This window comes from Salmo trutta, chromosome 2 (genome assembly GCF_901001165.1).
Source record: "Salmo trutta chromosome 2, fSalTru1.1, whole genome shotgun sequence".
Lineage (NCBI taxonomy): Eukaryota > Metazoa > Chordata > Actinopteri > Salmoniformes > Salmonidae > Salmo > Salmo trutta.
The window spans coordinates 41,452,985-41,597,163 of record NC_042958.1 but is presented as its reverse complement, the minus strand read 5'-3'; the positions used below and the strand labels follow the sequence as shown (position 1 = coordinate 41,597,163).

The following is a 144,179-nucleotide window of genomic DNA, read 5'->3' as shown; positions in this document are numbered from 1 at the left end:
CTATCAACCAGGTTCACCAGCAATGCTTTTCCAATGGTCTTGAAGGAGTTCCCACATATGCTGAGCACTTGTTGGCTGCTTTTCCTTCACTCTGCAGGCCAACTCATCCCAAACCATCTCAATTGGGTTGAGGTTGGGTGATTGTGGAGGCCAGGTCATCTGATGCAGCACTCCATCACTCTCCTTCTTGGTCAAATAGCCCTTACACAGCCTGGAGGTGTGTTTGGTCATTATCCTGTTGGGAAAAAAATGATAGTCCCACTAAGCCCAAACCAGATGGGATGGCGTATCACTGAAGAATGCTGTGGTAACCATGCTGGTTAAGTGTGCCTTGAATTCTAAATAAATCACAGACGGTGTCATCAGCAAAGCACCCCCACACCATAACACCTCCTCCTCCATGCTTCACGGTGGGAAACACACATGCAGAGATCATTCAGTCATCTACTCTGCATCTCACAAAGACACGGCGGTTGGAACCAAAAATCTCAAATTTGTAATCAGACCAAAAGGACAGATTTCCACCAGTCTAATGTCCATTTCTCATGTTTCTTGGCCCAAGCAAGTCTCTTCTTCTTATTGGTGTCCTTTGGTAGTGGTTTCTTTGCAGCAATTCGACCATGAAGGCCTGATACAGTCTCCTCTGAACAGTTGATGTTGAGATGTGTCTGTTACTTGAACTCTGACGCATTTATTTGGGTTGCAATTTCTGAGGCTGGTAACTCTAATGAACTTATCCTCTGCAGCAGAGGTAACTCTGGGTCTTCCTTTCGTGTGGCGGTCCTCATGAGAGTCAGTTTCATCATAGTGCTTGATGGTTTTAGCAACCGCACTTGTAAAGAAACTTTCTCTATTGACTGACCTTCAGGTCTTAAAGTAATGATGGACTGTCATTTCTCTTTGCTTATCTGAGCTGTTCTTGCCATAATGTGGACTTGGTCTTTTACCAAATAGGGCTATCTTCTGTATACCCCCTTACCTTGTTACAACACAACTGATTGACTCAAACACATTAAGCAAAGAAATTCTAAAAAAGTAACTTTTAACAAGGCACACCTGTAAATTGAAATGCATTCCAGGTGACTACCTCATGAAGCTGGTTGAGAAAATACCAAGAGTGTGCGAAGCTGTAATCAAGGCAAAGGGTGGGCTACTTTAAATAATCTCAAATATATTTTCATTTGTTTAACACTTTTTTTTGGTTACTACATGATTCCATATGTGTTGTTTCATAGCTTACAATGTAAAAAAATTGTAAAAAAAAATAATAATAATAATTCAGAAAAACCCTGGAATGAGTACCGTAGGTTTATCCAAACTTTTGACTGGTAGTGTAGTTAGTTTAGTAGAGGAGTAGAAAGATGGCTTGAACCCACACAGTTCTCCATAAGGTATACAGACAGTTGATACAGACAGTTGATACAGGAGGTTTCAGAGGGAATCACAGAGTAAGAATCTGGAGAAGTTATTTTGTAAAAAGAAAAAGTGATTGTGATGATGGGATAGAGTAATTTGAACACCAAATGATGTCACACACACAAAAAAAAGACTAATTAGTTCATGTTTTTTTTGTTTTTTTAAAGCTCCCCAGGGGGATAAAAGGCTTGCTTTTGCTGAGTGTGCGAGTTAATTGGTTAATTGCTTTTCAACTCTATAACAAGATAATGTGATATATTTTTACAGGTTAATAGGGAATAGTTAAATACACTATGGGGAGTGTGCAATGGAAACTGAGAGTGGCACAATTTCAGCAACTTCAACAAAATCCCTGGTTTTCCAAAAATCCTGGTTGGAAAATTCCTTGAATTACAAGGGAATAAGGAAATACGGATTCCTCCAACCAGGATTTCTGGAAACCCAGGGAATTCTGGGAAAGTTGCCCTATCTACTGTACATATATTAAAGCCAGACTCAGCCCCAAATAAAATGTCCCTTTTTTTTCCTGGTTTAATACATCTTGAACTGTATAGATCAGGGGTGGGCAACTCCAGTCCTGGAGGGCATGATTGGTATAACACCTTTTCTCCATCCCTAGCAAACACAGCTGATTAATCACATTGCATTTTTAACTGAAGATCATGATTCGGTGATGATTCGGTGATTATTGGAGTCAGGTGTGTTAGCTGGGGCCCTGGGGGCAAAACTGTGACACCAAATCAGACCATCGAGGACTGGAATTGTTGACATGACGTCTGGCCTGGGTTTGTTTTGTCGCCCCGACAGTTTGATATTTCATAATCACTTAATAACATGAATGAGACTTACAGAGTCTGTCTTTAATGGCAATAATCTCTATAGTAGTAGCAGTAAGATGTTAGACTCATTCTGGAAAAACCTACGATGCATCCCAAACGGCACCCTATTCCCTATTATAGTGTACCACCCACAGGGCTCTATAGGGCTCCACGGGGCTCCACGGGGCTCCATATAGAACGTAAGGTACCATTTGAGATGCATAAGGCCCTAGAATGGCTGAAGAGGAGGCTAGTATGATGTAAGAAAAGGTCAATACCAGCAGAACTGTGCCTCCGAGCAGAGGTAAGAGCTGAGATGAGAAAAAGAAGAACAGGTGAGAGAGCGCGAGAGAGAGAGAACAGGTGAGAGAGCTAGATCAGTAGAGTCAGAGGATGAGCAGAGCAAGCGAAAAGCCCACACAACAAAAGCACACCCACTCCAAAATGAGAGACGGAGAAAAAAAAAGAAAAGGCTTGTTTGTGTGTCGGAGAATCCCAACTTCCACTTAGTCAATGGGAGACTGGACCCTAAGTTGAAGTTGGGATTTTACCCTTTTAAAAAGTACAAAATGTGAGAAACAAGAAAGAAAAAGACTCAAAAGTAAATCATAAGAAATTAGGATCAAATTAAACAAATTAAATGAAGTATATCTTAAATTATGAGAACTAAAATGCAATAACAATAATAATAATAAAGTGGATGTGTACTTACTCTGTAAAGCTCTGAACCGTGATATTTCCCCCCCATCTATCTCCTTACCCACAGCCCTCATCTGTTTACTGATAGCCTGGCAGATGTCTTTCCCTGCAGCGATCTGGGCCTTCTCCCCTAGCAGCCCACCCAGAGTGGAGCGCAGCATGAACGACACACAGCGACGGGAGTACACCTGTTAACACACACAGAGTACATCCTTAGTGTTCACACACACACACACACACACACACACACACACACAGAGTACATCCTTAACTTAGCTCATCACTAAGCTAAGGATCCTGGGACTAAACACCTCCCTCTGCAACTGGATCCTGGACTTCCTTACGCGCTGCCCCCAGGTGGTGAGGGTAGGTAGCAACACATCTGCCACTCTGATCCTCAACACTGGAGACCCCCAGGGGTGCGTGCTCAGTCCCCTCCTGTACTCCCTGTTCACCCATGACTACGTGGCCAGGCACGACTCCAACACCATCATTAAGTTTGCTGACAACACTGATCACCGACAACAACGAGACAGCCTATAGGGAGGAGGTCAGAGACCTGGCAGTGTGGTGCCAGAATAACAACCTATCCCTCAACGTAACCAAGACTAAGGAGATGATTGTGGACTACAGGAAAAGGAGGACCGAGCACACCCTCATTTTCATTGATGGGGCTGTTGTGGAGCAGGTTGAGAGCTTCAAGTTCCTCGGTGTCCACATCACCAACAAACTAACATTGTCCAAGCACACCAAGACAGACATGAAGAGAAATTGACAAAGCCTATTCCCTCTCAGGAAACTAAAAAGATTTGGCATGGGTCCTCAGATACTCAAAAGGTTCTACAGCTGCACCATCGAGAGCATCCTGACTGGTTGCATCACTGCCTGGTACGGCAACTGCTCGACCTCTGACCACAAGGCACTACAGAGGGTAGTGCGTACGGCCCAGTACATCACTGGGGCTAAGCTGCCTGCCATCCAGGACCTCTACACCAGGCGGTGTCAGAGGAAGGCCCTAAAAATTGTCAAAGACTCCAGCCACCCCAGTCATAGACTGTTCTCTCTACTACCACATGGCAAGTGGTACCGGAGTGCCAAGTCTAGGACCAAAAGGCTCCTCAACAGTTTTTACCCCCAAGCCATAAGACTCCTGAACAGGTAATCAAATGGCTACCCGGACTATTTGCATTGTGTGCCCCCCCCAACCCCTCTCTTTTACGCTGCTGTTACTCTCTGTTCATCATATATGCATAGTCACTTTAACTATACATTCATGTACATACTACCTCAATTAGCCCAATTACCCGTTGCCCCCGCACATTGGCTACCCGGACTATCTGCATTATGTCCTGCCACCCACCAACCAACCCCTTTTTTACGCTACTGCTACTCTCTGTTTATCATATATGCATAGTCACTTTAACCATACCTACATGTACATACTACCTCAATCAGCACGACTAACCGGTGCCTGTATATATAGCCTCGCTACTGTATATAGCCTCTCTACTGTATATAGCCTCTCTACTGTATATAGCCTCCCTACTGTTATTTTTCACTGTTGTTTTTATTTATTTACTTACTTATCTATTGTTCACCTAATACCTTTTTATTTTTTTACTTAAAATTGCATTATTGGTTAGAGCCTGTAAGTAAGCATTTCACTGTAAGGTCTACACCTGTTGTATTCAGCATTTCACTGTGAGGTCTACCTACACCTGTTGTATTCAGCATTTCACTGTAAGGTCTACACCTGTTGTATTCGGCGCACGTGACAAATAAACTTTGAACACCTTTTAACACACACACACACACACACACACACACACGGAGAGAACACGTGGAACCAATCAATATATAAATCAATCCATTTTAGCATCAGTTGTTAGAAAGTGCTTTACAGTGTTGGAATCGACTGAAATTTGAACATTGAGACATTAAATAAATGCCAGAGACTAAGCCTTGAATAGAAAGAGTTTGTAAAAAACCCAGAAGGCTTTGGAATGTGTTTGATGGAGGAGAGGAGAGCGATTTGTTGATATAGGGAAGACAGATGGATATCTGTGGGTGAGGGGTGAGGTCAGGAGGAGAGGAGAGCGATGTGTTGATATAGGGAAGACAGATGGATATCTGTGGGTGAGGGGTGAGGTCAGGAGGAGAGGAGAGCGATGTGTTGATATAGGGAAGACAGATGGATATCTGTGGGTCAGGAGGTGAGGGGTGAGGTCAGGAGGAGAGCGATGTGTTGATATAGGGAAGACAGATGGATATCTGTGGGTCAGGAGGTGAGGGGTGAGGTCAGTTCCCCTTAAGGGAGTAAATCAGGGTTAGTATCTGGTTACCTTCTTTCCTGTGGAGCCATAAACTAAGAAAGAGGAGTGTCTTAAGTAGGATGTATATAAACTGTGATGTCTGAAATGTTTAGCAGTCTGATTTTCAGCTGTACAGAACCTTTGGGAAAGATTAAACTTGGTTAAAGCTTCTCTAGTGTCCGTGAGTTATTTACTCTGAAAAATAAGAACCTAACAGTAACCACACTCGTTAGCTTGGGCTGCATGTCGGGTCTAGGATGCTATCATTTAGCAGCTAGCACCTCTAGAAGAATGATAGGCAGGAATCATAAGTTAACTATTTTGACACAATGCTAACTTCCGTAGCCTTGGCTAGCATAACTATTGTTGACACAATACCTTATTGCGGAGTGACATTGCTGAAATGCTGAATACAACAGGTGTAGACAGACCTCACAGTGAAATGCTGAATACAACAGGTGTAGACAGACCTCACAGTGAAATGCTGAATACAACAGGTGTAGACAGACCTCACAGTGAAATGCTTCCTTACGAACCCCTAACCGACAGTGCTCCTATTCTGGTGACATGATGATCGGTGCTTGGCTGCCGTTTGACAAATACAGATATGGCTCTTATCCATAATAATCTCATAATATAGGTAGTATCTGTATCTGCAAGATGGTGGCTCGAGCGCATCTAAAAAGAAGCAACAGCTCCTGTGACAAAACCATCAGTAGAGATGAAAATGCGATGGAAACCCATTTACCTTGTATTTCTCATTCTGTACATTGAGAATTTAACGGTAAAAGTTATTTTTATGTGTACTATATGTCATCACACACAGCCTTTTATCTGCAAAAAGTCTGTTTGATGAAAACACACTTACCGGTAGGAAAATTAATAATGTTTTATGCAGATTTTAGAATATTCACATTAAAATCTGTCGCAAATTGGATAGAAACCTAGCCGGAGACATGAATATACAGTACCATCCAAAAGCTTGGACACACCTACTCATTCCAGGGTTTTTATTTATTTATACATTGTAGAATAATAGTGTAGACATCAAAAGTATGAAATAACACATATGGAATCATGTAGTAACCAAAAAAGTGGAATTGTTTTCCTTCTTAATGCATTTGAGCCAATCAGTTGTGTTGTGACAAGGTAGGGTTGGTATACAGAAGATAGCCCTATTTGGTAAAAGACCAAGTCCATATTATGGCAAGAACAGCTCAAATAAGAGAAACGACAGTCCATCAAACAATCAAGCGCTATGACGAAACTGGCTCTCATGAGGACCATCACAGGAAAGGAAGACCCAGCGTTGCCTCTGCTGCAGAGGATAAGTTTATTAGAGTTACCAGCCTCAGAAATTGCAACCCAAATAAATGCGTCAGAGTTCAAGTAACAGACACATCTCAACATCAACTGTTCAGAGGAGACTGAATCAGGCCTTCATGGTCGAATTGCTGCAAAGAAACCACTACTAAAGGACACCAATAAGAAGAAGAGACTTGCTTGGGCCAAGAAACACGAGCAATGCAGATTAGACTGGTGGAAATCTTTCCTTTGGTCTGGAGTCCAAATTTGAGATTTTTGGTTCCAATCGACGTGTCTTTGTGAGACGCAGAGTAGATGAACAGATGGGTGGTTCCCACCGTGAAGCATGGAGGAGGAGGTGTGAGGGTGCTTTTCTGGTTACACTGTCAGTGATTTATTTAGAATTCAAAGCACACTTAATGCTACCACAGCATTCTGCAGCAATATGCCATCCCATCTGGTTTGGGCTTAGTGGGACTATCTTTTGTTTTTCAACAGGACAATAACCCAACACAACTCCAGGCTGTGTAAGGGCTATTTGACCAAGAAGGAGAGTGATGGAGTGCTCCATCAGATGACCTGGCCTCCACAATCCCCCGACCTCAATCCAACTGAGGTGGTTTGGGATGAGTTGGACCACAGAGTGAAGTAAAAGCAGCCAACAAGTGATCAGCATACGTGGGAACTCCTTCAAGACTGTTGGAAAAGCATTGCAGGTGAAGCTGGTTGAGAGAATGCCAAGAGTGCAAAGCTGTCATCAAGGCAATTGGTTGCTACTAAAATATTAAATATATTTTGATTTCTTTAACACTTTTGTTTACTACATGATTCCATATGTGTTATTTCATAGTTTTGATGTCTTCACTGTTATTCTACAATGTAGAAAATGGTAAAAAATAAAAAACCCTTGAATGAGTAGGAGTGTCCAAACTTTTCACTGGTACTGTATGCATGTATGTATGCATGTATGTATCATTCCCGACATTTGGATGGGAGCTATAATACAGTTATAATACCAATACAGTTATTGCTTGAATTAATGCTTATCTTGACTGCTTTCAATGGGGAAACATTGGCCTGTACCTCGCTTCCGTGATTTTCGTTGAAAACTCCCATAGCACGGGTAGCATAACTATTGCTTACACAATGCTAACTTCCCTAGCATGGACAGCATAATGCTACTCACCGCCTCCACGTGTGTCTGGGTGGCCCGCGGGTGGCTGACCAGGTCCAGAACGTGAGACAGGAACGTGGCAAAGGTCCGCTCAAGCCACTGGCCGCCCAGCGTGGTCACGAATACAACATATGCCTATTGGAGGAGAGAAGGAACATTACATGATTACATTATCACCTTATTATGAATGGTTATAACACCATCACCACCTTACTATGAATGTTATAACATCATTACACATGGCTTATTGTCACTGGTGCCGCGCACACACACAACCATAATCACTGGTACAACACACACCATTATCACTGGTACCACACCAATCAGCGTGTTAGAGGGGATCAGTTTGAGCTGTCTGACTCCTCTTCATCACATAACGATTAGTTACTGGGGATGAAGGTGATTTGTAGAGCTGTGATTCAACAGTCGGACAGCGATGTCGTCCATCTCAAACAAGCACATTATTATTCAACAACCTATCCAAACGGGAGGGACTTCTACGTACCTGTGTGACTCCCACCCGCACCTCTCTGCTGACAGAGCCCCCTCCCTTCAGCATCTCCCCCCCGCTCTTCAGGAAGCCAGATCCTCCTCTTAGGAAGCCTGTAGCCATCAGCTCCAACACCTCGTCTAGTGTGGCACGTTTCACGTTCTGACGCATCACTAGAGAAGACGGTAACATAGCACAGGTACAGAGGTCAGGGGGGGAAAGTGTCAACCAATGTCAGACAGACTTTTATTCAAATTGTCTTGAAAATGCTTCTGGTCTCCTCCATTGCTCTGATCTGAAAAAACCTTGTAAAAACCAGTATAATAATAATAATGAATAATAATGATAATAATGACAATAATAATAATAACGACAATAATAACAATAATAATGATAACAATAATAATGACAATAATGATAATTAGTAATAATGATAACAATAGCAATAATAATGATAACAATAGTAATAATAATAATAACAATAATAACAATAGTAGTAGTAGTAATAATGACAATAATAATAATAATGACAATAATAATAATAATGACAATAATAATAATAATAAAGGCCACTATACTGTTTTCACCTGTCAAGGAGTACAGATGAGACCTGGGCAGAAAATAGGTGGATTTTGTAGTTTATTTGAAAATGCCAACTTTTCAAATAATGGTGGTAGTTGAATATAGTTTATAAAGTGTTTCAAATAAAAGGCAACTTTTTTCTTTGACATTCAAATACAGATCTCGGAAAACCAAATAATATTTGAAGATATTTTGAATACCAAGTTATTTGAAAACAAAATATTTATATATTTCATGAAGAACCAAAAACTACAACAGTTAGTTGAATGAGTCTAAATATATATGAATGTTAAGCACAGGGTTTGATAAGCACAGGGTTTGGAGGGCTCTGGGATATGAATGCTAAGCACAGGGTTTGGAGGGCTCTGGGATATGAATGCTAAGCACAAGGTTTGGAGGGCTCTGGGATATGAATGCTAAGCACAGGGTTTGGAGGGCTCTGGGATATGAATGCTAAGCACAAGGTTTGGAGGGCTCTGGGATATGAATGCTAAGCACAGGGTTTGGAGGGCTCTGGGATATGAATGCTAAGCACAGGGTTTGGAGGGCTCTGGGATATGAATGTTAATATAGTCTATAGCCTAGAATGAAAAACACGAGGAACAGGGAATCACCGCAGCATTAGGAAAGCCCCACTTCTGCAGCTGCAAAATGACTAACACATATTTTAATAATGACTAAGAGATATTTTAATAATGACATATTTTAATAGTGACATATATTTTAATAAGGACTGAGACATTTTAATAATGACTGAGACATATATTTTAATAATGACATAAGGTAAATCAGGTAACTCTTGACATCAAGTTCTTATACTTGTGTAGTAACTTTCATTATTACAATAACACTGTTGTTACATAGGACTCTGGCAATTGCTGTATAATTGCCTAATAATGGAGTTATTACATAAGTGGAATAAGGAACTGCCACTATTGCCTATGTACAGTAGATAAACTATCAGTTCATTACTATGCAATTAAAATGCAATTACCAAAGTATTATGTAACACGATAACAAAATGTTGCTCCAAAAGTAATTACAGTTTTATTACACAAGCACAAGAACAGTTTAAATGTTAGGTGTTACTAAGAATGCTAACCGTAACAAAATATGGCTATTAAATGTTGAATGGAAACTAAATATCCAAAAAGTGCTTCATTGAATAAACTCCAGCCAAGGCTGGAGGAAAACCATGTTAGTTTGTATTCAGAGGAAACTATCCATTTTAAGACGTAAGAGCAGAGTTCCCCAACTGGCGGCCCGTTATAAAACATTTTTTTATTTATTTATAATAATTATTTCTTATTATTCATTGTTACATGTACAGCGCATTCAGAAAATATACAGGCCCCTTGACTTTTTCCACATTTTGTTACGTTACAGCCTTATTTTAAAATGGATTAAAATGTGTTGTTCCTCATCAATCTACACACAATACCCCATAATGACATCACAATAACATCACAATAACCCCATAATGACATCACAATAACCCCATAATGACATCACAATACCCCATAATGACATCACAATAACATCACAATAACCCCAAGCACCTTTGGCAGCGATTACAGCCTTGAGTCTTCTTGGGTATGACCCTACAAACTTGGCACATCTGTATTTGGGGAGTTTCTCTCATTCTTCTCTGCAGATCCTCTCAAGCTCTGTCAGGTTGGATGGGGAGCGTTGCTGCACAGCTATTTTCAGGTCACTCCAGAGATGTTAGATCGGGTTCAAGTCCGGGCTCTGGCTGGGCCACTCAAGGACATTCAGAGACTTGTCCTGAAGCCACACCTGTGTTGTCTTGGCTGTGTGCTTAGGGTCGTTGTCCTGTTGGACGGTGAACCTTTGCCGCAGTCTGATGTCCTGTGCGCTATGGAGCAGGATTTCATCAAGGATCTCTCTGTACTTTGCGCCGTTCATCTTTCCCTCGAACCTGACTAGTCTCCCAGTCCCTGCCACTGAAAAACATCCCCACAGCATGATGCTGCCACCACCATGCTTCACCGTAGGGCTTGTGCCAGGTTTTCTCCAACGTGACGTTTGGCATTCAGGCCAAAGAGTTCAGCCTTGGTTTCATCAGACCAGAGAATCTTGTTTCTTATGGTCTGAGAGTCCTTTAGGTGCCTTTTGTCAAACTCCAAGCAGGCTGTCATGGGCCTTTTAATGAGGAGTGGCTTCCGTCTGGCCACGCTACCATAAAGGTCTGATTGGTGGAGTGCTGCAGAGATGGGAGAAACTTCCAGAAGGACAACCATCTAAACAGAGGAACTCTGTCAGGTCAGGTTCTTGGTCACATCCCTGACCAACGCCCTTCTCCCCCGATTGCTCAGTTTGGCTGGGTGGCCAGCTCTAGGAAGAGTCTTGGTGGTTCTACACTTCTTGCATTTTAGAACGATGGAGGACACTATATTCTTGGGGACCTTCAATGCTGCAGACATTTTTTTGGTACCCTTCCCCAGATCTGTGCCTCGACAAAATCCTCTCTCGGAGCTCTACGGACAATTCCTTCGACCTCATGGCTTGGTTTTTGCTCTGACATGCACTGTCAACTGTGGGACCTTATATAGACAGGTGTGTGCCATTCCAAATCATGTCCAATCATTTGAATTTACAACAGGTGGACTCCAATCAAGTTGTAGAAACATCTCAAGGATGATCCATAGAAACAGGATGCACCCGAGCTCAATTTCAAATCTCATATCAAAAGGTACTGAATACTTATACCTTACAATTCTGTTTTTAATACATTTGCAAAAATGTCTAAAAACCTGGTTTTGCGTTGTCATTATGGGGTATTGTGTGTAGATTGATGTATAAAAACATTTTAAAATAAGGCTGTAACATAACAAAATGTAGAAAAAGGGGAGGGATTTGAATACTTTATCTGTACAAAATATCATTGGTTAATTGTTTTAATTATGTTCACCTGGGCAACGGACATTTACAGAATGTTTAGATAGAAATATAATATCTTCAACATTCCAGATACAGCCCTGACATTATTGGATTGGCTATCTTCAACTTATGGCAGGGATGTATCTGACAGTGCTGTTGGATCTCACCCCCCCCCCCCCACACTGGGATCTGACCCCCCCCTCACACTGGGATCTCAACCCCCCCCTCACACTGGGATCTGACCCCCCCCCCCCCCCCCCCCCCCGGGATCCATCAGAGAACCCCTGGATATCATCAACGAGACCCATCAGAGAACCCCTGGATATCATCATCGAGACCCATCAGAGAACCAATGGATATCATCATCGAGACCCATCAGAGAGCCCCTGGATATCATCATCGAGACCCATCAGAGAGCCCCTGGATATCATCATCGAGACCCATCAGAGAGCCCCTGGATATCATCGACGAGACCCATCAGAGAGCCCCTGGATATCATCGACGAGACCCATCAGAGAGCCCCTGGATATCATCGACGAGACCCATCAGAGAGCCCCTGGATATCATCGACGAGACCCATCAGAGAGCCCCTGGATATCATCGACGAGACCCATCAGAGAGCCCCTGGATATCATCGACGAGACCCATCAGAGAGCCCCTGGATATCATCGACGAGACCCATCAGAGAGCCCCTGGATATCATCGACGAGACCCATCAGAGAGCCCCTGGATATCATCGACGAGACCCATCAGAGAGCCCCTGGATATCATCGACGAGACCCATCAGAGAGCCCCTGGATATCATCGACGAGACCCATCAGAGAACCCCTGGATTAATCCCACAGCAGATGAACACACTAACTGTTAGTGTCTCTGGATAAGAGTGTCTGCTAAATGACTAATATGTCAAACCTGAGAAAGGAAACCCCCGTTAGAGCATGGGCCTAACCTGCAGCTTGTTTGGGCATCAGGGCCGTGGCCATGACTGTCCCCAGTAGTTTAGATACGGCTACCCTCACTCCATAGTTAGACCCTTCCAGGGCCTTGAAGCACAGAGTAGCTACGTTCTCCAGCTCGGTGGTCCACATGAATACAGCCTCATTCTGCAGCTCTAGAAGACACTATAGACAGAGAGGACAGAGAGAGAGACAGAGACAGAGCGACCGAGTTAATAGTTAGATCCTTCCAGGGCCTTGAAGCACAGAGTAGATACGTTCCCCAGCTATGTGGTCCTCCTCCTCCTCCCGTCAACCGACGGTCCTCCTCCTCCTCCTCCTCCCGTCAACCGACGGTCCTCCTCCTCCTCCTCCTCCTCCTCCTCCCGTCAACCGACGGTCCTCCTCCTCCTCCTCCTCCCGTCAACCGACGGTCCTCCTCCTCCTCCCGTCAACCGACGGTCCTCCTCCTCCTCCTCCTCCCGTCAACCGACGGTCATCGTCATATCTGAGCCCTTTCACAATTTATGGACTGTTGCACATTATTCACTCACCTTAGCCACAGCGCAGCGAACAGCCATGGAGCGGTCTGTGAGTAGGGAGCGAGCGTTCTTATAGATGTCTCTATGGCAAGAGGCTGCTGCTCCACCAAGACCATTCAACACCTTCTGTAGACTGAGTAGAATCTCACTACGACCCTGGGACTGGAGACAGAGGAGAGGGATGAGAGGAGAGGGGGTGAGAGGAGGGGGGAGGGATGAGGGGAGATGAGAGGAGGGGCGAGGAGGAGGGGGCGATGAGAGGCATGAGGGGATGAGAGGAGGGGGATGAGGGGAGAGATGAGGAGAAATGGGGTGGTACATACAAGTCATTCTAAGCCTACCAAGTCAATCTAAGTCTATCCCACTATTGTTGCCATGATGAACTGTACATTGTTCTGAGCAACGATAGAGATAAACCTGACATTCCTAGAATGTTTTATTTATTTAACCTTTATTTAAATAGGTCAGTCAGAATACCACGATAAGAAGCATTATGAGCTGCTAGGGGGCCCTCGCCCCTGCTCTCTAAAACCTAGGGAGCCCTCGCCCCTGCTCTCTAAAACCTAGGGAGCCCTCGCCCCTGCTCTCTAAAACCTAGGGAGCCCTCGCCCCTGCTCTCTAAAACCTAGGGAGCCCTCGCCCCTGCTCTCTAAAACCTAGGGAGCCCTCGCCCCTGCTCTCTAAAACCTAGGGAGCCCTCGCCCCTGCTCTCTAAAACCTAGGGAGCCCTCGCCCCTGCTCTCTAAAACCTAGGGAGCCCTCGCCCCTGCTCTCTAAAACCTAGGGAGCCCTCGCCCCTGCTCTCTAAAACCTAGGGAGCCCTCACCCCTGCTCTCTAAAACCTAGGGAGCCCTCACCCCTGCTCTCTAAAACCTAGGGAGCCCTCACCCCTGCTCTCTAAAACCTAGGGAGCCCTTACCTCTGCAGTCTTCAGTGCTTTCAGCATGTTGGTGATGGTGTCCGGGAAGGAGCTTCCCAGCATCCGCCCCATCTTCTCATAGAAGGACCCAACACAGGCCACCGCAGCGCTGCAAAACAAACCACGATGAGCATAAGAGAGCAGTTCATTACCACTCAATTATAGACTGGAAGCTATTCTTTACCCATTCACACCCGGTCACCAGACAGCATCCAGTCACCATCCAGTCACCAGACAGCATCCAGTCACCAGACAGCATCCAGTCACCAGACAGCATCCAGTCACCAGACAGCATCCAGTCACCAGACAGCCAGTAGCTAGGTTTCCATCCAATTTGCGACATATTTTCATGTGAATATTATAAAATCATTGTCCAATTTTATGTGAACTCAAATCAGGTAAATCTCCTGGGACTGCATTATTACAAACACACTGCATGGACAGATGTTTCCTCTGAAAAAAAAGGCCATGATGGAAACACTGGAGCACCATTAACTCCTGCTATAGATCACAGATAATCCGCTGAGCTGGCTCTCTCAAACCTCGTCTTAATCCCGCTTTAAAAACCACAGAATATCACGGCGCATATCAACATCAACTACTAACTCTGATGTGATGTCAACCAAACAGGATGTAGGCCTAGACGTTCATAACCTCACTTTCAGGCTACATAGAAACAGATGATAGAGGGTTCAGAAAACTGTTTTCTGCCCCTCCCAAAAGATAGAATTTGTAGATAACTGGCCCTCTTTCTGGGATTCACCCACAAACAGGACCAAGCCTGGCCTGCTGAGGAGTGACGGACTCCATCCTAGCTGGAGGGGTGCTCTCATCTTATCTACGAACATAGACAGGGCTCTAACTCCTCTAGCTCCACAATGAAATAGGGTGCAGGCCAGGCAACAGGCTGTTAGCCAGCCTGCCAGCTTAGTGGAGTCTGCCACTAGCACAGTTAGCGTAGTCAGCTCAGCTTTCCCCATTGAGACCGTGTCTGTGCCTCGATCTAGGTTGGGCAAAATTAAAAATGCCGGTGTTCGCTTCAGTAATCTTACTAGTATAAAGACCTCCTCCATTCCTGCCATTATTGAAAGAGATTGTGATACTTCACATCTCAAAATTGGGTTACTTAATGTTAGATCCCTCACTTCCAAGGCAGTTATAGTCAATGAACTAATCACTGATCATAATCTTGATGTGATTGGCCTGACTGAAACATGGCTTAAGCCTGATGAATTTACTGTGTTAAATGAGGCCTCACCCCCTGGTTACACTAGTGACCATACCCCCCGTGCATCCGGCAAAGGCGGATGCTCGTAACATTTACGATAGCAAATTTCAATTTACAAAAAAAAAAAAAATGACGTTTTCGTCTTTTGAGCTTCTAGTCATGAAATCTATGCAGCCTACTCAATCACTTTTTATAGCTACTGTTTACAGGCCTCCTGGGCCATATGCATTGTTCCTTACTGAGTTCCCTGAATTCCTATCGGATCTTGTAGTCATAGCAGATAATATTCTAATTTTTGGTGACTTTAACATTCACATGGAAAAGTCCACAGACCCACTCCAAAAGGCTTTCGGAGCCATCATCGACTCAGTGGGTTTTGTCCAACATGTCTCTGGACCTACTCACTGCCACAGTCATACTCTGGACCTAGTTTTGTCCCATGGAATAAATGTTGTGGATCTTAATATTTTTCCTCATAATCCTGGATTATCGGACCACCATTTTATTGCGTTTACAATTGCAACAAATAATCTGCTCAGACCCCAACCAAGGAAGATTAAAAGTCGTGCTATAAATTCTCAGACAACCCAAAGATTCCTTGATGCCCTTCCAGACTCCCTCTGCCTACCCAAGGACGTCAGAGGGCAAGAATCAGTTAACCACCTAACCGAGGAACTCAATTTAACCTTGCGCAATACCCTAGATGCAGTTGCACCCCTAAAAATTAAAAACATCTGTCATAAGAAACTAGCTCCCTGGTATACAGAAAATACACGAGCTCTGAAGCAAGCTTCCAGAAAATTGGAACGGAAATGGCGCCACACTAAACTGGAAGTCTTCCGACTAGCTTGGAAAGACAGTACCGTGCAGTATCGAAGAGCCCTCACTGCTGCACGATCATCCGATTTTTCCAACTTAATTGAGGAAAATAAGAACAATCCGAAATTTCTTTTTGACACTGTCGCAAAGCTAACTAAAAAGCAGCATTCGCAAATGGAGGATGGCTTTCACTTCAGCAGTAATAAATTTATGAACTTCTTTGAGGAAAAGATCATGATCATTAGAAAGCAAATTACGGACTCCTCTTTAAATCTGGGTATTCCTCCAGGGCTCCATTGTCCTGAGTCTGCACAACTCTGCCAGGACCTAGGATCAAGGGAGATACTAAAGTGTTTTAGTACTATATCTCTTGACATAATGATGAAAATAATCATGGCCTCCAAACCCTCAAGCTGCATACTGGACCCTATTCCAACTAAACTACTGAAAGAGCTGCTTCCTGTGCTTGGCCCTCCTATGTTGAACATAATAAACGGCTCTCTATCCACCGGATGTGTACCAAGCTCACTAAAAGTGGCAGTAATAAAGCCTCTCTTGAAAAAGCCGAATCTTGACCCAGAAATTATAAAAAACTATCGGCCTATATCGAATCTTCCATTCCTCTCAAAAATTGTAGAAAAAGTTGTTGCGCAGCAACTCACTGCCTTCCTGAAGACAAACAATGTATACGAAACGCTTCAGTCTGGTTTTAGACCCCATCATAGCACTGAGACTGCACTTGTGAAGGTGGTAAATGACCTTTTAATGACGTCAGACCGAGGCTCTGCATCTGTCCTCATGCTCCTAGATCTTAGTGCCGCTTTTGATACCATCGATCACCACATTCTTTTGGAGAGATTGGAAACCCAAATTGGTCTACATGGACAAGTTCTGGCCTGGTTTAGATCTTATCTGTCGGAAAGATATCAGTTTGTCTCTGTGAATGGTTCGTCCTCTGACAAATCAATTGTAAATTTCGGTGTTCCTCAAGGTTCCGTTCTAGGACCACTATTGTTTTCACTATATATTTTACCTCTTGGGGATGTTATTCGAAAACATAATGTTAAATTTCACTGCTATGCGGACGACACACAGCTGTACATTTCAATGAAACATGGTGAAGCCCCAAAATTGCCCTCGCTAGAAGCCTGTGTTTCAGACATTAGGAAGTGGATGGCTGCAAATTTTCTACTTTTAAACTCGGACAAAACAGAGATGCTTGTCCTAGGTCCCAAGAAACAAAGAGATCTTCTGTTGAATCTGACAATTAATCTGGATGGTTGTACAGTCGTCTCAAATAAAACTGTGAAGGACCTCGGCGTTACTCTGGACCCTGATCTCTCTTTTGAAGAACATATCAAGACTGCTTCAAGGACAGCTTTTTTCCATCTACGTAACATTGCAAAAATCAGAAACTTTCTGTCCAAAAATGACGCAGAAAAATTAATCCATGCTTTTGTTACTTCTAGGCTCAACTACTGCAATGCTCTACTTTCCGGCTACCCGGATAAAGCACTAAACAAACTTCAGTTAGTGCTAAATACGGCTGCTAGAATCCTGACTAGAACCAAAAAATGTGATCATATTACTCCAGTGCTAGCCTCCCTACACTGGCTTCCTGTTAAGGCAAGGGCTGATTTCAAGGTTTTACTGCTAACCTACAAAGCATTACATGGGCTTGCTCCTACCTATCTTTCCGATTTGGTCCTGCCGTACATACCTACACGTACGCTACGGTCACAAGACGCAGGCCTCCTAATTGTCCCTAGAATTTCTAAGCAAACGGCTGGAGGTAGGGCTTTCTCCTATAGAGCTCCATTTTTATGGAATGGTCTGCCTACCCATGTGAGAGACGCAGACTCAGTCTCAACCTTTAAGTCTTTACTGAAGACTTATCTCTTCAGTAGGTCCTATGATTAAGTATAGTCTGGCCCAGGAGTGTGAAGGTGAACGGAAAGGCTGGAGCAACGAACCGCCCTTGCTGTCTCTGCCTTGTCGGTTCCCCTCTTCCCACTGGGATTCTCTGCCTCTAACCCTTTTACAGGGGCTGAGTCACTGACTTACTGGTGTTCTTCCATGCCGTCCATGGGAGGGGTGCGTCACTTGAGTAGGTTGAGCCACTGACGTGGTCTTCCTGTCTGGGTTGGCGCCCCCCCCTTGGGTTGTGCCGTGGCGGAGATCTTTGTGGGCTATACTCGGCCTTGTCTAAGTTGGTGGTTGTAGATATCCCTCTAGTGGTGTGGGGGCTGTGCTTTGGCAAAGTGGGTGGGGTTATATCCTGCCTGTTTGGCCCTGTCCGGGGGTATCATCGGATGGGGCCACAGTGTCTTCTGATCCCTCCTGTCTCAGCCTCCAGTATTTATGCTGCAGTAGTTTATGTGTCGGGGGGCTAGGGTCAGTCTGTTACATCTGGAGTATTCTCTTGTCTTATCCGGTGTCCTGTGTGAATGTAAATATGCTCTCTCTAATTCTCTCTTCTCTCTTTCTTTCTTTCTCTCGGAGGACCTGAGCCCTAGGACCATGTCTCAGGACTACCTGGCATGATGACTCCTTGCTGTCCCCAGTCCACCTGGCCATGCTGCTGCTCCAGTTTCAACTATTCTGCCTGCGGCTACGGAACCCTGACCTGTTTCACCGGACGTGCTTGTTGCACCCTCGACAATTACTATGATTATTATTATTTGACCATGCTGGTCATTTACGAACATTTTAACATCTTGACCATGTTCTGTTATAATATCCACCCGGCACAGCCAGAAGAGGACTGGCCACCCCTCATAGCCTGGTTCCTCTCTAGGTTTCTTCCTAGGTTTTTGGCCTTTCTCAGGAGTTTTTCCCAGCCACCGTGCTTCTTTCACATGCATTGCTTGCTGTTTGGGGTTTTACATCTCATTTCAAAATCATGGGCATTAATATGGAGTTGGTCCCCCCCTTTGCTACTATAACAGCCTCCACTCTTCTGGGAAGGCTTTCCACGAGATGTTGGAAGATTGCTGTTGTGGTCATGATGCCTGGATCGCAGTCGGCTTTCCAATTCATCCCAAAGTTGTTTGATGGGGTTGAGGTCAGGGCTCTGTGCAGGCCAGTCAAGTTCTTCCACACCGATCTCGAGAAATCATTTCTGTATGGACGTCCCTTTGTGCACTGTCATGCTGAAACAGGAAAGGGCCTTCCCCAAACGGTTAACACAAAGTTGGAAGCAAAGAATTGTCTATAATGTCATTGTATGCTGTAGCGATAAGATTTCCCTTCACTGGAACTAAGGGGCCTGCACCATGAAAAACAGCCCCAGACCATTATTCCTCCTCCACCAAACTTTACAGTTGGCACTATGCATTCGGGCAGGTAGCATTCTCCTGGCATCCACCAAACCCAGATTAGTCCGTTGGACTGCCAGATGGTGAGCGTGATTCATCACTCCAGAGAACGTGTTTCCACTGCTCCAGAGTCCAATGGCGGTGAGCTTTAAACCACTCCAGCCGACGCTTGGCATGGTGATCTTAGGCTTGTGTACAGCTGCTCGGCCATGGAAACCCATTTCATAAAGCTCCCGACTAACAGTTATTGTGCTGATGTTGCTTCCAGAGGCAGTTTGGAACTCTGTAGTGACGGTTACAACTGAGGACAGATGATTTTTACGCGCTACGTGCTTCAGTACTCGGCGGTCCCGCTCTGTGAGCTTGTGTGGCCTACCACTTTGCAGCTGAGCCGTTGTTGCTCCTAGACGTTTCCACTTCACACTAACAGCACCTACAGTTGACCGGGGCTGCTCTAGCAGGGCAGAAATGTGACGAACTGATTTGTTGGAAAGGTGGCATCCTATGACAGTGCCACGTTGAAAGTCACTGAGCTCTTCAGTAAGGCCATTCTACTGCCAATGTTTGTCTATGGAGATTGCATGGCTGTGTGCTCGATTTTATACACCTGTCAGCAACGGGTGTAACTGAAATAGCAGAATCCACTCACTTGAAGGGGTGTTCACATACTTTTGTTTGTATATAAAGTGCATTCGGAAAGTATTCAGACCCCTTGACTTTTTCAACATTTTGTTACGTTACAGCCTTGTTCTAAAATGGATTAAATACAAAAACATCCTTCGCAATCTACACACAATACCCCATAATGACAAAGCAAAAACAGATTAAGACATTTTGGCAAATGTAATAAAAATAAAACAGAAATACTTTATTTACATAAGTATTCAGACACTTTGCTATGAGAATTGAAATTGAGCTCAGGTGCATCCTGTTTCCATTGATCATCCTTGAGATGTTTCTACAACTTGATTGGAGTTCACTTGTAGTAAATTCAATTGATTGGACATGATTTGGAAAGGCACACACCTGTCTATATTGACAGTGCATGTCAGAGCAAAAACCAAGCCATGAGGTCAAAGGAATTATCCGTAGAGCTCAGAGACAGGATTGTGTCGAGGCACAGATCTGGGGAAGGATACCAAAACATTTCTGCAGCATTGAAGGTCCCCGAGAACACAGTGGCCTCCATCATTCTGAAATGGAAGAAGTTTGGAACCACCAAGACTCTTCCTAGAGCTGGCTGCCCTGCCAACTGAGCAATCGGGGGAGAAGGGCCTTGGTCAGGGAGGTGACCAAGAACCCGATGGTCACTGACAGAGCTCCTCTGTTGAGATGGGAGAACAACCATCTCTGCAGCACTCCACCAATCAGACCTTTATGGTAGAGTGGCCAAACAGAAGCCACTCCTCAGTAAAAGGCACATGACAGCCTGCTTGGAGTTTGCCAAAAGGCACCTAAAGGACTCTCAGACCATGAGAAACAAGATTCTCTGGTCTGATGAAACCAAGATTGAACTCTTTGGCCTGAATGCCAAGCGTCACTGGAGGAAACCTGGCACCATCCCTAAGGTGAAGCATGGTGGCAGCATCATGCTGCGGGGATGTTTTTCAACTGCACGATATGGGAGACTAGTCAGGATCGAGGGAAAGATGAACGGAGGAAAGTACAGAGAGATCCTTGATGAAAACCTGCTCCAGAGCACTCAGGACATCAGACTGGTGCGAAGGTTCACTTTCCAAAAGGGCAATGACCCTAAGCACACAGCCAAGACAACGCAGGAGTGGCTTTGGGACAAGTCTCTGAATGTCCTTGAGTGGCCCAGCCAGAGCCTGGACTTAAACCCGATCTAACATCTCTGGAGAGACCTGAAAATAGTTGTGCAGTGATGCTCCCCATCCAACCTGACAGAGCTTGAGAGGATCTGCAGAGAAGAATGGGAGAAACTCCCCAAACAGGTTTGACAAGCTTGTAGGGTCATAGCCAAGAAGACTTCAGGCTGTAATCGCTGCCAAAGGTGCTTCAACAAAGTACTGAGTAAAAGGGTCTGAATACTTATGTAAATGTAATACAGTGTTTTATTTGTAATACATTTGCAAAAATTACTAGAAACCTGTTTTTGATTTGTCATTATGGGGTATTATGCTTTTTTTTAATGCATTTTAGAATAAGGCTGTAATGTAACAAAATATGGAAAAAGTTAAGGGGTCTGAATACGCGCGTGTGTGTATATATATATATATATATATATATAATTTTAATGTTGAGACCTACATCTAAAGCCTATAATTATAATGCTGAGACCTACATCTAATGCATAAAGATATATCAAACTAAAAAGCTCACAGTTTGGTGGGGAGGTAGGTGGGCGTGTCATCCTTGCTCTTGATGATGTCGTTGCACTTGTCCAGCGTCTGGAAGACGGTGAAGGTGTCTCCTATGCTGTAGAGGGTAGCCAGGTTCTTAGCTAGCAATTTCCTGGTGGGAGGGCCAGGGGCACTGCTGATCAACCCTGTCAGCTGCTCAACCAACTTCTTCTGCTTCTCCTTCACATCCACCTGGCGGCGGGGACATAAACACAGAGAGAGAGAGAGAGAAAGACAGAGACACACACTGAGAGATTAACACTCAAAACACAGGCACGCAAACACACACAAACAACAAAACGTAGGTTGCAGATAGAGTAAATTGAATAACACTGACAGCACGTGTGTGTAACACAGGTGTATGGACTAGCGTGAGAAAATGAGTCTCTCTTGTCAACTCACCTTGTTTGCTGCCACTAGAACCTTGTCAAGGAAGCGGAGCCATTCGAAGATGAAGACGGGTCTCTTAGCCTCAGTGATCTGAGCTAGGGCTTCCTCGTTCAGAAGTAGACTGTGAGCCAACTCCATGGCGATAGTAACCTAGCTAGCGGTAGCTAATAGCCGATAGATCTTGGGTAAAAAGGTCCTCTCCTTCAGCTCACAGAGCCCAATGATACAACCTCAACTTTTGGAAATGTATCGGGGGGGGGGGGGGAGAGAGGATCTCAGTATATTCACAGTGGTTTTATATCAGGCCCAATAAGAGACCAAAAGATAAACGTCAGAGCAGAGGATGTAACGTTAGCTAGCTAGCTAGCTACAAGCTAACGTTACAGAGTCCGATGTGGTCGCACCTGTCAACTATATTGGCTAGTAGTTAACAAACACTAACACAAATATTAACTTGGTAACGTTACAATGCTCATAGTACCGGTCCGTCGTGTAACCCAACTAATTTAAACTGATACCTAGCTAACGAACTACGTTCATAAAATTGTTGACTGACGTTACAATGATAGAAGAGGGTTAGGACCACAGCTAGCAAAACATTAGCATTTCAGGACACTTACCACACAGCTTACTAGACGCAAATTAATGCCGAAAAAAGGCACGAACACAAGCATATATTTCAGAAAGTTAATCACAGACGTAAATATTGAATACGCTTTAAATTAAACCAAATAATAAAAAACTCGTCCTACCTGTTTGTCGTCAAGATCATTTGACGTTAACTGTGTCGATGGCCAATGATGTTTATAAACCATGAATGGCTGACAGGGGGCGCTGTATTGAAGTCAAAGCGCAGCCATCTTGGTACTCTTCAATTAAAATGATATATCTTTTGAAAGCCATAGAAATGTATATATTAACGTATTCATTGGTTTTTGACACGTTTATTATATTACAGACACCTTAATGCATAATTTAAAATTAAAGGATGTCAGCTGAACAGAAAAATGAAATATAAATTACATACAACATTTTCCTTAAAATATATATTTTTGAGAATACTAATCTTACTTTCCACAATAAAACAACATAAATACTTAAATACATGTAATTTTGTCCTTGAAACATTTAATTAAAATACTGTTGAATTCCATTCATTCCTACGGAGGACTGTTCCTACTGGGGAGTACCAATATGGCCGACCGGTGGCTTCAAATCGACTCGGAGATTTACCCACTTTTCGAGGTACCCGGACCAAGCATATGAATGCAGCAATAACGTCAGAAAACCATAGGTTGTACACGTCATTGGTCAGTGGCACACAGTAGATTGTAAATTCTATTTGAACAAGATTTGACCCTATTATGGAGAGATGTACCTGCTTAGATTATTTACCTACGATATAAATCATTTGAAACAATTGTATGTAATTAAATCTTTTGGCCAAATTTCATATTCCTAAATGTAAATCATTAAAAAAAACATTTTTCTTACCTTACCAAAATAAATTGAAGAATATTTTTAAGACAATTAAATACTGTACTAACAGTATATTTTAGGCTTTGTGTAATACGTTAGCTCCGCCCCTGGCCCTGCCCATAGACAACTGTCCTTTGTATATTCTTTATGTATATTTGTGTACCTTTTTATATTGATTTATTGTTGTTAAAAAACTTTTTTTTATTATTGTTCAGGCGGGAAACTCACCAAAATGTCAGGACAACATTTTGGGGTAATATTGAATCTTATGATTTGATTAAAGGTATAATACTATATTAGTTCTGGATCTTATGTACATTTCTATTTCGTATTTTTTCCTATGTTCTGTTATAATATCCACCCTGCACAGCCAGAAGAGGACTGGCCACCCCTCATAGTTCCTCTCTAGGTTTCTTCCTAGGTTTTTGCCTTTCTAGGGAGTTTTTCCTAGGGAGTTTTTCCTTCTTTCACCTGCATTGCTTGCTGTTTGGGGTTTTAGGCTGGGTTTCTGAACAGCACTTTGAGATATCAGCTGATGTACGAAGGGCTATATAAATAAATTTGATTTGATATTTAGACGCGCAACATGTCAACGGAACCAATCAAATGTGCAGAGGTTGCAGGCGGAATCTTTTCGCGAACGGAAAAGGGTTTTCACTAGTTACCACAGCCACAAAGTCGAAATTGTCTAGCTATATCATAAAAAAATCATAAAAACAAAAATGTGCTTTTTGGTCTTAATTCAAGGTTAAGGTTAGGCATAAAGTCAGTAACTTGGTGTGTTTAACTTGGTGTGTTTAACTTGGTGTGTTTGAAATCACATTTTAAGAAGATTAATTGTAGAAATAGGCGGGGTTTAGCTGATTATGACATTGTGGGTGTGGTAACTAATTAACGTTAGTGACGACCGAGAAAAGGTGAATGCCCAGCTGAAAAATAATAGTCCTACAATAGTTCACTTGTTTGGTTTTACAAGTCAATAATGGCTGAAGACGAAGATGATTACATGTCCGATGCCTTTCTCAGTCAAATGTGAGTTTTTCTTCTTCAGTTTCCGTACGGTGAGCAAATAAATTGTGACTAACGATTACATCAGTGTGTGGATCTGTGATAATGGGTACCATTAGCTAGCTAGCTAGTTACTGTAACAGTAGTTAACGTAGCTAATTAGCTAGCTACACAGATGAATAGGAGCCACGTTCGGTTGCCAAACGTTGCATATAGAAATGCAATGAATAAAGACGACATAATACCTTGGTCTCTTGCTTGGTCTACTTGGAGAGGCAGATTTAGCTAACGCGCTAACTAGTCAAAGGCATGCTGATTCATTTTAGTAGGAGTAGTAATTGGCTGGATCAAAAGCCTGCACGTCGGGTCTCAGGTGACTGTCTCACCTCATATTTTGTTACACATTCCACAGAAGAATATTTAAAAAATATACTTTAGTGTCTATTGTCTGGTTATTACATGTGTGTTCCGTTTTATAGCTAAGTTCTCCATTTATATACAAGGTTCTCTCTGTGTCCATCTCCCTGGCAGACCAGATGTGAAGCCCGGTATCCCGATGGTGAAGCGTGTGAAGGAGGCCCTGAGGAAAGAGGTTCTTCACAAGGAGAAGAACGTTAAGAACCGCCAGAAGACTATTAAAGAGTTAGAGCAGGAGAGTAGAGAGACGGCACAGCACAGCACCATTAGCAACCAGAACAAGGGCTTTGCTCTGCTGCAGAAGATGGGCTACAAAGCTGGACAAGGCCTGGGGAAGCAGGGTTGGTCCTCTCCAGTTCAACTCAGAATGTATCATATTACTTCTTAACTGAATCAGTTCAACTCAGAAATAAATGCCTGACTTTATTGTATTCAGCTAAGAGTTAGGCCAGACATCACAATAACTAAGCCAGTCAGGTCTCTTTAGTGATGGAGTTAGTATTGTAGCAAAGTCAGGGAGTAGTCCAGACTGGGGCTTGAACCCAGCACTTTGATACTGTCAACCCAACACCTTAGCAGTTCCGCTAAGAGATGTGAACCCTTGACGAGGTCGCTGTTTTGGAATAAAGTTGTTACAATATGACGATCAGACCTGACATCACATGGTAGATTTTCTTCTAGCATTGATTCCTGTCTTTATTCCCTCTTGCAGGGGCGGGAAGAGTGGAACCTATCCCACTAAATATCAAAACAGGTGAGAATTAATTTTCATATCCAAGACAAAAAGTAAAGTAAATACGAACCTACACATTGACAATGTGTGCATCAACATGACCTTTCTGAAGAGATGTAGCCTACCTAATGCAATTAACACATTACCTCTAACATAACCTTCTGTTATTGCAATGGTTGTAAACCTACTGCATCATCCTGTGGTTATGTATCACTCAGACAGAGGTGGCATCGGGATGGAGGGAGTGAAGAAGAGGAAAGCGGAAGAAGAACTTGAACATTACCGTCAGAAAGCCCGGGCCAAACAACAGAATGAGAAACAGTCCCTGGAGGACTTCAGGTAAAGGCCTAGTCCCAGATGTCACTCTATTCCCTATAGCCTCTGGTCTAATGGCACCCTATTGCCTCTGGTCTAATGGCACCCTATACCCTATTGCCTCTGGTCTAATGGCACCCTATACCCTATTGGCTCTGGTCTAATGGCACCAGTCAGGTGCTGGTCAAATGTGTTCTAATGCTGTGTACATGTGTTTTAATGCTGTGTGTGTGTGTGTGTGTGTGTGTGTGTTCTACATCAGAGTGAGGATGAGGACAGAGAGGGAAGAGCAAAAGATTGAGGGGGACCTCAGGAGGAGTCAGAAAGCCTGTGAGCAGCTGGACAGTCAGAAGGTTAGACACACACACACACACACAGCCTTTTATCTGCAAAAAGTCAATTTGGAGGAAACACACCTCTGGTGGAAAATGTGTGGATTTTACAATATTTGCCTGAAAATCTGTTGCCAATTGCATTGAAACCTAGCTAGTCACAAACTCTATTGACAAGAAGAAGACAAGGCCTTTTATGTTTATCTCTGACTATACTGAATATTCTCCTTTTTTAAACTCCAGGGTGTCCCGGTGCCCAGAGAAGACTGGTACTGGCCTAAACTGGTTGTTGAGGAGGAGGAAGAGGAAGACAAGGTGGTTGAGGAGGAGGAGGAGGAGAAAGAAGACAAGGTGGAGGAGGATGAGTTAACTGTTAGTACATTTCATTTGAATATGATAGAAGCTCAGGAAAGAGACTAAAGATATGGCCAGTTAAAGAATAGACATTATAATGGCATGAAACACTAGGGTTGAATTAAGAATAGACGTTATAATGGCATGAAACACTAGGGTTGAATTAAGAATAGACGTTATAATGGCATGAAACACTAGGGTTGAATTAAGAATAGACGTTATAATGGCATGAAACACTAGGGTTGAATTAAGAATAGACGTTATAATGGCATGAAACGCTAGGGTTGAATTAAGAATAGACGTTATAATGGCATGAAACACTAGGGTTGAATTAAGAATAGACGTTATAATGGCATGAAACACTAGGGTTGAATTAAGAATAGACGTTATAATGGCATGAAACACTAGGGTTGAATTAAGAATAGACGTTATAATGGCATGAAACACTAGGGTTAAATTAAGAATAGACGAAAGAATACATTGAATTAAGATTATTATTTTGAAGTTCCTCCTGTGACAACCCTGTTTTCATGATCTTTTCTAGTCACTGGACAAGCTACAAATTCTGACGTCATATTTAAGAGGGGTCCATTTTTACTGCATATGGTGTGGGACCGCTTACAATGGTAAGAATGAATCCTACTCACTTAAATAAAACATCCCTGGCCATTATAAAGACATTAAATACAACTTTACACTGTTTGTGACCTACAGATGAGGAGGATCTGTGTTCGAATTGTCCTGGAGACGCAGCTGCAGATCACGATGACTGACCACTGCGGAATAATCTACAGAAGAGACAGGAGGCACCGGCCAGTTTGGATTCATTTAATGTACGGGGATTATAAATGGGATCAGAGGCTGTATGTATGAAGCGTTTCTGTAGGAGTACTGATTTGGATTTTTCCTCTTTAGATCACAATGAATAAGGTTACATGAACGGGGGGGACTGATCCTAGAGCAATAATCCTATTCTGATCCGGTTGATACATATAACATCTGCCCCTGTATTATTTATATATATATATATATATATATATATATATATATATATATATATATATATATATATATATATATATATATATTAGGTGAGTTTTGACCTATAAAGTGTGAATTTGTATTAACAGGACATTTTTATGTATTTTCTTCTTGAACATGTTGTTTTTGATTAATAAATTAAAACACTTTTTTTTATATATGATTCAGAAACCATGAATTAAAAGGATATTTAGATTATAACCTGGAATGTGTTATTTGTACATTTGACAGGCAAACTTGATATTTGCATAGGGTTCATTCATCCATGTCATCCACAGACCACGAAGTCGACATGTTTGCCTCCTTATCGAACACGTTATATTCAATAGGATGCAACATTTATTAGCAAATGCAGATATAATTTTTGGAGCTGTTTAAAAAATATATATGTACGTTTGGCACTTTCACCAATTTATTGGCATGTAAACATACTTTTTTTTCTTATTCGTTTAACCTAAAACTTCTCAGATACATATTACTAATTAAATTGTTTAGTTTTATTTTGGGGAATATAATTCTTTGTAGCCAACACACAGGCGTCAGCCCAGTAGCCATATTGACTGATGACGTAGGGTTCGGGAAATCGAAACCAAAGATTATGGATATACTGACAAGATATGCGTCTCTCCTTCCTAACAATAGGAGTTGTTGTCCACAACGCGGACCGGCGGGCTGTCTAGCTCCCCCGCCTTATCCTTTCTTTGGATTTTTAACGTCAACCGCCTGTATTTAATAGAGAGAGACGCTATGCCACAATCCTCAATTCCTGAATATGCATAGCCGTCTCGAAACAAATTCCGATATAGTGGGGGGGTTTCAAAGTTGCCGTGATGTCACGTGTCCCCACTTAAATCAGTAAACTCGTAACAATTTAAGCATTGGAAAATGTATATTCGAGCAAATAAATCTCACGTAGCAAATAAGCCATTACTTTTTTTGTTGACCATATTCGACACTTATTGACCTCCATTAAAGAAAACTCACGCAACCTGCTGGAGGGAGACAGATTTTCATCCGAGTTGAGCATCTCTCTTCCTTTACCTCTCTGTAGAAACTTTTCCTCTCTTTAGAAGCATAAAACGAAAGTAAAGCGCGATGACTGGACACTGACAGCAGTGCAGTCGGTAACACTTGTGGGGACCATCTACACCAAGGACTATAACTATAACAATAAATTATACATAACTATAAAACGTTAGAGAGCATCCACACTAGAGGAACGTTTATCGTTCTACACCGATCAATCCACTGGTCAACGCATTCTACTACACGCTCAAAGGCCTATTAATAAAGCGGTAAGTAGCAGACTATTCAGTACATTATAGGGTGTGTTCATTGTCATACTTCAATGCACATGTCACGAAAAAAAACCATAGAAACTCGTATTTAAATGAAGCAATTCAACAACATAATGCTGTTTAACCTGCGCGTCTTTTATATCATGTCAGTCCTTGCTTTGGTTTCCAACTGATTTCCATTTTTCGAATGGATGTCAATTTGTTTGGATCTTATTTTTCACTGTGTCCATCTCTCTGTTCGACCTGTTCAACCATTAGCAATGTAACAATATCATTTCTGTGGCCAAAGTGATCCCACCAACGCACGCTCTCTCAACTTTCCCCACCGGAGAGTTCTTCTTCGGTGGGATTTAACGGTGGTTTGCATCCAATATGTTGCGTTACTGTCCCCAACTGGACTCAAGTATAAATCCATTATACTTTGTGATAAAAAACAACAACAAATAAAAACACCCAACTCTCGTACACACAAGTACTTCTCTGCAGCTGCTACCACAATATCTATTTTCTGGGATTCACGTTCCGTTTCTGCGGTACAGTTGATAACCATTACTATGACCGATACGAAGCCAACCTTCCTTACCCGACAGTTCATTTGGACTAGGCCTATTTTACATTCAGCAATTAACAAGAGCAAGACTGTTTCTCTCCAAGAAAAGGCTATTAGGCCTAGTATATAAAAAAAGTGTAAAATAAATGTCCTACAGCTTTTGTAGCCTGTAGCTAATTCCTGGGATTACACGTGAAAATGAACAAAGTAGATACAAGGAATAAAGTAGAGGTTTGAGTCAGTATAGCCCATTGCACATAAGAACAGCTGGAAGAGAGAAAGGCTAGTTGCGTAGCAGAAGTAAGAAGTGAAATATTAGCTAGATGTTAGGTCATTCATTACATAGGAAGAAATGAGGGTTCTTTGGGAAGGGTGATGGTTCTATGTGGAACCATAATGACTCAAAGAGCCCTTTGAGCTCTTCAACGATTCTTTACTTTTCACAAAAGGGTTCTTTGATCCTTTTGTGATAATAAAAATGTAAGGGAGGCGGCTCATTGGAATATCTGAGGGAGTGGTTTTGGGCACAGACCTTTTTGTGCAACCATGAGTAATAGTGTCATTACAGTTTATTTAATGTGTTGTGTAATGCCATTACATATTACACAAACCTATGGCCAGTGACTGACTCATGTACTGTAAGGTCTTGAATCAATTGAGAACGGTTAACTAAATCAGGCAGTGGGTCTCAGTTCTCTCCTCAGGAACCAACCCCCAGCTGTTCCAGAGGTAGCGACTTGATTCAACTTAACACAATAATAACACCTATTGAATTTCAACAATATAATATGGCTTACCTGAATAATAAACAAAAAACCTGTATGGTTCATCAAAATGATTTATAAAGAACCTTTCAGATTGAGAAAGGTTCTTTACAAAACCATTCTCCATAAAGGTTCTATAAAGAACCATAAAAAATGGTTATATCCATAGAATATAGAATGTTAGGAAAGAGTTCTTTATTGAACCATCATTGGTTTTATGTAGCCCCAAAATAGGGTTCTATATAGCCCCAAAATAGGGTTCTATATAGCCCCAAAATAGGGTTCTATATAGCCCAAAAATAGGGTTCTATATAGCCCAAAAAGGGTTTTATGTAGCCCCAAAAAGGGTTCTATATAGCCCCAAAAAGGGTTTTATGTAGCCCCAAAAAGGGTTCAATGTAGCCCCAAATAGGGTTCTATATAGCCCCAAAAAGGGTTCTATGTAGCCCCAAAAAGGTTTCAATATAGCCCCAAAATGGTTCTATATTGTCCCAAAAAGGGTTCTATAAAGCCCCAAAAGGGGTTTTACGTAGCCCCAAAAGGGGTTCTATATAGCCCCAAAAAGGGTTCTATATAGCCCCATAAAGGGTTCTATATAGCCCCATAAAGGATTCTATATAGCCCCAAAAAGGGTTTCCCTGTGGTTACAAGCCAAAGAACCCATATGTGGTACTATATAGAACCATGTGTAGCTAAATAGTAGGGCTATAAATATAACCTGTCAAATGAAAGAAAAGAAGTTGCCAGATAATGAAATGGCAGATCTGTCCATTCCTCCAGGTTGTGCTCTGCAGTCCCCCGGGCACGCACATCTACCGTATTGATTAGGCCTACATTTTTAGACAAGGGCATTATTTCACTTGATTAGTCATAGGTACAGTCTCGACGGTTTACCATCTCCAGAATTGCATTTGAACCCAGTCTGGCACCAAAAGAAGATTCCTGTGGGAGATAAGTCTATACACAATCTATATACACATGTACCATTCACCACATAGAAGATAAATATTTTTTGTTATTTAATTATATTTAGCCTTTTCTTTTATTCCAGGCTTTATGTAAATATTCTGCAAACAGAAATACACAATGGACCAAAAAAAACATTTCAGTTTCTCCTCATCACTCAGCCACATAATGCCAGGGTATATCTGGTGGTCTGTCTCCTCGTGGCTCAGCCACATAATTCCAGGGTATATCTGGTGGTCTGTCTCCTCATCACTCAGCCACATAATACCAGGGTATATCTGGTGGTCTGTCTCCTCAATTTCTTTGAGGTCACAATAGTTACATAGTGTTTCCTCTTCCGTTTCACCACAATACCGACCTGTTTCAATACGCAGAGGAAATATCCCTGATCTGACCTGTTTCAATACGCAGAGGCAATATCCCTGATCTGACCTGTTTGAATACACACAGGCAATATCCCTGATCTGACCTGTTTGAATACGCACAGGCAATATCCCTGATCTGACCTGTTTGAATACGCACAGGCAATATCCCTGATCTGACCTGTTTGAATACGCACAGGCAATATCCCTGATCTGACCTGTTTGAATACGCACAGGCAATATCCCTGATCTGACCTGTTTGAATACGCACAGGCAATATCCCTGATCTGACCTGTGCACATAGCAATCTCTTGTTTATAGGTAGGTTATACATAATATTTCTCTCCCACACCAATTCACCGTTAATCAAACAAAAGGTTCTCAATTTGGGTTTATGATTCATCTCCTCCAACCATTTTTTTTCATAATGTGAAGTTGTGACTTGCAACATATATCTAGTTTCCTGAATCAGGTCACATATTGCATCAACAGCTGTTTTTTAATCATATCTATGTCTCCCTTGATTTTGTTTTCGTACAGATGTTCACAGTCAAACTGTTGGAAAAAGGTCAGACATTTCAGTTGCCCAGGCTCCCCCTCTGGTTAGATCCCATTGAAAAACTTTACTAGCTATTCTGGCAGCTGGCATATCCAATAATCAAATCAAACTTTATTTGTCATATGCGCCCAGTGGCAGTTCTAGCTTTGTAACGGCCGTCAAAGGGAGTAGACCAAGGCGCAACGGGTTGAGTGCTCATTTTAACGTTTATTTTAATAAACTTGAACACGTAACAAAAACAAGAAAACAAATGACAGCTAAACAGTTTTGCAGGCTAACCCTAGCAGTGCAAAAACAACTTCACACAAAACCCATTACAAAAACACCCCTCTATATAGGACCTTCAATCAGAGGCAACGAGGAACAGCTGCCTCCAATTGAAGGTCCATCCAATAACCCTAAACATAGAACTAAAAAGACTAGACCAGAACATAGAAATATACTAACATAGAACATAACCAAAAACCCCGGAACACTCTAAACAAACACCCCTCTACCTAAACACATAGCCCAACAAACCCCGAAACACTCTAAACAAATACCCCCTGCCACGTCCTGACTAAACTACAATAACAAATAACCCCTTATACTGGTCAGGACGTGACAAGCTTGTATGGCTCCCTGGGGGAACCTCCCCCCCTTCAGCGTGCCCCTCCCCCAGATATTTGGAAAAACACAAATAAATAATCATAACATTTAAAACTATATAAATATAAAAATACATACAAAAATATAAGACTCATAAATATCAAAAAGTAGTAACAAAGTAAAATACAAAAATGTTGTAGTATATAAATACAAAAGAGAATAACATTTATTACACTATTAATTTATTACCTTGTCAGCTCGGGGATTCAATCCAGCAACCTTTCAGTTACTGGCCCAACGCTCTAACCACTAGGCTACCTGCCGCCCAACGCTCTAACCACTAGGCTACCTGCCGCCCAACGCTCTAACCACTAGGCTACCTGCCGGCCCAACGCTCTAACCCCTAGGCTACCTGCTTCCCAACGCTCTAACCACTAGGCTACCTGCCGCCCAACGCTCTAACCACTAGGCTACCTGCCGCCCCAACGCTCTAACCACTAGGCTACCTGCCGCCCAACGCTCTAACCACTAGGCTACCTGCCGCCCCAACGCTCTAACCACTAGGCTACCTGCTGCCCAACGCTCTAACCACTAGGCTACCTGCCGGCCCAACGCTCTAACCACTAGGCTACCTGCCGCCCAACGCTCTAAACATTAGGCTACCTGCCGCCCAACGCTCTAACCACTAGGCTACCTGCCACCCTAGGTGCCAGACACCCCAAAAGACTCAATACTTTATATCACAAAATATATAAAATATCAGTCTAATATAGACGCCTTTTAAGTAGCTGCACACCTTTATCTTTTGCGCATTTTTCCTCTGATGGTTTTGACCTTTTCTTATCCATGTGTGTTGATTTGGCACTCGAGCATCAATACATTACCCATCCCCCAACACTGTCAACCAAGAGTCAAGACTAAACCAGTTCACCTTGGTGGTGTGCAGACTGGTTTTATATTGTTCTAAACCATTTCACACAAACCAGGAAAAAAATGCAACAATATGTCTGTGAAACTATATATTCACAGTATTATGAATGAATTGTGGTTTATTTGGTAGCATTTCAAAGTGTGTCAGATTTGACTAATTCCATCAGTACTGTACAAAGTTAGAGGTGTTTTATTTGATAGATTCCCATGCCCTCCTACCCCGGGATTCCAGTGGGGAGACCTGAGGTCAACCTACCCCCGCTCACCCTATCCCTGGGCTTCCAGTGGGAGACCTGAGGTCAACCTACCCCCACCTCCCTACCTCGGGCTTCCAGTGGGAGACCTGAGGTCTACCTACCCCCTCACCCCTACCTCGGGCTTCCAGTGGGAGACCTGAGGTCAACCTACCCCCGCTCCCCTACCTTGGGCTTCCAGTGGGAGACCTGAGGTCAACCTACCCCCGCCCCCTTACCTCGGACTTCCAGTGGGAGACCTGAGGTCAACCTACCCCCGCTCACCCTACCCTGGGTTTCCAGTGGGAGACCTGAGGTCAACTTACCCCCGCCACCCTACCTCGGGTATCCAGTGGGGAGACCTGAGGTCAACCTACCCCCTAGCCACCCTACCTCGGGCATCCAGTGGGGAGACCTGAGGTCAACCTACCCCCGCCACCCTACCTCGGGTATCCAGTGGGGAGACCTGAGGTCAACCTACCCCCGCCTCCCTACCTTGGGATTCCAGTGGGAGACCTGTGGTCAACCTACCCCCGCTCCCCTACCTCGGGATTCCAGTGGGGAGACCTAAGGTCAACCTACCCCCGGCTCTCTACCTTGGGCTTCCAGTGGGTAGACCTGAGGTCAACCTACCCCCCACCCCCTCCACATCTCATACTTCTGAGTGGGAGACCTTCCCAGGCAGTAGCCTGCCTAGCTCACAAACTAGAATCAGGGCACCCACTCCAACAAGGTTAATTGACCCACAGTCCCACACTGATATCATTGACGTGACGTGCAAATAAGCGATAGATAACCGATCGCGCAAATGTCACCATTCCAAAAATAATCGTGCGGGTGCCCCGTGCTGCAAGATGCCACCGTGGGCAGCTGCCCGTGCCGCCCATACCTAAATCCGCTACTGCATGCGCCGAATACAACAAGTGTTGACCTTACCATGAAACGCTGAATACAACAGGTGAATACAACACCTTACCATGAATGCGTACTTACAAGCCCTTAACCAACAGTGCAGTTCAAGAAGAGTTAAGAAAATATTTACCAAATAAACTGAAGTAAAAAATAAAAGTATCACAATAAAATAACAATAACGAGGCTATATACAGGGAAATTCCAAATTCGGCTTATCTTCATGTTATCTATTTCTGACTATTGTACAGACTGAGAAGATATGGTCTACACAGGCTCTGGATTTACGAAAACCATTTTGTTTTTCTACCAGAATGTTTTGATCCTCCAGAGAGGTCGTTAGCCTATTGTTGAGGATGGATTAATATAATCTATAAACCGTATTTAATAAACTTATGCCTCAAAAGTTCTGTGGCACTCTCGGGTCATTTTTGAAGATTTAGGAATGGTGTTCTCTATAGACTTTTACCAAGTGGATGGCAGTATACTGCACTAAAAAAACACACGAGGAGCACATCATATAGGACGTCAATTAATTTAGGGGATTTTAAAATCTCATTAGGCAGTTCATCAATGCCAAACTCTTTCCACATTTTTTTTGCAATGTCAATCACCCTCTTAACTTCTGCCACAGACAGCTCCTCATCTAGATAGGGGTTACATATATAAGAGGGTTCTGACATTGTGTTTTCCAGTTTAGTTTTCTGGGAACATACACTACCATTCAAAAGTTTGGGGTCACTTAGAAATGTCCTTGTTTTTGAAAGAAAATCACATTTTTTGTCCATTAAAATAATATCAAATTGATCAGAAATATGGTGTCGACATTGTTAATGTTGTAAATGACTATTGTAGCTGGAAACAGCTGCTTTTTTTAATGGAATATCTACATAGGCGTACAGAGGCCCATTATCAGCAACCATCACTTCTGTGTTCCAATGGCACGTTGTGTTAGCTAATCCAAGTTTATCATTTTAAAAGGCTAATTGATCATTAGAAAACCCTTTTGCAATTATGTTAGCACAACGTACCATTGGAACACAGGAGAGATGGTTGCTGGTAATGGGCCTCTGTACACCTATGTACAGTCGTGGCCAAAAGAGGCTGTAGCAGAGAGGCAGTGGAGAGGCTGTAGCAGAGGTAAGTGGAGACGCTGTAGCAGAGAGGCAGTGGAGAGGCTGTAGCAGAGAGGCAGTGGAGAGGCTGTAGCAGAGAGGCAGTGGAGAGGCTGTATCAGAGAGGCTGTAGCGGAGAGGCAGTGGAGAGGCTGTAGCTGAGAGGCAGTGGAGAGGCTGTAGCAGAGAGGCAGTGGAGAGACTGTATCAGAGAGGCTGTAGCGGAGAGGCAGTGGAGAGGCTGTAGCTGAGAGGGAGTAGAGAGGCTGTAGCGGAGAGGCAGTGGAGAGGCTGTAGCTGAGAGGCAGTAGAGAGGCTGTAGCTGAGAGGCAGTGGAGAGGCTGTAGCTGAGATGCAGTAGAGAGGCAGTGGAGAGGCTGTAGCTGAGAGGCAGTAGAGAGGCTGTAGCAGAGAGGCAGTGGAGAGGCTGTATCAGAGAGGCAGTGGAGAGGCTGTAGCGGAGAGGCAGTGGAGAGGCTGTAGCTGAGAGGCAGTAGAGAGGCTGTAGCAGAGAGGCAGTGGAGAGGCTGTAGCTGAGAGGCAGTAGAGAGGCTGTAGCAGAGAGTCAGTGGAGAGGCTGTAGCTGAGAGGCAGTAGAGAGGCTGTAGCAGAGAGGCAGTGGAGAGGCTGTTGCTGAGAGGCAGTAGAGAGACTGTAGCGGAGAGGCAGTGGAGAGGCTGTAGCTGAGAGGCAGTAGAGAGGCTGTAGCAGAGAGGCAGTGGAGAGGCTGTAGCTGAGAGGCAGTGGAGAGGCTGTAGCAGAGAGGCAGTGGAGAGGATGTAGCAGAGAGGCAGTGGAGAGGCTGTAGCAGAGAGGCAGTGGAGAAGCTGTAGCGGAGAGTCTGTAGCAGAGAGGCCGTAGCAGAGAGGCCAGGTGCGTTATTGCTCAAAGATAACTGTGAAGACACACTAGAGATGTGTAGCCTAAGATAGAAGCGTATGCAACCAATCATCCATTAGCTACATTTTAGGCCTGATACTGTGGTGAATAGTCTATACCCAATGAATTTACACTGTGATGTCAGGATGTATCGGTGTTAACAGATATCAGAAAATATGGCCTTCTTATACTGATATGCGCTGTTTGTCGTGGATCACCATTCTCCCAAGTCATCCTATTTTACCCTGCTCTCTGCCTTCTCTCCTGTCCAAACAGCCTTGCGTAACTAGAACCAAGGATGCTTCAGTAGAACGCATTTTTGATTGGTTGATTGGTTGATTGGTTGTTAACAGTGGTGTAGTGCTTTAGGTCCTTTGACACACTCTAAAGGACCTAAAGTGATAAATCCCATATTGGTCTTCACAGTCAAGCCAACCCAAGCTGTACAGTGCAGTAGGCTAATAGCAGGCATACTATTGGAACAGATAAATTAGGCTGTCAACTGAGTAAGAAATTCACAGATTTCAGATAAAAATAAAGAAATTTAGACCTTTCTTTTTAATAGAAAAACAACCAAATTGGATGTTCTAAGTCCATAACAATGCTTAAAAGACATCAGGAGACAACTTTTGAGTTCTGGGGAAAATGTATGATTTTTTTGTTGTTGTGTTGCCTTTAATTAAAGTGTGCAGGCACTGTTGTTTGGTTAGCAGTGTTTCTGTAGTACAGCCACCTAGCACTGTTGTTGGGTTAGCGGTGTTTCTGTAGTACAGCCACCTAGCACTGTTGTTTGGTTAGCAGTGTTTCTGTAGTACAGCCACCTAGCACTGTTGTTTGGTTAGCAGTGTTTCTGTAGAACAGCCTCCTAGCACTGTTGTTTGGTTAGCAGTGTTTCTGTAGTACAGCCTCCTAGCACTGTTGTTTGGTTAGCAGTGTTTCTGTAGTACAGGCACCTAGCACTGTTGTTGGGTTAGCAGTGTTTCTGTAGAACAGCCACCTAGCACTGTTGTTTGGTTAGCAGTGTTTCTGTAGAACAGCCTCCTAGCACTGTTGTTGGGTTAGCGGTGTTACTGTAGTACAGCCACCTAGCACTGTTGTTTGGTTAGCAGTGTTTTTGTAGTACAGCCACCTAGCACTGTTGTTGGGTTAGTGGTGTTTCTGTAGTACAGCCACCTAGCACTGTTGTTTGGTTAGCAGTGTTTCTGTAGTACAGCCACCTAGCACTGTTGTTTGGTTAGCAGTGTTTTTGTAGCACAAGTGGGTATACCCTGCACTACACCACTGGTTGTCAATGGTTTCTAATTGGAAGGGACAGGGGGGAATCCAAACGAGTGCTCTGGTTATCGTTCTCCACTTTTTTTGTGGTTATCGTTGTAGTGTGAACACTCCCTAATTCACTCCTGTTCACATGAATTAGAACGATACAAAAAATATATATATCGTTATCGTTCTTGGTGTGGACGGCCCTTTTGATATGAAAACGATATTAGCACCATGTTATGACTTTGAGCGTTGTTGCAGAATGTTTATTTATCGTTTTGAACTCGAACTATCAGCCATGGTCACTCTCACTTTTGATAAGGAGTCTAGCTTGTGTCCTTATATTGTTTGCATATCGATTTATTAGCTAACTTACGCGTATTGATTATGCGCACAAAACAATCCAGGCCCCAGCTTTATTATTGTGTATCATTCATAATTTTATATAATTGTTGTCTTGATTTGATATTCCTTTCTTTTTCTCCCCTTTTATTTCTTACAGATTCAACAACATAATTTTTTATCATAAGCAATGGATTCCACAAATTATATCGCCAAACTGTTGGAGTATGCTCAGAGACAACGTCAGATCTCTGACATCAAGTTTGAGGAGGTTGGTACAGATGGACCGGATCATCTGAAAACGTAAGTCTATTAAACTGGCATAACTACATTGCCTTCAGAATGTAGTCACTCCCCTAGACTTTTCTGTTACAGCCTGACATTAAAATGGATTCAATAGAGCTTGTTTGTCACTTCTCTATACACAATACCCCATAAAGTCAAAATGGAATTATGTTTTTAGAAATTTTTACAAATTAATTTAAAAATGAAAAGCTGAAATGTCTTTGGTCAATAAGTATTCAACCCCTTTGTTATGGCAATCCTAAATAGGAGTAGAATTTTGCTTAACAAGTCACGTAATATATAGGAGTAGAACTTGGCTTAACAAGTCACGTAATATATAGGAGTAGAACTTTGCTTAACAAGTCACGTAATAAATAGGAGTACAACTTTGCTTAACAAGTCACATAATAAGTTGCATGGACTAATAGTGCTATAATAGTGTTTAACAATAATGTTTCATGACTACCTCATCTCTGTACCCCACACATGGTCCCATCTAGTTACCTTAAGATGGTCCCACCTAGTTACCTTAAGATGGTCTCACCTAGTTACCTTAAGATGGTCTCACCTAGTTACCTTAAGATGGTCTCACCTTGTTACCTTAAGATGGTCCCACCTAGTCACCTTAAGATGGTCCCACCTAGTTACCTTAAGATGGTCCCACCTAGTCACCTTAAGATGGTCCCACCTAGTCACCTTAAGATGGTCCCACCTAGTCACCTTAAGATGGTCCCACCTAGTTACCTTAAGATGGTCCCACCTAGTCACCTTAAGATGGCCCCACCTAGTCACCTTAAGATGGTCCCACCTAGTCACCTTAAGATGGTCTCACCTTGTTACCTTATGATGGTCCCACCTAGTTACCTTAAGATGGCCCCACCTAGTCACCTTAAGATGGTCCCACCTAGTTACCTTAAGATGGTCCCACCTAGTCACCTTAAGATGGTCCCACCTAGTTACCTTAAGATGGCCCCACCTAGTCACCTTAAGATGGTCCCACCTAGTCACCTTAAGATGGTCTCACCTAGTTACCTTATGATGGTCCCACCTAGTTACCTTAAGATGGCCCCACCTAGTCACCTTAAGATGGTCTCACCTAGTTACCTTAAGATGGTCCCACCTAGTTACCTTAAGATGGTCTCACCTAGTTACCTTAAGATGGTCTCACCTAGTTACCTTAAGATGGTCCCACCTAGTTACCTTAAGATGGTCTCACCTAGTTACCTTAAGATGGTCTCACCTAGTTACCTTAAGATGGTCCCACCTAGTCCCAGCTACGTAGTTGCTTTGTGTAAGAGCATCTGCTAAATGACTAAAATGTAGTTTGTACTGTAATATGAAATAATTCATTCATTCATTTAATGAAATTATTCAGTCATTTAATCATTAAGTATTGCCTTAAACATTCCCTCTTTCCCCCCAGCTTCACTCTGAGGGTGGTGATTAAAGGCCATGCCTATCCTAACGGGGTTGGAAAGACCAAGAAAGAGGCCAAACAGAATGCTGCTAAACATGCTCTGATTGGCATAATGGAGACGACAGAGCAGAAGGATGCAGTAAGAACAGCCTTTTCTTTTTATTCTACTGATGGTAACAGGCGTTGACCAGGGCCGTATGTATCAAGCATCGCAGAGTGCTGAGCTAGGATCAGGTCCCCCTGTCCATATAACATTATTAATTGTGATGTAAAAGGCTGAACTGAATCTAACTTCAGCACTCCTACTCTGAAATACAGCTCACCGGGTGACATTTTGATTGACAAAGACCGTACTATCATGGAATGTTTAGTCACAGAATATATTGACTTTTGGAGCATCAAACATACAGTTTGAGACCTGATGGCCTGCGTAATGTTTTTCAACAGTCTGTTTCATGTCCTCCGTCACCGGCTCCGTCTCCAGCCCCTCCTGTCCGAGCAGTTATCTCCCAGCCCAAGTACGTGTCCTGGCTGAATGAACACAGCCAGAAGAACAAGCTGTCTCTAAAGGCTTTGGAAGGAGCACGTGTTGGACCCAATAACACTTCACAGTAACACTTCATACAGTACTCTAAATATATTCACTTACATGCCGTTGCAAAGGGTCATATCCAAAACTGAAGGTGTGTGTGTGTGTTGTATGTCAGATGCTGTAGGTATGTGGTAGGTGAGAAAGAATACCCAGAGGGCTTTGGGAACACGAAGAAGGAGGCTAAGGAGGAAGCAGCAATGCAGGTCTATCTGGAGTTATGTGGCGGTAGTCAGACTACAGGGGTAAGGGTTATTAGGCCACACCATAGACACACTACATCTCATGATAGGATATGCAATCTAAATGTTATTTTATGATAGTGGGGAAGTAAAGAATGTTTCATTTCCAAGACTGTCGACGAAAACTGCAATGGCACTACTGGAAAACACAAGGAGAAATTGAATGGAAAGGTTGTGGTCCTCAGGTAAGCCAAAATATTTCTTTATTTTATTTTCTTTGAAGTTTCCAGTGCATGTATTACCAAGTAATCAGCCGTAGCTGGAGTCGCCTGTTATTGAAGCATATCTGTCACGTAATTAGCAGCCTAGCATAAACATTGTGTTTTGATTTCTTATGTCTTCCAGTGAGAAGGTTGAACACATGAACATGAGCTCAGAACAGAATGTACCAGAACAATACAGCTGCATTACAACAGAGGAGACCAATTTCATAGGCATACTCAACCACTACTGTCAGAAAACCAAACGGTTTCTTGACTTTAAGTTAGTGGAGAAGAGTGGACCGTCACACAACCCTCAGTGAGTCTACAGACACTATGAGAAGATCATTTCCCAACTGTCATTGAATGTCACTGAAAAAAATATGACCTATTTTGTCCCTACACAGATTTGTTTATAAAGTATTGATTGACAAGAGAGAATACCCAGATGGTTTGGGTAAGACAGCCAAAGAGGCCAAACAACAAGCTGCTCAGTTAGCATGGTCTGCTCTTCAAGAACAGTCTGACTGGAACAGCCAGGTAGACATTTACCGTCATCAGTACACTGGTTATTAACAGCAGGTCCAGATTCAATCCCATCAGCGGTAGATATGTGTTACAGCGTGCTTAAGCCCGATTAAGCCGACATATGCAGCGTTACCTTGAATGTGAAACACGGAAACATTGCCTTTAAAAGGTGCCTAGCTGACAAAGTGCCAACAGATTGAATCCCGGCCTAAGATAATTTTCTCCTCGGGCCCGGGACATTAACGTTTATCCCTCGGGCCTGGAATATTAACGTTTATCCCTCTGGCCCGGGACACTAACGTTTATCCCTCGGGCCTGGGACATTAACGTTTATCCCTCGGGCCTGGAATATTAACGTTTATCCCTCTGGCCTGGAATATTAACGTTTATCCCTCTGGCCCGGGACATTAACGTTTATCCCTCGGGCCTGGGACATTAACGTTTATCCCTCGGGCCTGGAATATTAACGTTTATCCCTCGGGCCTGGAATATTAACGTTTATCCCTCGGGCCTGGGACATTAACGTTTATCCCTCGGGCCCGGGACATTAAAGTTTATCTCTTGGGCCCGGGACATTAACGTTTATCCCTCTGGCCCGGGACATTAACGCTTATCCCTCGGGCCTGGGACATTAACGTTTATCTCTTGGGCCCGGGAAATTAACGTTTATCCCTCTGGCCCGGGACATTAACGTTTATCCCTCGGGCCTGGGACATTAACGTTTATCCCTCGGGCCTGGAATATTAACGTTTATCCATCGGGCCTGGGACATTAACGTTTATCCCTCGGTCCCGGGACATTAACGTTTATCCCTCGGTCCCGGGACATTAACGTTTATCCCTCGGTCCCGGGACATTAACGTTTATCCCTCTGGCCCGGGACATTAACGTTTATCCATCAGGCCTGGGACATTAACGTTTATCCCTCGGGCCTGGGACATTAACGTTTATCCCTCTGGCCCGGGACATTAACGTTTATCCCTCGGGCCTGGGATATTAACGTTTATCCCTCGGGCCTGGAATATTAACGTTTATCCTATCACTCCAACACCCTTTCCTGAAAATAGCCTCTCCTAGTTTCAAATGCCTATTTTTCTCTACAATGTAAAATAGACAAGTGTCTGTCTGTCTCTGTTGACTGTGTTCTTCATCTCTATGTTGTGGTTTATAGGTGTCTTGCAGATCAACAGTTTCAGAAGAGGGAGGACTATCCTCTCTAACCCCCTCCAGTACATGGTAAGATGGAGGACTATCCTCTCTAACCTCCTCCAGTACATGGTAAGATGGAGGGCTATCCTCTAACCCCCTGAAGTACATGGTAAGATAGAGGACTATCCTCTAACCCCCTGAAGTACATGGTAAGATGGAGGACTATCCTCTAACCCTCTCTAGTACATGGTAAGATGGAAGACTAGCCTCTAACCCCCTCCAATACATGGTAAGATGTAGACTATCCTCTAACCCCCTGAAGTACATGGTTAAGACGGAGGACTATCCTCTAACCTCCTCCAGTACATGGTAAGGTGGAGGACTATCCTCTATAACCCCTCCAGTACATGGTAAGATGGAGGACTATCCTCTAACCCCCTCCAATACATGGTAAGATGGAGGACTATCCTCTATATCCCCTCCAGTACATGGTAAGATGGAGGACTTTCCTCTAACCCCCTCCAGTACATGGTAAGATGTAGACTATCCTCTCCAACCCCATCCAGCACATGGTAAGATGGAGGACTATCCTCTCTAACTCCAGTACATGGTAAAATGGAGGACTATCCTCTCTAACCCCCTCCAGTACATGGTAAGATGGAGGACTATCCTCTAACCCCCTCCAGTACATGGTAAGATGGAGGACTATCCTCTCCAACCCCCTCCAGTACGTGGTAAGATGGACTATCCTCTCTAACCCCTCCAGTACATGGTAAGATGGAGGACTATCCTCTTACCCCCTGAAGTACATGGTAAGATGGAGGACTATCCTCTCCAACCCCCTCCAGTACGTGGTAAGATGGACTATCCTCTCTAACCCCTCCAGTACATTGTAAGATGGAGGACTATCCTCTATAACTCCTCCAGTACATGGTAAGATGGAGGACTTTCCTCTAACCCCCTCCAGTACATGGTAAGATGTAGACTATCCTCTCCAACCCCCTCCAGTACATGGTAAGATGGAGGACTATCTTCTCTAACCCCCTCCAGTACATGGTAAGATGGAGGAATATCCTCTCTATCTCCCTCCAGTGCATAGTAAGACGGAGGACTATCCTCTAACCCCCTCCAGTACATGGTAAGATGGAGGACTATCCTCTAACCTCTTCCAGTACACGGTAAGATGGAGGACTATCCTCTAACCTCCTCCAGTACATGGTAAGATGGAGGACTATCCTCTCTAACCTCCTCCAGTACATGGTAAGATGGAGGACTATCCTATATAACCCTCTCTAGTACATGGTAAGATGGAGGACTATCCTCTCTAACCCTTTCCAGTACATGGTAAGATGGAGGACTATCCTCTCTAACCCCCTCCAGTACATGGTAAGATGGAGGACTATCCTCTTACCCCGCTGAAGTACATGGTAAGATGGAGGACTATCCTCTAACCCCCTGAAGTACATGGTAAGATGGAGGACTATCCTCTAACCCCCTGAAGTACATGGTAAGATGGAGGACTATCATCTAACCCCCTCCAATACATGGTAAGATGGAGGACTTTCCTCTAACCCCCTCCAGTACATGGTAAGATGTAGACTATCCTCTCCAACCCCATCCAGCACATGGTAAGATGGAGGACTATCCTCTCTAACCCCCTGAAGTACATGGTAAGATGGAGGACTATCCTCTAACCCCCTGAAGTACATGGTAAAATGGAGGACTATCCTCTCTATCCCCCTCCAGTGCATAGTAAGATGGAGGACTATACTCTAACCCCCTCCAGTACATGGTAAGATGGAGGACTTTCCTCTAACCTCCTCCAGTACATGGTAAGATGGAGGACTTTCCTCTAACCTCCTCCAGTACATGGTAAGATGGAGGACTATCCTCTAACCTCCTCCAGTACATGGTAAGATGGAGGACTATCCTATTAACCCCCTCCAGTACATGACAAGATGGAGGACTATCCTCTAACCTCCTCCAGTACATGGTAAGATGGAGGACTATCCTCTATAACCCTCTCTAGTACATGGTAAGATGGAGGACTATCCTCTCTAACCCTTTACAGTACATGGCAAGATGGAGGACTATCCTCTAACCCCCTCCAGTACATGGTAAGATGGAGGACTATCTTCTCTAACCCCCTCCAGTACATGGCAAGATGGAGGACTATCCTCTATGACCCCCTCCAGTACATGGCAAGATGGAGGACTATCCTCTAACCTCCAGTACATGGTAAGATGGAGGACTATCCTCTAACCCTTTCCAGTACATGGTAAGGTGGAGGACTATCCTCTATGACCCCCTCCAGTACATGGTAAGATGGAGGACTATCTTCTCTAACCCCCTCCAGTACATGGCAAGATGGAGGACTATCCTCTAACCTCCAGTACATGGTAAGATGGAGGACTATCCTCTATAACCCTCTCTAGTACATGGTAAGATGGAGGACTATCCTCTCTAACCCTTTCCAGTACATGGTAAGGTGGAGGACTATCCTCTCTAACCTCCTCCAGTACATGGTAAGATGGAGGACTATCCTCTAACCCCCTCCAATACATGGTAAGATGGAGGACTATCCTCTATAACCCCTCCAGTACATGGTAAGATGGAGGACTTTCCTCTAACCCCCTCCAGTACATGGTAAGATTGAGGACTATCCTCTCTTACCCCTCCAGTACATGGTAAGATGGAGGACTATCCTCTAACCCCCTCCACACATGGTAAGATGGAGGACTATCCTCTAACCCTCTCCAGTACATGGTAAGATGGAGGACTAGCCTCTAACCCCCTCCAGTACATGGTGAGACGGAGGACTATCCTCTAACCCCCTGAAGTACATGGTAAGATAGAGGACTATCCTCTATAACCCCCTCCAGTACATGGTAAGATGGAGGACTATGCTCTAACCTCCTCCAGTACATGGTAAGGTGGAGGACTATCCTCTCTAACCTCCTCCAGTACATGGTAAGGTGGAGGACTATCCTCTAACCTCCTCCAGTACATGGTAAGATGGAGGACTATCCTCTAACCCCCTCCAGTACATGGTAAGATGTAGACTATCCTCTCCAACCCCCTCCAGTACATGGTAAGATGGAGGACTATCCTCTCTAACCCCCTCCAGTACATGGTAAGATGGAGGACTATCCTCTTACCCCCTGAAGTACATGGTAAGATGGAGGACTATCCTCTAACCCCTTGAAGTACATGGTAAGATGGAGGACTATCCTCTAACACCCTGAAGTACATGGTAAGATGGAGGACTATCCTCTAACCCCCTGAAGTACATGGTAAGATGGAGGACTATCCTCTAACCCCCTCCAATACATGGTAAGATGGAGGACTATCCTCTAACCCCTCCAGTACATGGTAAGATGGAGGACTATCCTCTAACCCCCTCCAGTACATGGTAAGATGGAGGACTATCCTCTAACCTCCTCTAGTACATGGTAAGATGGAGGACTATCCTCTAACCCCCTGAAGTACATGGTAAGATGGAGGACTATCCTCTAACCCCCTCCAATACATGGTAAGATTGAGGACTATCCTCTATAACCCCTCCAGTACATGGTAAGATGGAGGACTATCCTCTAACCTCCTCCAGTACATGGTAAGATGGAGGACTATCCTATTAACCCCCTCCAGTACATGGCAAGATGGAGGACTATCCTCTAACCCCCTCCAGTACATGGTAAGATGGAGGACTATCTTCTCTAACCCCTTCCAGTACATGGCAAGATGGAGGACTATCCTCTAACCTCCTCCAGTACATGGTAAGATGGAGGACTATCCTCTATAACCCTCTCTAGTACATGGTAAGATGGAGGACTATCCTCTCTAACCCTTTCCAGTACATGGCAAGATGGAGGACTATCCTCTAACCCCCTCCAGTACATGGTAAGATGGAGGACTATCTTCTCCAACCCCCTCCAGTACATGGCAAGATGGAGGACTATCCTCTAACCCCCTCCAGTATATTGTAAGATGGAGGACTATCCTCTATGACCCTCTCCAGTACATGGTAAGATGGAGGACTATCCTCTCTAACCCCTCCAGTACATGGTAAGATGGAGGACTATCCTAAATACCCCCTCCAGTACATGGTAAGATGGAGGACTATCCTCTCTAACCCCTCCAGTACATGGTACGATGGAGGACTATCCTCTAACCCCCTCTAGTACATAGTAGATGGAGGACTATCCTCTCTAACCCCCTCCAGTACATGGTAAGTTGGAGGACTATCCTCTAACCCCCTCCAGTACATGTAAGATGGAGGACTATCCTTTAACCTCCTCCAGTACATGGTAAGATGGAGGACTATCCTCTAACCTCCTCCAGTACATGGTAAGATGGAGGACTATCCTCTATGACCCCCTCCAGTACATGGTAAGATGGAGGACTATCTTCTCTAACCCCCTCCAGTACATGGCAAGATGGAGGACTATACTCTAACCTCCAGTACATGGTAAGATGGAGGACTATCCTCTATAACCCTCTAGTACATGGTAAGATGGAGGACTATCCTCTCTAACCCTTTCCAGTACATGGTAAGGTGGAGGACTATCCTCTCTAACCTCCTCCAGTACATGGTAAGATGGAGGACTATCCTCTAACCCCCTCCACACATGGTAAGATGGAGGACTATCCTCTAACCCTCTCCAGTACATGGTAAGATGGAGGACTAGCCTCTAACCCCCTCCAGTACATGGTAAGACGGAGGACTATCCTCTAACCCCCTGAAGTACATGGTAAGATAGAGGACTATCCTCTATAACCCCCTCCAGTACATGGTAAGATGGAGGACTATCCTCTAACCTCCTCCAGTACATGGTAAGGTGGAGGACTATCCTCTCTAACCTCCTCCAGTACATGGTAAGGTGGAGGACTATCCTCTAACCTCCTCCAGTACATGGTAAGATGGAGGACTATCCTCTAACCCCCTCCAATACATGGTAAGATGGAGGACTATCCTCAATAACCCCTCCAGTACATGGTAAGATGGAGGACTTTCCTCTAACCCCCTCCAGTACATGGTAAGATGGAGGACTATCCTAAATACCCCCTCCAGTACATGGTAAGATGGAGGACTATCCTCTCTAACCCCTCCAGTACATGGTACGATGGAGGACTATCCTCTAACCCCCTCTAGTACATGGTAGATGGAGGACTATCCTCTCTAACCCCCTCCAGTACATGGTACGATGGAGGACTATCCTCTAACCCCCTCTAGTACATGGTAGATGGAGGACTATCCTCTCTAACCCTTTCCAGTACATGGTAAGGTGGAGGACTATCCTCTCTAACCTCCTCCAGTACATGGTAAGATGGAGGACTATCCTCTAACCCCCTCCAATACATGGTAAGATGGAGGACTATCCTCTATAACCCCTCCAGTACATGGTAAGATGGAGGACTTTCCTCTAACCCCCTCCAGTACATGGTAAGATTGAGGACTATCCTCTCTAACCCCTCCAGTACATGGTAAGATGGAGGACTATCCTCTAACCCCCTCCACACATGGTAAGATGGAGGACTATCCTCTAACCCTCTCCAGTACATGGTAAGATGGAGGACTAGCCTCTAACCCCCTCCAGTACATGGTGAGACGGAGGACTATCCTCTAACCCCCTGAAGTACATGGTAAGATAGAGGACTATCCTCTATAACCCCCTCCAGTACATGGTAAGATGGAGGACTATGCTCTAACCTCCTCCAGTACATGGTAAGGTGGAGGACTATCCTCTCTAACCTCCTCCAGTACATGGTAAGGTGGAGGACTATCCTCTAACCTCCTCCAGTACATGGTAAGATGGAGGACTATCCTCTAACCCCCTCCAGTACATGGTAAGATGTAGACTATCCTCTCCAACCCCCTCCAGTACATGGTAAGATGGAGGACTATCCTCTCTAACCCCCTCCAGTACATGGTAAGATGGAGGACTATCCTCTTACCCCCTGAAGTACATGGTAAGATGGAGGACTATCCTCTAACCCCTTGAAGTACATGGTAAGATGGAGGACTATCCTCTAACACCCTGAAGTACATGGTAAGATGGAGGACTATCCTCTAACCCCCTGAAGTACATGGTAAGATGGAGGACTATCCTCTAACCCCCTCCAATACATGGTAAGATGGAGGACTATCCTCTAACCCCTCCAGTACATGGTAAGATGGAGGACTATCCTCTAACCCCCTCCAGTACATGGTAAGATGGAGGACTATCCTCTAACCTCCTCTAGTACATGGTAAGATGGAGGACTATCCTCTAACCCCCTGAAGTACATGGTAAGATGGAGGACTATCCTCTAACCCCCTCCAATACATGGTAAGATGGAGGACTATCCTCTATAACCCCTCCAGTACATGGTAAGATGGAGGACTATCCTCTAACCTCCTCCAGTACATGGTAAGATGGAGGACTATCCTATTAACCCCCTCCAGTACATGGCAAGATGGAGGACTATCCTCTAACCCCCTCCAGTACATGGTAAGATGGAGGACTATCTTCTCTAACCCCTTCCAGTACATGGCAAGATGGAGGACTATCCTCTAACCTCCTCCAGTACATGGTAAGATGGAGGACTATCCTCTATAACCCTCTCTAGTACATGGTAAGATGGAGGACTATCCTCTCTAACCCTTTCCAGTACATGGCAAGATGGAGGACTATCCTCTAACCCCCTCCAGTACATGGTAAGATGGAGGACTATCTTCTCCAACCCCCTCCAGTACATGGCAAGATGGAGGACTATCCTCTAACCCCCTCCAGTATATTGTAAGATGGAGGACTATCCTCTATGACCCTCTCCAGTACATGGTAAGATGGAGGACTATCCTCTCTAACCCCTCCAGTACATGGTAAGATGGAGGACTATCCTAAATACCCCCTCCAGTACATGGTAAGATGGAGGACTATCCTCTCTAACCCCTCCAGTACATGGTACGATGGAGGACTATCCTCTAACCCCCTCTAGTACATAGTAGATGGAGGACTATCCTCTCTAACCCCCTCCAGTACATGGTAAGTTGGAGGACTATCCTCTAACCCCCTCCAGTACATGTAAGATGGAGGACTATCCTTTAACCTCCTCCAGTACATGGTAAGATGGAGGACTATCCTCTAACCTCCTCCAGTACATGGTAAGATGGAGGACTATCCTCTATGACCCCCTCCAGTACATGGTAAGATGGAGGACTATCTTCTCTAACCCCCTCCAGTACATGGCAAGATGGAGGACTATACTCTAACCTCCAGTACATGGTAAGATGGAGGACTATCCTCTATAACCCTCTAGTACATGGTAAGATGGAGGACTATCCTCTCTAACCCTTTCCAGTACATGGTAAGGTGGAGGACTATCCTCTCTAACCTCCTCCAGTACATGGTAAGATGGAGGACTATCCTCTAACCCCCTCCACACATGGTAAGATGGAGGACTATCCTCTAACCCTCTCCAGTACATGGTAAGATGGAGGACTAGCCTCTAACCCCCTCCAGTACATGGTAAGACGGAGGACTATCCTCTAACCCCCTGAAGTACATGGTAAGATAGAGGACTATCCTCTATAACCCCCTCCAGTACATGGTAAGATGGAGGACTATCCTCTAACCTCCTCCAGTACATGGTAAGGTGGAGGACTATCCTCTCTAACCTCCTCCAGTACATGGTAAGGTGGAGGACTATCCTCTAACCTCCTCCAGTACATGGTAAGATGGAGGACTATCCTCTAACCCCCTCCAATACATGGTAAGATGGAGGACTATCCTCAATAACCCCTCCAGTACATGGTAAGATGGAGGACTTTCCTCTAACCCCCTCCAGTACATGGTAAGATGGAGGACTATCCTAAATACCCCCTCCAGTACATGGTAAGATGGAGGACTATCCTCTCTAACCCCTCCAGTACATGGTACGATGGAGGACTATCCTCTAACCCCCTCTAGTACATGGTAGATGGAGGACTATCCTCTCTAACCCCCTCCAGTACATGGTAAGTTGGAGGACTATCCTCTAACCCCCTCCAGTACATGTAAGATGGAGGACTATCCTTTAACCTCCTCCAGTACATGGTAAGATGGAGGACTATCCTCTAACCTCCTACAGTACATGGTAAGATGGAGGACTATCCTCTATGACCCCCTCCAGTACATGGTAAGATGGAGGACTATCTTCTCTAACCCCCTCCAGTACATGGCAAGATGGAGGACTATCCTCTAACCTCCAGTACATGGTAAGATGGAGGACTATCCTCTATAACCCTCTCTAGTACATGGTAAGATGGAGGACTATCCTCTCTAACCCTTTCCAGTACATGGTAAGGTGGAGGACTATCCTCTCTAACCTCCTCCAGTACATGGTAAGATGGAGGACTATCCTCTAACCCCCTCCAGTACATGGTAAGATGTAGACTATACTCTCCAACCCCCTCCAGTACATGGTAAGATGGAGGACTATCCTCTCTAACCCCCTCCAGTACATGGTAAGATGGAGGACTATCCTCTTACCCCCTGAAGTACATGGTAAGATGGAGGACTATCCTCTAACCCCCTGAAGTACATGGTAAGATGGAGGACTATCCTCTAACCCCCTGAAGTACATGGTAAGATGGAGGACTATCCTCTAACCCCCTGAAGTACATGGTAAGATGGAGGACTATCCCCTCTAACCCCCTCCAATACATGGTAAGATGGAGGACTATCCTCTAACCCCTCCAGTACATGGTAAGATGGAGGACTATCCTCTAACCCCCTCCAGTACATGGTAAGATGGAGGACTATCCTCTAACCTCCTCCAGTACATGGTAAGATGGAGGACTATCCTCTAACCCCCTGAAGTACATGGTAAGATGGAGGACTATCCTCTAACCCCCTCCAATACATGGTAAGATGGAGGACCATCCTCTATAACCCCTCCAGTACATGGTAAGATGGAGGACTATCCTCTAACCTCCTCCAGTACATGGTAAGATGGAGGACTATCCTATTAACCCCCTCCAGTACATGGCAAGATGGAGGACTATCCTCTAACCCCCTCCAGTACATGGTAAGATGGAGGACTATCTTCTCTAACCCCTTCCAGTACATGGCAAGATGGAGGACTATCCTCTAACCTCCTCCAGTACATGGTAAGATGGAGGACTATCCTCTATAACCCTCTCTAGTACATGGTAAGATGGAGGACTATCCTCTCTAACCCTTTCCAGTACATGGCAAGATGGAGGACTATCCTCTAACCCCCTCCAGTACATGGTAAGATGGAGGACTATCTTCTCCAACCCCCTCCAGTACATGGCAAGATGGAGGACTATCCTCTAACCCCCTCCAGTATATTGTAAGATGGAGGACTATCCTCTATGACCCTCTCCAGTACATGGTAAGATGGAGGACTATCCTCTCTAACCCCTCCAGTACATGGTAAGATGGAGGACTATCCTAAATACCCCCTCCAGTACATGGTAAGATGGAGGACTATCCTCTCTAACCCCTCCAGTACATGGTACGATGGAGGACTATCCTCTAACCCCCTCTAGTACATAGTAGATGGAGGACTATCCTCTCTAACCCCCTCCAGTACATGGTAAGTTGGAGGACTATCCTCTAACCCCCTCCAGTACATGTAAGATGGAGGACTATCCTTTAACCTCCTCCAGTACATGGTAAGATGGAGGACTATCCTCTAACCTCCTCCAGTACATGGTAAGATGGAGGACTATCCTCTATGACCCCCTCCAGTACATGGTATGATGGAGGACTATCTTCTCTAACCCCCTCCAGTACATGGCAAGATGGAGGACTATCCTCTAACCTCCAGTACATGGTAAGATGGAGGACTATCCTCTATAACCCTCTCTAGTACATGGTAAGATGGAGGACTATCCTCTCTAACCCTTTCCAGTACATGGTAAGGTGGAGGACTATCCTCTCTAACCTCCTCCAGTACATGGTAAGATGGAGGACTATCCTCTAACCCCCTCCAATACATGGTAAGATGGAGGACTATCCTCTATAACCCCTCCAGTACATGGTAAGATGGAGGACTTTCCTCTAACCCCCTCCAGTACATGGTAAGATTGAGGACTATCCTCTCTAACCCCTCCAGTACATGGTAAGATGGAGGACTATCCTCTAACCCCCTCCACACATGGTAAGATGGAGGACTATCCTCTAACCCTCTCCAGTACATGGTAAGATGGAGGACTAGCCTCTAACCCCCTCCAGTACATGGTAAGACGGAGGACTATCCTCTAACCCCCTGAAGTACATGGTAAGATAGAGGACTATCCTCTATAACCCCCTCCAGTACATGGTAAGATGGAGGACTATCCTTTAACCTCCTCCAGTACATGGTAAGGTGGAGGACTATCCTCTCTAACCTCCTCCAGTACATGGTAAGGTGGAGGACTATCCTCTAACCTCCTCCAGTACATGGTAAGATGGAGGACTATCCTCTAACCCCCTCCAATACATGGTAAGATGGAGGACTATCCTCAATAACCCCTCCAGTACATGGTAAGATGGAGGACTTTCCTCTAACCCCCTCCAGTACATGGTAAGATGTAGACTATCCTCTCCAACCCCATCCAGCACATGGTAAGATGGAGGACTATCCTCTCTAACCCCCTCCAGTACATGGTAAGATGGAGGACTATCCTCTAACCCCCTCCAGTACATGGTAAGATGTAGACTATCCTCTCCAACCCCCTCCAGTACATGGTAAGATGGAGGACTATCCTCTCTAACCCCCTCCAGTACATGGTAAGATGGAGGACTATCCTCTATGACCCCCTGAAGTACATGGTAAGATGGAGGACTATCCTCTAACCCCCTCCAATACATGGTAAGATGGAGGACTATCCTCTAACCCCCTGAAGTACATGGTAAGATGGAGGACTATCCTCTAACCCCCTGAAGTACATGGTAAGATGGAGGACTATCCTCTAACCCCCTCCAATACATGGTAAGATGGAGGACTATCCTCTATAACCCCTCCAGTACATGGTAAGATGTAGACTATCCTCTCCAACCCCCTCCAGTACATGGTAAGATGGAGGACTATCTTCTCTAATTGTCACAGGATCCAACAAAAGTGGCGCCCCTCCTCGGTCGGGCAGCGCTCGGCAGTCGTCGTCGCCGGCCTATTAGCTGCCACCGATCGTTGTTTCTGTGTCGTTTAGTTTTGTCTGTCTGTTCCGCACCTGTTTTGTGTATGTCATTAGTGGGGACTTATTTAATGTGTGTTTTCAGTTGGGATTTTGTGCGGGATTCTTTATTGTCCACGTTGTGTGATCGACAGTTTTTTTTGTAGAAGGATTTACCGGGCTGCGCTCCTTGCCTTAGGAATTATATTTTGTGCTGTACGGGTGCAGTTAACAAATACTGGAACTTTGTATAGCGCCCTGTGCTTTTCGGCGTGTGTGTGAGTAAGGATTATTAAAAGACACTCACCTCCAGCACCTCTGTCTCCTGCACTTGATTCCACCTATCAGCCAGTCCAAGTCCGACGTGACACTAATCCCCTCCAGTACATGGTAATATGGAGGACTATACTCTAACTCTCTTCCGGTACATGGTAAGATGGAGGACTTTCCTCTAACCTCCTCCAGTACATGGTAAGATGGAGGACTATCCTCTAACCTCCTCCAGTACATGATAAGATGGAGGACTATCCTCTATGACCCTCTCTAGTACATGGTAAGATGGAGGACTATCCTCTCTAACCCTTTCCAGTACATGGCAAGATGGAGGACTATCCTCTAACCCCCTCCAGTACATGGTAAGATGGACTATCTTCTCTAACCCCCTCCAGTACATGGCAAGATGGAGGACTATCCTCTAACCCCCTCCAGTATATTGTAAGATGGAGGACTATCCTCTATAACCCTCTCCAGTACATGGTAAGATGGAGGACTATCCTCTCTAACCCCTCCAGTACATGGTACGATGGAGGACTATCCTCTAACCCCCTCTAGTACATGGTAGATGGAGGACTATCCTCTCTAACCCCCTCCAGTACATGGTAAGTTGGAGGACTATCCTCTAACCCCCTCCAGTACATGTAAGATGGAGGACTATCCTCTAACCTCCTCCAGTACATGGTAAGATGGAGGACTATCCTCTCTAACCCCCTCCAGTACATGGTAAGATGGGGGACTAACCTCTCTAACCTCCTCCAGTACATGGTAAGATGGAGGACTATCCTCTCTAACCCCTCCAGTACATGGTAAGATGGAGGACTATCCTCTCTAACCCCCTCCAGTACATGGTAAGATGGAGGACTATCCTCTCTAACCCCCTCCAGTACATGATAAGGTGGAGGACTATCCTCTAACCCCCTCCAAGGTATGGAGCAACACTGTCTGGGTGCAGCTCTACTGAAAATAAAACATCATTTGGAATTGAATATCAGTGTGAAAACCATGAAAGCCTTAGACTGAAGGTGTTTTCTTACGTCTATTGTGACAGCAAATCAATCAATTTCCTTTGAAGATGGACAATAAAGTATATTTTCTATTCTATTCTCCCAGTGAATCCCAGGATGCAACACCATCATCCCTGAGTATCGCAGGAAGTACCAGTGAATCCATCATATTCGCAGACTCCGTTAACGTCAGCTCCCCCAAGGTTCAGATCCTCTTATTGTTGCTATAGCTTCAGCTAAACGATTCACAGGATGCGAGCAGTGATACTGTCAACATAAACACGTATTGTTTCTTTAAGCATGGTGTAAGACATTGGGTATTCTTGTGACAGCAAATCAATATCTGTTCTATTCTATAAGCAGGACGAAAGCCCTGTAAATGTGAAGCCTAAAATAAGGTAAGCCCCAATTCAAGACTCTTCTTTCAAGATGAAGTTGTTTTTATTCTCCAACACCTGGACTATCTGACCTCTGACCTCCACTTTAGATTAGCAGCTAACTTCCAGATGTCACCGGTCAAGACCAAACAGGTACTAGTCTCCGAGATACTAAATAAACCCTTCTGAGAAAAGTATGACTTGATTGATTGATTGGTAGATTGGTTGATTGATTTCATTGATTTGACAGAGATAAAAGGCCACTGACCTGTTTCCTGTGTGGTCCAAGGTTAAAATTATTATCTTGATTATACACTTACTTACAGTTGTGGTCAAATGTATTGGCACTTTTCTTAAATCATTCCAAATTCTTCTTTAAATAAGTAAAAAATAGAAAAATAACATTTACATTACATTTACGTCATTTAGCAGACGCTCTTATCCAGAGCGACTTACAAATTGGTGCATTCACCTTATGATATCCAGTGGAATAACCACTTTACAATAGTACATCTATATCTTTTGGATCCTTAAAGGCACCCACCATTTCTTTGGGGGGGTTAGAAGGATTACTTTATCCTATCCCAGGTATTCCTTAAAGAGGTGGAGTTTCAGGTGTCTCCGGAAGGTGGTGATTGACTCCGCTGTCCTGGTGTCGTGAGGGAGCTTGTTCCACCATTGGGGTGCCAGAGCAGCGAACAGAATAACTATTGTATTTTTGTAAATGTCGCTTTAAAAAATATATATATGGTATATTATTGGCACCTTTGAGTTAGTACTTGGTTACACAGGCTTTGGCTAAGATAACTGCAGACAAACTTATTGTAGGCATCAATGAGCTTGCTGCATCTTTATACTGGCAATTTGGCCCACTCTTCAGTGGCAACCTGCTCTAATTCTTCAACGTTTGAGGACTTTCCTCTGCCAACTGCTCTTTTCAGATCTCGCCATTGGTTCTGAATGTGATTCAGGTCTGGACTCTTCACTGGTCACTCCAGAACCTTTGAACATCTCTTCTGTGCTTTTTGACGTGTGTTTGATGTGTGTTTGCGGTAGTTGTCCTGCTGGAAGACCCACAACCTTCAATGGAGACCTCAGTTTTTGGACACTGGGTTAAACATTGGACTCCAAAATACCTGATAATCTGCTGCGTTAATGATGCCTTGCACACGTTCAAGGCCCCCAGTACCAGAGGTAGCAAAGCATTTTCTGTAATGTAAAAAAAAAAATCAATTAACAAGATGTAGAGACCAAACAGTCATTTCAATTTCAACTTATTTGACAAGATATAGGATAATATTTAAGAAAAGTGCAAGGATGCCAATATATTTGGCTGCAACTGACTATCTGATTACTGTTATGGTAACAGAAACACAACCACAAGTTTGATCTTGGAGCAGTTTGTTGTAGAGGCTACTCTATAAAGATACTATATAGCAGGGATGGGCAACTAGCGCCTTTTGAAGGCACTCGGATCAAAAAAGTATTATTAGTGAATTTTTTATCTTTATTTAACTAGGCAAGTCAGTTAAGAACAAATTCTTATTTTCAATGACGGCCTACCGGGGAACAGTGGGTTAACTGCCTTGTTCAGGGGCAGAACGACAGATTTTTACCTTGTCAGTTCGGGGATTCGATCTTGCAACCAGTCCGGTTTCTAGTCCAACGCTCTAACCACTAGTCTACCTGCCGCCCCGAATGCAACTGGGGTCTCAATTTACTAGAATAGTAGAATACACAAGGTGCAATTTCTGCATTTGGTTGTGCGTCAGCAGTTCTACTCGTCATGTCAGTCACTGATAGTCAGTCAATGTCAGCTAACATTTTTTAGATTGCTAAGTTAGTTTAGCGGGCCAGCGATCTAAAGTTGTTATCATGGTTGAATTACCGTCCGTTGGGCCCCCATTGATTTTGTTAGTCAATCTCACTCAGATATCATATTGAAAACTAAAAAAAAAAAGCAAAAACATTTTTTTTTTAATTTGAGCAAATTTATACAAAATAAAAAACGGATATCAGATTTACATAAGTATTCAGACCCTTTACTCAGTACTTTGTTGAAGCACCTTTGGCAGCGATTACAGCCTCGATTCTTCATTTGTATTGTAACGGCCGTCGTCAGAAAGAGACCAAGGTGCAGTGGAGGATGTGTTCATCATAACGGATTTTAATCAACGAACGAACACTACAAACAAAACATGAAAAGAAACGACAGCCAACAGTTCTGTCAGGATTAACAAAAACCTAGACAGAAAATAATCACCCACAAACCCCAAAGGAAAACAGGCTGCCTATGTATGACTCTCAATCAGCAACAACGATCTACAGCTGCTCCTGATTGAGAGCCACACACGGCCAAACCAAAAGAAACAAACCAACATAGAAAAATAAACATAGAATGCCCACCCATGTAACACCCTGGCCTAACCAAAATAGAGAACAAAAAACCCTCTCTATGGCCAGGGCGTTACAGGTATGGTGCTACAAGCTTGGCACACCTGTATTTGGGGACTTTTGGGATATTTTATCTTCTCCCGGACAATTGGGTTGTGCCAATTTAATTTAGCAGCTTCTCTATTTTCTTTAACGGCCAAAAGATGGCTATTACCGACTAACGGAAACCTTACGGATGTGGGTACCCAGACCTGCGAGCAACTGCTGCCCCTCATGATGAGTTCAGATTTATTGTGGCCCCCTCACCCATCAAAGTTGCCCACCCCTGCTGTTGAGGATATATGGACTGCAGTATTAAATGTTGATTGAGTGTTTGTCATTGTTTTTTTAAAGGAAGGTCCCAATTTAAAAGGCAACGATCTAGGAACCTTGTCAAGTGGAAGGACATCCAACCAACCAGTTATATCTAGGTACATTATCAGCATGACAACGATACTCATTTATCTACCCCACATTTTAATGTAGAAAGTAGATGACATACTGAAATCTATTGATGATGGAATACTAACCATCTATGATACTGATCACAATACAGTTTGATCATGTTGATGGATTGATTATTTAAATATGGTTTATTTTCTCAGGTTTTTATCAGAGTTCGATTCAATAGAGAATATTGGCAAAGGAGGCTTTGGCCACGTTTATAAGGCGCGACGGAAACTGGAGCAGAAGTTTTTTGCCGTGAAGATAGTGCGGAGTAAAGGGTAAGTAAATTATGTTCTATTGCAGCCGGCCGTGACCGGGAGGCCCATGGGGCGGCGCACAATTGGCCCAGCGTCGTCTGGGTTAGGGAGGGTTTGGCCGGCAGGGATATCCTTGTCTCATCGCGCACTAACGACTCCTGTGGCGGGCCGGGTGCGTGCACGCTGACCAGGTCGCCAGGTGTACGGTGTTTCCTCCGACACATTGGTGCGGCTGGCTTCCGGGTTGGAAGCAGTGCGGCTTGGTTGGGTTGCGTTTCGGAGGACGCACGGCTCTCGACCTTCGCCTCTCCCGAGTCCGTACGGGAGTTGCAGCGATGAGACAAGACTGTAACTACTACTAATTGGATACCACGAAATTGGGGAGAAAAAAGGGGTAAATTATTATTTTTTGGGGGGTTCTGTTACTTTAGCAATCGAAGTAAGATTTTTCACTCAATGCAGCCGCTGCATAATATTCAACACAGTGATTTTACTGTGACTCTTTCCTCAGGAAAGCTAAGCGGGAGGTTGGTGCCTTAGCAGACCTTCAGCACCCCAACATAGTGCGTTACTACACCGCCTGGCTGGAGGACACCGCGTACCGATGTGACACCGCCTCTGAGAGCGACACCATTTCAGAGTAACATTATTACTACTGTCCCTGTCCTATTGCATTGTGGGATGTTATGGAATAATGACATTTTACTAGAAGAACATTTTTACGTTTACATGTTAGTGTTACGTTCCCCAGCAGGAAAACCAATAATGTCACTCAAACCGATGGGGGAACTAACACAGAGTCACTGACAACAAATTAAATGAATCAGGTGGGGTTTTAGGAGGGGTTTTGAAATGCACTCATGGGGGTGTCCACTGTAAGGTGACTAGCAATAACAGCTGGGACCTAAGAGGGACCCACCATGAGCTGGGACCTAAGAGGGACCCACCATGAGCTGGGACCTAAAAGGGACCCACCATGAGCTGGGACCTAAAAGGGACCCACCATGAGCTGGGACATAAAAGACACCCACCATGAGCTGGAAGGTGGGACCTAAAAGACACCCACCATGAGCTGGAACCTAAAAGGGACCCACCATAAGCTGGGACCTAAAAGGGACCCACCATGAGCTGGGAGCTGGGACCTAAAAGGGACCCATCATGAGCTGGGATCTAAAAGGGACCCACCATGAGCTGGGACCTAAAAGGGATCCACCATGGGCTGGGACCTAAAAGACACCCACTATGAGCTGGGACCTAAAAGGGACCCACCATGAGCTGGGACCTAAAAGGGACCAACTGGGAGCTGGGACCTAAAAGGGACCCACCATGAGCTGGGACCTAAAAGGGACCCACCATGAGCTGGGACCTAAAAGACACCCACCGCTCTACGTGCTAACGAGCTATAAGTGCTAAAGTCCAACCTCAAAACATAAATAGAAAAAACATTATCTCGAGGGATTTAATCAGTGTATTCAACTAAGGTAGTTAAATTACCCCATATTGTAGTCATATTTTCCCTTTTATATGTATAAGTTGTTGCTCCCATTTCAGTAAGGTCGTTCCCATTTCAGGTAATTTCACCAACAAACTGAAAGCAGGATATTGTTTTTTACTTCCTGCTGCTTTAGTTCAGGTAGCAGTTCGTCCTCTGAGTTCCTGTACATCCAGATGGAACTATGTGACAAGAGGACTCTAAAAGTGTGGATCGACGAGAGGAACGCTCATCGGAAACCCAAACGCAGGGAGGAGAGTCTATCCATCACCCAGCAGATAGTAAACGGAGTGGAATACATCCACTCCAAGAAACTCCTACACAGAGACCTAAAGGTAGGTTGTCACAATTTACTACTTATCCTCGTCCATCACAGGTTTATGACCGGTGGTTTTGGACATATTCATATTTGAACTTCTTCTTCTTCTAGCCTGCTAACATCATGTTTGGTATGAGTGACGGAGAGGGGAAGGGAGAGGTAAAGATCGGGGACTTTGGTCTGGTGACGGCAGAAGATAACGACAACGATGAAAACCTGCTGGAGAGAACGAAAAAGACAGGAACCATGTCTTACATGGCCCCTGAACAGGTAAATGTAAACGCACACTGTATAGCTTCAAAACATGGTTAAAACAATATTTGGGATGGTCAGTCCTTGTATCTATAGCTCTGTCTATGAATTTGAGAGAGGTTCCATTTAGGCGTATCCCTCAGCTTTTTACCAAAACACTTTTTACCAGACACTTTGTTATTGTTTTAACTGCAGATTGACCCTGTAGCCCTTTCCTGCAGTCAAATGACAAAATCGCCCTCTAGTGGCCTCATAGGTGGAATGTTATTAATATTTTTCATAATTATATAATTCATAAACATTTCTTTTTTTTAAACACCATAAATCCGGTGTTTCAATGTCAAATGGTTTCGTTATATTTCAGTGTTCTGTGATGTGTATATAACGTGTAATATTGGGATGCAAACTCAAAATGTAATACATTTCAACTATATATCTGAAATGGTACAAGACCATAGCCATGTGTGTGAGGTGTATACTTTTGTTTCAAAGTGGATTTGTTTAAGATTACCAAGAATCACTGCAGTAAAAGATTAAACATTTTTTAGTTTAAATGTCCAATGTGTGTCAACAGAGGAACCAGACCTCCTATGACAGAAAGGTGGACATCTTTGCTTTGGGTCTGATCTACTTTGAACTGCTCTGGAACCTATCTGGAATGGAGAAAGCAAAGGTGACTGTGACAATGACTTTGATGGAAGGAATGAAGGAAAGATTAAGATAGTAGATAACACTGTCATGAAGGGTCTACAATGCCTTAACAAAGTATTCACACACCTGGACTTTTCCCACATTTTGATGTGTTACAGCTTGAATTTAAAATTGATTAAATGTAATTTAGTTTTTTGTAGCTTGATTTTGTGCCACTGATCTACACACAATACCCCATTATGTCAAAGTGGAATTATGTTTTTAGAAATGTTTACAAATTAATTAAAAATGTAAAAGCTGAAATGTTTTGAGTCAATAAGTATTCAACCCCTTTGTTATTGCAAGCCTAAATAAGTTCAGGAGTAATCATTTGCTTAACAAGCCACTTGATTTTTAAATGTGGACACCATCTCTATACCCCACACATACAATTCTCTGTAAGGTCCCTCAGTTGAGCAGTGAATTTCAAACACAGATTCAACCACAAAGAACAGGGAGGTTTTCTAATGCCTCGCAAAGAAGGGCACCTATTGGTAGATGGGTAAACATAAAAAAGCCGACATTGAATATCCCTTTGAGCACGGTGAAGTTATTAATTACACTGGTGTATTAATACACCCAGTCACTACAAAGATACAGACGTCCTTCCTAACTAAGTTGCCGGAGAGGAAGGAAACCTCTCAGGGATTTCACCATGAGGCCAATGGTGACTTTAAAACAGTTACAGAGTTGAATGGCTGTGATAGGAGGAAACTGACGATGGATCAACAACATTGTAGTTACTCCACAATACTAACCTAAATGACAGAGTGAAAAGAAGGAAGCCTGTACCGAAAATAAATATTCCAAAACATGCATCCTGTTTGCAACAAGGCACTAAAGTAATACTGCTAAAAATATGGCACTATTTGTCATGAATACAAAGTGTTATGTTTGGAGCAACTCCAACACAACACATTACTGAGTACCACTCTTCATATTTTCTAAAATGTTGGTAACTGCGTCATGTTATGGGTATGTTTATCAGCAAGGGAGTTTTCAGGATATATTTTTTTTTAACCTTTAGTTAACTAGGCAAGTCAGTTAAGAAAAAATACTTATTTACAATGACAGCCAACCCCGGCAAAACACGGACAACGCTGGGCCAATTGTGCGCCGCCCTTTTGGGACTCCCAATCGCAGCCGGATGTGATGCAGCCTGGATTTGAACCAGGGACTGCAGTGATGCCTCCTTGCACTGAGATGCAGTGCCTTAGACCGAGATGCAGTGCCTTAGACCGCTGTGCCACTCGGGAGCCCAAAAGAGCTAAATCCTAGAGGGAAAACCTGGTTCAGTCTGCTTTCCAACAGACACTGGGAAATTAGTTCACCTTTCAGCAGGACAATAACCTAAAACACAAGGTAAAATATACACTGGAGTTGCTTACCAAGACAACATTGAATGTTCCTGAGTGGCCTAGTTACGGTTTTGACTTAAATCAGCTTGAAAATATATGGCAAGACTTGAAAATGGCTGTCTAGCAATGATCATCAACCAAGTTCACAGAGCATGAAGAATTTTTTAAAAGAATAATGGGCAAATATTGTACAATCTGGGTGTGGAAAGCTCTTAGAGACTTACCCAGAAAGACTCAGCTGTAATCACTGCTAAAGGTGATTCTAACATGTATTCACTCAGGGGGTTGATTACTTATGTAATCAAGATATACTAGTGTTTTATTTTCCATTCATAAAAAAAACTATTTTTGAATTCTTCCTCTTTGACATTACAGAGTATTTTGTTTAGATCGTTAACAACAAAAAATGATGATTAAATCCATTTTAATCCCACTTTGTAACGCAACAACACATAAAAAAGTCAAGGGGTGTGAATACTTTCTGAAGGCACTGTATGTCAATGACTTTGATGTAGTAATACTCCTGAACTGTAATGGGCTGTAGGCCTGCAACCAGAATGCACCATATCATCACTGTGTGTATTTCTTGTTTAGGTCTGGAATGATGTCAGAAGCCAGAGGTTTCCTCAACAGTTCAACACACAGTTCACCTTAGAGGTAAACATACATGTATTTGGTTGAAAACACATTTTACAACTTGTCAAAAAAGTGTGGATGCTGTGTGTGTGGTTGTGTTACAGAACAAGGTGATAGAGTGGATGCTGTGTGTGGTTGTGTTACAGAACAAGGTGATAGAGTGGATGCTGTGTGTGGTTGTGTTACAGAACAAGGTGATAGAGTGGATACTGTGTGTGGTTGTGTTACAGAACAAGGTGATAGAGTGGATGCTGTTGTCACGCCCTGACCTGAGAGAGAGGGTTTGTTTCTCTATGTGGTTAGGTCAGGGTGTGGGGTGGGCATTCTATGTGTTGTATTTCTTTGTGTTGGGCCGAGTATGGTTCCTAATCAGAGGCAGCTGTCTATCGTTGTCTCTGATTTGGAATCATACTTAGGTAGCCTTTTCCCCACCTGTGTTTGTGGGTTATTATTATTTTATGTGTGTGTACGCCACAGTTGCGTTACGTTTCTTGCTGTTTACCTGTTTACTGTTTTGGTTCGGTTTTCTTCAAATAAAGATGTGGAATTACCGGCACGCTGCGCCTTGGCTCATATATGACAGGGAATTTGAAGACAGAGAACGTGACAGAATAACCCACCACAAGAAGGCCAAGCAGCATGCGCTGACTGGGAAGACGAGCTGGACCGGGGAGAATCAACAACAGAAGCCCGAGAGGCAGCGGCAAAAACATTTTGGTGGGGGCACACGGGGAGATTGGCGAAGTCGGGGTTGAGACCTGAGCCAACTCACCGTGCTTACCGTGGGGAGCGAGTGACCGAGCAAGCACCGTATTATGCGGTAATGCGCACTGTGTCGCCAGTGCGCACTCACAGCCCGGTGCGCTCGGTGCAAGCTCCTCACAGTTGCCGTGCTAGAATTGGCCGTGAGCGAGGAAGAAGTGTGCCTGCTCAGCGTTCCTGGTCTCTAGTGCGTCTCTTCGGCCCAGGTTATCCTGCGCCAGCTCTACGCACGGTACCCCCAATTCATCAGCACAAACCTGTTCGTCCTGTGCCGGCGCTCCGCCCTTGCTGGGCAAAAGTCAACATCGAGCCAGGACGGGTTGTGCCAGCCCTAAGCGCCAGACCTCCAGTGCGCCTCCAAGGCCCAGTTTACCCTGTGCCTGCTCCGCACAATCTCCCTCCAGTGCGCCACCATAGCCCAGTACGTCCTGTGCCTGCTCCGCGCACTCTCCCTCCTGTGCGCCACCATAGCCCAGTACGTCCTGTGCCTGTTCCTCGCACTCTTCCTCCAGTAAGTCTCCATAGCCCAGTACGGCCGGTGCCTGCTTTGAGCACGCGGTCCTCAGTGTGTCTCCCCAGTCTGGTGAGACTGGTTCCAGCTCCCCGTAGGAAGCCTCCAGTGATGATCCATGGCCCGGAGCCTGTAGGGATGATCCATGGCACGAAGCCTCCAGTGATAATCCATGGCCCGGAGCCTCCAGTGATGATCCATGGCACAAAGCCTCCAGTGATGATCCATGGCGCGGAACCAGTAGCGATGATCCATGGCACGGAGCCTGCAGCGAAGGTCTCCAGTCCGGAGCCTCCAGCGACGCTCCTCAGCCCGGAGCCTCCAGCGACACTCTGCAGCCCAGAGTCTTCAGCGACGCTCTGCAGCCCAGAGTCTTCGGCGGCGCTCTGCAGCCCAGAGTCTTCGGCGACGGTCTGCAGCCCAGAGTCTTCGGCGGCGGCCTGCAGCCCAGAGTCTTCGGCGGCGGCCTGCAGCCCAGAGTCTTCTGCGGCGCTTTGCAGCCCAGAGTCTTCAGCGACGGTCTGCAGCCCAGAGTCTTCAGCGGCGGCCTGCAGCCCAGAGTCTTCAGCGGCGGCCTGCAGCCCAGAGTCTTCAGCGGCGGCCTGCAGCCCAGAGTCTTCAGCGGCGGCCTGCAGCCCAGAGTCTTCAGCGGCGGCCTGCAGCCCAGAGTCTTCAGCGGCGGCCTGCAGCCCAGAGTCTTCAGCGGCGGCCTGCAGCCCAGAGTCTTCAGCGGCGGCCTGCAGCCCAGAGTCTTCAGCGGCGGCCTGCAGCCCAGAGTCTTCAGCGGCGGCCTGCAGCCCAGAGTCTTCAGCGGCGGCCTGCAGCCCAGAGTCGTCAGCGGCGGCCTGCAGCCCAGAGTCGTCAGCGGCGGCCTGCAGCCCAGAGTCGTCAGCGGCGGTCGGCAGTTCAGAGTCTCTGGCGCTGATCCACGGTCTGGTTCCTCCGGCGACACAGAAGTGGGGGGGATCAGCGGGCGGTGTGGGGGCTACGCCCCGAACCAGAGCCGCCGCCAAGTATAGATGCCCACCTGGATCCTCCCCTATAGGTTCAGGTTTGCGGCCGGGAGTTCGCACCTTTGGGGGGGGGGGGGGTACTGTCACGCCCTGACCTGAGAAAGAGGGTTTGTTTCTCTATGTGGTTAGGTCAGGGTGTGGGGTGGGCATTCTATGTTTTTGTATTTATTTGTTTTGGGCCGAGTATGGTTCCTAATCAGAGGCAGCTGTCTATCGTACTTAGGTAGCCTTTTCCCCACCTGTGTTTGTGGGTTATTATTATTTTCTGTGTGTGTACGCCACAGTTGCGTTACGTTTCTTGCTGTTTACCTGTTTATTGTTTTGGTTCGGTTTTCTTCAAATAAAGATGTGGAATTACCGGCACGCTGCGCCTTGGCTCATATATGACAGGGAATTTGAAGACAGAGAACGTGACAGCTGTGTGTGGTTGTGTTACAGAACAAGGTGATAGAGTGGATGCTGTGTGTGGTTGTGTTACAGAACAAGGTGATAGAGTGGATGCTGTGTGTGGTTGTGTTACAGAACAAGGTGATAGAGTGGATGCTGTGTGTGGTTGTTACAGAACAAGGTGATAGAGTCGATGCTGTGTGCCAACCCAGAGGAGAGACCAGATGCCAGGCAGCTGAAGACAAAACTGAATGAGTGTTCTCGTGTTCTGACCAGAGATCACAACATCCATCAAGACAACAGAACAATCTAAAGACAGTCAGTCATATTCATAAAGGGTCTCAGAATTTTATTCATTGTGATATAAAATGCACAACTGATCCTAGATCAGTTCTCCACTCTGAGAGCTATGAATGCAGGCCCTGAACATCCAACAAAACAAACTTTATTTGTCACATGCGCCGAATACAGGTGCAGACCTTACCGTGAAATGCTTACTTACACGCCCTTAACCAACAATGCAGTTCAAGCAAGTTAAGAAAATATTTCCCAGATAAACTAAAGTAAATAATAATAAAAAGTAACACAATAAAATAACAATAACGAGGCTATATACAGGGGCTACTGGTACTGAGTCAATATGCGGGGTTACAGGTTAGTCGAGGTAATTTGTACATGTAGGTAGGCGGAAAGGGACTATGCATAGATCAACAACAGAGCTATCTGAATTTCAACTGTATTACATAGACTTTTAATGTGTCATAAATCATGTGTTTTGACTGGATCTGTCTTTAAATAGTATACTGTAATGAACTCTGAGTCCCAGCAGAATCCAGGATAGTTTGAGTTAAAAATTGTAATTATTGCTACATTCATGACATGTCGGAACTCTGACATTTTCAACTTGGAAACTCGTATCTCGGAATACGACTTTCCCGACGTGGATCCTTTGTTCGCACCACTCAGGACGTTGGATCCAATCCCAGAGGCCGACCCAAAACAACGTCGCCGCAGAAGAGGTAGACAGAGTGGCCTCCTGGTCAGACTTCGAAGATGTGCAGATCACCCACCGCTTCCGAGTATATTACTCGCCAATGTCTAGTCTCTAGACGACAAGGTATATGAAAGGACCTACAGCACCCGATGTCACAGGAAGGCCAAAAATATAATCAAGGACAACAACCATCCGAGCCACTGCTTGTTCACCCCGCTACCATCCAGAAGGCGAGGTCAGTACAGGTGAATCAAAGCTGGGCCCGAGAGACTGAAAAACATCAGACTGTTAAACAGCCATCACTAACACAGAGAGGCTGCTGCCTACATACAGACTCGAAATCAATTGGCCACTTTAATAAAAGGATCACTAGTCACTTTAAATAAGGACACTTTAATAATGTTTACATTTCTTACGTTACTCATCTCATACACAAACTTTCAAAATGTTTGGGGTCATTTAGAAATGTCCTTGTTTTTGAAAGAAAAGCAAAAACTTTGTCCATTAAAATAACATCAAATTTATCAGAAATACAGTGTAGACATTGTTAATGTTGTAAATGACTATTGTAGCGTGAAACGGCACATTTTATATGGAATATCTACATAGGCCTTCTAGGCAGAGTTGCAAAGAAAAAGCCATATCTCAGACTGGCCAATAAAAAGAAAAGATTAAGATGGGCAAAAGAACACAGACACTGGACAGAGGAACTCTGCCTAGAAGGCCAGCATCCCGGAGTAGCCTCTTCACTGTTGACGTTGAGACTGGTGTTTTGCGGGTACTATTTAATGAAGCTACCAGTTGAGGACTTGTGAGGTGTCTGTTTCTCAAACTAGACACTCTAACATACTTGTCCTCTTGCTCAGTTGTGCAACGGGGCCTCCCACTCCTCTTTCTATTCTAGTTAGAGCCAGTTTGCATTGTTCTGTGAAGGGAGTAGTACACAGCGTTGTACAAGATCTTCAGTTTCTTGGCAATTTCTCGCATGGAATAGCCTTAATTTCTCCGAACAAGAATAGACTGACAAGTTTCAGAAGAACGTTATTTGTTTCTGGCCATTTTGAGCCTGTAATCGAACCCACAAATGATGATGCTCCAGATACTCAACTAGTCTAAAGAAGGCCAGTTTTATTGCTTCTTTAATTAGAACAACAGTTTTCAGCTGAGCTAACATAATTGCAAAAGGGTTTTCTAATGATCAATTAGCCATTTAAAATGATAAACTTGGATTAGCTAACACAACGTGCCATTGGAACACAGGAGTGATGGTCGCTGATAATGGACCTCTGGTCGCCTATGTAGATATTCCATAAAAATCTGCCGTTTCCAGCTACAATAATCATTTACAACATTAACAATGCCTACACTGTATTTCTGATCAATTTGATGTTATTTTAATGGACAAAAAAAAGTGCTTTTCTTTCAAAAACAAGGACATTTCTAAGTGACCCCAAACTATTGAACGGTAGTGTATTTATATACTGTAATTTATATCATCTATTGCATCTTGCCTATGTCGCTCGGTCATCGCTCATCCATATATTTATATGTACGTATTCCTATTCCATCCTTTAGATTTGTGTGTATTAGGTAGTTGTTGTGGAATTTGTTTGATTACTTGTTAGATATTAACGCACTGTCGGAACTAGAAGCACAAGCATTTTGCTACACTCGCATTAACATCTGCTAACCATGTGTATGTGACCAATAAAATTTGTATTGATGATTTGATTTGAAAGATGATACCTGAGTTTCCCACATGAAATTGATCCAAATGAACCAATTGGAAGCTCTATGTTAATAACTTACATTCGTTTGAATGTAGTTTCCCACTTGTCATGAATTCAGGATCCTGTCTATCCGTGAAGAAACAGTTGGCATACTATGAGGGTACAAGTCCCATGTTGAAACCATTGTGTTAGTTTAGCAAGAGTTCCTGGTCCTTGATGTTGATGGTGATACTATACACCATGCCATGTACTGTAGACTACGGTATGTACTGTAGGCTACGGTATGTTATGTACTGTAGGCTACGGTATGTACTGTAGGTTACGGTATGTTATGTACTGTAGGCTACGGTATGTTATGTACTGTAGGCTACGGTATGTTATGTACTGTAGGCTACGGTATGTTATGTACTGTAGGCTACGGTATGCACTGTAGACTACGATATGTTATGTACTGTAGGCTACGGTATGTACTGTAGACTATGGTATGTTATGTACTGTAGGCTACGGTATGTTATGTAGGCTACGATATGTACTGTAGACTACAGTATGTTATGTACTGTAGGATACGGTATGTACTGTAGGCTACAGTATGTTATGTAGGCTACGATATGTACTGTAGGCTACGGTATGTTATGTACTGTAGGCTACGGTATGTTATGTACTGTAGGCTACGATATGTACTGTAGGCTACGGTATGTTATGTACTGTAGGTTACGGTATGTTATGTACTGTAGGCTACGGTATGTTATGTACTGTAGGTTACGGTATGTTATGTACTGTAGGTTACGGTATGTTATGTACTGTAGGCTACGGTATGTACTGTAGGCTACGGTATGTTATGTACTGTAGGCTACGGTATGTTATGTACTGTAGGCTACGGTATGTTATGTACTGTAGACTATGGTATGTTATGTACTGTAGACTACGGTATGTACTGTAGGCTACGGTATGTTATGTACTGTAGGCTACGGTATGCACTGTAGACTACGATATGTTATGTACTGTAGGCTATGGTATGTTATGTAGGCTACGATATGTACTGTAGACTACGGTATGTTATGTACTGTAGGATACGGTATGTACTGTAGGCTACGGTATGTTATGTAGACTACGATATGTACTGTAGGCTACGTTATGTTATGTACTGTAGGCTACGGTATGTTATGTACTGTAGGCTACGGTATGTACTGTAAGCTATGGTATGTTATGTAGGCTACTGTATGTTATGTAGTCTACGGTATGTTATGTAGCCTAAGGTATGGTATGTAGGCTACGGTATGTTATGTAGCCTATGTTATGTAGCCTACGGTATGTACTGTAGGCTACGGTATGTTATGTAGCCTGCGGTATGTTATGTAGCCTACGGTATGTTATGTAGGCTATGGTATGTTATGTAGCCTACGGTATGTTATGTAGACTACGGTATGTTATGTAGGCTATGGTATGAAGCATTAAGATGCTGAGCTGAATATCATTCCATGAAACCAACATGCAACATGACGTTATTAACAGCTATAGGTATAGATAGATAAAGCAGATTAACAGGAAGTAATACATGATGTGCTTTTCTTAAATGGACAGGAACGTTATGAATGTTTCAAACTCATACTGTTGATTAGATGGGCTTTGAGAAATACATTTCATGAACTGACAAAATATTGGTATTTTATTAGGATCCCCATTAGCTGTTGTAAAAGCAGCAGTTACTCTTCATGGGGTCCACATGAAACATGACATAATACAGACTTTTTTTTTTAAACCAGGTTTGCTGTTCATTTGAGCAATATGAGATGGAAGGGATTTTGACGTAATAACAGCTCTATATAATACTGCATGTGTTCTTGAATCTGTTCTGGATTTGGGGATTGTGAAAAGCAGGTAGCCCTGTTTGATAAGAATGCATGTGTTAGTCATGTTCTATGTGTATTTCTAGTTAAATAAAATGTCTAGGTAATAAAAGTTGAACTTTGCCTAAAATAAAACTACAATCGTTTTCAATAACTGAGTCATCATAGCTGAGTAAGAGGTAGCCTGAACAGCCGCTAGGTGGCGCTATATACCTTTGTTTTTATGGTCAATAGCGACCACTAGCAGCTGTTCAGGCTAATCACAGGCTGACACTCATATCAGTTTCAGTACTGTTTTCAGGCGAATCGAAAACTAAATTGTCTACAGGACACTACAGTGAGATAGTAATGGCGTCTTTTTGCAGGCACTAACTCCGTCATGGTTCTTTGGACAGATCCTATGAAGAAAATGAATGGCGTTTTTGGATAAACAACGAAAATAAGTTGGGTATGTGGCAAACACCCAGGCTATCCGGAAGGCCAAAGTTATTTGAGCAGTTCTCTCTCTGTGGGTCTAACCCCCAGATGGTCTGGAAAACGATTAAAGACCTGGAGAATAAACCCTCCTCCTCACAGCTGCCCATGTCCCTTAAAGTTGATGATGTGGTTGTTACTGACAAGAAGCACATGGCTGAGCTTTTTAATCACCACTTCATTAAGTCAGGATTCCTATTTGACTCAGCCATGCCTCCTTGCCCGTCCAACATTCCCTCATCTCCCACCCCTTCTAATGCGGCTATCCCCAATGCTTCTCCCTCTTTTTCCCCTGCCCCGCTACAAAGTTTCTCCCTGCAGGCAGTTACTGAGTCCGAGGTGCTAAAGGAGCTCCTTAAACTTGACCCCCCAAAAAACATCTGGGTCAGATGGTTTAGACCCGTTCTTCTTTAAGGTTGCTGCCCCTCAAATCACCAAGCCTCTCTCCTCTCTGGGGAGGTTCCCATTGCTTGGAAGGCAGCCACAGTTTGTCCTTTATGTAAAGGGGGAGATCAAGCGGTTCCTAACTGTTATAGGCCTATTTCTATTTTGCCCTGTTTATCAAAAGTGTTGGAAAAACGTGTCAGTAATCAACTGACTGGCTTTGTTGATGTCTATAGTATTCTCTCTGGTATGCAATCTGGTTTCTGCTCAGGTTATGGATGTGTCACTGCAACCTTAAAAGTCCTCAATGATGTCACCATTTCCCTTGATTCTAAGCAATGTTGTGCTGCTCTTTTTATTGACTTGGCCAAAGCTTTTGATACGATAGACCATTCCATTCTTGTGGGCCGGCTAAGGAGAATTGGTTTCTCTGAGGGGTCTTTGGCCTGGTTTGCTAACTACCTCTCTCAAAGAGTGCAGTGTATAAAGTCAGAACATCTGTCGTCTCAGCCACTGCCTGTCACCAAGGGTGTTCCCCAAGGCTCGATCCTAGGCCCCACGCTCTTCTCAATGTACATCACCAACATAGCGCAGGCAGTAGGAAACTCTCTCATCCATTTATATGCAGATGATACAGTCTTTAACTCAGCTGGCCCCTCGCCGGATTTTGTGTTAAACTCTCTACAACAAAGCTTTCATAGTGTCCAACAAGCTTTCTTTGCCCTTACACCATGCCTAAACCGGACACGTGCAAATTGATTTTGTCCCCCCAATCACGACACGCAGGTTGAAATATCAAAACAAACTCTGAACCAATTATATTAATTTGAGTACAGGTCGAAAAGCATGAAGTATTTAGGGAAATTTAGATAGATAGCTTGCTGTTGCTAGCTAATTTGTCCTGGCATATAAATAATGAGTTGTTATTTTACCTGAAATACTCCCACAATTAATCCACAGCTGAAAGAGTAAACCGAGTTTATTTCTAGTAATCTCTCTTCTTCTTCTTTTTTTGGACTTTATATGGCGATTGGGAACTAACTTTCATAATGAGTTGTATTACCACAACCGACCTCAGTTCATCTTTCAATCACCCACGTGGGTATATGCTTCTAAAAACCAATGAGGAGATTGGAGAGGCAGGACTTGCAGCGTGTTCTGGGTCACAAATATAATCAACTTCTATTTTAACACCTGGCAACGAAGAGACGCTTTTTTGTCACGTGCGAGCAGTTTGGGTGCAATGATTGAATAACATATATGTGTACATTTATTTTGCAAAGCTCGCGAATGTGACGATTCCGGTTTGGGCATGGTGTTGACCTTGTTCTGAACCCCTCCAAAACAAAGGTCATCTGGTTTGCTAAGCAGAATTCTCCTCTCCGCACCGGTGTGATTACTACCTCTGAGGGTTTAGAGCTTGAGGTAGTCACCTCATACAAGTACTTGAGAGTATGGCTAGACAGTACACTGTCCTTCTCTCAGCACATATCAAAGCTGCAGGCTAAAGTTAAATCTAGACTTGGTTTCCTCTATCGTAATCGATCCTCTTTCACCCCAGCTGCCAAACTAACCCTGATTCAGATGACCATCCTACCCATGCTAGATTACGGAGAAGTAATTTATAGATCGGCAGGTAAGGGTGCTCTCGAGCAGCTAGATGTTCTTTACCATTCGACCATCAGATTTGCCACCAATGCTCCTTATAGGACACATCACTGCACTCTATACTCTTCTGTAAACGGGTCATCTCTATACCTCTTCAATCTCTTCATTCAAAGACTCAATCACGGACACTCTTACTGACAGTTGTGGCTGCTTTGCGTGATATATTGTTGTCTCTACCTTCTTGCCCTTTGTGCTGTTGTCGGTGCCCAATAATGTTTGTGTCCTGTTTTGTGCTACTGCCATGTTGTGTTGCTATCATGTTGTCATGCTGTGTTGTCATGTGTTGCTGCCATGCTATGTTGTTGTCTTAGGTGTCTCTTTATGTGGTGTCGTCTTTCTTGTCGTGATGTATGTTTTGTCCTATATTTTTATTTAATTTATTTGTATTTTTAATCCCAGCCCCCGTCCCCACAGGAAGCCTTTTGGTAGGCCTTCATTGTAAACAAGAATTAGTTCTTAAAATAAAGGTTAAATAAAAAAAATAAAAAACAGGCCTAGGACATATTATATGTTTATCAATTAACATCACTTTTTGGTATTTTTTGTTGTTTTGTTATACATTTTTACAAAAAAAACACATATAGGCTTCATAATTAATAAAGGTCATGTTTGCTAACTCCTATTATCTCATATAGAAAATAAGTATTATATCTCCGAAACCTGTGTTAACCTCAGACTTTATTTTCGGCGTTTATTCCTAAATCCTTTTCTCTCCCCATTCATTTTCGCCATAGGGATGGCTGAACGAATCAGACGTAACTCATTTCCGGGTTGTAGGGTAATGGCTAGAAAGGGTCCAGCTTTTTTCCAGAATTGACTTTACGAAAGCAGGTTTAGGAGATTTTACGCAGCAGGTTAGGAGAATAAACGTGACAGGCTATGGGAATTAGGTTAAGGTTAGGAAAATAATTAGGGTTAGCTAAATTGCCAAAAAAATCTGCCTTTGACCTAAATTGGACAAAAGCTGGGCCCCATCTAGACATGACCGAAAATAAAATGTTCGGCAAGTCATTTTATCTCATCTGGAAGGTAAGACGAAATCCTACTAATGCTTTAAATGTAAAGTTCCAATCTGTTTAGTTGCTACTCCAGTTTAGCTGCTACTATAGGTTAGCTACTACTGTAGGTTAGCTGCTACTGTAGGTTAGCTGCTACTGTAGGTTAGCTGCTGCTATAGGTTAGCTACTACTATAGGTTAGCTGCTACTAGCGTTATAGGTTAGCTGCTACTATAGGTTAGCTGCTACTATAGGTTAGCTGCTACTATAGGTTAGCTGCTACTATAGGTTAGCTGCTACTATAGGTTAGCTACTACTATAGGTTAGCTGCTACTAACGTTATAGGTTAGCTACTATAGGTTAGCTACTATATGTTAGCTATGAGACCATTTTAGAAATACTGGCACTCAAGTATTCATCATGTTTCACACTGATTACATTAATAAATACATTCAACTGTATATAGCTGTTTGTATTAGTAATAACTTGTAAAACGAATAGCTGCTTTTCAGCAGTTTGTATTATTTATGGTTGGAAACCATGAACTCTGTTCTTTATGCTCAGAGGTTTCCAACATACTGACTGGTGGAACCAGCCTGATTGCTGCGTTCAACATTCTATTTCATTCAGGATTTTAGCAATGAAGCCCTATTACTTCCTTTGAGTTAGATGAACTCGTGGATATCATTTGTCTGTGTGCAGTTTGGAGGAAGTTGCTAACTAGCGTTAGCGCAATGACTGGATGTCTATGGTAACTTCTAGCTTGCTAGTAGATACTATAGACTTCCAGTCTTTGCGCTAACGCTAGTTAGCATTGGCTAGTGAAACTACCTCTAACGTCCTTCATACTGGATGCAAATACAAGAAAATTCACCTGAGTTCACCAGACTCTGGGGAAGTGGATAAAGGGCTTCATTGCCAAAATCTCTAAGTATCCCTTTTTAAGTTGATGCAGCAATCAGGCTGGTTCCAACAGGCTAACTTCCAACAGTATGTGACAATGATTTCATAATTGTAACTTGTACACTGAACATCAACTGGCTAAAGTCTGTCATGTTTCCTTTATCTTTTACTCCCATGCTTCAACATTCTAGTGACTATGTCCTGCGACAACCGGCAAGGAGACCAGTTGGACTTGAAGGAGAGAATATGTACCTTTTTAGAGGTGAAGAAAGAAGGATCCACTGCCCTCCAGATAGCGAAGGCTGTTGGACTGAAGACGGCCAAGGGTGTAAACAGTGTCCTGTACACTTTAAACAGAGCTGGACTTCTTTATGCAACACCAGACATTCCACCAGTCTGGTCTGTGGAGAAACCAGGGGTGGCGTCTGTCTCTGTGAGTGTTCCAGAGTCAGATCGAATGCCTAGTCCTTCCGAGACCCCTGGCATCACAGTGGAGGAACTGAGGAGGGTGCTGACGTCAAAGAGTGATGGAAGAGGGATGAGTGCGCCTCAACTTGCCAGAGAATTGGGCCATTCACAAAAATTAGGTGAATAAGCATCTTTATACAACGGGTGTGTCTAATCCTGAATGCTGATTAGTTAAAACCGCATTCCAGCCGGTGTCTATTCCACAAGTTACCACCCGCTAACTCTATGACGTTAAAATGCCTATTTACTCTGTTCCATCTGACTGCACAATCCACTGTCTCATCAGCCCAGCCAGGCAATTTATAAACTTGATCTTCACTATAAAAAGCATCTAGACATTTCCTCACATTTCTTTTAGACTAACATTTAGTTTTCAACAGTGGAGTTTTGTATAAACCTTGCTGTCTATCTGACATGTGTAACATTGTTTCAATATTGAAACTCGATCTCCAGCTGTCGCATAGTAGTTATGAACGTGTCGAGATGAGACAGACAGGCAGGCAGGTTTTCTCAGCCAGTCTAAATAATGAATCGGCATCATTTTTATGCATATATACAAAGAAATAGCAATAGAAAACAGGTAAAACGAAACAAAGTGCAGCTTGTTAACAGTCTTTCCTGCTTCAGTTTGAAATTATTGTATTAGTTGTGTTGTTGGCTAGCTCCTCTGAACAACAGTGTCCTGATGAGAGGGCACATTTTCTATGCCAGGTGAAATCGTGCCTCATTAGCTCATTGTTATGGTTGATTAGAAAGCAATGTCACTAGAAAACAGCTTAAACAAATGCAGCTACTTTGTTGTTATTCTGGCTGCACTGTTTGACGTGACTAAATTAGCCGTAGTTGGCTAGCTAGCGAGTAAGGGATAAGACCGTTGACAGCCAGTATGGCAATAGAATATTTAGAATTAATGACTGGGTCACGTCCATAGATAAAGAACAAGAAGACTTAAATACTGGATCGCGTCTCTGGCAACCGAAACGATAGGACGAACGACCAGCCGGCTTGGGTAGCAACCCTAGATTTGTGTCGGGACTATATCTTGTGGAAGGATGAAATAGAATGAATAAATTCTTCAATGTTTTTAATGAAAATATGTCAATCATTATTTAAACATGTTAGTAACCCATTTTATAAAAGTGACAATGGCTTCGAAGCCAGTGTTTGGAGGATATATTGGCACGGTTTGCCGGCCATCGACGTACCAATGTATCCTCCAAACACCGGCTTCTCAGGCATTATCACTGAATTGTACACTGAACATCAACTGGCTAAAGTCTATAATTTTTTCCTTTACTCCCATGCTTCAACATTCTAGTGACTATGTTCTGTGACAACCAGCAAGGAGACCAGTTGGACTTGAAGGAGAGAATATGTACCTTTTTAAAGGTGAAGAAACAAGGATCCACTGCCCTCCAGATAGCTAAGGCTGTTGGACTGAAGACGGCCAAGGATGTAAACAGTATCCTGTATACTTATAACAAAGCTGGACTTCTTTATGCAACACCAGACATTCCACCAGTCTGGTCTGTGGAGAAACCAGGGGTGGCGTCTGTCTCTGTGAGTGTTCCAGAGTCAGATCGAATGCCTAGTCCTTCCGAGACCCCTGGCATCACAGTGGAGGAACTGAGGAGGGTGCTGACGTCAAAGAGTGATGGAAGAGGGATGAGTGCGCCACAAATTTCCAGAGAATTGGGCCAATCACACAAATTAGGTGAAGAAGCATCTTTATACATTGTGTGGGTCTAATCCTGAATGCTGATTAGTTAAAACCGAATTCTAGCCGGTGTCTATTCCACAAGTTACCACCCGCTAAATCTATGACGTTAAAATGCCTATTTAGTTTTCAACAGCAGAGTTTTGTATAAACCTTGCTGTCTGTCTATCTGAAATTTGCAACATTGTTTCAATATTCAAATTCGATCCCCATCTGTCTCGTAGTAGTAATGAACGTGTCGGGATGAGACAGACAGGCAGGCAGCTTTTCTCAGCCAGTCGAAAACTTGAATCAGCATAATTTTTATGGATATATACAAATAACTATCAATAGAAAACAGGTCAAACGAAACAAAGTGCAGCTTGTTTACAGTCTTTCCTGCTTCAGTTTGAAATGATTGTATTAGCTGTGTTGTTGGCTAGCTCCTCTGAACAACAGTGTCCTGATGAGGGCATATTTTCTATGCCAGGTGAAATCGTGCCTCATTAGTTCATTGTTATGGTTGATTAGAAAGCAATGTCACTAGAAAACAGCTTAAACAAATGCAAATTTAGCTACTTTGTTGTTATTCTGGCTGCACTGTTTGACCTGACTGTAAGTTAGCCGTAGTTGGCTAGCTAGCAAGCAAGCAAAGGATAAGAACGTTGCCCGCCAGTATGGCATAGAATATTTAGAATGAACATCTGGGTCGCGTCCATAGATACAGAACACGAAGGCTTAAAGACTGGGTCGCGTCTTTGGCAACTGAACCGATAGGACGAACGACCAGCCGGCTTGGGTAGCAACCCTAGATTTGTGTCGTGACTATATCTTGTGGAAGGATGAAATGGTTTGAATTAGGGATGCACAATATATCGGTGAACATATCGGAATCGGACGATATTTGCTAGAAATGCCAACATCGGTATCAGCGGATGTTTAGTTTAACGTCCTGATGTGCAAAACCGATGTCAAAGCTGACGTGCATACCTATATAACGTAGGTATATGACGTAATGACGCCACGTACAAATTTGCGCTACACGTGCAACAGCAGCATTCCTAACCTGACCCACAATGTCTGCTGTGTGGAACTAGCAGTCATTTGAAAGAGGAAGAACATTTCAGCGAGACAACGCAAAGGCGAAATCCATTAAAGCCAAGATAATGGAATTCATTGCCCCTGACAATCAACCGTTCTTTTTCGCCGACTGGTCGAGCATCAGTACACACTACCAAGTGCGGTATTTTTCAGATGTTGAACTACCAGAGTTGCACAGTAATGGCGTCACTGCTATTAGCTTCACGACCACTTTATACTATGGAACGCCTTTTGGATCTTTGCATGTCAAAAATGATACAGTAGCACTGTCATAGCTATACAAAAAAGTCTGCAAAGTCCGGCCACGAACGATGTGTTTACAATACCGCGTTGGTAATGAAGCATCATTTGTTCGACCGCAACTTCTGGGGTAGCTAGCTTTAGCTTGGTACCTAGCTAACACCAATACAACCAGCCTGAAAACAATGACCAGTAGAACCTGCAGTCATTTTCATTATTTCTAGCAATGATTTAGGAATCCTTGTGAGTAAGTATTAGCTAGGTTGCCACTTGTTGTTCGCCTACTGAAATTGAACTTCAGTTCATGAAAATAAATAGCTAGCCAGCTACTTAACCCTGTTGCCCAAAGCTAACGTTATAAGCAGCCAGCTAGCTTCATCTGGCTAGTGAGGCTCGACCGGACCGGGTTATGTGTTGTGAAGCTAGCCACAATAAGGATTAGGCACAATAGTGGAATTTGTGGGTTGCCTTCGAAATAAAAGTATGTCATTGACAGTCATGCAAATGAATACAAATAGTAGAATTATGCCATACTTTTATTTGGAAGGCTAACCTGCAAAGTCCACTATTGTGGCTAATCCTTATTGTGGCTAGCTTCACATAGATGGGTCTGACCACCATTAATCAAATAAGAACTGTCTCATAAATGAGGGTTATTTTAGATGATGACACCTAGCTATATAGTTAGCTATCTAACTATAGCTACTGAAACAGATGTCATGTTATTGGACACGCAAAGACCCAAACGGCGATCCATAGAAATCCTGGTTGAGAATGAAACGACTGAACAACAAAACAGCACAGCAAGGTAAGTGAAAGAAATAGGTTTTGATTATGTTTTACTGGTAATGGGGACATATGTGAATGCCAACAAAATAACTTTTTGGTGTGTGTGACCTTTATTTAACTAGGCAAGTAATTTAAGAACAAATTCTTATTTACAATGACATTGCACTATGGAACTCCCAATCACGGCCTGATGTGATACAGCCTGGATTCGAACCAGGGACTGTAGTGACGCCTCTTGCACTGAGATGCAGTGCCTTAGACCGCTGCGTCCATGTGTGTGTGTGTTAACTATTTAACTGTACTAGAATGCTTAATATCGGTTATCGGTATCGTTTTTCTTGACAAGGAAAATATTGGATATCTGTATCCGGCAAAAATGTCATATCGGTGGATCACTAGTTTGAATTAGTTCCTCAAAATAATGTTTTTAATGATAATATGTAAATCATTATTTAGATATGTTGGTTTCCCGTTGTATAAAGGTGATAATGCCTGAGAAGCCGGTGTTTGGAGGATATATTGACACGGTTTGCCGACCCTCTATTTCGTCTCACGCCTAACTACACCCGTGCCAATATATCCTCCAAACACCGGCTTCTCAGGCATTATCACTGGATTGTACACTGAACATCAACTGGCTAAAGTCTGTAATTTTTTTCCTTTTCCTTTACTCCCATGCTTCAACATTCTAGTGACTATATCCTGCGACAACCAGCAAGGAGACCAGTTGGACTTGAAGGAGAGAATATGTACCTTTTTAAAGGTGAAGAAACAAGGATCCACTGCCCTCCAGATAGCTAAGGCTGTTGGACTAAAGAAGGCCAAGGATGTAAACAGTGTCCTGTACACTTTAAACAGAGCTGGACTTCTTTATGTAACACCAGACAAACCACCAGTCTGGTCTGTGGAGAAACCAGGGGCAGCGTCTGTCTCTGTGAGTGTTCCAGAGTCAGATCGAATGCCTAGTCCTTCCGAGACCCCTGGCATCACAGTGGAGGAACTGAGGAGGGTGCTGACGTCAAAGAGTGATGGAAGAGGAATGAGTGCGCAAGAAATTGCCAGAGAATTGGGCCAATCAAAAAAAATTGTGAATAAGCATCTTTATGACCTGCAAAGTAGCGGCAAGGCAGAAAAGTTGGGAGAGAAAGTGTGGAAAATGAATGATGAAGCAAGCTGTGGAGGAAAGCTTATTAAATACAAGAGGTAAGTCTGTGAATGTGGCACACATAGGGAAAAACATATATAACAAATGAAACTAAAAGATATCCAACACAGAAATGTAATAATGTTCAACGTTCAGAATCCAATTTCACAAACAAAATAGAAAATGACTGCAGGTACTTATATATTCTATTACTTATCAGTCATGTAGGAAATAGTACATGATGTTTCCTCCCTTAGCTAGTGGCAAGCTGTGACATACTGTGCTACCAACTCTATAACATCAGACCTTTCCCCCAAAATTACACAAAGTTTCTCTTTGTTAGATTGTTCTGTGAATGTAAAACTTTTAATTTTGAATTTGGGGAAGGAGTTTCTAATTGATATATATTTGGGGAAGTAGTTTCTAATTGTGATGCCAGTCTGTCCTCTCTGGCTTCCTGACCCACAGTGATGCCAGTCTGTCTTCTCTGGCTTCCTGACCCACAGTGATGCCAGTCTCCTCTCTGGCTTCCTGACCCACAGTGATGCCAGTCTCCTCTCTGGCTTCCTGACCCACAGTGATGCCAGTCTCCTCTCTGGCTTCCTGACTCAGTGATGCCAGTCTCCTCTCTGGCTAACCATGTTTTTTTGAGGGTGTCTGTAATTCTGTATTTGGTTAAGGTTTGGCTTTGTTTGGGCTCTTTTACATGGTTACAGCAAAAGTGAATCTCTCTCTCTCTCTCCAGTTATGATCAAGATATTTCCATCACACCAAGTAGACCACTCTTTATTAAATCAAACTGTTCCTAAATGACCCAGAGGACAACCTGACCCAGAGGACAACCTGACCCAGAGGACAACCTGACCCAGAGGACAACCTGACCCAGAGGACAACCTGACCCAGAGGACTACCTGACCCAGAGGACTACGATCCCATTCTCCTTCAAAGAAATTGAGAAAAACGCATATTACCTCACAAGCTACCCTCACTATTAATGGCTAATGGCAGCCTGCACTTCCCCGGTCGGCCTTCAACATTTACATTTAAGTAATTTAGCAGACGCTCTTATCCAGAGCGACTTACAAATCGGTGCATTCACCTTATGATATCCAGTGGAAAAACCACTTTACAATAGTGCATCTAAATCTTTTGGGGGGGGGGGGTTAGAAGGATTACTTTATCCTATCCCAGGTATTCCTTAAAGAGGTGGGGTTTCAGGTGTCTCCGGAAGGTGGTGATTGACTCCGCTGTCCTGGGTCGTGAGGGAGCTTGTTCCACCATTGGGGTGCCAGAGCAGCGAACAGTTTTGACTGGGCTGAGCGGGAACTGTGCTTCCTCAGAGGTAGGGAGGCGAGCAGGCCAGAGGTGGATGAACGCAGTGCCCTTGTTTGGGTGTAGGGCCTGATCAGAGCCTGAAGGTACGGAGGTGCCGTTCCCCTCACAGCTCCGTAGGCAAGCACCATGGACTTGTAGCGGATGCGAGCTTCAACTGGAAGCCAGTGGAGAGAGCGGAGGAGCGGGGTGACGTGAGAGAACTTGGGAAGGTTGAACACCAGACGGGCTGCGGCGTTCTGGATGAGTTGTAGGGGTTTAATGGCACAGGCAGGGAGCCCTGCCAACAGAGAGTTGCAGTAATCCAGACGGGAGATGACAAGTGCCTGGACTAGGACCTGCGCCGCTTCCTGTGTGAGGCAGGGTCGTACTCTGCGAATGTTGTAGAGCATGAACCTACAGGATCGGGTCACCGCCTTGATGTTAGTGGAGAACGACAGGGTGTTGTCCAGGGTCACGCCAAGGTTCTTAGCACTCTGGGAGGAGGACACAAGGGAGTTGTCAACCGTGATGGTGAGATCATGGAACGGGCAGTCCTTCCCCGGGAGGAAGAGCAGCTCCGTCTTGCCGAGGTTCAGCTTGAGGTGGTGAGCCGTCATCCACACTGATATGTCTGCCAGACATGCAGAGATGCGATTCGCCACCTGGTTATCAGAAGGGGGAAAGGAGAAGATTAATTGTGTGTCGTCTGCGTAGCAATGATAGGAGAGACCATGTGAGGATATGACCGAGCCAAGTGACTTGGTGTATAGTGAGAATAGGAGAGGGCCTAGAACAGAGCCCTGGGGGACACCAGTGGTGAGAGCACGTGGTGCGGAGACAGATTCTCGCCACGCCACCTGGTAGGAGCGACCTGTCAGGTAGGACGCAATCCAAGCGTGGGCCGCGCCGGAGATGCCCAGCTCGGAGAGGGTGGAGAGGAGGATCTGATGGTTCACAGTATCAAAGGCAGCAGATAGGTCTAGAAGGATGAGAGCAGAGGAGAGAGAGTTAGCTTTAGCAGTGCGGAGAGCCTCCGTGACGCAGAGAAGAGCAGTCTCAGTTGAATGCCCAGTCTTGAAACCTGACTGATTAGGATCAAGAAGGTCATTCTGAGAGAGATAGCAGGAGAGCTGGCCAAGGACGGCACATTCAAGAGTTTTGGAGAGAAAAGAAAAAGGGATACTGGTCTGTAGTTGTTGATATCGGAGGGATCGAGTGTAGGTTTTTTCAGAAGGGGTGCAACTCTCGCTCTCTTGAAGACGGAAGGGACGTAGCCAGCGGTCAAGGATGAGTTGATGAGCGAGGTGAGGTAGGGGAGAAGGTCTCCGGAAATGGTCTGGAGAAGAGAGGAGGGGATAGGGTCAAGTGGGCAGGTTGTTGGGCGGCCGGCCGTCACGAGACGTGAGATTTCATCTGGAGAGAGAGGGGAGAAAGAGGTCAAAGCACAGGGTAGGGCAGTGTGAGCAGGACCAGCGGTGTCGTTTGGCTTAGCAAACGAGGATCGGATGTCATCAGCCTTCTTTTCAAAATGGTTGACGAAGTCATCCGCAGAGAGAGAGGAGGGGGGGGAGGGGGAGGAGGATTCAGGAGGGAGGAGAAGGTAGCAAAGAGCTTCCTAGGGTTAGAGGCAGATGCTTGTAATTTAGAGTGGTAGAAAGTGGCTTTAGCAGCAGAGACAGAAGAGGAAAATGTAGAGAGGAGGGCGTGAAAGGATGCCAGGTCCGCAGGGAGGCGAGTTTTCCTCCATTTCCGCTCGGCTGCCCGGAGCCCTGTTCTGTGAGCTCGCAGTGAGTCGTCGAGCCACGGCGCAGGAGTGGAGGACCGAGCCGGCCTGGAGGATAGGGGACAGAGAAAATCAAAGGATGCAGAAAGGGAGGAGAGGAGGGTTGAGGAGGCAGAATCAGGAGATAGGTTGGAGAAGGTTAGGATGGAAGAGAAGAGAGTAGCAGGAGAGAGAGAGCGAAGGTTGGGACGGCGCAATACCATCCGAGTAGGGGCAGAGTGAGAAGTGTTGGATGAGAGCGAGAGGGAAAAGGATACAAGGTAGTGGTCGGAGACTTGGAGAGGAGTTGCAATGAGATTAGTGGAAGAACAGCATCTAGTATAGATGAGGTCAAGCGTATTGCCTGCCTTGTGAGTAGGGGGGGAAGGTGAGAGGGTGAGGTCAAAAGAGGAGAGGAGTGGAAAGAAGGAGGCAGAGAGGAATGAGTCAAAGGTAGACGTGGGGAGGTTAAAGTCACCCAGAACTGTGAGAGGTGAGCCATCCTCAGGGAAGGAACTTATCAAGGCATCAAGCTCATTGATGAACTCTCCAAGGGAACCTGGAGGGCGATAAATGATAAGGATTTTAAGCTTGAAAGGGCTGGTAACTGTGACAGCATGGAATTCAAATGAGGAGATAGACAGATGGGTCAGGGGAGAAAGAGAGAATGTCCACTTGGGAGAGATGAGGATTCCAGTGCCACCACCCCGCTGGCTCGATGCTCTAGGGGTATGCGAGAACACGTAGGCAGACGAGGAGAGAGCAGTAGGAGTAGCAGTGTTATCTGTGGTAATCCATGTTTCCTTCAGCACCAGGAAGTCTAGTGACTGGAGGGTAGCATAGGCTGAGATGAACTCAGCCTTGTTGGCCGCAGACCGGCAGTTCCAGAGGCTGCCGGAGACCTGGAACTCCACGTGGGTCGTGCGCGCTGGGACCACCAGGTTAGAGTGGCAGCGGCCACGCGGTGTGAAGCGTTTGTATGGCCTGTGCAGAGGGGAGAGAACAGGGATAGACAGACACATAGTTGACAAGCTACAGAAGAGGCTACGCTAATGCAAAGGAGATTGGAATGACAAGTGGACTACACGTCTCGAATGTTCAGAAAGTTAAGCTTACGTTGCGAAAATCTTATTGACTAAAATGACAAATGCTAGCTAACTAACACAACACTACACTAATCAAGTCGTTCCGTTGTAATGTAATAGTTTCTACAGTGCTGCTAGTCGGTAGAGGTTGGCTATTATACAAAAGCAACTTTGTAGCTAGCTAACATAACACTAATCAAGACGTTCCTTTGTAATGTATTTAGTTTCTACAATGCTGCTCGTCGGTAATAGTTGGCTGGGTATGGAACAATGGCGTCGCGGGGGACGGAAATAGCTGGCTAGCTAACCTAGCTGACCTCGATAATTACTAAACTGCACAATTATCAAGCTATGACAAAGACAGCTATGTAGCTAGCTAGCGAACACTGCACTAGTCAAATCGTTCCGTTGTAATGTAATAGTTTCTACAGTGCTGCTAGTCGGTAGAGGTTGGCTATTATACAAAAGCAACTTTGTAGCTAGCTAACATAACATAACACTAATCAAGACGTTCCTTTGTAATGTATTTAGTTTCTACAATGCTGCTCGTCGGTAATAGTTGGCTAGGTATGGCTAGGTATGGAACAATGGCGTCGCGGGGGACGGAAATAGCTGGCTAGCTAACCTCGATAATTACTAAACTATACAATTATCAAGCTATGACAAAGACAGCTATGTAGCTAGCTAGCTAACACTGCACTAGTCAAATTGTTCCGTTGTAATGTAATAGTATCTACAGCGCTGCTAGTCGGTAACGGTTGGCTAGCTAGCGGTGTTGACTAGCTAGCAGCTAGCAGTGTTGACTACGTTAGGAGGACGAAAAAATAGCTGGTCTCGATAATTACTCTAATTACTCTAAACTACACAATTATCTTTGATAGCTAAGAAAAAATTGCTCAGATCAAACAAACCAAACCGTTGTAATGTAAAGAAGTGTAATATTACCTGTGGAGCGAAGCGAAGTGCGACTGCTCGCTCCGGACCGGAGCATGAGTTACTCAATGAGAGGAGGCTCGCTCCGGTCCGGAGTTACTCAATGAGAGGAGGCAGCACTGAGCTAGCCTGCAACGTCACTTCCAGGAGTAGCTCAAAGTGCGCATGTTATGTTTCCATGAGGCGCCATCTTAACCGACTTCCTTTGGCTTCAATGCGCCATTGAGTCTTCACATAGGAATGAATGGTGTCACGTGATCAATGGCTTTGTCCATTCATATATACAGTCATTGGCTAAGACGTTACTATCCCCATTTTGTTCCCCCTAAACGTGTTATGAGTAGTGTGTATCCCTCTTACCTTGTGTGTCTTCTGTATGCTATAGTTGATGCTCATTAGCAACTATCAGATGTTCATTTACATGTTGTAATTATGATCCTAACTCTTACAGAGAAGCAAATCGTGAAGTGAAAGCACTGGCTACTTTGGAACATTCTAGCATTGTTCGCTACTATACGACTTGGCTTGAGGATACCAATTGGGTCGATGGAGGCTACAGCACAGAGTTAGTAAAGACAGTATTATTAAGTCTAATTTTGCCATTTAGATTAATTAATTTGTGATCATCAACATTTTTTAATTCTGGAGCATATTTTTGTACTCAGTTTTTTGTCCGTTTTTTTCAATAGGTTACTACATCTGTCATATTCTAGAATGATATTCAATAGGCTACATCTACATCCCGGATGTCCTAGCCGTGCCTGAATACTGGCTTAGGAAGACCACCAAAAACCTTGAAATTTCCATCCCTAACTATAACATTTTTCGACAAGATAGAACTGCCAAAGGGGGCGGAGTTGCAATCTACTGCAGAGAGAGCCTGCAGAGTTCTGTCTTACTATCCAGGTCTATGCCCAAACAGTTCGAGCTTCTACTTTTAAAAATCCAGAAACAAGTCTCTCACCGTTGCCGCTTGCTATAGACCACCTTCTGTCCCCAGCTGTGCCCTGGACACCATATATGAATTGATTGCCCCCCATCTGTCTTCAGAGCTCGTGCTGTTTGTTAGGTGACCTAAACTGGGACATGCTTAACACCCCGGCCATCCTACAATCTAAGCTTGATGCCCTCAATCTCACACAAATTATCAATGAACCTACCAGGTACAACCCCAAATCCGTAAACACGGGCACCCTCATAGATATCATCCTAACCAACCTGCCCTCCAAATACACCTCTGCTGTCTTCAACCAAGATCTCAGCGATCACTGCCTCATTGCCTGCGTCCATAATGGGTCTGCGGTGAAACGACCACCCCTCATCACTGTCAAACGCTCCGTAAAACACTTCAGCGAGCAGGCTTTTCTTATCGACCTGGCCCGGGTATCCTGGAAGGATATTGACTTCATTCCGTCAGTAGAGGATGCCTGGTTATTCTTCAACTGCGCTTTCCTCACCATCTTAAATAAGCATGCCCCGTTCAATTTTTTTTGAATCAGGAACAGATATAGCCCTTGGTTCTCTCCAGACCTGACTGCCCTTGACCAGCACAAAAATATCCTGTGGCGTACTGTATTAGCATCAAATAGCCCCCGCGATATGCGACTTTTCAGGGAAGTTAGGAACCAATATACACAGGCAGTTAGGAAAGCAAAGGCTAGCTTTATCAAACAGAAATTTGCATCCTGTAGCGCAAACTCCAAAAAGTTCTGGGACACTGTAAAGTCCATGGAGAATAAGAGCACCTCCTCCTAGCTGCCCACTGCACTGAGGCTAGGAAACGCTGTCACTACCGATAAATCCACGATAATTGAACATTTCAATAAGCATTTTTCTACGGCTGGCCATGCTTTCCACCTGGCTACCCCGGTCAACAGCTATGCAGCAACTTGCCCAAGCCTCCCCCATTTCTCCTTCACCCAAATCCAGATAGCTGATGTTCTGAAAGAGCTGCAAAATCTGGACCCCAACAAATCAGCCGGGCTAGACAATCTGGACCCTCTCTTTCTAAAATTATCCGCCGAAATTGTTGCAACCCCTATTTACTAGCCTGTTCAACCTCTCTTTCATATCTTTTGAGATCCCCAAAGATTGGAAAGCTGCCTCGGTCATCCCCCTCTTCAAAGGGGGAGACACTCTAGAACCAAACTGCTACAGACCTATATCTATCCTACACTGCCCTTCTAAGGTCTTCGAAAGCCAAGTTAACAAACAGATCACCGACCATTTCGAATCCCACCGTACTTTCTCCGCTATGCAATCTGGTTTCTGAGCTGGTCATGGATGCACCTTAGCCACGCTCAAGGTCCTAAACGATATCATTACCGCCATCGATAAGAGACAATACTGTGCAGCTGTATTCATCGACCTGGCCAAGGCTTTCGACTCTGTCAATCACCACATTCTTATCGGCAGACTCGACAGCCTTGGTTTCTCAAATAACTGCCTCGCCTGGTTCACCTACTTCTCAGATAGAGTTCAGTGTGTCAAATCCGAGGGCCTGTTGACCGGACCTCTGCCAGTCTCTATGGGTGTGCCACAGGGTTCAATTCTCGGGCCGACTCTTTTCTCTGTATACATCAATGATGTCGCTCTTGCTGCTGGTGATTCTCTGATCCACCTCTACGCAGACGACACCATTCTGTATACCTCTGGCCCTTCTTTGGACACTGTGTTAACTAACCCCCAGACAAGCTTCAATGCCATACAACTCTCCTTCCGTGGCCTTCAACTGCTCTTAAATGCAAGTAAAACTAAATGCATGCTCTTCAACCGATCGCTGCCCACACCTGCCCAGCATCACTACTCTGGACGGTTCTGACTTAGAATATGTGGACACCTACAAATACCTAGGTGCCTGGTTAGACTGTAAACTCTCCTTCCAGACTCACATTAAACATCTCCAATCAAAAATTAAATCTAGAATTGGCTTCCTATTTCCCAACAAATCCTTCACTCATGTTGCCAAACATACCCTCATAAAACTGACCATCCTACCGATCCTTGACTTCGGCGATGTAATTTACAAAATAGCCTCCAACACTCTACTCAGCAAATTGGATGCAGTCTATCACAGTGCCATCTGTTTTGTCACCAAAGCCCCATATACTACCCACCACTGCGACCTGTATGCTCTCGTTGGCTGGCCCTCGCTTCATATTTGTCGCCAAACCCACTGGCTCCAGGTCATCTACAAGTCTTTGCTAGGTAAAGCCCTGCCTTATCTCAGCTCACTGGTCACCATAGCAACACCCACCCATAGCACGCGCTCCAGCAGGTGGTTTATCTCACTGGTCACCCCCAAAATCAATTCCTCCTTTGGCCGCCTTTCTTCCCAGTTCTCTGCTGCCAATGACTGGAACGAACTGCAAAAATCACTGAAGCTGGAGACTCATATCTCCCTCCCTCACTAACTTTAAGCACCAGCTGTCAGAGCAGCTCACAGATCACTGCACCTATACATAGCCCATCTGTAAATTGCCCACCCAACTACCTCGTCCCCATATTATTTAATTTATTTATTTTGCACCCCAGTATCTCTACTTGCACACTCATCTTCTGCACATCTATCACTCCAGTGTTTAATTGCTATATTGTAATTATTTCGCCACTATGGCCTATTTATTGCTTTACCTCCCTTATCCTTCCTCATTTGCACACACTGTATATAGACTTTTTCGATTGTATTATTGACTGTATGTTTGTTTATTCCATGTGTAACTCTGTGTTGTTGTTTGTGTCGCACTGCTTTGCTTTATCTTGGCCAGGTCGCAGTTGTAAATGAGTACTGTTCTAAACTGGCCTACCTAGTTAAATAAAGGTGAAATAAAAAATGTAAAAAATTCAACAAATATCTGTCATATTCTACAATGCTATTCAATAGGCTACATCTGTCATATTCTACAATACTTATTTCCTTCATTCAAATGCAAATCAATATATAACATTTTTGACATGCGTTTTTCTGGATTTTTTTGTTTTGTCATTCTGTCTCACTGTTCAGATGAACCTACCATTAAAATTATAGACTGATCATTTCTTTGTCGGTGGGCAAATGTAAAAAATCAGCAGGGGATCAAATACTTTTTTCCCTCACTGTATAGATAGATAAAGCAGATTAATATGAGTTGGAAGGGAGTTTGATGTAATAACAGCTCTATATAATACTGCATGTGTTCTTGAATCTGTTCTGGATTTGGGGATTGTGAAAAGCAGGTAGCCCTGTTTGATAAGAATGCATGTGTTCGTCAGGCATTTCATTTAACTCAAAATAGACAAAAAACCCTAAGTAATAACAGTGGACAGTTGCCTAAAATAAAACTAGAATCGGTTTCAATAACTGAGTCATCATAGCTGAGTAACAGGTGGCCTGAACAGCCGCTAGGTGGCGCTATATACCTTTGTTTTTATGGTCAATAGCGACCACTAGCAGCTGTTCAGGCTAATCACAGGCTGACTTTCAAATCAGGTTCAGTACTGTTTTCAGGCGAATCGAAAACGAAATTGTCTACAGGACATTATAGAGAAATAGTAATGGCGTCTTTTTGTAGGCACTAACTCCGTCATGTTCTTTGGACAGAGAAAATGAATGGCGTTTTTGGATAAATGACGAAAATAAGTTGGGTATGTGGTAAACACAGGCTTAGAAGATTTTATACGTTTTGCTCTGTGGGATAATCTTTATCGATTAACGTCACTTTTTGTGAATTTTGAATGGTATATTATTTTTTTTAAAGCACATAAAGTCTTCATGATTCATAAAGGTCATGTTAGCTAACTCCTATTATCTCATATAAAAAATAAGTATTATATCTCCGAAACCTGTGTTAACCTCAGACTTTATTTTCGGCGTTTATTCCTAAATCCTTTTCTCTCCCCATTCATTTTCGCCATAGGGATGGCTGAACGAATCAGACGTAACTCATTTCCGGGTTGTAGGGTAATGGCTAGAATGGATGAAGTTTCTCTCAGAATTGACTTTCTGAATCAGGAGAATTGATGCAGCAGGTTAGGAGAATTGACGCAGCAGGTTAGGAGTGACAGGTTATGAGAATTAGGAAAATTAGGGAAAGATTAGGAAAGGAGTTAGGGTTAGCTAAAATGCTAAAAAAATTATGCTTTTGACATTCATTTGACAAAAGCTGGATCCCATCTAGGCATGACCGAAAAGAAAATACTCGCAAGTCATCTATCTCGTCACCTGGAAGGTAAGACGAAGTCCGACGTAGACCAAGTACTTCTATAAATGTAACGTTCAAATCTGTTTATTTATATGAAATACGACCTTACCTGGTTACCAAAAGGGATCCTATAGGTTAGCAACTATATCTTAGTTATGAGACCATTTTAGAAATACTGCTCAAGTATTCATCATGTTTCACACTGATTACATTAATAAATACATTTAACTGTATATAGCTGTTTGTATTAGTAATAACTTGTAAAACGAATAGCTGCTTTTCAGCAGTTTGTATTATTTATGGTTGGAAACCATGAACTCTGTTCTTTATGCTCAGAGGTTTCCAACATACTGACTGGTGGAACCAGCCTGATTGCTGCGTTCAACATTCTATTTCATTCAGGATTTTAGCAATGAAGCCCTATTACTTCCTTTGAGTTAGATGAACTCGTGGATATCATTTGTATGTCTGTGTGCAGTTTGGAGGAAGTTGCTAACTAGCGTTAGCGCAATGACTGGATGTCTATGGCAACTTCTAGCTTGCTATTAGATACCATAGACTTCCAGTCTTTGCGCTAACGCTAGTTAGCATTGGCTAGTGAAACTACCTCTGTTCTTCATACTGGATGCAAATACATACAAATGGTAACCACGAGTTCACCAGACTCTGGGGAAGTGGATAAAGGGCTTCATTGCCAAAATCTCTAAGTATCCATTTTTAAGTTGGTGCCGCAATCAGGCTGGTTCCAACAGGCTAACTTCCAACAGTATGTGACAATGATTTCATAATTGTAACTTGTACACTGAACATCAACTGGCTAAAGTCTGTCATGTTTCCTTTATCTTTTACTCCCATGCTTCAACATTCTAGTGACTATGTCCTGCGACAACCAGCAAGGAGACCAGTTGGACTTGAAGGAGAGAATATGTACCTTTTTAAAGGTGAAGAAAGAAGGATCCACTGCCCTCCAGATAGCGAAGGCTGTTGGACTGAAGACGGCCAAGGATGTAAACAGTGTCCTGTACACTTTAAACAGAGCTGGACTTCTTTATGTAACACCAGACAAACCACCAGTCTGGTCTGTGGAGAAACCAGGGGCAGCGTCTGTCTCTGTGAGTGTTCCAGAGTCAGATCGAATGCCTAGTCCTTCCGAGACCCCTGGCATCACAGTGGAGGAACTGAGGAGGGTGCTGACGTCAAAGAGTGATGGAAGAGGGATGAGTGCGCAAGAAATTGCCAGAGAATTGGGCCAATCACGAAAATGTGTTAATAAGCATCTTTATGACTTGCAAAGTAGCGGTAAGGCAGAAAAGTTGGGAGAGAAAGTGTGGAAAATGAATGATGAAGCAAGCTGTGGAGGAGAGCTTATTCAATACCAGAGGTAAGTCTGTCGATGTGGCATACATAGGGAAAAACATATATTCTATTACTATATATATATATATAAGTACCTGCAGTCACTTTCTATTTTGTTTGTGAAATTGGATTCTGAACGTTGAACATTATTATATTTCTGTGTTGGATATCTTTTAGTTTCATTTGTTTTATATGTTTTTCCCTATGTGTGCCACATTCACAGACTTATATATATATATATATATAACAAATGAAACTAAAAGATATCCAACACAGAAATGTAATAATGTTCAACGTTCAGAATCCAATTTCACAAACAAAATAGAAAATGACTGCAGGTACTTATGTATTCTATTACTTATCAGTCATGTAGGAAATAGTACATGATGTTTCCTCCCTTAGCTAGTGGCAAGCTGTGACATACTGTGCTACCAACTCTATAACATCAGACCTTTCCCCCAAAATCACACAAAGTTTCTCTTTGTTAGATTGTTCTGTGAATGTAAAACTTTTAATTTTGAATTTGGGGAAGGAGTTTCTAATTGATACATATTTGGGGAAGGAGTTTCTAATTGATATATATTTGGGGAAGGAGTTTCTAATTGATATATATATATTTGGGGAAGGAGTTTCTAATTGATATATATATATTTGGGGAAGGAGTTTCTAATTGATATATATATATTTGGGGAAGGAGTTTCTAATTGATATATATATATTTGGGGAAGGAGTTTCTAATTGATATATATATTTGGGGAAGGAGTTTCTAATTGATATATATATTTGGGGAAGGAGTTTCTAATTGATATATGTATTTGGGGAAGGAGTTTCTAATTGATATATATATTTGGGGAAGGAGTTTCTAATTGATATATATATTTGGGGAAGGAGCCTCTAATTGATATATATATATATATATATATATATCAATTTATATTTATGGGGCAGGTGAATTTGAAAGTGTTCTCTCCTCTCTCTGTCTCTCCCTCTATCAAGTGATTATCAAGATATTTCCATCAGACTGACTGAAAGCTCCAGGTATTTATTTATTAACCTTTATTATTATATCTTTATTAATCAAACTGTTCCTAGCTAACCAATAGGACCACCTGACCAATAGTACTATAATATCCCATTCACCTGTGAATAAAGAGAGAAAAACGCATATATACTATTTTCTACCCTCACTATTAAAACATTTACCATAGTCTACCCTCACTATTAAAACATTCACCATAGTCTACCCTCACTATTAAAATACTCAAGATCTGAATTATGTTTTGATTCCAGGTTTTCCAATGATTTCAAATTATTGAGTGTTCTGGGTGCAGGAGGCTTTGGGTGTGTCACTAAAGCCCAACACAAATTGGATGGAGAAACATACGCCGTGAAGATTGTGAAGAATATGGGGTAAGACCAGAGGAGAATGACTACCCCCTCTCATTGAAGCCCCAAAGTTAAAGGCCGACTGTGGTACTGCAGCAGGAAAACAGGATCTCCGTTTCCAGTCAAATCAAATGGAAAAATGGCAATCTATGTGGAAAACCTTTAAAAAAACATCATTCAAAGACAATTATGTTTACCAATAGTTGCTTCTAATACACCAGATGTCCTTGAACCGATTATTTTAAAATCACACACAGAAGACGTTTTATGGATAATTTAGTTGCTAATGGCAGCCTGCAGTACCCCGGTCAGCCTTCAACATGAGTTACTCAATGAGAGGAGGCAGCACTGAGCTAGCCTGCAGTACCCCGGTCGGCCTTCAACATGAGTTACTCAATGAGAGGAGGCAGCACTGAGCTAGCCTGCAACGTCACTTCCTAGAGTAACTCAAACTGCATGTAATGTTTCCGTGAGACGCCATGTTTTCATATGAGCTGTGTTCGAATACTCATACTAACCGTTCTATTTGTGATGTGAATTGAGTATATAGTATTGTAATGAAACAGGCAGGGAGCAGGCATCGAACCCTCGACCTTCTAGCCCGAAGTTCAGCGCGCTATCAACTGTGCCCCAAAAGCATGCTATTGCGGCAGAGTCGATATCCGCGCTTATAAACCCAGGGTCATTACAGTATGCTTATTGGTCATAGTATGAATGTAGTGACTATCCCAAAAGTTTCCGGATGTCGTTCTAAATTCGCCAACATATGAAGTATACAAGCAAGGGACACTAGGAGAGAGAGGCTAAGATGGCAGCTTGAACAGATGCTTTTTTTTACCGAGCTCTGCACCAAACTTCAGAAAGATTGTGGAAAAAAGCAAGTTTACAGTCATTACTATTACTGTTTGTATTTGTTCAAGATATAAGAGCTCACCTGTGACTGGAATAAGTATTGGATCATTTATGTCGGCATGTCCATGCGAAGTCGTGACAAAAATGGAAAGGAAGAAGCTAGCCGTTCTATTGCAAATCAATAAGAGAGAAACGTGCTTATAGACAACTGCCATAACTACGCTTGCCCTATGGATAATATCATGCCTTCGAATGCTGTTGAAGATGACGTGTTCCCCTCTTTACCGGTTACTCCGTGCAAACCTCCACCCTCCAAAAAACCCAACATGAACTCTGACATCGTGGCTACCCTCTCCTTACTCATCAACTCCAGGTCTGACGCCATTGAGAAAATGGTAGGCGCGAACACCATGGTTATCGAAGGCTTGAAAAAGACTGTGGAGTTTGCATGTGGTGAAATCAAGGAGAGTGGCAAAAGTTGAAAAAAGTGTGTAAAAGAATAACAATGTCTATCATAGACGTCTCACTGATCTGGAACAATACACAAGAAGATGGAACCTGAGACCCTACGGCGTGCCAGAGGAGGATGTGGAGGAGAGGATGTGCGAGGAGAGGCTATCCGCGTCTGCCAAGAAGTTATGCCTGCAGAGAAGAACAAAGTTGGTGATACCATCGACGTTGTGTATCGCCACGGCAAGAAGCAACAGCAAAACGATTCAAGATTCACTGCCAGATTCTACAGGGATGCTGTCTGGAAAGCTGCTAGTGTAACCGATGTGAAATGGCTAGTTAGTTAGCGGTGGTGCGCACTAATAGCGTTTCAATTGGTGACGTCACTCACTCTGAGACCTTGAAGTGGTTATTCCCCTTGCTCTGCAAGGGCCGCGGCTTTTGTGGCGCGATGGATAACGACGCTTCGTCGGTGGCTGTTGTCTATGTGTACAGAGGGTCCCTGGTTCAAGCCCAGGTTGGGGCGAAGAGAGGGATGGAAGCAATAATGTTACACTAGGAAGAACGCCTTCACTGAAAGTTGTATGTATTTTTATGTCTACAGTAACTAAGATGCTGTTTTAAAGGGCATACAGGTCTGCTCTGACTTTACACGGTTATTGTTCTATTTAGTTATTAACCTCTAGGGGCTAGGGGGCAGTATTTTCACGGCCGGATGAAAAACGTACCCAATTTAAACAGGTTACTACTCTGGCCCAGAAAATTGAATATGCATATTATTAGTAGATTTGAATAGAAAACACTCTGAAGCTTCTAAAACTGTTTGAATGGTGTCTGTGAGTATAACAGAACTCATATGCCAGGCAAAAAAACTGAGAAAAATTGAATCAGGAAGTGGGAGAAATTAGAAATGTAGTTTTTGTTTTGAATCCCTTGAAAAACTACAGTGACATAGGATTTACGTTGCACCTCCTAACTCTTCTATTGGCTGTCAAAAATCTTTAGGAACTGGTTTAAACCGTCAGCTGTTACCGGGCAGATCATTTTGGCTCAGTCAATCATTGGCCAGTCTGAGGAGAGGTGTCTTATGATGCGCGTGCACGTGACTTCATCGTTTTTATATTTTTCTTCTGGGATGAATAGCTATTGCCGGTTGTAAAATTATCGCAATTTTACGTAAAAAAATACCCTAAACGATTGATTGTAAACATCGTTTGACGTGTTTCTACAAACGGTAATGGAACTTTGAACATTTCGTCTATGGATTTGCGTCCACGCCACATGGCATTTTAAAGTGTTCTGGATGGGTCAACAAAACGGACGTATTTGGACATAAATTATGGACTTTGCAGAACAAATGAACATTTCTTGTGAAAGTGGGTGCCCATCCGAGTGCATTCCACCGAAGATCAGCAAAGGTAAGTAAATATTTCGAACATATTGTTAGAGATTTGTCGACGCCGTGGTTGTAGGCTAACTGTATAGCTTAGCATTGAAGGCTAAGTTCTGTACTCAGAATATTGAACAATGTGCTTTTTCCATAATGTTATTTTCAAATCTGACAAAGTGGTTGCATAAAGGAGTAGATTATCTCCTAATTCTTTAAATAATTGTTATAAATTTTTTCAACGTTTATGAGTTCTTCTGTAAATTAAATGTGCCTATTCACTGGAAGTTATGGGGAGAAAACATTTTCTGAACGTCACGCGCCAATGTAGAAATTGGGTTTTTGGATATAAATATAAACTTGATCGAACAAAAAATGCATGTATTGTCTAACATGATGTCCCAGGAGTGTCATTTGATGAAGATTGTCAAAGGTTAGTGCTTCATTTTAGCTGTATATCTGGTTTTGTGATGGCTATCGTGCTTGGAAAATTGCTATTTTTTATTTTTTTGCTGAGGTGCTATGCTAAAATAATCTAATATTTTGCTTTCACCATAAAGCCTTTTTGAAATCGGACAATGTGATTGGATTAACCTCTACGGGCTAGGGGGCAGCATTGAGAATTTTGGAAAAAATATGTGCCCATTTTTAACTGCCTCCTACACCAACTCAGAAGCTAGAATATGCATATTATTGTTCAGGTTTGGATAGAAAACACCCTAAAGTTTCTAAAACTGTTTGAATGGTGTCTGTGAGTATAACAGAACTCCTATGGCAGGCAAAAACCTGAGAAGGTTTCATGCAGGAAGTACCCTGTCTGACAAGGTGTTGTTGTTCTTGCTTCTGTTTATTGAAGAGTCAGGATCTTAGCTGTAACGTGACAATTCCTAGGGCTCCAATAGGCTCTCAGAACCCGGGAAAAACCTGAACAATGACGAGGCAGCCTCAGGCTGAAACACAGAATCCCCTTTTCCAAGTGTCGCATCAGTGGACAATAGAATTAGGCGCGGGCGCGATTCGCCCCCGTGGAGTATTTACCTTCGGCTGTTTAGCTAATTGCAGATTCCCGGTCGGAATATTATCGCTTTTCTACGAGATAAATTGCATAAAAATTGATTTTAAACAGCGGTTGACATGCTTCGAAGTACGGTAATGGAATATTTAGAAATGTTTTGTCACGTTCTGCGCCATGCGCATGACCGTGATTTAGCATTCTGATAGTGTCTAGAACGCACGAACAAAACGCCGCTGTTTGGATATAACGATGGATTATTTGGGACCAAACCTACATTTGTTATTGAAGTAGAAGTCCTGGGAGTGCATTCTGACGAAGAACAGGAAAGGTAAGACCATTTTTCTTATAGGAAATGCGATTTTGGTGAAGGCTAAACTTGCCGGGTGTCTAAATAGCTAGCCCGTGATGGCTGGGCTATGTACTTAGAATATTGCAAAATGTGCTTCATCCGAAAAGCTATTTTAAAATCGGACATATCGAGTGCATAGAGGAGTAATGTATCTATAATTCTTAAAATAATTGTTATGCTTTTTGTGAACGTTTATCGTGAGTAATTTAGCAAATTGTTAGTAAATTCCCCGGAAGTTTGCGGGGGGTATGCTTTTTCTGAACGTCACATGCTAATGTAAAAAGCTGGTTTTTGATATAAATATGAACTTGATTGAACAGACATGCATGTATTGTATAACATAATGTCCTAGGTGTGTCATCTGATGAAGATCATAAAAGGTTAGTGCTGCATTTAGCTGTGGTTTGGGTTTTTGTGACATTATATGCTAGCTTGAAAAATGGGTGTCTGATTATTTCTGGCTGGGCACTCTCCTGACATAATCTAATGTTTTGCTTTCGTTGTAAAGCCTTTTTGAAATCGGACAGTGTGGTTAGATTAACGAGAGTCTTGTCTTTAAATAGCTGTAAAATAGTCATATGTTTGAGAAATTGAAGTAATAGTATTTCAAACGTTTTAAAAATCGCGCCACTGGATTCAACTGGCTGTTATGTAGGTGGGACGAATTCATCCCGCCGGTCCCATAGAGGTTAACGAGTAGAGTATCTTTAAAATGCCGTATAATACTTGAATTTTAATTTTGAGATTATTTTGTTTTGAATATCGTACCGTGCTATCTCACTGGTTGTTGTCCAACCAATCCCGTTATCGGGATTGTATCCTCAAGAGGTTTTAATACTTATTTCCAAGTGAAAAAGGTCTTAGGAACTTGTATATGTAAAACAGTTTTTATTATTTTTTTGTGATCAGTTTTCAAATGCAGTTAAAACAGTAGGTACCTTTTTTATTTAAATTATTATTTTGTATTTTATTTCTCAGAATAGTTCCTGATTACACTAAAGAGGGTTTTTGCTCTCTCTTACTACAGAGAACCCTTGGTTTGGTCTTGAACATAATTTTCTGTTGAGTTGAATTTCAAAAGCCGGATAACAACTAGCTCAGAGTTTTTATGGTCTAAGCTATTTTCACTTTAAGTTGACTTAAATGGTGCAGATCTCGATTCCTTATCGCTTACGTTTACTGCGCCTACGTTTTTGACTCATCCTACGGTTTAAACTTTTATATAATATTTGTTGTTTTGTCTTTGTCTATAGTTTCTCTTAATGGGTTACGAAACAATGTGAAGCGCAAGGCCTTATTTTTATTTGCTAAACAATTTTGAACAGATTTTTGCTTTTTTCAAGTCTCACTCAATTTCGGCTGATACCAACTTCTGGAGGTCAGTGGGGCAACGATATTTGGCTTTCCCATGGATCTGAACACTCCGCTGGTGTCACTACAATGAAAAATACCTTTTGTGGTAATATTCTACACTCGGAATGTGACCCCTTTGGTCACTTTATTTGTCTTGTGATCAGTTACAATGACATTACGCTCATTACTGTAAACTTCTACGGGTACAACACCAAACATGAGATTGATGAGTTGCTTGAATCTATAGAGGAACATATGCTTCATTGGTTATCTACATTTCTTAATACGTTATTATTGATAGGAGGGGACTTTAACATTACTATAGATAATTAATCTGATAGATGGCCCCCAGGTAGGCCAACCAATCAGAATTTGGGTTTAATACTTTTTATGGAGAAGTTTGATCTTACTGATATATGGAGAGAGAGGTTTCCGGCCAACAGATCGTTCACTTGGAGTAACAAAACAGGTTCCAGACAGTTCAGAATTGATTTTTGGCTCATATCCAAATGTATTGATAGTGTGTTACCACAAATATTTGTACTACTCCCCTCACAGACCATAGGGCCATTTTTACATTGATATCAAAATATTTACCCCTGATACTAAGCTTGGTAGAGCATCCTACTGGAAGCTAAATAGCTCATTATTAAATAATGATATAGTTAAAGATCTGCTTTCACACTTTTGGGAAAGGGCTTGTGAAGAAAAATCTTATTGCAAGAACTGGGAGGTCTTTAAATTTGAGATGTCGAAATACTTGAGAAAATACGGTAGTAATCTGGCTAAGACCAGAAGAGCCGAGGAGGAAAAGGTGATCATTAAGGTAACTTTCCTTTCTCAGAGGTCCCCAGCCGGCCTCTCGGGGGAGGAGAAGATGGAACTGATTGAGTTACAAAATAAACTGGATAATATATATAGATTAAATGAACTGGATAATATACCCGTTGAAGTCAGAAGTTTACATACACCTTCGCCAAATACATTTAAACTCAGTTTTTCCACAATTCCTGACATTTAATCCTAGTAAAAATTCCCTGTTTGAGGTCAGTTAGATCACCACTTTATTTTAAGAATGTGAAATGTCAGAATAATAGTAGAGAGTGATTTATTTCAGCTTTTATTTATTTCATCACATTCCCAGTGGGTCAGAAGTTTACATACACTCAATTAGTATTTGGTAGCATTGCCTTTAAATTGTTTAACTTGGGTCAAATGTTTCGGGTAGCCTTCCACAAGCTTCCCACAATAAGTTGGGTGAATTTTGGCCCATTCCTCCTGACAGAGCTGGTGTAACTGAGTCAGGTTTGTAGGCCTCCTTGCTCACACACACTTTTTCAGTTCTGCCCACAAATGTGCTATAGGATTGAGGTCAGGGCTTTGTGATTGCCACCCCAATACCTTGACTTTGTTGTCCTTAAGCCATTTTGCAACAACTTTGGAAGTATGCTTGGGGTCATTGTCCATTTGAAAGACCCGTTTGCGACCAAGCTTTAACTTCGTGACTGATGTCTTGAGATGTTGCTTCAATATATCCACATAATTTTCCATCCTCATGATGCCATCTATTTTGTGAAGTGCACCAGTCCCTCCTGCAGCAAAGCACGCCCACAACATGATGCTACCACCCCTGTGCTTCACAGTTGGGATGGTGTTCTTCGGCTTGCAAGCCTCCCCATTTTTCCTCCAAATATAACGATGGTCATTATGGCCAAAAAGTACAATCTTTGTCCCCATGTGCAGTTGCAAACCGTAGTCTGGCTTTTTTATGGCGGTTTTGGAGCAGTGGCTTCTTCCTTGCTGAGCGGCCTTTCAGGTTATGTCGATATAGGACTCGTTTTACTGTGGATATAGATACTTATGTACCTGTTTCCTCCAGCATCTTCACAAGGTCCTTTGCTGTTGTTCTGGGATTGATTTACACTTTTCGCACCAAAGTACGTTCATCTCTATGAGACAGAACACGTCTCCTTCCTGAGCAGTATGATGGCTGCATGGTCCCATGGTGTTTATACTTGCATACTATTGTTTGTACAGATGAACGTGGTACCTTCAAGCATTTGGAAATTGCTCACAAGGATGAACCAGACTTGTGGAGGTTTACCATTTTTTTCTGAGGTCTTGACTGATTTATTTAGATTTTCCCATGATGTCAAGCAAAGAGGCACTGAGTTTGAAGGTAGGCCTTGAAATACATCCACAGGTACACCTCCAATTGACTCAAAGTATGTCAATTAACCTATCAGAAGCTTCTAAAGCCATGACATCATTTTCTGTAATTTTCCAGTGGAATTGTGACCCACTGGAATTGTGATGCAGTGAATTATAAGTGAAATAATCTGTCTGTAAACAATTGTTGGAAGAATTACTTGTGTCATGCACAAAGTAGATGTCCTAACCGACTTGCCAAAACTATAGTTTGTTAACAAGAAATTTGTGGAGTGGTTGAAAAACTAGTTTTAATGACTCCAACCTAAGTGTATGTAAACTTCCGACTTCAACTGTATATAGATTAAATAAACTGGATAATATATACAGATTAAATAAACTGGATAATATATACAGATTAAATAATCAGGATAATATATACAGATTAAAAGCAGGAGCCTTTTTTCGATCTAGGAAAGAATGGATTGAGGGAGAACAGAATTCATCCTATTTCTTTAGACTTGAGAAATTTCACTCTACAAATAACACTATCTCCATAAGTTAAACATTGATGGTGTTATTACAGATGACTAAAAATTAATCGCTAAATACTGTAGCAATTTTTACAGGAAATTGTATAGCTCTACATACTGTCAAGAATCCACAGATATGTTTTCTGACTCACTGAATAGTGTGATGAACCCATCAAAGTTGAAGAGATTATAGAGTCTATCAAACATCTAAAGAACAATAAATCACCAGGTGTTGATGGAATTACTTCAGAATTTTACAAATTATTTTCTGAACAAGTAGCTCCCTTCCTATTTGAAGTATTTTTAGAGAGTGATACAATGTTCTTCCTCTTACAATGAGTCAGGGGTTAAAAACACTGATACCTAAGCCTAAAAAAGAAGTGCTGCTCATCGATAACTGGCGTCAAATTTGTCTTCTTAATAATGACTATAAGATGTTAGCCTTACTACTTGCACAAATAATTTAACAAGTCCTGGATGCAATCACTGATGAAACACAGTCTGGCTTTATGAGGAACAGACATATTTCTAACAATATCAGGCTAGTATTAGACATACTTGACTACTCAGACCTGATAACCAAGGATAGCTTCATATTATTTTTTGATTTTTATAAAGCATTTGACACAGTAGAGCATCAGTTCCTCTTCCATTCCCTTGAGACATTTGGCTTTTGGGATTTTTTATGTAAGGCTATTAAGACTCTCTATACAAATGGTAACAGCTCTATCAAATTGAAATATGGCACCTCACCTACAGGGGGGGAAAAAAGTATTTTATCCCCTGCTGATTACAAAGAAATGATCAGTCTATAATTTTAATGGTAGGTTTATATGAATAGTGAGAGACAGAATAACAACAACAAAAATCCAGAAAAGCGCATGTCAAATATGTTATAAATTGATTAGCATTTTAATGAGGGAAATAGGTATTTGACCCCTCTGCAAAACATGACTTAGTACTTGGTGGCAAAACCCTTGTTGGCATTCAGATGTTCATTGGCAAACTTCAGATGGGCATGTATATGTATTCTTGAGCAGGGGGTTAGGGTTAGGGGGTTGCTGCAGGATTTCAGTCCTTCACGGCGTAGTGTATTACCAATTGTTTTCTTGGTGACTATGGTCCCAGCTGCCTTGAGATCATTGACAAGATCCTCCCGTGTAGTTCTGGGCTGATTCCTCACCGTTCTCATGCTCATTGCAACTCCACGAGGTGAGATCTTGCATGGAGCCCCAGGCCGAGGGATATTGACAGTTCTTTTGTGTTTCTTCCATTTGCGAATAATCGCACCAAATGTTGTCACCTTCTCACCAAGCTGCTTGGCGATGGTCTTGTAGCCCATTCCAGCCTTGTGTAGGTCTACAATCTTGTCCCTGACATCCTTGGAGAGCTCTTTGGTCTTGGCCATGGTGGAGAGTTTGGAATCTGATTGATTGATTGCTTCTGTGGACAGGTGTCTTTTATACAGGTAACAAGCTGCGGTTAGGAGCACACCCTTTAAGAGTGTGCTCCTAATCTCAGCTCGTTACCTGTATAAAAAACACCTGGGAGCCAGAAATCTTTCTGATTGAGAGGGGGTCAAATACTTATTTCCCTCATTAAAATGCAAATCAATTTATAACATTTTTGACATGTTTTTCTCTATATTTTTGTTGTTATTCTGTCTCTCACTGTTCAAATAAACCTACCATTAAAATTATAGACTGATCATTTCTTTGTCAGTGGGCAAACGTACAAAAATACTTTTTTCCCCCACTGTAGTTTTGAGTTAAAGAGAGGAATTAGGCAAGGTTGTCCTATCTCTCCGTACCAATTTTTATTAATCACCCAACTTCTTACAAATTCTTTAAATAATAGTTCTGTACAAGGTCTTTCCATAGCTGATAAAGAAATTATTATAAGCCAGCTGGCTGACGATTCTACACTTTTTCTGGAAGACGCTAACCAAATTCCCATATCGATCAATGTGATACAATCCTTTTCCAAAACGTCTGGTCTATATCTTAACATTAATAAATGTGAACTCATGGCTGTCAAAGATTGTGTAACACCCTCATAATATGCTATTCCAGTGAATGAAGAGCTTACATATTTAGGCATAACCGTTACCAAGGATCAGAAGTCTAGAGTTTTACAAAATTTTAACCCTCTTATTAAAAAAAACAGAAGAAGCTAAATCAATGGCTACAGAGGGACTTATCTTTAAAAGGAAGAGACCTTCAGCCTTGGTTATTAGGAATGTCTAGGCGAACACATGGAGCTCTATCTTTATATCTTGACGGTAAAATAAGCAAGGAGATAGACCAGAAGCTTTTAAACTTTCTGTGGGTAAACCGTACCCATTACATTTGGAAAACTGTTGTAATGAACACTTATGAGTATAGTGGGCTGAATTTTATGGACTTTACTACCTTAAATAATACTTTTAAGATCAATTGGAAAAAACAATGCCTAAGGAGAGGGTCTTTTACTCAGTTATAAGGAATTCTTATCACTTTACAAGGTTCCTGTAACACCTAAAGATGTTGCAATTGTTTTAGATTCCATTCCCTCAGGTGTTGCTTTATTATTCAGGAGAGTGTCAAGACCTGACCCTCAGAGCCTACCTTCCAATTTTGTTGACTCATCAGTAGGAAAGATTTGTTTCTCTTTTGGTCCATTCAACAACAGAGCGATACGAACCTTGTTTCAGCAGGATGTTGTCATACCTTATTGGAACGGATTTATTGATAATATCTGTTGGGAAAAAGTTTGGATGTTGCCACACACATACCTACTTGTTAACAAATTAAGGAAGTTTCCTTTAAAATTATTCCTAAATATTATACTGCCAACCACTATATGAAGAAGTTTAAGGAAAACATAAAGTCAAGTTGTACCTTTTTGTATTGACAACCCAGAAAACAGTGTTGCATCTTTTTTGGCATTGTATTCATGTAGATTATAATTGAACACATTTATGAAGATTTTACACTATTGTGGAGAGATGTACTGCTTGGATTCTTTACCTACGATAGAAATAAGCTGAAACAATTTTATGTAATTCATTTCATTATTCTTTTGGCCAGATTTTATATTCACAAATGTAAATTTACAAACTGAACACCACATTTTCTTACCTTAAAATACAGTTCAATTTCTTTTTGTAAGACAATTAAATACTCTACTAACAAAAAAGCTGTTAGAATTATAATTCTATGTATGTCCCTTAAGGTCTTTGTGTAATGTGATATTGTACCCCCTAGCCCAATTGTCCTTTGTATATTATTTATATATACTTGTGTTCCCACAGGTACTTCCTGTATTGATTTGTGTTGTTAATAAAAAAAATGGCAAAAAAAATAAAGCAGGGGACACTATTTCTGTACTTTAGGGCCCGTAATGCAATTCTTCAGGAAATGGGCGTGGCTTCACATCGTTTTCAGATTTGAAGAAAATGGCGGAGAATATGCAGCCGAAGTACGAGAGTGGATACAAATTCATTGCTTAACTAATTATGACAAATGTTAAGAAAATGTTGAGTAATGTAATTATAGGCTATAGGCTATCTAACTACCCAACGTTTATTGACTTGATTATTCCCGTCATTCTTATCTTAGCTAACAAAATAGAGTATGTTAGTATGGGTATTCGAACACGGCTTTGGCTTCAGTGTTGAGTCTTCACATAGGAATGAATGGTGTCACGTGATCAATGGCTTTGTCCATTCATATATACAGTCATTGGCTAAGACGTTACTATCCCCATTTTGTTCCCCCTAAACGTGTTATGAATAGTGTGTATCCCTCTTACCTTGTGTGTCTTCTGTATGCTATAGTTGATGCTCATTAGCAACTATCAGATGTTCATTTACATGTTGTAATTATGATCCTATCTCTTACAGAGAAGCAAATCGTGAAGTGAAAGCACTGGCTACCTTGGAACATTCTAGCATTGTTCGCTACTATACGACTTGGCCTGAGGATGCCAATTGGGTCGATGGAGGCTACAGCACAGAGTTAGTAAAGACAGTATTATTAAGTTTAATTTAGCCCTTTAGATTAATTAATTTGTGTTCATCAAAAATGTATATTCTGGAGCATATTATTGTGTTCAACTCTTAGGTCATCGGTCTGGTCTGAAATCTCAGAAGACTCTGATAATTATTCAGACCAGGGAGATGGATCTACACATGTAACAAAGCAATCAGATTTAGACCTGTCTGAAACAGCCAGCGAAGATCAAGCAAACCACTCAATGACCGATTCCAGCTCAAGGTGAATCACTTTTACCGTTATGTGTGTATTTATCATTTCAGTTGACTGAATGTCCCTGAGAAAGTTTCTTGACTTCTGTATTTCTGTTTTTGTTTTTTCAGAAATGGGGACTGGCCTTGTTTGTTCATTCAGATGGAGTTCTGTGACGGAGGGACACTGAAGGACTGGATTAGCATAAATAAGGGTAGAACGAAGGACAAGGCACTTGGAATATTTCAGCAATTGGTTTGTGGAGTGGAATACATCCACTCTGAAGGACTTATTCACAGAGACTTAAAGGTATTTGTGAGAATCTGTCTTCCTGTGTTTTCAGATGCCAAGTTAACCACATTATTTATGACATTTATGGAAAAATGACGCCTAATAAATGTGTTATCTTTTTTTAGCCAGAGAACATATTGTTTGGAAGTGATGGCATGGTGAAGATTGGAGACTTTGGTCTTGTGACCACGATCACCACTCTGAGTGGAGCATCAATGTACAGGACTGTCAACAAAGGAACACCATTCTACATGAGCCCTGAGCAGGTAATGGAGTTTTGTTTTGCCAATTAATAATATTTTCAGCTCAACAAATTGATCCTTGGTTTAGCCATAATATATGCCATTTAGCAGATGCTTTTATCCAAAGCGATTTAGTCATGGTTGCATACATTTTACGTCTGGCCATGTCCATAAGGACTCTTATTTAGTTATTCTCTCCCAAACCACAAATTACTTTTGTATTTCCAGAAGACTGGGGGGAAATATGACGAGAAAACTGATATATTCTCTCTGGGACTGATATGGTTTGAACTCCTGTGGTACATGTCCACTGTCTCAGAGAAGATCAAGGTGAGCACATCGCCCAGTAGCGTTCACATCTGGTTCTGTGTCATGTTAAACACCGCCCAGTAGCTTTCACTTCTGGTTCTGTGTCATGTTAAACACCGCCCAGTAGCTTTCACTTCTGGTTCTGTGTCATGTTAAACACCGCCCAGTAGCTTTCACTTCTGGTTCTGTGTCATGTTAAACACCGCCCAGTAGCTTTCACTTCTGGTTCTGTGTCATGTTAAACACCGCCCAGTAGCTTTCACTTCTGGTTCTGACCATTTTAAACCATGCCCAAAATCTTCTCACTAGACAATCATTGCTGTCCACTATCATCATCATCATGTAACCCCCCCTGTCCACTATCATCATCATGTAACCCCCCCCTGTCCTCTATCATCATCATGTAACCCCCCCGTCCTCCATCATCATGTAACCCACCCCGTCCTCTGTCATCATCATATAACCCCCCTGTCCTCCATCATCATGTAACCCCCCGTCCACTATCATCATCATGTAACCCCCCCCGTCCACTATCATCATCATGTAACCCCCCCTGTCCACTATCATCATCATGTAACCCCCTCCTGTCCTCTATCATCATCATGTAACCCCCCCGTATTCTATCATCATCATGTAACCCCCCCTGTCCACTATCATCATCATCATGTAACCCCCCCGTCCTCTATCATCATCATGTAACACCCCCCCATTCACTATCATCATCATGTAACCCCCCCTGTCCTCTCATCATCATGTAACCCCCCCTGTCCTTTATATCATCATGTAACCCCCCCGTCCACTATCATCATCATGTAACCCCCCCTGTCCTCTATCATCATCATGTAACCCCCCCGTCCACTATCATCATCATGTAACCCCCCCATCCACTATCATCATCATGTAACCCCCCGTCCTCTATCATCATCATGTAACCCCCCTGTCCACTATCATCATCATGTAACCCCCCCTGTCCACTATCATCATCATGTAACCCCCCCGTCCACTATCATCATCATGTAACCCCCCCGTCTTCTATCATCATCATGTAACACCCCTGTCCACTATCATCATCATGTAACCCCCCCTGTCCACTATCATCATCATGTAACCCCCCCCGTCCACTATCATCATCATGTAACCCCCCCTCCTGTCCTCTATCATCATCATGTAACCCCCCCTGTCCACTATCATCATCATGTAACCCCCCCTGTCCACTATCATCATCATGTAACCCCCCCTGTCCTCTATCATCATCATGTAACCCCCCCTGTCCACTATCATCATCATGTAACCCCCCCTGTCCACTATCATCATCATGTAACCCCCCCGTCCACTATCATCATCATGTAACCCCCCTATCCACTATCATCATCATGTAACCCCCCCTGTCCTCTATCATCATCATGTAACCCCCCTGTCCACTATCATCATCATGTAACCCCCCCTGTCCACTATCATCATCATGTAACCCCCCCTGTCCAATATCATCATCATGTAACCCCCCCTGTCTAATATAATCATCATGTAACCCCCCCTGTCCACTGTCATCATCATGTAACACCCCCCTGTCCACTGTCATCATCATGTAACACCCCCCTGTCCTCTCATCATCATGTAACCCCCCCTGTCCTCCATCATCATGTAACCCCCCTGTCCACTATCATCATCATGTAACCCCCCCGTCCTCCATCATCATGTAACCCCCCCTGTCCACTATCATCATCATGTAACCCCCCCTGCCCTCTATCATCATCATGTAACCCCCCTGTCCTCTATCATCATCATGTAACCCCCCTGTCCTCCATCATCATGTAACACCCCCCCCCGTCCTCTATCATCATCATGTAACCCCCCCGTCCACTATCATCATCATGTAACCCCCCCTGTCCACTATCATCATCATGTAACCCCCCCTCCTGTCCTCTATCATCATCATGTAACCCCCCCCGTCCTCTATCATCATCATGTAACCCCCCGTCCACTATCATCATCATGTAACCCCCCCCCGTCCACTATCATCATCATGTAACCCCTCCTGTCCTCTATCATCATCATTAAACCCCCCCGTCCACTATCATCATCATGTAACCCCCCCTGTCCACTATCATCATCATGTAACCCCCCCTGTCCACTATCATCATCATGTAACCCTCCCGTCCTCTATCATCATCATGTAACCCCCCCTGTCCACTATCATCATCATGTAACCCCTCCTCCTGTCCTCTATCATCATCATGTAACCCCTCCTCCTGTCCTCTATCATCATCATGTAACCCCCCACGTCCTCTATCATCATCATGTAACCCCCCCGTTCTCTATCATCATCATGTAACCCCCCCGTTCTCTATCATCATCATGTAACCCCCCCGTTCTCCATCATCATGTAACCCCCCTGTCCACTATCATCATCATGTAACACCCCCCCGTTCTCTATCATCATCATGTAACCCCCCCCGTTCTCTATCATCATCATGTAACCCCCCACGTCCTCTATCATCATCATGTAACCCCCCACGTCCTCTATCATCATCATGTAACCCCCCCCGTTCTCTATCATCATCTATTAACCCCCCCGTTCTCTATCATCATCATGTAACCCCCCACGTCCTCTATCATCATCATGTAACCCCCCCGTTCTCTATCATCATCATGCAACCCCCCCCGTTCTCTATCATCATCATGTAACCCCCCCCGTTCTCTATCATCATCATGTAACCCCCCCTGTCCACTATCATCATCATATAACCCCCCTGTCCTCCATCATCATGTAACACCCCCCCGTTCTCTATCATCATCATGTAACCCCCCACGTCCTCTATCATCATCATGTAACCCCCCCGTTCTCTATCATCATCATGTAACCCCCCCCCGTCCTCCATCATTATCATGTAACCCCCCCCGTTCTCTATCATCATCATGTAACCCCCCGTCCTCCATCATCATCATGTAACCCCCCCTGTCCACTATCATCATCATGTAACCCCCCCGTTCTCTATCATCATCATGTAACCCCCCCTGTCCACTATCATCATCATATAACCCCCCTGTCTTCCATCATCATGTAACACCCCCCCGTTCTCTATCATCATCATGTAACCCCCCCGTCCTCCATCATTATCATGTAACCCCCCCGTTCTCTATCATCATCATGTAACCCCCCGTCCTCCATCATCATCATGTAACCCCCCCTGTCCACTATCATCATCATGTAACCCCCCCGTTCTCTATCATCATCATGTAACCCCCCCTGTCCACTATCATCATCATATAACCCCCCTGTCTTCCATCATCATGTAACACCCCCCCCGTTCTCTATCATCATCATGTAACCCCCCCTGTCCACTATCATCATCATATAACCCCCCTGTCCTCCATCATCATGTAACACCCCCCCGTTCTCTATCATCATGTAACCCCCCCCGTTCTCTATCATCATCATGTAATCCCCCCGTTCTCTATCATCATCATGTAACCCCCCCCGTCCTCTATCATCATCATGTAACCCCCCCCGTTCTCTATCATCATCATGTAACCCCCCCGTTCTCTATCATCATCATGTAACCCCCCCGTTCTCTATCATCATCATCATGTAACCCCCCCGTTCTCTATCATCATCATGTAACCCCCACTGTCCACTATCATCATCATATAACCCCCCTGTCTTGCATCATCATGTAACACCCACCTGTTCTCTATCATCATCATGTAACCCCCGCTGTCCACTATCATCATCATATAACCCACCTGTCCTCCATCATCATGTAACACCCCCCCGTTCTCTATCATCATCATGTAACCCCCCCCGTTCTCTATCATTATCATGTAACCCCCCCCGTTCTCTATCATCATCATGTAACCCCCCGTCCTCCATCATCATCATGTAACCCCCCCTGTCCACTATCATCATCATGTAACCCCCCCGTTCTCTATCATCATCATGTAACCCCCCTGTCCACTATCATCATCATATAACCCCCCTGTCTTCCATCATCATGTAACACCCCCCCGTTCTCTATCATCATCATGTAACCCCCCCGTTCTCTATCATCATCATGTAACCCCCCCTGTCCACTATCATCATCATATAACCCCCCTGTCTTCCATCATCATGTAACACCCCCCCCGTTCTCTATCATCATCATGTAACCCCCCCTGTCCACTATCATCATCATATAACCCCCCTGTCCTCCATCATCATGTAACACCCCCCCGTTCTCTATCATCATGTAACCCCCCCCCGTTCTCTATCATCATCATGTAATCCCCCCGTTCTCTATCATCATCATGTAACCCCCCCCGTCCTCTATCATCATCATGTAACCCCCCCGTTCTCTATCATCATCATGTAACCCCCCCGTTCTCTATCATCATCATGTAACCCCCCCGTTCTCTATCATCATCATCATGTAACCCCCCCGTTCTCTATCATCATCATGTAACCCCCACTGTCCACTATCATCATCATATAACCCCCCTGTCTTGCATCATCATGTAACACCCACCTGTTCTCTATCATCATCATGTAACCCCCGCTGTCCACTATCATCATCATATAACCCACCTGTCCTCCATCATCATGTAACACCCCCCCGTTCTCTATCATCATCATGTAACCCCCCCCGTTCTCTATCATTATCATGTAACCCCCCCCGTTCTCTATCATCATCATGTAACCCCCCGTCCTCCATCATCATCATGTAACCCCCCCTGTCCACTATCATCATCATGTAACCCCCCCGTTCTCTATCATCATCATGTAACCCCCCTGTCCACTATCATCATCATATAACCCCCCTGTCTTCCATCATCATGTAACACCCCCCCGTTCTCTATCATCATCATGTAACCCCCCCGTCCTCCATCATTATCATGTAACCCCCCCGTTCTCTATCATCATCATGTAACCCCCCGTCCTCCATCATCATCATGTAACCCCCCCTGTCCACTATCATCATCATGTAACCCCCCCGTTCTCTATCATCATCATGTAACCCCCCCTGTCCACTATCATCATCATATAACCCCCGTCTTCCATCATCATGTAACACCCCCCCCGTTCTCTATCATCATCATGTAACCCCCCCTGTCCACTATCATCATCATATAACCCCCCTGTCCTCCATCATCATGTAACACCCCCCCGTTCTCTATCATCATGTAACCCCCCCCCGTTCTCTATCATCATCATGTAATCCCCCCGTTCTCTATCATCATCATGTAACCCCCCCCGTCCTCTATCATCATCATGTAACCCCCCCGTTCTCTATCATCATCATGTAACCCCCCCGTTCTCTATCATCATCATGTAACCCCCCCCGTTCTCTATCATCATCATCATGTAACCCCCCCGTTCTCTATCATCATCATGTAACCCCCACTGTCCACTATCATCATCATATAACCCCCCTGTCTTGCATCATCATGTAACACCCACCTGTTCTCTATCATCATCATGTAACCCCCGCTGTCCACTATCATCATCATATAACCCACCTGTCCTCCATCATCATGTAACACCCCCCCGTTCTCTATCATCATCATGTAACCCCCCCCGTTCTCTATCATCATCATGTAACCCCCCCCGTTCTCTATCATCATCATGTAGCCCCCCCCGTCCTCTATCATCATCATGTAACCCCCCCGTCCTCTATCATCATCGTGTAAAAAGTGGTTTCTAGGTGCACTACGTCATCACAGCCTTTTATCTGAAACAAGTGCATTTGATGGAAACATCTCTGGTGGGAAATTGCTGTTTTTTTATGGAGATTGTTGAATATTCGCATGAAAATGTGTTGCCAATTGGATGGAAACGTAGCTATTGACTTCTAAAGCATCACTTCTTACTCTGGAGTTCTGCCCCATTTAATATCACAGGTGTTCGAGAGCCTGCAGACAAGGACATTTCCTTGTGACTTCCGTGAGAAGTTTATCTTCGAGGTAAGGAGTGGTGACAACTGTCCGTTTGTCTGTCTATACAACGTGTTTTAGAGTGAGTACACAGTATCTTCATTTTGTCCCCTATGTTTTCTGCTGCAGCATAAACTCATCAGTAAAATGCTGTCAGAGTCGCCTGCAAACCGACAAAACGCCAAAGAGATTGCTGCGCTCCTAAAAAGCAACCTGTTCGGAAACCAAACTGGAATACCACAGAAAACTGTATGAAATGTTGTAGGGTAACGGCTTGAAATGCTTTGGGTAGAACAGTGATGTCAGCATAGATACACGTCCTATTCAAGACAAGACACATAGTGATGATGTCATGCCTCGACTGAAGCAGTAAACTGGGATGGGATCTCTTTTTTTTAACCGTACTGTATTTCTCTGGAACGTTTTAGCACTTATCGTTTTACTTTTGTTTCTGCTGTACGGTTTCTCAAATGTGATAACTTTTTAAAAGTTGGTGATTACATGGAATAGACGGTAAATGGTAATATTTATATTATGTGTAGGAAAAATGTTTTAGTCCATCACATATTTCTAATGCTGAACCCAAGGTGTACTTATTTTATATTTTTTTTACCTTTATTTAACCAGGTAAGACCCATTTTTAAGTTAAAAAACTATTTTCAAGGGCGACCTGGCAAGAGTGCTAAACAGGGAAATAGAAGCTGTGTCCATAAAATATTACAGAAAAATATCAAATAAACACAAAAGACAAAGTGTCACAAGTTAAAGATACAATAGAAGATTAGAAAAAACTGTAGTTATCACAAACAGTGTTGTCGATCAGAGTGTTACAAACAGACAAGGACACTAACTCCCCTAACTTTATAATCTTCTGAAGCATGTTCAAAGATGAAGGGGAATTATGGGACAAATATTGTTTCCCCTTCTCCGTTCTAGCCTGTGGAACAGACAAAGACAGCAGCGATTGTGAACGAAGACTGTATTGGGTGACTGATCTGGTTACTTATCACAACATGTACAGAGTTGAAATTATGTCAATTTTATTGTGATCATTTCTACTTTTTAACTTTCTACTTATAACAAGGACACATTGACAGAATCATGGAGTTTATTTAAAAGTAAATGAAAACGAAACATTGAATGTTCTTACAGGAAGATGGGTACTCATATGGTTTCTTCCTAATGTGGCCAAGTCTTTTTTTTTATGAACGTGATTTCGAATGAAATGTTAGACACATACTGTATAAAGAGCTTATGAAATAAATGTTCAACATCAATGTTGTTAAGGTGTTTTTATATATTATTAAGATGATAAAGCCTGTATCTCGATGTCTAGAAGAGGTGTATACTTTGTAACACATGGGGGCAGTCTCGGTCTAGTTGTTATATGGCAGTTACAGCCTTCAGAAAGTATTGATACCCCTTGACATATAGCATATTCTGTTACGTTACAGCTTGAATTCAAAATTGATTAAAACATTTTTTTTTCACCCATCTACACACAATACCCCATAATGACAAAGTGAAAACATTTTTTTGGTAGAAATGTTTGCTAATAAATTGAAAATGAAATTTCTAATTGACATAAGTATTCACAGCCCTGAGTCAATACATTTTAGAAGCATCTTTGGCAACGATTCCAGCTGTGAGTCTCAGAGCTTCTAATTGAGCCCACATATGCAGCGTTTACCGTGAATTCAGTCTCCGCGACACGGATGGCTCGAGCTTTTAGCACTCCCTTCAAGATTTTCCGGGGAATGTTGGTGATATTTGGTGAAAAATGCTTGATTTCTCTACGGCAATTCTGACATTTTGCATGGCAATATGCAATGATTTTGTCACAAATGCGATGACGAGGAAAAAAAAGTTGTTGACGTGTGGCTTGATTCAACCATATGACGTGGTAAATGCGGTAATTGGTTGAAATTGTGAGCCCTGTTTTTTGCACTGCGGGGATGGGTCTGTTTTATGCAATAATATTGCGATGATTTGACTGTTTTATGCAATAATATTGCGATGATTTGACTGTTTTATGCAATAATATTGCGATGATTTGACTTTTATGCAGAAAAAGTGGGTGATTGGTCAAATATGTATGTCCTTGCATAATATGCAGGAAATTGTTGATTTACTCCTCTCAAACTTGGTATGTTAATAAAGCTTTGGTGATTTTAAGATTAATTTCCAAGTGGTCTCAGGAGCCAAACCCTTTATCGACAGTATTGACTACTTCACGACTGCATTGAGAGGAGGCTTGGTTTTAAATTAAATAAAACAAAATGGAAGAGAAAAAAAAAACGTTTTTTAGGTTTTTAAATAGGAAGTATACAGGCAGCAAAAGCACATTCAGCTTCTCTTGTTCCATGCCCATATGGGCAGTGTGTGTCACGGCTGGATTGGCTGCCACAACCAACCGCGTTACCGCTGAAACCAGCTTGTTGTTGGTCTGAAATATTCCTATCAGCGCTGCCTGAAATTAGCATTTTGGATCATGATTTTAAGGACACACCTCAAATATTCCTCCACCCGCCCATCTGAGCACAATCGAGCTGATATAAACCAGGTCAATTGCCGAACCTATTATTAGGGCTGGCAAATGCCACTGTGCCAGTTTTTACATGACGAGATTTCAAACAAACGTGCGTTTGACACTTGCGCCGCCTTAACGCCAGCCGAAAATAGAGCCCGAGTCTAAATACAGTCGATGGCACCGTTTCCGTAAAATACAGACAAGGAAACTTAAAGACTATGGAGGGTTTTATGCACAAACAGATCATATTTGCATTAGAGCCATGTAGTCTACGTTCACACCATGAACCTATTGTTAAGGCTGCATGTGTTCGAATCTGATATAGGAACAAAGAGTCAATTATATTTTATATTAATGTCAATATTTATTCAGCAGTTAATAAATGGCAAATGCAAATTCCGTATATACGGGTTCACTGTAACACCTCGCAGGGCAAACAGAGAACTGAAAATGACAAATTCTTCCTTAAATACTCTGACAAAGATAGTTCCAGCTCACTGCTGGCCTGTCAGAGGGAGGATGAGCGTGGTTTAAACTTACTCATCCTATCGTTGGCGTGCAGGCTGGTCCCAGCCTCTAGACGCATCTTTTGTTGCCAAGCATAGTTGTCTTCTAGCTTATCTTCATGTGTGTACCCGAGAGTCAGACACCCAAGGACAGTTTCTGCTTCCATTCTACCAGCCCCTCCCGTACACCTGTCCTTGAGCGGCCCCACAACCAGGCATTGTGTGTGTGTGTCCTCTTAGTGCATTACAGTCCGTTCATACTTAGGCCTACATCTACTGTAAATGGTAATGCATCATATCTAATAAGTGAAATAAAACCCAACAATACTTATTAGCTTAAAGGTATAGGTTAAACTTTAACACCCCATTATGCAGGGCCAAATCTCACACTATGGACGGTGAATATTTTTAATACGTTTGGTTTTTAATCAAATTAAATGGAAAACAATCAATCTGCTTTGGATAGTTATTGCTCAATATACGATAATGTGACTAGAATGACGTTGTAAACAGCAACCAGCTTTCCGGGACATATGGGCAGAAAGCTTAAATTCTTGTTAATTTTACTGCAGTATCCAATTTACAGTAGCTATTACAGCAAAACAATACCATGCTATTATTTAAGGATAATTCACAATAACAACACTTATCACAGCAACTGGTTTGATACATTCACCTCTGAAGGTAAATAATGTACTTACATTCAGTAATCTGGATCTGATTTGTCATCTTGAGGATCCCAGAGATAAAATGTAATATATACTGCTCAAAAAAATAAAGGGAACACTTAAACAACACATCCTAGATCTGAATGCTCAGGACCTGATGCAAGGATATGCATATTCTTGGTACCATTTGAAAGGAAACACTTTGAAGTTTGTGGAAATGTGAAGTTAATGTAGGAGAATATAACACATTAGATCTGGTAAAAGATGATACAAACAAAAATCCAGAAACAGCAGTGGGGTCAAACTGTAGAACCCAGATCCTACATTTGAATATAAAATTTGATTTGATCAAACAAAACTACACTGCTCAAAAAAATAAAGGGAACACTTAAACAACACAATGTAACTCCAAGTCAATCACACTTCTGTGAAATCAAACTGTCCACTTAGGAAGCAACACTGACTGACAATACATTTCACATGCTGTTGTGCAAATGGAATAGACAACAGGTGGAAATTATAGGCAATTAGCAAGACACCCCCAATAAAGGAGTGGTTCTGCAGGTGGGGACCACAGACCACTTCTCAGTTCCTATGCTTCCTGGCTGATGTTTTGGTCACTTTTGAATGCTGGCGGTGCTTTCACTCTAGTGGTAGCATGAGACGGAGTCTACAACCCACACAAGTGGCTCAGGTAGTGCAGCTCATCCAGGATGGCACATCAATGCGAGCTGTGGCAAGAAGGTTTGCTGTGTCTGTCAGCGTAGTGTCAGCAGTTGGAGTGTGTCAGCAGTTCCTGCAAGAGGAAGGCATTGATGCTATGGACTGGCCCGCCCGTTCCCCAGACCTGAATCCAATTGAGCACATCTGGGACATCATGTCTCGCTCCATCCACCAACGCCACGTTGCACCACAGACTGTCCAGGAGTTGGCGGATGCTTTAGTCCAGGTCTGGGAGGAGATCCCTCAGGAGACCATCTGCCACCTCATCAGGAGCATGCCCAGGCATTGTAGGGAGGTCATACAGGCACGTGGAGGCCACACACACTACTGAGCCTCATTTTGACTTGTTTTAAGGACATTACATCAAAGTTGGATCAGCCTGTAGTGTGGTTTTCCACTTTAATTTTGAGTGTGACTCCAAATCCAGACCTCCATGGGTTGATAAATTGGATTTCCATTGATTATTTTTGTGTGATTTTGTTGTCAGCACATTCAACTATGTAAAGAAAAAAGTATTTAATAAGATTATTTATTTCATTCAGATCTAGGATGTGTTGTTAAAGTGTTCCCTTTATTTTTTTGAGCAGTATATTTAAAGTACAAAAGGGAAAATAAATATGGGCTATATTTACAGTGGTGTTGGGTCTTTACTGGTTGCTCTTTTCTTGTAGCAACAGGTCACACATATCAGGTATGAAGGTAAGACACAGATGCAGACCACGTCAAATAAATAGTTTAATATTCCAACAGGGGCAGGCAATAGACAGGTCAAGGCAGGCAGGGGTCAGTAAACCAGAGGTGGGGCAACAGTACCGGGCGGCAGGCAGGGTCAGGGTAAGGCAGAAGTCGGTAATCCAGAGGGGGACAAAGGTACAGGTCGGCAGGCAGGGTCAGGGGCAGGCAGAGTGTTCAGGCAGGCGGGCTCAGAGTCAGGACAGGCAGGGGTCAAAACCAGGAGGGAGAGAAAAGAGAGACTGGAAAAAGCAGGGGTTGAGACACTAAAAGCTGGTTGACTTGAACAAACGGGAGACAAAGGGCTGTGAGACATGGGTTTGACTCTGGACACATGAAAGGTGGGATGTATACGAAGGGTACAGGGCAACAGAAGACAAACAGCAAAGGGGCTAATGATCTTGGAGATGGGGAATGGGCCGATAAACCAGAGGGAGAGTTTGCGAGATTCCACCCGAAGGGGCAGATCCTGGGTGGATAGCCCGAGATGATATCGGGGAGCAGGGGTCGACAGAGGCGGACAAACATCTGGTCAGAAGGTATGCCGACCTCCTCTTCCTGCTCAGGGAAGAACAGGGGCTGATACCCCAGGGACCACTCAAATGGTGATAGGGCCGTGGCAGAACAGGGAAGGGTGTTGCAGGTGTATTCCACTCACACCAGCTGTTGGCCGAGACCAGGCAGTGCAGGGTGGTCTTGAGGTCCTGGTTGGCTTGCGCAGACTAGCCGTTTGACTGGGGCGACCGAAGGACAGGCTGGCCGACAACCCAATGAGGGTGCAGAATGTCTTCTAGAACCGGGACAAGAACTGAGGGCCGCGGGACGAGAACTGAGGGCCGCGGTCAGAGACCATGTCCACGGGCAGTCCATGGATCCGGAAGATGTGCTGCACCATGAGCTGGGCCGTCTCCTTGGCAGAGGAAATGGGCGGCCTTGGAAAAGCGATCCACCATGGTCAGGATGGTGGTGTTGCCATCAGATGGGGGGAGACCCGTGACAAAGTTCAGGGAGATGTGAGACCAGGGGCGATGAGGGACAGGCAGAGGTTGGAGAAGGCCAGCTGGAGCTTGTCGAGGGGTCTTGTTCCGTGCACAGACCGTGCAGGCGGCGACAAAGGTGGCGACGTCCGGAACCATTGTAGGCCACCAAAAACGTTGTCACACAAAGTCCGGGGTCTGGGGTGGTAGCCGTAGGGTTATAGCGGCGAGACAGGGCATCTGGCTTGACGTTTTTGGACCCCGGCCGGTAGGAGAGGGAAAAGTTGAACCGGGTAAACAGCAGGGCCCATCCCGCCTGCCTGGAGTTGAGGCACTTGGCGGTGCGGAGATACTCCAGGTTTTTGTGGTTGGTCCACACAATGAATGGATGTTCCGCCCCTTCGAGCCAGTGCCTCCATTCCTCCAATGCCATCTTCACCTCGAGAATCTCCCAATTCCCCACATCGTAATTCCACAGTGGGAACAGTGAGAACACAGTGGCTCCTTGGAGCGGCTCAAAGGCTGAGGAAATGAGTGGTAGGGGATAACGGTGATGTCATTGAGTCCCCGGTAATCAATGCACGGGCGCAGGGTCTTGTCCTTCTTCTCCACGAAGAAGAACCCTGCGCCAGCTGGAGAGGAAGAGGGACAGATAAATCCAGTAGCTAGGGAGTCCCCAATGTAGTCCTCCATAGCCTTGGTTTCAGGTCCTGGCATACATCTTACAGCAAGTAAAGGAATTACAAAAGTCAGAAATAAATTAATCAATTACCTTTGATGATCTTCATATGTTTGCAGTCACAAGAGTCCATGTTACACAAGAAATGTTTGTTTTGTTTGATAAAGTCCCTCTTTATGTCCCAAAAACCTTTGTTGGCGCGTTTTGTTCAGTAATCCACTGGCTCAAAGGCGGTCACGACATGCAGACGAATACATCCTAATAGTACCGGTAAAGTTCGTTGAAACATGTCAAACGATGTTTAGAATTAATCCTCAGGTTGTCTATTGTCTAAATAATTTATAATATTTCAACCGGACAATAGCGTATTCAATAGAAAGGAAAAACAACGAAGGGTGCGCTATCGGTCATGTGCGCAAAGGAGCTCTGCTTCATTCTGCATGCCACTTACAAACTGGTCTCATTCTTCCTCATTTTTCAGAATACAAGCCTGAAACAATGTCTAAAGACTGTTGACATCTAGTGGAAGCCATAAGAACTGCAATCTGGGTCCTATCCAAATACATACTGTATAGGCAGGCATTCAATAGAAAAGTACCCACATCAAAAATATCCCACTTCCTGGATGGATTTTCCTCAGGTTTTCGCCTGCCATTTCAGTTCTGTTATACTCACAGACATTATTTTAACAGTTTTGGAAACTTTAGAGTGTTTTCTATCCAATAATACCATGCATATGCATATCCTAGTTTCTGGGCTTGAGTAACAGACAGTTTACATTGGGCACCTCATTCATCCAAAATTCTAAATACTGCCCCCTACCCAAGAGAGGTTAATGTGTTTCTGGAAGGAGAGTTTACAGTCTAACCAGACACCTAGGTATTTGTAGTTGTCCACACAAGTCAGAACCAGAGTAGTGATGCTGGACCGGTGGGCAGCGATCAGTTGAAGAGCATGCATTTAGTTTTACTTGCATTTAAGAGCAGTTGGAGGCCACGGAAGGAGTGCTTTATGACATTGAAGCTCCTCTGGAGGTTAGTTAACACAGTGTCCAAAGAAGGGCCAGAGGTATACAGAATGGTGTCGTCTGCGTAGAGGTGGATCAGGGAATCACCAAGAGCGACATCATTGATGTATACAGAGAAGAGAGTCGACCCGAGAATTGAACCCTGTGGCACACCTATAGAGACTGCCAGAGGTCCGGACAACAGGCCCTCCGATTTGACACACTGAACTCTATCAGAGACGTAGTTGGTGAACCAGGCGAGGCAGTCATTTGAGAAACCAAGGCTGTTGAGTCTGCCAATAAGAATGTGGTGATTGACAGAGTCAAAAGCCTTGGCAAGGTCGATGAATACGGCTGCACAGTAATGTCTCTTATTGATGGCGGTTATGACATCGTTTAGGACCTTGAGTGTGGCTGAGGTGCACCCATGACCAGCTCGGAAACCAGATTGTATAGTGGAGAAGGTACGGTGGGATCCGAAATGGTCGGAGATTTGTTTGTTAACTTGGCTTTCGAAGACCTTAGAAAGGCAGGGTAGAATAGATATAGGTCTGTAGCAGTTTGGGTCTAGAGTGTCTCCCCCTTTGAAGAGGGGGATGATCGCGGCAGCTTTCTAATCTATGGAAATCTCAGACGAAGGGGGTTGCAACAATTTTGGCAGATAATTTTAGAAAGAGAGGGTCCAGATTGCCTAGACCGGCTGATTTGTAGTGGTTCAGATTTTGCAGCTCTTTCAGAACATCAGCTATCTGGATTTGGGTGAAGGAGAGGTGGAGGAGGTTTGGGTGCGTTGCTGTGGGGGGTGGAGGGCTGTTGATCGGGGTAGGGGTAGCCAGGTGGAAAGCATGGCCAGCCGTAGAAAAATGCTTATTGAAATTCTCAATTATAGTGGATTTATCAGTGGTGACAGTGTTTCCTATCCTTAGTGCAGTGGGCAGCTGGGAGGAGGTGCTCTTATTCTCCATGGACTTTACAGGGTCCCAGAACTTTTTTGAGTTTGAATGTTGTTATTATAATTTTTTTCAGACAATACAATCGTAAATCCTTCTTTTGAAGGTGTAGTTCTACCCTAATATAGAGGCTTGGAAACTCCCAGTTTACATCAGGCCTGCAAGTCACATTAAGCTGGTTACTGGCCACATCAGGCCCAGCAAGACACATTAAGCTGGCTACAGGCCACATCAGGCCCAGCAAGTCACATTAAGCTGGCTACAAGGCCACATCAGGCCCAGCAAGTCACGTTAAGCTGGCTACAGGCCACATCAGGCCCAGCAAGTCACATTTAGCTGGTTACTGGCCACATCAGGCCCAGCAAGACACATTAAGCTGGCTACAGGCCACATCAGGCCCAGCAAGTCACTTTAAGCTGGCAAAAGGCCACATCAGGCCCAGCAAGACACATTAAGCTGGCTACAGGCCACATCAGGCCCAGCAAGTCACTTTAAGCTGGCAACAGGCCACATCAGGCCCAGCAAGCCACATTAAGCTGGCTACAGGCCACATCAGGCCCAGCAAGTCACATTTAGCTGGTTACTGGCCACATCAGGCCCAGCAAGACACATTAAGCTGGCTACAGGCCACATCAGGCCCAGCAAGTCACATTAAGCTGGCTACAAGGCCACATCAGGCCCAGCAAGACACATTAAGCTGGCTACAGGCCACATCAGGCCCAGCAAGTCACATTAAGCTGGCTACAAGGCCACATCAGGCCCAGCAAGTTACGTTAAGCTGGCTACAGGCCACATCAGGCCCAGCAAGTCACTTTAAGCTGGCAACAGGCCACATCAGGCCCAGCAAGTCACTTTAAGCTGGCAACAGGCCACATCAGGCCCAGCAAGTCACATTAAGCTGGCTACAGGCCACATCAGGCCCAGCAAGTCACATTAAGCTGGCTACAAGGCCACATCAGGCCCAGCAAGTCACGTTAAGCTGGCTACAGGCCACATCAGGCCCAGTAAGTCACATTAAGCTGGCTACAGGCCACATCAGGCCCAGGAAGTCACAATAAGCTGGCTACAGGCCACATCAGGCCCAGCAAGTCACATTAAGCTGGCTACAGGACACATCAGGCCCAGTAAGTCTCATTAAGCTGGCTACAGGCCACATCAGGCCCAGTAAGTCACATTAAGCTGGCTACAGGCCACATCAGGCCCAGTAAGTCCCATTAAGCTGGCTACAGGCCACATCAGGCCCAGCAAGTCACATTAAGCTGGCTACAAGGCCACATCAGGCCCAGCAAGTCACGTTAAGCTGGCTACAGGCCACATCAGGCCCAGCAAGTCACTTTAAGCTGGCAACAGGCCACATCAGGCCCAGCAAGACACATTAAGCTGGCTACAGGCCACATCAGGCCCAGTAAGTCACGTTAAGCTGGCTACAGGCCACATCAGGCCCAGCAAGTCACTTTAAGCTGGCAACAGGCCACATCAGGCCCAGTAAGCCACATTAAGCTGGCTACAGGCCACATCAGGCCCAGCAAGTCACTTTAAGCTGGCAACAGGCCACATCAGGCCCAGCAAGTCACATTAAGCTGGCTACAGGCCACATCAGGCCCAGCAAGTCACATTAAGCTGGCTACAAGGCCACATCAGGCCCATCAAGTCACGTTAAGCTGGCTACAGGCCACATCAGTCCCAGTAAGTCACGTTAAGCTGGCTACAGGCCACATCAGGCCCAGTAAGTCACGTTAAGCTGGCTACAGGCCACATCAGGCCCAGCAAGTCACATTAAGCTGGCTACAAGGCCACATCAGGCCCAGCAAGTCACATTAAGCTGGCTACAGGCCACATCAGGCCCAGGAAGTCACAATAAGCTGGCTACAGGCCACATCAGGCCCAGCAAGTCACATTAAGCTGGCTACAGGCCACATCAGGCCCAGTAAGTCACATTAAGCTGGCTACAGGACACATCAGGCCCAGTAAGTCACATTAAGCTGGCTACAGGCCACATCAGGACCAGCAAGTCACATTTAGCTGGCTTGTTAATTATGTTTAATAGTGATAGTCTTTTTGAACTACTCTTTTTACTGGCTCGAGACTCATGATTTGTTTTTCCGAGTGACTCGTTCATTTTAGTCGTTTAGTTGACCTGCTGGCCGCAATCAATTCTACAGCAGAATATGTGCTCCTCCGGTTCAGTGGATCTGGAGACGTGCTCCGACCACCTACCGTCTGTCATGTACGCATGCAGGAAAAAATCTAAAGACATGATTACAACTGATAATTGATGGCATGGTGCAAAAAAAATGAACGCAATCAATTTATTATTGAATGTTATCAATGGACACAGCTGTGTAGAACAGAAACATACACAGCCTGTCCCTGCTGAACATTCGAACTTGAGAACAAATCATTTGGGTGGCTGCTGCAGTTCTGGTCAAATCTCCCACGCGGCAGTCAATGTATTCTGCTAAGAGTTGTTCACAATCTAGTCCGGTTGAGGCCACAAATAGACCTTGTTTCAAAGGTATCAATAACAAAAATCTTGATTTGTATTCCTAGCAATCACATATGTACATTGTTTGAAGCACAGATTTCTAAGTGTCAGTCACAGACAGCTCGTATGGTGAACGAGAGGCTTGTAGAATCATGATTCTCTCTAGTTTTAAGTTCCTCATTCGCCGGTAGCTGAAGTTTCTTCCGTAGGGGGGGGGGGGGGGGGTAGTGAATAACATAATGTGTAATGTGTAACATAAAACTCATCGGGTGATTGGTTGAGCCTTCTTGAGCGTGTGACGTCACACAGATACCCTACAGAGCTGTCGGTTTAGCTAGCTCGTGCTGCCGGAATGAGCAGTTAGCACAAATCTAATGACTTGGGATACCCTGCTTCAGCTTGATTATCAAATTAATTGGGAAATAAATGAACGCCTCACCAGCTAGCTACCAATTTATTTAGTTTCACTGTTTGATCATACAAAAAACAAGCCCACTAATGTCATGGTTCCTCCTGGCACCAGAGGGCTGCAGAGACCGCCCTATAGACTTTTATTGGACTCAGGCGTGTCTTGTTATTTCATGATTGTCCCTGTTAAAAGAGGTGTGTTTTATATGGTCCTTTGCAGAAGATTGAATTGTTTTACCGTGTGAGTTTCTTTTGTTGCTTGATATGAGCAAATTAACACAAATGTTTCACAGAATAGGTCATGTCTCCACAATTTAGTTAGTGGCTCCTGCCTGAGGAGTTATGAGTTTAACATATTTGTCTGAAAAAAACCCGTTGTTGTTGCCCATGGTGGAATCCTGTCTAACCCGTTGGCTCTTGAAGCCTATGTCCCCATGAGCTCCCGAGTCTAGCTAACGTTAACTAGCGTCGCAAATTAGCATTTCGCTAGCTAGCGGAGCTGTTTCTAAGAAAATGGCTGATATGACTCAAACACTGTAGCTAGCTAGAATGCCCTCCTCTGCGGCAACGTTACTGGGGTGCGGGAATATCAGATTTGTGTTTTAATTGTATGTTAACTTTCATTGAAGTCGGTGGTTAGTGGTTACTACAAATTTCAGATCCGAGGCGAGAGAAATTGTTTGTCGTGTTTTGGTAAGGGTTCAGAGTGACATCATGCACCCAAGAATCCTCAACCAATCACCCAACGGATATTAATGACTTTGTCTCCGGGTATCCTACGAATGGACATTTTGCTTACCGGTAGGGGGTGCTGTGTGGGCATTACTGACTCAACTGAACGAAATGAGTCGAATGACTCGTTCTTTTGACTGAACGAGTTGAAATGAACAGAGTCAGTAAAAAGAGCCAAACTTCCCATCACTATTGTGTAATTCCAATTGGAATCAAGCTAGAGTGGGCATATTCAACATTTGGAAGTTTTATTCACCCGCAACCTGGATTCAGAGTGACTGTCAGCATTGGTAAGACTAAAATATGAGACTCCCTTAAACATCTAAACTGGAACAACCATTTCAGTAACAGGTACAATAAGTCCAACTAACAGATTGGAATAGTATGTTATTTATTATTGAGTAGCGTAAGATTAATTAATCAATAAAACAAATATTATATTGAGACAAACAATCCTAAAAATCAACCTGCAATAGAGCATGCTGGGAAATATGATAATGATGGGCGTGGTTTTGGTTCAACTTTAGTTATTAACACCAACACTGGGGTTATTTTACACCACTGAGTGTTTATTTAACTCTTTACAGTGTTAATTTAACTCCTGAATCAACACTAGAAATGTTACACTGAAAAACCAACACTAGTAAACACTGGCCCATTTCCTGTGTGCTATGAAATAGTGACACATCTGCAGGCTTCCATACATTTCAAGAACCTTTTAGAATTCTGAAGAACTATAGATGCCATGTCAAGTACCACAAACTTAACTGCGGTTCTTTATCGAGCAATAATTCTCTAAGGAACCTTAAGAGCTGGTAAGAACCTTTTTTTTGTCCAGTGCATAGCAGCCTTGAGAATGTAGTATACACGGTACCACCTCTTCTTAACCATTAGTATGCTGGTAGTGTTCCGAATTGCCACGGTAAGGCATAACCTTTCTGCAGGGGAGGTCGACATACTGTCACAATGTTGCTTGTGGCAGATTCCTGCTCCTCGACTGTAATGGCCTGCCTGCCTGCCTGCCTGCCCGCCCGCCCTAAGCCGTACAAATCCCATAGATTTATATCAGTCATTTAGAGAGACTGTTCATATGTGAAGAGGCTGGCTGGGAGGCTGGGGGGCTGAGAGCCTGGAGTCTGGCTGCTGGGGGACTGAGAGGGTGGGAAAATGTGACTGTGGGTGAGAGGCTGTGAGGGTGTGAGGCTGTGAGGGTGTGAGGCTGGGGAGCTGTGAGTCTGGGATTTATTTATATTCCTCCTCATCCTCTCTCACATCCTCCTCCTCAGACGCTAAGGGTTTTTCATCCAGTCATCATGAATTTATGGTCCTGATGGTAAACTAGTCCAAGTTTCTGATTATCCACTTTAACCTTCAACTGTCCTAATAGTCTGATAGTCCACTGTGTAACCTTTGACTGTCCTAACAGTCTGCTTGTTCACAGTAACCTCCTCAACTGTCCTAACAGTCTGGTCAGTGTCCTCCAATGACAGTAATCAGATAGTCACAGTGAACATAATAGTGGGTAAAACAACATGGGGTACTCCAGTCAATTCAGCCATGTAACCTTGCTACAAAGGAGTCCAGCTTCACCCGGCAAGCTTTAAACGATGATGTCATCCTCCCATGTGACAGGGCTCGGTTTCACTGACCGCCAGATCAATTATTCAGCACGGTTAATTGGTTCAGCTGAAGCCAGATCCCGTTGTGCGAAGGCAGGCAGGCACACACTCAACTCCATGGCCAATTGCAGGAAATTAGCTTGCGGGCCAGAGTAAATTTATACAGTACATTGCCAAAAGTATGTGGACACGCCTTCAAATTAGTGGATTTGACTATTTCAGCCACAACCGTTGCTGACAGGTGTATAAAATCTGTCACACACACACACGGTTTGGCCTCTGAGACACTATCCCTGCCTGAAGCTAACCAGACTGTGAAAGAAGAGAGGTTAAACAAGAAAAAACACATTTATTTGTCTCTGTGACTGAAGAGATTAATAAGACATAATTGTTTGAAGGGCCAAAGGCTCCAGACAGCTTTGTTACTTTGTGAATCACATCCATGTCCCATAGTAGTATAGTTAGTATGCTGTTGCAGTGTCTGTAAAAGTCAAAGGCTCTGCTTGACAATTCAATGATGGATACACAAGACTCATTTAAATGCAGGAATTGATCTTCCCTTTTGTAAATGAGATGTCTGATTTGAGTGCGTGTGTGTGTGGACCTCACTGTTAAAGATGAAGAACAAGAGTCACGGGAAATACCATAGAAATTGGAAGAGCCCATTTGAAGCATTTAAAACCAACATATGGTCACTACACTCTTAGAAAAAAAGGGTTCCACAAGGGCTCTGCGACTTTTCCCACAAGAGAACCCTTTTTGGTTCCAGGTAGAACCCTTTTTGGTTCCAGGTAGAAGCCTCTGTGAAAAGGGTTATATATGGAACCAAAAAGGGTTCTACCTGGAAACAAAAGTTTTTTTTAAAAGGGTTCTCCTTTTATATTATATTATCAAATCAAATGTTATTAGTCACATGCGCCGAATACAACAGGTGTAGGTAGACCTTACAATGAAATACATACTTACAAGCTGGAGGCTATATACAGGGGCTACCGATACAGAGTCAATGTGCGGGGGCACCGGTTAGTCGAGGTAATATGTACATGTAGGTAGAGTTATTAAAGTGACTATGAATAGATGATAACAGAGTAGCAGCGGTGTAAATTGGGGGAGGGGGGGGGCAATGCAAATAGTCTGGGTAGCCATTTGATTAGGTGTTCAGGTGTTCTTGGACCTAGACTTGGCGCTCCGGTACCACTTGCCACGCGGTAGCAGAGAGAACAGTCTATGGCTAGGGTAGCTGGAGTCTTTGACAATTTTTAGGGCCTTCCTCTGACACCGCCTGGTATAGAGGTCCTTGATGGCAGGAAGCTTGGCCATACCAAGCAGTTGCCATACCAGGCAGTGATGCAACCAATCAGGATGCTCTCGATGGTGCAGCTGTAGAACATTTTGAGGATCTAAGGACCCATGCCAAATCTTTTCAGTCTCCTGAAGGGAAATAGGTTTTGTCGTGCCCTCTTCATGTCTGTCTTGGTGTGCTTGGACCATGTTAGTTTGTTGGTGATGTGGACACCAAGGAACTTGAAGCTCTCAACTGCTCCACTACAGCCCCGTCAATGAGAATGGGGGCGTGATCGGTCCTCTTTTTCCTGTAGTCCACAATAATCTCCTCTGTCTTGATCACGTTTAGGGAGAGGTTGTTGTCCTGGTATCACATGGCCAGGTCTCTGACCTCCTCCATATAGGATGTCTTGTCTGTGATCAGGCCTACCACTGTTGTCATCGGCAAACTTAATGATAGTGTTGGAGTCGTGCCTGGCCGTGCAGTCATGAGTGAACAGGGAGTACAGGTGGGGACTGAGCACGGACCCCCGAGGGGCCCCTGTCTTGAGGATCATCGTGGCGGATGTGTTGTTACCTACCCTTACCACCTGGGGGTGGCCCGTCAGGAAGTCCAGGATCCAGTTGCAGAGGGAGGTGTTAGTCTCAGGGTCATTAGCTTAGTGATGAGCTTTGAGGGCACTATGGTGTTGAACGCTGAGCTGTACTCAATGAATAGCATTCTCACATAGGTGTTCTTTTTGTCCAGGTGGGAAAGGGCAGTATGAAGTGCAATAGAGATTGCGTCATCTGTGGATCTGTTGGGGAGGTATGCAAATTGGAGTGGGTCTACGGTTTCTGATATAATGGTGTGTATGTGAGCCATGACCAGCCTTTCAAAGCACTTCATGGCTACAGACTTGAGTGCTATGGGTTGGTAGTCATTTAGGCAGGTTATCCTTTCTAGGGTAGGGAGCAGTATTTTCACGACCGGATAAAAAATGTACCCGATTTAAAGTGGTTACTACTCTTTTCCAGAATTGAGAATATGCATATAATTGGTATATTTGGATAGAAAACACTCTAAAGTTTATAAAACTGTTTGAATGGTGTCTGTGAGTATGACAGAACTCATATGGCAGGCCAAAACCTGAGAAGATTCCATACAGGAAGTGCCCTCTCTGACCATTTCTTGTGCTTCTGTGGAATCTCTGTCGAAAATACAGGATCTCTGCTGTAACGTGACAATTTCTAAGGCTCCCATAGGCTCTCTGAAGGTGCCAGAAAATGTAATGAGATCTCTGCTGTCTCTGGGCTAGGTACAGGAGCGCTGTTTGTGAGTGGTCAGGCTGGTGGCTCAGAGACAGGAGAAGTTGCCATGTTTTTCTTTCAGCCTTTGAACGAAAACAACTTCGCCCGGTTGGAATATTATCGCTATTTTAGGAGAAAAATAGCATAATAATTGATTTTAAACAGCGTTTTACATGCTTCGAAGTACGGTAATGGAATATTTTGATTTTTTTTTGTCACGACATGCATCCGCGCGTCACCGTTCGTATAGGGACCTGAACGCACGGACAAAACAGAGGATATTTGAACATAACTATGGATTATTTTGAACCAAAACAACATTTGTGGTTGAAGTAGAAGTCCTGGGAGTGCATTCTGACGAAGAACAGCAAAGGTAATCCAATTTTTGTTATAGTAATTCTGAGTTTAGTGAACACCAAACTTGGTGGGTGTCAAATTAGCTAGCCCGTGATGGCGAGCTATCTACTCAGAATATTTCAAGATGTGCTTTTGCCGAAAAGCTATTTTAAAGTCTGACACCGCGATTGCATAAAGGAGTTCTTTGTCTATAATTCTTTAAGTAATTGTTATGTATTTTGTAAATGATTATCAAGAGTAATTTAGTAAATTCACCGGAAGTTTTCGGTGTGTTTGCTAGTTCTGAACGTCACATGCTAATGTAAAAAGCTGGTTTTTGATATAAATATGAACTTGATTGAACAAAACATGCATGTATTGTATAACATAATGTCCTAGGAGTGTCATCTGATGAAGATCATCAAAGGTTAGTGCTGCATTTAGCTGTGGTTTTGGTTTTTGTGACATTATATGCTAGCTTGAAAAATGGGTGTGTGATTATTTCTGGCTGGGTACTCTCCTGACATAATCTAATGTTTTGCTTTCGTTGTAAAGCCTTTTTGAAATCGGACAACGTGGTTAGATTAACGAGAGTCTTGTCTTTAAAATGGTGTAAAATAGTCATATGTTTGAGAAATTGAAGTTATAGCATTTTTAAGGTTTTTGAATTTCGCGCCACTCGATTCCACTGGCTGTTGACTAGGTGGGACGATTTCGTCCCACATACCCTAGAGAGGTTATCTTAGTGTTCTTGGGCACAGGGACTATGGTGGTCTGCTTAAAACATGTTGGTATTACAGACTAGGTCAGGGAGAGGTTGAAAATGTCAGTGAAGACACTTGCCAGTTGGTCAGCGCATGCTCGCAGTACACGTCCTGGTAATCCATCTGGCCCTGCGGCCTTGTGAATGTTGACCTGTTTAAAGGTTTTCCTCCACATCAGCTGTGGAGAGCTTGATCCCAGTCATCTAGAAAAGCTGGTGCTCTCATGCATGTTTCAGTGTTATTTGCCTCGAAGCGAGTATAGAAGTAGTTTAGCTCGTTTGGTAGACTCGTGTCGCTGAGCAGTTCTCGGCTGTGCTTCTCTTTGTAGTCTGTAATGTTTTTTTATAAGCCCTGCCACATCCTACGAGCGTCAGAGCCGGTGTAGTACGATTCGATATTTTCCTGTATTGATGCTTTGCCTGTTTGATGGTTTGTCGGAGGGCATAGCAGGTTTCTTTTAAGCTTCCGGGTTGGAGTCCCGCTCCGTGAAAGCGACAGCTCTAGCCTTTAGCTCAGTGCGGATGTTGCCTGTAATCCATGGCTTCTGGTTGGGGTATGTACGTACGGTCACTGTGGTGACGACGTCATCGATGCACTTATTGTTGAAGCCAGTGACTGATATTGTGTACTCCTCGATGCCATCGGAAGAATCCTGTAACATATTCAAGTCTGTGTTAGCAAAACAGTCCTGTAGCTTAGCATCTGCTTCATCTGACCACTTTTTTTTATCGATCTAGTCACTGATGCTTCCTGCTTTAATTTTTTACTTGTAAGCAGGTATCAGGAGGATAGAATTATGGTCAGATTTGCCAAATGGTGGGCGAGAAGAGCTTTGTATGTGTCTCTGCGGAGGTAAGGTGGTCCAGAGTTGTTATTTTTTTTCTCTGGTTGCACATGCTGATGTATACTATACGTATTGTATTATGTATATTATGTATATTATTCATATGTATATTTTGTTTTGTTTCCTGTTAGGACCCCAGGGTAATTGGGAATTCCAACAAATACTAGTAAATACTGCAAAATATCCAGGAACAGTACTTGAGTACTGTGTATTTCCACTGAGCAATTGATCTTATAAAAACAAACGCATCACAGAAGGTTTCATGAATGACGATGTGTGATTCTATCATATGATTGTACTGAGACTCAGGCAGCCCGTGAATGAATGACATACAGCGCATGGCAGGTCGTCCCAGGAGCTCCTGTGGTGCCCCCATCATCACCAGACCCTCAGTCAGATCCTGAATACATCTCTTTCATTCAGCGTCATGTATGGTACGTCTTGTATCATGGATAGAGTATGATTCACAAAGTTCTCTCTACAGAGTGTCCCTTGGCTGCGTTTCAGACATGGAGTGGTCTCAGGTGGAAAGGGTTAGTAAAACTGAAACTACTGTAATTACCCCCCCCCCTGCTAAAGTCATCCATCTCACCCCCTTCACCACTCCTAGTCTGTGTGTGTGTTCTCCTCAAGACCGCTTCCTGTCTGTGTCTGTCAGTCTAATCTGCTATTGATCTGGAGACATATTGATCCACCAGAAAGACACGCCTAGCTAGATCTAGAGGGGAGCTGGGGAGTGAGGGACTGCTGGGATTGTGGGGACTGAGGGTCTGGGCTGCTGGGGGGGGTGGGGGGGGTGGGGGGAGTGAGGGACTGCTGGGATTGTGGGGACTGAGGGTCTGGGCTGCTGGGGGGGGGAGTGAGGGACTGCTGGGATTGTGGGGACTGAGGGTCTGGGCTGCTGGGGGGGGGGGGGTGGAGGGAGTGAGGGAGTGCTGGGATTGTGGGGGGGGTGTCTGGGCTGCTGGGGGTGGGGGGGGGGGAGTGAGGGGCTTTGAGTGAGGGGCTGCTGGGGGGAGTATGAATAGGCCTGGACTACCATGTAACTAATAGTCAGAAATGGATATTGAAAATGTAAAACATCGCGCACCGTGTTAGTGGCGTGTGTATATTGAATATGTAAAACACCGTGCAGCACGTCTCTCTTGTATAATCAACACCCTGAGCGACTCTTGTTCGTCATCATTAACAATGAGGTCCACGCACACACATGCAAATCAGACATCTCATTTACAAAATGGAAGTTCAATTCCTGCATTTAAATGAGTCTTGTGTATCCATCATTGAATTGTCAAGCAGAGCCTTTGACTTTTACAGACACTCCAACAGCGTACTAACTATACTACTATGGGACATGGATGTGATTCACAAAGTAACAAAGTTGACTGGAGACTTTGGCCATTTAAACAATTATATCTTATTAAAGTGTTAGTAAAGTCTCAATGCACTTAGAAAATTGTAAAGATTATACACTGAGTGTATAAAACATTAGGAACACCTTCCTAATATTGAGTTGCACCCCCCTTTTGCCCTCAGAACAGCCTCAATTCGTTGGGGCGTGGACTCCACAAGGTGTCAAAAGCGTTCCACAGGGATGCTGGCCCATGTTGACTCCAACGCTTCCCACAGTTGTGTCAAGTTGGCTGGAAGTCCTTTGGGTGGTGGACCATTTTTCATACACACGGGGAAACTGTTGAGCGTGAAAAACCCAGCAGCATTGCAGTTCTTGACACCTACTACCATACATTCACACTCTGAATGACACATACAATCCATGTCTCAACTGTCTAAAGGATTAAAAAATCCTTCTTTAACGTGTCTCCTCTCCTTCATCTACACTGATTTGAAGTGGATTTAACTGGTGACATCAATAAGGGATCATAGCTTTCACCTGGATTCACCTGGTCAATCTATGTCAAGGTAAGAGCAGTGTATAACTACTCCGTGTATAACTACTGCTGTACATACCTTTTCTATTCATATACTGTCTTAACTGTCTATACACACACCATCCTATATACAGTTGAAGTCGGAAGTTTACGTACACTTAGGTTGGAGTCATTAAAACTTGTTTTTCAACCACTCCACAAATTTCTTGTTAACAAACTATAGTTTTGGCAAGTCGGTTAGGACATCTACTTTGTGCATGACACAAGTCATTTTTCCAACAATTGTTTACAGACAGATTATTTCACTTATAATTCACTGTATCACAATTCCAGTGGGTCAGAAGTTTACATACACTAAGTTGACTGTGCCTTTAAACAGCTTGGGAAATTCCAGAAAATGTCATGGCTTTAGAAGCTTCTGATAGGCTAATTGACATCATTTGAGTCAATTGGAGGTGTATTTGTGGATGTATTTCAAGGCCTACCTTTCAAACTCAGTGCCTCTTTGCTTGACATCATGGGAAAATCAAAAGAAATCAGCCAAGACCTCATAAAAAAAATTGTAGACCTCCACAAGTCTGGTTCATCCTTGGGAGCAATTTCGCCAAACGCCTGAAGGTACCACGTTCATCTGTACAAACAATAGTATGCAAGTATAAACACCATGGGACCACGTAGCCGTCATACTGCTCAGGAAGGAGACGCGTTCTGTCTCCTAAAGATGAACGTACTTTGGTGAGAAAAGTGCAAATCAAACCCAGAACAACAGCAAAGGACCTTGTGAAGATGCTGGAGGAAACAGGTACAAAAGTATCTATATCCACAGTAAAACGAGTCCTATATCGACATATGAAAGGCTGCTCAGCAACTGCACATGGGGACAAATATCGTATTTTTTGGAGAAATGTCCTCTGGTCTGATGAAACAAAAATATAACTGTTTTTCCATAATTACCATTGTTATGTTTGCAGGAAAAAGGGGGAGGCTTGCAATCCGAAGAACACCATCCCAACCGTGAAGCACGGGGGTGGCAGCATCATGTTGTGGGGGTGCTTTGCTGCAGGAGGGACTGGTGCACTTCACAAAATAGATGGCATCACGAGGCAGGAAAATTATGTTGATATATTGATAGCAACATCTCAAGACATCAGTCAGGAAGTTAATGCTTGGTCGCAAATGGGTCTTCCAAATGGTCAATGACCCCAAGCAAACTTCCAAAGTTGCGTCAAAATGGCTAAAGGACAACAAAGTCAAGGTATTGGAGTGGCCATCACAAAGCCCTGACCTCAATCCTATAGACAATTTGTGGGCAGAACTGAAAAAGTGTGTGCGAGCAAGGAGGCCTACAAACCTGACTCAGTTACACCAGCTCTGTCAGGAGGAATGGGCCAAAATTCACCCAACTTATTGTGGGAAGCTTGTGGAAGGCTACCCGAAACCTTTGACCCAAGTTAAACAATTTAAAAACAATGCTACCAAATACTAATTGAGTGTATGTAAACTTCTGACCCACTGGGAATGTGATGAAATAAATAAAAGCTGAAATAAATCATTCACTCTACTATTATTCTGACATTTCACATTCTTAAAATAAAGTGGTGATCCTAACTGACCTAAGACAGGGAATTTTTACTAGGATTAAATGTCAGGAATTGTGAAACACTGAGTTTAAATGTATTTGGCTAAGGTGTATGTAAACCTCTGGTGTGCCACCACAGCAGCAATATTTGTTGCCCCTTGCCATGACAAAAGGGTAACCAGTGGAGCACAAACAACAACGTAAATACAACATATATTTATCTTTATTTATCTTCCCTTTCATAGTTCAGCTACTTGCACATTGTTACAACACTGTACATAGCCAGTAATATAACATTTGAAATGTCTATTCCATTTGCAATGGGGATATATGTTTCCCGTGCCAATAAAGTCCATTGGAGAAGGAGAGAGGGGTCTGTACTGGGTATGAAGGAAGGAGAGAGAGATGGGTGGAGGAGGGAAGGGTATCTCTTTCTTTCTAATCATGTTATGGAACCTCTCTCTGAGCCTGGTAATATTGCCTCTGTTCAGGAAAAAAGAAAAAGTGAAGAGGAGAAGAAAAACAGGCCGGCATTTCAATTAGCTGCTGATATGCTGAGAGTCCTAGTCTAGCCCAATCAGTACGCCTTGTCGTCCCAGCAGCACTGTTACTAAGCAGATGACGACTTGACACACACTGCTGCTAGCTGTCCAACCTCATCACAGACAGACACTGCTGCTAGCTGTCCAGGCTCAACACAGACAGACACTGCTGCTAGTTGTCCAGCCACATCACAGACAGACACTGCTGCTACCTGTCCAGCCTCATCACAGACGTTGCTGCTAGCTGTCCAGCCACATCACAGACACTGCTGTTCGCTGTCCAGCCTCATCACAGACAGACAGCCTCATCACAGACACTGCTGCTAGCTGTCCAGCCTCATCACAGACATACACTGCTGCTTGCTGTCCAGCCTCATCACAGAAACTGCTGCTAGCTGTCCATCCTCATCACAGACAGACGCTTCTGTTAGCTGTCCAGCCTCATCACAGACATACACTGCTGCTAGCTGTCCAGCCTCATCACAGACAGACACTGCTGCTAGCTGTCCAGCCTCTATACAGACACTGCTGCTAGCTGTCCAGCCTCATCACAGACAGACGCTGCTGCTAGCTGTCCAGCCTCATCACAGACAGACGCTGCTGCTAGCTGTCCAGCCTCTATACAGACACTGCTGCTAGCTGTCCAGCCTCATCACAGACAGATGCTGCTGCTAGCTGTCCAGCCTCTGTACAGACACTGCTGCTAGCTGTCCAGCCTCTATACAGACACTGCTGCTAGCTGTCCAGACTCTATACAGACACTGCTGCTAGCTGTCCAGCCTCTATACAGACACTGCTGCTAGCTGTCCAGCCTCTATACAGACACTGCTGCGAGCTGTCCAACCTCTATACAGACACTGCTGCTAGCTGTCCAGCCTCTATACAGACACTGCTGCTAGCTGTCCAGCCTCTATACAGACACTGCTGCTAGCTGTCCAGCCTCTGTACAGACACTGCTGCTAGCTATCCAGCCTCTGTACAGACACTGCTGCTAGCTGTCCAGCCTCATCACAGACAGACACTGCTGCTAGCTGTCCAGCCTCTATACAGACACTGCTGCTAGCTGTCCAGCCTCTATACAGACACTGCTGCTAGCTGTCCAGCCTCATCACAGACAGACGCTGCTGCTAGCTGTCCAGCCTCATCACAGACAGATGCTGCTGCTAGCTGTCCAGCCTCTATACAGACACTGCTGCTAGCTGTCCAGCCTCTATACAGACACTGCTGCTAGCTGTCCAGCCTCTATACAGACACTGCTGCTAGCTGTCCAGCCTCTATACAGACACTGCTGCTAGCTGTCCAGCCTCTATACAGACACTGCTGCTAGCTGTCCAGCCTCTGTACAGACACTGCTGCTAGCTGTCCAGTCTCTGTACAGACACTGCTGCTAGCTGTCCAGCCTCTATACAGACACTGCTGCTAGCTGTCCAGCCTCTATACAGACACTGCTGCTAGCTGTCCAGCCTCTATACAGACACTGCTGCTAGCTGTCCAGCCTCTATACAGACACTGCTGCTAGCTGTCCAGTCTCTATACAGACACTGCTGCTAGCTGTCCAGCCTCTGTACAGACACTGCTGCTAGCTGTCCAGCCTCATCACAGACAGACGCTGCCGCTAGCTGTCCAGCCTCATCACAGACAGAAACTGCTGCTACACGTCCAGCTTCATCATAGACGCTGCTGCTAGCTGTCCAGCCTCATCACAGACAGACACTGCTGCTAGCTGTCCAGCATCATCACAGAAACTGCTGCTAGCTGTCGAGCCTCATCACAGACACTGCTGCTAGCTGCCCAGCCTCATCACAGACAGACACTGCTGCTAGCTGTCCAGCCTCATCACAGAAACTGCTGCTAGCTGTCGAGCCTCATCACAGACACTGCTGCTAGCTGCCCAGCCTCATCACAGACAGACACTGCTGTTAGCTGTCCAGCCTCATCACAGACAGACACCGCTGCTAGCTGTCCAGCCTCATCACAGGCAGACACTGCTGCTAGCTGTCCAGCCACATCACAGACAGACACTGCTGCTAGCTGTCCAGCCTCAACACAGACAGACACTGCTGCTAGTTGTCCAGCCACATCACAGACAGACACTGCTGCTACCTGTCCAGCCTCATCACAGACGTTGCTGCTAGCTGTCCAGCCTCATCACAGACGTTGCTGCTAGCTGTCCAGCCACATCACAGACACTGCTGTTCGCTGTCCAGCCTCATCACAGAAACTGCTGCTAGCTGTCCAGCCTCATCACAGACAGACGCTGCTGCTAGCTGTCCAGCGTCATCACAGACACTGCTGCTAGCTGTCCAGCCTCATCACAGACAGACGCTGCTGCTAGCTGTCCAGCCTCATCACAGACAGATGCTGCTGCTAGCTGTCCAGCCTCATCACAGACAGACGCTGCTGCTAGCTGTCCAGCCTCATCACAGACAGATGCTGCTGCTAGCTGTCCAGCCTCTGTACAGACACTGCTGCTAGCTGTCCAGCCTCTATACAGACACTGCTGCTAGCTGTCCAGCCTCTATACAGACACTGCTGCTAGCTGTCCAGCCTCTATACAGACACTGCTGCTAGCTGTCCAGCCTCTATACAGACACTGCTGCGAGCTGTCCAGCCTCTATACAGACACTGCTGCTAGCTGTCCAGCCTCTATACAGACACTGCTGCTAGCTGTCCAGCCTCTATACAGACACTGCTGCTAGCTGTCCAGCCTCTGTACAGACACTGCTGCTAGCTGTCCAGCCTCTGTACAGACACTGCTGCTAGCTGTCCAGCCTCTATACAGACACTGCTGCTAGCTGTCCAGCCTCTATACAGACACTGCTGCTAGCTGTCCAGCCTCTATACAGACACTGCTGCTAGCTGTCCAGCCTCTATACAGACACTGCTGCTAGCTGTCCAGCCTCTATACAGACACTGCTGCTAGCTGTCAAGCCTCTATACAGACACTGCTGCTAGCTGTCCAGCCTCTATACAGACACTGCTGCTAGCTGTCCAGCCTCTATACAGACACTGCTGCTAGCTGTCCAGCCTCTATACAGACACTGCTGCTAGCTGTCCAGCCTCTGTACAGACACTGCTGCTAGCTGTCCAGTCTCTGTACAGACACTGCTGCTAGCTGTCCAGCCTCTATACAGACACTGCTGCTAGCTGTCCAGCCTCTATACAGACACTGCTGCTAGCTGTCCAGCCTCTGTACAGACAGTGCTGCTAGCTGTCCAGCCTCTATACAGACACTGCTGCTAGCTGTCCAGCCTCATCACAGACAGACGCTGCCGCTAGCTGTCCAGTCTCATCACAGACAGAAACTGCTGCTACACGTCCAGCTTCATCATAGACGCTGCTGCTAGCTGTCCAGCCTCATCACAGACAGACACTGCTGCTAGCTGTCCAGCCTCATCACAGAAACTGCTGCTAGCTGTCGAGCCTCATCACAGACACTGCTGCTAGCTGCCCAGCCTCATCACAGACAGACACTGCTGTTAGCTGTCCAGCCTCATCACAGACAGACACCGCTGCTAGCTGTCCAGCCTCATCACAGGCAGACACTGCTGCTAGCTGTCCAGCCACATCACAGACAGACACTGCTGCTAGCTGTCCAGACTCAACACAGACAGACACTGTTGCTAGTTGTCCAGCCACATCACAGACAGACACTGCTGCTACCTGTCCAGCCTCATCACAGACGTTGCTGCTAGCTGTCCAGCCTCATCACAGACGTTGCTGCTAGCTGTCCAGCCACATCACAGACACTGCTGTTCGCTGTCCAGCCTCATCACAGAAACTGCTGCTAGCTGTCCAGCCTCATCACAGACAGACGCTGCTGCTAGCTGTCCAGCCTCATCACAGACACTGCTGCTAGCTGTCCAGCCTCATCACAGACAGACGCTGCTGCTAGCTGTCCAGCCTCATCACAGACAGATGCTGCTGCTAGCTGTCCAGCCTCATCACAGACAGACGCTGCTGCTAGCTGTCCAGCCTCTGTACAGACACTGCTGCTAGCTGTCCAGCCTCTATACAGACACTGCTGCTAGCTGTCCAGCCTCTATACAGACACTGATGCTAGCTGTCCAGCCTCTATACAGACACTGCTGCTAGCTGTCCAGCCTCTATACAGACACTGCTGCTAGCTGTCCAGCCTCTATACAGACACTGCTACTAGCTGTCCAGCCTCTATACAGACATTGCTGCTAGCTGTCCAGCCTCTGTACAGACACTGCTGCTAGCTGTCCAGCCTCTGTACAGACACTGCTGCTAGCTGTCCAGCCTCTGTACAGACACTGCTGCTAGCTGTCCAGCCTCTGTACAGACACTGCCGCCAGCTGTTCAGTCTCTATACAGACACTGCTGCTAGCTGTCCAGTCTCTATACAGACACTGCTGCTAGCTGTCCATTCTCTATACAGACACTGCTGCTAGCTGTCCAGCCTCTATACAGACACTGCTGCTAGCTGTCCAGCCTCTGTACAGACACTGCTGCTAGCTGTCCAGCCTCTGTACAGACACTGCTGCTAGCTGTCCAGCCTCATCACAGACAGACGCTGCCGCTAGCTGTCCAGTCTCATCACAGACAGAAACTGCTGCTACACGTCCAGCTTCATCATAGACGCTGCTGCTAGCTGTCCAGCCTCATCACAGACAGACACTGCTGCTAGCTGTCCAGCATCATCACAGAAACTGCTGCTTGCTGTCGAGCCTCATCACAGACACTGCTGCTAGCTGCCCAGCCTCATCACAGACAGACACTGCTGCTAGCTGTCCAGCCTCATCACAGAAACTGCTGCTAGCTGTCGAGCCTCATCACAGACACTGCTGCTAGCTGCCCAGCCTCATCACAGACAGACACTGCTGTTAGCTGTCCAGCCTCATCACAGACAGACACCGCTGCTAGCTGTCCAGCCTCATCACAGGCAGACACTGCTGCTAGCTGTCCAGCCACATCACAGACAGACACTGCTGCTAGCTGTCCAGCCTCAACACAGACAGACACTGCTGCTAGTTGTCCAGCCACATCACAGACAGACACTGCTGCTACCTGTCCAGCCTCATCACAGACGTTTCTGCTAGCTGTCCAGCCTCATCACAGACTTTGCTGCTAGCTGTCCAGCCACATCACAGACACTGCTGTTCGCTGTCCAGCCTCATCACAGAAACTGCTGCTAGCTGTCCAGCCTCATCACAGACAGACGCTGCTGCTAGCTGTCCAGCCTCATCACAGACACTGCTGCTAGCTGTCCAGCCTCATCACAGACAGACGCTGCTGCTAGCTGTCCAGCCTCATCACAGACAGATGCTGCTGCTAGCTGTCCAGCCTCATCACAGACAGACGCTGCTGCTAGCTGTCCAGCCTCATCACAGACAGACGCTGCTGCTAGCTGTCCAGCCTCTGTACAGACACTGCTGCTAGCTGTCCAGCCTCTATACAGACACTGCTGCTAGCTGTCCAGCCTCTATACAGACACTGCTGCTAGCTGTCCAGCCTCTATACAGACACTGCTGCTAGCTGTCCAGCCTCTATACAGACACTGCTGCTAGCTGTACAGCCTCTATACAGACACTGCTACTAGCTGTCCAGCCTCTATACAGACATTGCTGCTAGCTGTCCAGCCTCTATACAGACACTGCTGCTAGCTGTCCAGCCTCTGTACAGACACTGCTGCTAGCTGTCCAGCCTCTATACAGACACTGCTGCTAGCTGTCCAGCCTCTATACAGACACTGCTGCTAGCTGTCCAGCCTCTATACAGACACTGCTGCTAGCTGTCCAGCCTCTATACAGACACTGCTGCTAGCTGTCCAGCCTCTGTACAGACACTGCTGCTAGCTGTCAAGCCTCATCACAGACACTGCTGCTACCTGTCCAACCACATCACAGACAGACACTGCTGCTAGCTGTCCAGCCTCATCACAGAAACTGCTGCTAGCTGTCGAGCCTCATCACCGACACTGCTGCTAGCTGCCCAGCCTCATCATTGACAGACACTGCTGTTAGCTGTCCAGTCTCATCACAGGCAGACACTGCTGCTAGCTGTCCAGCCACATCACAGACAGACGCTGCTGCTAGCTGTCCAGCCTCATCATAGACACTGCTGCTACCTGTCCAGCCTCATCATAGACACTGCTGCTAGCTGTCCAGCCACATCACAGACTCTGCTGCTCGCTGTCCAGCCTCATTACAGACAGACACTGCTGCTAGCTGTCCAGCCTCATCACAGACAGACAATGCTGCTAGCTGTCCAGCCTCATCACAGACACTGCAGCTAGCTGTCCAGCCTCATGACAGACATTGCTGCTAGCTGTCCAGCCTCATCACAGACAGACTCTGCTGCTAGCTGTCCAGCCTCATCACAGACACTGTTGCTACGTGTCCAGCCTCATCACAGACGTTGCTGCTAGCTGTCCAGCCTCATCAAAGACGCTGCTGCTTGCTGTCCAGCCTCATCACAGACAGACGCTGCTGCCAGCTGTCCAGCCTCATCACAGACAGACACTGCTGCTAGCTGTCCAGCCTCATCACAGACAGACACTGCTGCTAGCTGTCCAGCCTCATCACAGACAGACACTGCTGCTAGCTGTCCAGCCTCATCACAGACAGACACTGCTGCTAGCTGTCCAGCCTCATGACAGACGCTGCTGCTAGCTGTCCAGCCTCATCACAGACATACGCTGCTACTACCTGTCCAGCCTCATCACAGACAGACGCCGCTGCTATCTGTCCAGCCTCATCACAGACAGATGCTGCTGCTAACTGTCCAGCCTCATCAAAGACAGATGCTGCTGCTAGCTGTCCAGCCTCATCACAGACAGACACTTCAGCTAGCTGTCCAGCTTCATCATAGACGCTGCTGCTAGCTGTCCAGTCTCATCACAGACACTGCAGCTAGCTGTCCAGTCTCATCATCGACACTGCTGCTAGCTGTCCAGCCTCATCACAGACACTGCTGCTAGCTGTCCAGCCTCATCACAGACAGACACTGCTGCTAGCTGTCCAGCCACATCATAGACACTGCTGCTAGCTGTCCAGCATCATCACAGACACTGCTGCTAAATGTCCAGTCTCATCACAGACAGACACTGCTGCTAGCTGTCCAGTCTCATCACAGACAGACACTGCAGCTAGCTGTCCAGCCTCATCATAGACACTGCTGCTAGCTGTCCAGGCTCATCACAGACAGACACTGCTGCTAGCTGTCCAGCCTCTATAAAGACACTGCTGCTAGCTGTCCAGCCTCATCACAGACAGACGCTGCCGCTAGCTGTCCAGTCTCATCACAGACAGAAACTGTTGCTACCCGTCCAGCTTCATCATAGACGCTGCTGCTAGCTGTCTAGCCTCATCACAGACACTGCTGCTAGCTGCCCAGCCTCATCACAGACAGACACTGATGTTAGCTGTCCAGCCTCATCACAGACAGACATTGCTGCTAGCTGTCCAGCCACATCACAGACAGACGCTGCTGCTAGCTGTCCAGCCTCATCATAGACACTGCTGCTACCTGTCCAGCCTCATCATAGACACTGCTGCTAGCTGTCCAGCCACATCACAGACACTGCTGCTAGCTGTCCAGCCTCATCACAGACAGACACTGCTGCTAGCTGTCCAGCCACATCATAGACACTGCTGCTAGCTGTCCAGCCTCATCACAGACACTGCAGCTAGCTGTCCAGCCTCATGACAGACATTGCTGCTAGCTGTCCTACATCATCACAGACAGACGCTGCTGCTAGCTGTCCAGCCTCATCATAGACACTGCTGCTACCTGTCCAGCCTCATCATAGACACTGCTGCTAGCTGTCCAGCCTCATCACAGACACTGCTGCTAGCTGTCCAGCCTCATCACAGACAGACACTGCTGCTAGCTGTCCAGCCTCATCAAAGACGCTGCTGCTTGCTGTCCAGCCTCATCACAGACAGACGCTGCCGCTAGCTGTCCAGTCTCATCACAGACAGAAACTGTTGCTACCCGTCCAGCTTCATCATAGACGCTGCTGCTAGCTGTCTAGCCTCATCACAGACACTGCTGCTAGCTGCCCAGCCTCATCACAGACAGACACTGATGTTAGCTGTCCAGCCTCATCACAGAAACTGCTGCTTGCTGTCGAGCCTCATCACAGACACTGCTGCTAGCTGCCCAGCCTCATCACAGACAGACACTGCTGCTAGCTGTCCAGCCTCATCACAGACAGACACCGCTGCTAGCTGTCCAGCCTCATCACAGGCAGACACTGCTGCTAGCTGTCCAGCCACATCACAGACAGACACTGCTGCTAGCTGTCCAGCCTCAACACAGACAGACACTGCTGCTAGTTGTCCAGCCACATCACAGACAGACACTGCTGCTACCTGTCCAGCCTCATCACAGACGTTTCTGCTAGCTGTCCAGCCTCATCACAGACGTTGCTGCTAGCTGTCCAGCCACATCACAGACACTGCTGTTCGCTGTCCAGCCTCATCACAGAAACTGCTGCTAGCTGTCCAGCCTCATCACAGACAGACGCTGCTGCTAGCTGTCCAGCCTCATCACAGACACTGCTGCTAGCTGTCCAGCCTCATCACAGACAGACGCTGCTGCTAGCTGTCCAGCCTCATCACAGACAGATGCTGCTGCTAGCTGTCCAGCCTCATCACAGACAGACGCTGCTGCTAGCTGTCCAGCCTCATCACAGACAGACGCTGCTGCTAGCTGTCCAGCCTCTGTACAGACACTGCTGCTAGCT

The 144,179-nt window shown here is 44.2% G+C and overlaps 5 protein-coding genes and 1 long non-coding RNA gene across 18 annotated transcripts in view; 5 read left to right on the top strand and 1 right to left on the bottom strand.

Moving 5' to 3' along the window:
* The window catches only part of heatr5b (HEAT repeat containing 5B), a 97,880-nt gene extending 74,840 nt beyond the window's left edge, over nt 1–23,040 (bottom strand). For 3 of the 8 annotated variants that reach the window (XR_003868080.1, XR_003868081.1, XM_029702125.1), the window contains exons 1-10: nt 22,963–23,040; nt 22,223–22,445; nt 21,801–22,012; nt 14,094–14,202; nt 13,187–13,336; nt 12,647–12,818; nt 8,230–8,387; nt 7,737–7,859; nt 2,947–3,121; nt 2,513–2,545 (exon numbers count right to left, since the gene is read on the bottom strand). Coding sequence is in view for 2 of the 8 variants with exons in the window: in XM_029702125.1 (XP_029557985.1) it covers nt 2,513–2,545; nt 2,947–3,121; nt 7,737–7,859; nt 8,230–8,387; nt 12,647–12,818; nt 13,187–13,336; nt 14,094–14,202; nt 21,801–22,012; nt 22,223–22,348 (1,258 nt within the window). In the remaining 6 variants the exon portion in view is untranslated. The remainder of the gene's footprint in view (nt 1–2,512; nt 2,546–2,946; nt 3,122–7,736; nt 7,860–8,229; nt 8,388–12,646; nt 12,819–13,186; nt 13,337–14,093; nt 14,203–21,800; nt 22,013–22,222; nt 22,446–22,962) is intronic. The other 5 variants (XR_003868085.1, XR_003868088.1, XM_029702132.1 and 2 more) reach the window with 3 other exon arrangements.
* Nucleotides 23,041–24,549: 1,509 nt separating this feature from the next.
* Nucleotides 24,550–27,770, top strand: gpatch11 (G patch domain containing 11). Its single transcript, XM_029702094.1, has 8 exons — nt 24,550–24,721; nt 25,229–25,455; nt 25,827–25,868; nt 26,066–26,186; nt 26,425–26,515; nt 26,738–26,866; nt 27,393–27,474; nt 27,563–27,770. Exons 1-8 carry the CDS (start codon nt 24,672–24,674, stop codon nt 27,619–27,621), a joined length of 801 nt encoding a protein of 266 aa, XP_029557954.1. The 5' UTR covers nt 24,550–24,671; the 3' UTR covers nt 27,622–27,770.
* Nucleotides 27,771–28,944: 1,174 nt separating this feature from the next.
* On the top strand, nt 28,945–66,844 carry eif2ak2 (eukaryotic translation initiation factor 2-alpha kinase 2). 2 transcript variants are annotated; one of them, XM_029702082.1, is made up of 20 exons: nt 28,945–29,184; nt 38,805–38,947; nt 40,353–40,485; nt 40,794–40,957; nt 41,054–41,180; nt 41,289–41,362; nt 41,523–41,696; nt 41,785–41,917; nt 43,076–43,140; nt 55,583–55,679; nt 55,840–55,874; nt 55,964–56,006; nt 58,641–58,717; nt 58,892–59,011; nt 59,502–59,630; nt 60,619–60,817; nt 60,913–61,071; nt 61,628–61,726; nt 63,696–63,758; nt 66,586–66,844. In XM_029702082.1, the coding sequence occupies exons 2-20, from the start codon at nt 38,835–38,837 to the stop codon at nt 66,721–66,723; spliced, it is 2,142 nt and encodes a 713-aa protein (XP_029557942.1). In that variant the 5' UTR covers nt 28,945–29,184; nt 38,805–38,834; the 3' UTR covers nt 66,724–66,844. The 2 variants fall into 2 exon arrangements, with proteins under 2 accessions (XP_029557942.1, XP_029557934.1); XM_029702074.1 differs by having other exon boundaries at nt 55,837–55,874.
* A 2,225-nt stretch (nt 66,845–69,069) lies between these two features.
* Nucleotides 69,070–71,117, top strand: LOC115155443 (uncharacterized). The gene is made up of 2 exons (XR_003868074.1): nt 69,070–69,892; nt 70,075–71,117. It is a non-coding gene; the product is annotated as an uncharacterized LOC115155443 (long non-coding RNA).
* A 3,019-nt stretch (nt 71,118–74,136) lies between these two features.
* LOC115155426 (double-stranded RNA-specific adenosine deaminase) lies at nt 74,137–81,792 on the top strand. Of its 3 annotated transcripts, none has more exons than XM_029702037.1 (5): nt 74,137–74,536; nt 75,599–75,994; nt 77,194–77,589; nt 80,394–80,904; nt 81,352–81,792. In XM_029702037.1, the coding sequence occupies exons 2-5, from the start codon at nt 75,604–75,606 to the stop codon at nt 81,458–81,460; spliced, it is 1,407 nt and encodes a 468-aa protein (XP_029557897.1). In that variant the 5' UTR covers nt 74,137–74,536; nt 75,599–75,603; the 3' UTR covers nt 81,461–81,792. The 3 variants fall into 3 exon arrangements, with proteins under 3 accessions (XP_029557897.1, XP_029557906.1, XP_029557915.1); XM_029702046.1 differs by having other exon boundaries at nt 74,138–74,536; nt 81,591–81,792; XM_029702055.1 differs by having other exon boundaries at nt 74,138–74,536; nt 81,314–81,792.
* Nucleotides 81,793–90,456: 8,664 nt separating this feature from the next.
* On the top strand, nt 90,457–114,200 carry pkz (protein kinase containing Z-DNA binding domains). Of its 3 annotated transcripts, none has more exons than XM_029702019.1 (11): nt 90,457–91,146; nt 91,990–92,500; nt 93,472–93,513; nt 93,766–93,885; nt 105,832–105,945; nt 106,052–106,204; nt 106,306–106,483; nt 106,591–106,731; nt 106,939–107,037; nt 112,891–112,953; nt 113,053–114,200. In XM_029702019.1, exons 1-11 carry the CDS (start codon nt 91,098–91,100, stop codon nt 113,176–113,178), a joined length of 1,596 nt encoding a protein of 531 aa, XP_029557879.1. In that variant the 5' UTR covers nt 90,457–91,097; the 3' UTR covers nt 113,179–114,200. The 3 variants fall into 3 exon arrangements, with proteins under 3 accessions (XP_029557879.1, XP_029557869.1, XP_029557887.1); XM_029702009.1 differs by having other exon boundaries at nt 90,459–91,146; nt 106,936–107,037; XM_029702027.1 differs by having other exon boundaries at nt 91,118–91,186; nt 106,936–107,037.
* The last annotated feature ends 29,979 nt before the right edge of the window (nt 114,201–144,179 follow it).

Coding starts and splice junctions, on each gene's coding strand:
- gpatch11 (XM_029702094.1), top strand. CDS start 24,672: ATGGCTGAAGACGAAGATGATTACATGTCCGATGCCTTTCTCAGTCAA. Junction 24,722..25,228: donor GATGCCTTTCTCAGTCAAAT/GTGAGTTTTTCT, acceptor TCTCCCTGGCAG/ACCAGATGTGAAGCCCGGTA. Junction 25,869..26,065: donor CCCACTAAATATCAAAACAG/GTGAGAATTAAT, acceptor TGTATCACTCAG/ACAGAGGTGGCATCGGGATG.
- eif2ak2 (XM_029702074.1), top strand. CDS start 38,835: ATGGATTCCACAAATTATATCGCCAAACTGTTGGAGTATGCTCAGAGA. Junction 41,918..43,075: donor AGTCTGACTGGAACAGCCAG/GTAGACATTTAC, acceptor TGTGGTTTATAG/GTGTCTTGCAGATCAACAGT. Junction 56,007..58,640: donor CACCGGTCAAGACCAAACAG/GTACTAGTCTCC, acceptor GTTTTTTTAAAG/GAAGGTCCCAATTTAAAAGG.
- LOC115155426 (XM_029702037.1), top strand. CDS start 75,604: ATGTCCTGCGACAACCGGCAAGGAGACCAGTTGGACTTGAAGGAGAGA. Junction 77,590..80,393: donor GGGCCAATCACACAAATTAG/GTGAAGAAGCAT, acceptor TCAACATTCTAG/TGACTATATCCTGCGACAAC. Junction 80,905..81,351: donor AAGCTTATTAAATACAAGAG/GTAAGTCTGTGA, acceptor CCTGACCCACAG/TGATGCCAGTCTCCTCTCTG.
- pkz (XM_029702009.1), top strand. CDS start 91,098: ATGACCGAAAAGAAAATACTCGCAAGTCATCTATCTCGTCACCTGGAA. Junction 91,147..91,989: donor TCTATCTCGTCACCTGGAAG/GTAAGACGAAGT, acceptor TCAACATTCTAG/TGACTATGTCCTGCGACAAC. Junction 106,205..106,305: donor ATGACCGATTCCAGCTCAAG/GTGAATCACTTT, acceptor TTGTTTTTTCAG/AAATGGGGACTGGCCTTGTT.